We start from the raw sequence: 142,784 nt of genomic DNA, 5'->3' as shown, positions 1-142,784 counted from the left end.
CAGAGAGGAGAAGAGTCCTGTTGTTGATTACTTCATTGGTTCATCCAGAAATCATTCAACAGACACGTACTGGAGCCTACTGTGCGCCAGCAAACTCAGCTTGGAGCTTAGTGCAATCAACTGTAACTCAGGGAAGCCTTGTTCATTACCCAGCTCCTCACGGAGGTTCCAGGGTTGCAGTGCCAAGAGGCAGACGCAGCCTCTGCCCTCGTGGAGCTAACTCAGTGGGGGAGACCCTCAAGTAAAGAGGCAATTTCAAGAGAGAGGGGGAAGGACCCCAGTTAGAGCTACACATGGGAGAAGCCTCTGAAACAAGCAAGGAAGCCTTCATGGAGGAAGTGACGTGTCACTGAGGCTTGAAGAATGATTTAGCATGGTGAAGGGTCGTGGGGAAGGGTGCACCACCCAGATGAAAGAGCGAGGTTTTGCAAAGGAGGCCAGAGAGGGCAACGTATCCAGTTCAGCAAGACTGCAGAGGTCAAGGAGGGGAAGGAAGAAACTGGGGCCATACCATGAAGGCACCGTTGGTTAGAAACCTACCAGGGAAGGACCTCCCGAAGGATCTGGATTCAGATCCGTGTTTCTGAAGGCTGGCCCCCTGCAGTGGCCTTGTGAGGGAGAGAAGGAAGGCAGGAGGACCTGGTGGCAGGAGGCCCCGTCAGGGGCCAGTGCAAGATGGCGGGTGAGCACCACAGAGCCCCAAGGGGCAGGGTTTGATGGCCGTGGGGATAGTGGAAAGTGGGTGACTCTGCGAGATCTGTGCTTGATAGGGATTCTTGGTAGGTCAGAGGGTGAGTACAGGGGACAGAGACTGGACTGGGGAGTCAGATGTATAGAGGTATAGAACCTGCTCTGATCTTAACCTCTGTGGCCCTCGGCAAATCCCTGTACATTTTCTCTCTTCCGTTCACATGTCAGCTTCATTCTCATGGGACCAGGATGTGGGCCCACAAGCCTTAAGTAGGGTTCCAGCTAAAACACAGGCCATCCAGTTAAATCTAATCTGTATATAAACAGAAATAACTTTTTAGTACAAGCATATCCTATTTGGGACACTCTGACACATATTTTAATTTAGGATCAAATAAGAGGGATAAAATCCCTACCTTGGAGGAAATTACTTTTTTAAAGATTGTTTTTATTTTTATTTTTAAGTAATCTCTGCACCCAGTCTCTACATGGGGCTCGAACTTACAACCCTGAGATCAAGAGCCAGGTGTTCTACAGATCGAGCCAGCCAGGTTCCCCAAGGAACTTACTTTCTGACAGGCGAATCAGACAACCAAACAAATCAAGACAAACAAATCAAGAAAATAAGGGAGTGGTAGAGTCGGTGATGATGGTAAGAGGGGTGATGCAGGAGTGAGTGACGGGCTCAGGCTGGGGAGGGTTGGAGGCCACCCAGATGGAGTGTGGGCGGCAAAGGCATCGCTGAGGAGCTGCCCTTCCTGGCAAGAAGCTAGGCCGTGGGCAGATCTGGGGGAAGAGGGGCCAGAGAAGGGAAGGGCCAGTGCAGAGGCCCTGAGTCAGGAGCGAGCTTAGAATAATTGAGGAATAGAAAGAGGGAAGGCGAGTGTGGCCTTGTACAGTAAGTGAAGGGGAGGGAGATCAATGAGGCGCTGGGAAGCAGACAGGGGCCCATCACACCCAGCCTTGTATGTCAGAGTAAGGAGTTGGGACTTTGTTCCATTTTAAGCAGGGGAATATGCCATTCTCTCATTTTCTTTTTTGAAGAATCCCACTGGTCGCTCTGTGGAGAGTGGACTGAGGGCAAAGGACAAGGGTGGGAACGGAGTGGCCACTAGGAGGCTCCTGCAAGGGTCTGGAGGCTGCTGTGTCACCTGGAGTGTGGTAGGGACTGGAAGAGTAGAGACAGCAGGAGGGCTGACTGGCCTCTCGAGACGGGTGGACCCCAGGTGGAACAAGAGGGGCTGAGAGGAAGAGGGGAAGCAGAGGGAACACCAGGGGTTGGGCATGAACAACCCAATGGACGGTGGTGCTGTTTACAGAGAGAAGGCTGTGGGTTTTGGAGTGGTGGCTGCAGGTTAGGTATATGTTGCTTCTGTACCTCATAAGGAGGAAAAGAAGTATGATAGTCTCTGGGCAATGAAGTGATATAATTCAAACTCCATATTCAATTTTATTAAAAATAACATGGTGCCTGCATATAGTGATACATTAACAAAAAGCTCATTATCATGACAATACGACTGCAGAAAGGACATTTGCACCAAGAGTTTTTGGCTGGTGGCTGGGACTCTCCAGGTGGAGGTGGGAATGCATGACTTCCAAAGGGTGTGCCATTGCTTGGAATCTCTGTCCTGGGAGGCGGCCAGGGGTGTGGTGTAAAAGGAGAAGAAGATAGATGTTGAGATTTTTCCCAATTGTATGTTCGTGTGTTGTGTGTGTGTGTGTGTGTGTGTATCATTGTGCTTGTATTTTTATTTTATGCTTGGTGTTCTGTCCCATAGCTTCTTTTTTGGGGGGGGGAGGAGTGTGGAGGTCTGGGGGGAGGAGGTGTGGAAAAGAATTTGAGGTAAAAACATTTAGGAACTTGAAAAAAAAAAAAGTCAGGGGAAGGCACACTCGCCAATGCTGGCTGAATCAGCAAGGCTACAGCTCCCATGGCTGCTGGGAAGCTTCCCCAGAGCACGAAGTAATTCAAGATGGCTGCCTCCAATCACCACAGAGTATCTGAGGACGTGGTCCCGGTTACCTTCCCAGGGGAACAACCTTTGGCCTCTTAAGACATCCACTTGTTTTCAGTTTTGAAAGAGCTCACACAGTGAAGGGGTATTTTTCAGAGTTTGAGGTGGTGAAGGGTCAGGAACACAGACATTAGAGAAGAGGTGAAGGCACAGGGAGTGTGAGCCCAGAGCAAAGAAAACTTGGGTGCCAGGTTACTGCCTGCCAAGTTTGGAAGGGATCCCATGGCGGGGGGCTGGAATGCTCAGGGATCAATCACCCATTAAACACTCAAGACAGCACATACCTCAATGCTTCCATGCCTTTTCCCATGTCGACATCCCAACAACCGTTTGAGGTAGGACTATTTCCTTATTTGCCCACAAAGAGGGAAGTGAGGTTTTGGAGGGATGGAGTAACTTGATCGTGGAGGTCACACAGCAGCTAAGTGTCGAGCCAGGATTTGAACTCAGGCACTTTTGCAACAGGAAGCCTGGGCCCCTGATGGCCACCACCTCCTTTTCCTCAGTCCAGACCACTGTGCTTGCTAGATCCAATTCTGCCTTCAGAGAGGGGGGTTCCAAGCAGCTCTAGGCCAGACCCCAGGGCTCAGCATCCAGTCCTGGGTGCTGCAAGCTTCTGACCTTGAGCCCAGCTCTTAGACCTGTCTCCTGCCAGGATCTCTGTATCTGTATCGGGCCTGACCCCCGAGTCCCCATGGCCTGGGACTTGAACCTCAACCCAAAGCCTGCACCCCTACTGCCCCTGTCTCTGACCTGATCTTGATCTCTTTCCTGCCAGGACGCTTAGGAGATCGCTGTCCTCAAGTGCCCTATGGAGGCTGGGAGCACCTGCGGCCCTCCCCTCCATCCCCTGGGAGTATGCCCCCACCAACCTCACAACTTCTTCAGCTGACTTAACCCTCTTCCTTGCCCTGGCAGCTGGATCTGTGCTCCCAGCCTGGCTCTGTCCCAGGGGAGCAGCTCGGGGCTCAATGCTAACTAGGACACCAGCGTGTCTCGTGAAATGCCTCCAGAATGAGTTCTTCTGTGCTGGCTGCTGGTGAGATTTGTTTGTGTTTGTGTGTTTGTATGTTTTTAGCATGCAACGTGTGAGACCTTGCTATGTGCCAGGCACAGAATTAATCGTGTACAATGGACTCCCTTGTAGAGCCCTCAAGCAGCCATGTGAGTCGTGGATAGAGGCTGCTGGGATTCTCTTCAGGCCCTGGTCTTTCCCCAGGTCAGAGGCTCTGCTGAGACACCTGAAGCCCTGGGACCCCAGAATCAAGATAAGCAGCCTCTTCCCCGATCACGGGCCGCACCTGCACTTCCTTCCTCCCTGACTTGGGGCTCACTGCCCCTCCTGTGGCAGGGCAGGACTCCAGGCACCATGGCTGGAGGGAGGGGACCCTCTCCCTGGCTTTGCTCTCATGCAGCTAGCTGCCTTTGGGTCTCTGTCTACTTCGGGCCCTGCAGGAACAGTCCCAGCTGGCTAGGACTAGGGGCAGCCCAGCAGACCCTCACCAACGCTGACCCTGCTGCCTCAGTCACTCGGCTGCTGGCTGCTGGAGGGCAGTCCCAAGGACTCCAGTTCCAAGGGCTGGACAGCCCCCCAAGGCCTGGCGATGGTCCCCCTCCTCCCTGAGGGGCAGGGGCAGCTGGGAGCCCCATATTTCCACTGCCCAGTGCCTAGCTACTGAGCAACATATCTGTCACTAGCTGGTCAGGGAGTGGATTTTGAATCGAAAAATTTAATATAGGGAGGAGGCTACACCAGTGCCCGAAGACCCAAGAAATAGCCCAGGCAGGAGAGACGCTGGGGAGAGGCCGTGTTTCGAGTGTGCGGGATCGGGAGCTACCTGACAGGAAGTGGCAGCATAGCCAGGCCTGTCCAGGGAGTCAGGGGATCATGAGGGTGGGGCCATCGGTGGGAGTTGGGACCACAGAGGCAGCCACAAGGAGAGAGGCTGCCTGAAGCGGAGAAATACCTTGGGCTCTCCCCTCCCATCTCCCACCAGGACACCAGAGGACGGGGCCTTGGGAAATGTTCTCCCCACAGGACAGAGCAGGGCGGGGCGGGGGATACCTATGAGGGCAGGCAAGTGCATATCCAACCTCTGGAGACGGGAGCTGCCCAGAAGGGACGGCCGCAACCCGCACGCCTGCTCTGACCTAACCCTCCCGGGGCCTGGGGGTGTCCCAAACCTGTGGCCGCTGTATAGAGCTCTCTTTCCACTCAGATCCGAGGATGCCCAGACCCCTGAGGACCGGCAGATGGGCCCAAGATGGGGAACCCAGAACCCCCTGGAGAGGTGCTGGAAAGCCGGGGACTGCCTAGGGCATCCGTAGTAACTGAATAGCAGCAGCCAGGGCTCCTGAGCCCAGCATTAAGTTCAAGCTTAATGAACTTAATTAAGGGGGGGCAGATCTTTGTTCCCTAGTCTGCTTCTGGAGCCTCCGGCAAGCTTTGTCCCTGAGCTGCGGGTCCCCTGGCAACACCCTGAGAAAGTGCTCCTGGGTGCAGACGACCCTGAGCCCAGGACCAGAGTCACTGCTCTGGCAGTAGCAAGGGGCCTGGTTATGGCCTGAGTGACCGTCTAACCTGTTCGGGTGCAGCAGACAGCAGAGAGCCCTGTTGTTGGAAAGGTGGGAGAATCCGGGCCACCCGTGCCGGTGAGCATCGCCCTGGATGGGAAGGCTGTACACCTGGCCCAGGCTGGCAGCACCACGGATGGCGGAGCACGGGCAGTTCCAGAATGCCTCTGGGGTGTGACAGCAGCTTCGGAGGGAAGGGCTGTGCCCAACCGCAGCCAGGCCCTCGGGAGCCAGGGCCGGGGTCTTCCCCTCCGGAGGGGAGTAGGAGGCATTGTCACCTCCCACATACAAGGAGAAAGGCCCTATGAAACTTCCTCTAGATGTCACGCCATCTCTGCTACGGTCCCCATAAGAATGATAACTGTGTTTACTGAGATCTAGTGTGCCTGGTGCTGGGGTAAGTGATTTTCTATCAGTATCTCATTTATCCTTAAAAGCACTCTGTGGGATAGGTACCATGGAGATTCTCATGGGTGGGTCAGAAAATATGGCCCACAGTCCAATAAAAGTTTGAAGACAGCCATGGTAACATTAGCATAAAAGGAAGCAGCACTCCCAGAGACCCAAGGAAGGGGGATTCGTGTCTGAGTAAAGTGGAGAAACATGAAGGCATTTCACAGGAAATAGAAAGATATGAAATGAATTCTTCAGAGGAGATTCTCCACCCACAACAGGCCACCCACACTCAGACATAAGATATAAAGAGGAAGCCTGTTGTGGCCCACACAATCCCCACGTAGATTGCACATCAAAAAATAAAAACAGGGGCACGTGGGTGGCTCAGTCGATTGAATGCCCACATTGGGCTCCCTACTCAGTAGGGAGTCTGCTTCTCCCTCTCCCTGTGCCCCTCCCCTCTCAAGTAAGTAAATATAAACTTTTTAAAAAAGATTTATTTATTTGACAGACAGAAATCACAAGTAGGCAGGAAGGCAGGCAGAGAGAGGGGGCAAGGCAGGCTCCAACGAAGCAGAGAGCCCAATGCGGGGCTTGATCCCAGGACCCTGGGATCATGACCCGAGCTGAAGGCAGGGGCTTTAACCCACTGAGCCACTCAGGCACCTCAAGTAAATACAATCTTATAAACATAAATAAAAACAGACAAAACCCTGGTTGCTGGCTTCTCTTGAAAAATCAGAATGTCTGGGCACCTGGGTGACTCAGTTGGTTAGGCGACTGCCTTCAGCTCAGGTCATGATCCTGAGTCCCACATTGGGGCTCCCTGCTCAGCAGGGAGTCTGCTTCTCCCTCTGGCCTTCCCTCTCATGCTCTCTCTCTCTCTCTCTCATTAAAAAAAAAAACAAAAAAACAAAAAATCAGAATGTTTGGCACCACTGAGCCCTCATTCTGATGGGGAATGTTGATTAGAGCCGGGAAGCTGCTAGCTGCTTTGGACTGTGGGTGAGGGCTCTGGTCCATCGCAGTCCCCGCCACTCCCTAACGTCTTTCACCTGGTCCTTCAGCTCAACTGCGCCCCCTGCCCCGCCCCACCGGCATTTCAGGCGGCCCCTCAGCAGACTGGTAGAGCCCTGCTGCCACCTGGTGGCCACAGCCCACACTTTCCATCATGGCCGAGCAGTGAGGTTCCTGAGGCGTTATCCATGACCCGTTCCCTCGTTCCCTCGGACTGTTCCACTTAATCTTCTCACCCCCGCCCCGTGAGAGTGGGAATCGCACCCATCTTACAGATGAGAAAACAGGAAAGGTAAATATGGAAATTACCGCTAAGAAAACAGATGAGCAAGGTTAAGTGGCTCAGGCTAGTTGAACTGAGCCTGAATTGATGGATGAATGGATGGTTCAGCTAGCTGTTCTTCCTGATATTGCCGGAAGTGGAATCCTGTTCTTTCCATAACCCCAGCCCAGGATACTTTAGGCTCTGTCCTCCGCAATAGGCCCCATGATGACTTCCACGCTGGACGCTAGGTCCCGGTGAGAGAGCCTGTGCCTCCTTAGGATAAGCCAGGATGCTACAATGAGTACTTTAAAAGGACAGGGCAGGCTGGGGACCCTCATCCCACTTATTCACATGCAGAAGCCGTAAGTGCACTGTTACTTGTCTATGGTCAAGCAGGCCTTGAACTCAGGATTTCTAAGGCCAAGAGTGGGGCAATTTTCCACACCACCATGCTGCTTCCCTAGGCCGAGAAGGCCTTTCTCTTTTGCTTTCCCCAATCCCACTTATCCCAAAAGGCCTGGCACCTGCCCTGCCTCCTCCAGGAAGCCTTCCTGATCACTTCAGCCCCCAAAACTCCCTCTCACTTATATGAGCACCTATAAGCCTGGTCCATAGTCCCCTTCTGGGGTTGACAGCATGCTGCCCTGTGGTAGCAAGTAATTGCCTGATGCCTGTATGTCCTGTCTCTCCAGCCGGCGGGAGATTGCTGGGAGGCAGGGCTTCCTGTTCCCTCTGGGATGTTTATGGAAGCAATGTGCGTTGACAATTTATTCCTTGAGCCATATGACAGGACCCTGGGGAAATTCCAGAATGAACTGGACCTTGCATCCTAAAATGCGACCCTGGGCATGTCACTTCTCTACATCAATCCTTTCAGTGGCTTTCTGCCGGTCTCAGAACACAACTCAGCTCCTTCCCATGTGGACATCTCAAAGCCATCTCTCCCTGCACCTAGTACTTCCCCACATACCCTGCGTTCTAGCCCTACAGCATTTTGGTTCCCTGATGAAACATGATTATGCCTACCTCTGGGCCTTTGCATGTGCCCTCTGTCCCACCTTCACCCAACCCAAGTTACCTTTTAAGCCTCAGCTTGGATGTTACTTCTTTAAGGAAGCCTTCCTTAGTGGCCCAGTGTTGGTTAGGGACACTGACCCCTCCACTGGGCTCCAGTGGCACCTGTTACTGCCCTGCGCAGACACTTACACTGCATGTAATGGACCACTGACTTGTCTGTCTCCCTCCCCAGATAGTGGGCTTTGGGAGGATAGGGCCCCCATCTGACTTCTCACTGTATCCCAGTAGCCAAGGCCAACTCCTAGAGGCACTAGAGATGTGTGGTAGACCCTTATCAAATGAACGCATGAGGGGCACTTGGGATCAGTCAGTTAAGTGTCTGCCTTTGACTCGGGTCATGATCTCCAGGTCCTGGGATTGAGGCCCAGGTTGTGCTCCCTGCCTCGTGGGGAGCCTGCTGCTCCCTCTGCCTCTCCTAGCCACTCTTCCACTTCTGTGTGTGCACGTGTGCTCTCAAGTAAATAAAATCTCTAAAAAAAAAAAATAGGAAAATAAACACATGAACGAACGAGGTCCTGTTTTTATGAACACCTATCCCATTGGGGCATCTGACTCTCCAATGATTAGAGTCCCGCAAACTCCAGAGACGTTTTCCTCTTTGAAGTCCTTTATTCTCAACAGTTCCCATCACTACTTCACCAAGCTAGAGCTCCCCGCAGTGAGCGGGACTCCAATCATCTTTCCTCCATATTGTAACCTTGCCCTCACGTTCAGACCTGGGTTTGGGCAGAAAAGGTTAAAGAGGTCGCACTCTGCGGCAGGGAGCAAGGGCCGCCCTCGGCATCAGCCTCGTCTGGTTTCCGGGAAGATACCCTGGCAAGTTCAGGGAGAGGCAGCCCCACAGGGCGATATGTAGGGCGGAGGACGCAGCGCAGGGTTCCAGGATTCCAGGGGGCAGGGGCAAGGCACATTACACAGAGGTCTCTGCAGAAAATCCAGGCCATTCTCTGCCTCTTAACATGCATTTTCTCAGTTGTCACTGACTCTGGATCTCCGTCCCTAGTCTACAAGAAACCACAACCTGTGTGCCCCTGAAGACATTTTCTTTCTCCCCTCACGCGATAGATGTGGTTCCACACGTATTCCATGTATTCCAGGTTTCTGCCTTCTGCCTTCAAGAACATCCAGTTTTGTTCAGGTCCCTCTTAATGGCACTTAATAAATATACATTCTGGGACCTGACAGAACAGGCTGTCCTCTTTCAAAAACATCTCTAAAGCTGCCTGTTCAAAACATCTGAGCAAGGACAGAACTCAGAGGGGGCACATCCCAGCTTACAGCTGGCGGCCGCTTCAGACCGCAGACCCGTCTCGTCCACTACTGCGTGTCTCGGGCCGAAGTCCCCAGTCCCGGGGACACACCGGAAGCACCTGGGGAGCTTTCTGAGTTCCTGAGGGCCTGGCCCCAGCCTAGACCAACTCCATTACAATCTCTGCGGGCGGGGTGGTGGTGGTGGGGATCCTGGCATTAGTCACCAGCCCCGCAGCAAGCAGCCAGGTTGAGAAGCCTGAGCTGGGGTTCTAGCCCACAGGAGAGTCTCAGTAAGCACTGAGGGACCCACACGTGGACTTCCTGTCTTGTAAATGCTCCCCTATGTCTTCTACTTGTATTAGAAATCTTAGTGGGAAAGAGAAAGGAAAATGAGTCAAGAGCATCTTACAGAGTGAATCTGGTGCCAGCACGGGGTCAGTGGGGACTGAGTTTCTCTTGCACAATCCATCTTCCCACTTTCCTGAACTGAGGAGTGAGGTGCAGATCTCACGCGGGCATGTATATATTTCTTAAAAGCCCTCCCAAAGCCAGAGCTAACTGCTTTAGGCGCTACAGTGACAATACCATGGAGAGGTTCTTAGAGGTAAGTCTAAGCTAACACTGGATTTTCCCCCAGCCTCTAGATTGGGTCAGCCCCCAAATGTATAATATGTATTACAGTTCAGGCCAGACCCCCTTTCCCCTCTTCCGTGAATCCCGAGATGTATCTTAGCCAAAGTGACAACCCAGAGAGGGTAATTCAATGGTGGCTGCTCCCAGAATGGCCCCAGTGGGTTGGTTTGCCTTGAACAGGTACTGTTTTTCCCATTTCCAGGTCCTAGAAAGGGATGGCGATGGGTCTGACCTCACCAAGTTCAAGAGACTGGCTACCTAGAAAGTAGTGTGGAGAGGGGCCCTGAGGTAGCTCCTGGGCTGAGGGGAGAGGGCCCCATGCTGAGTCCCAGTGTCTGCCACGGCTGGGCAGGGCCAGCAGAGGCTCGAACTCTGCAGCTGGGCCTGAGGGTGCTGGGGCCATCCTGAGACCATTGCTGGTCTGAGACTATTTCATGCTACCATGAAAATTGACATTTTTATCACACTTAACAATTTACAAGGTGCTTCCCATCCTTAGCCTCAGGCCATTCTCGCCACAACCCTGTGAGTTAGATCTCTGTGGATGAGAAAACTGAGGTTGTGTCCTATGTCTAAGGCCCTTCCGCCAACTGACACCCACATGCACCTGCTACCTCCAGGCCCTGAAACCAGCGGGTGCTCCCCCGGCTCCCGACTTCCAGAAACAGGAAAGCAAGCCATCACCCAAGCTCCCCCACCCACCAGGCTTTCCATCACCTGCTGCACAGAGTTGCCTAAGCAATTTGCATGCCCTTTGTTCCCTAGTGCAGAGAACACAAGCCCAACAGCTACACAGCCTCATGTGCCCGCATCCTCCCTCACTCCTTACCCTCAAAATCTCCAGTTCCCAGGAACAGCCTCTGAATTTGCCTAAACACGTTCCAGAACGGTGACCCAGCCACACCCGCTCTGAGGCTCCACCAAGGAGAACCTTTCCACTGCCCTCACAAGCCCTTGCTCCTCAGCTAGAGAGGGCTGGAAGGGAGGTTCACCGCCCAAGACAACTCAGCTGCCAGCATTTGTTGGCTGCGGTGTCTCCTGATGCAACATGCAGGGAATGAACTGTCAGGCCAGACAGCTCTGGACCTCTCCAGCGCCCTACAACCCCACGCACACAGGTAACATTCACCTGCGTGACCCACTCGGTGGGCATGGCTGGATAGGAGCACAGGTAAGACAGGCCATAAATGACAGCAAGTCCTCATCAACTTGACCTGCCATCCAGGCTGTTGTGACTTCAGACGGAAACCCCGTTTTCTGCAGACCAGATGAGTGCCTCTGGCTGGAGCCCTTCCTGCTCACCCATGCCAGGCATGCCTGCAAGGCCCACCCACCTCTACTGGCAGCCCTTCACCCCACCTAGGCCTGATCTCCCCTCTCACCCCCGCCTTCTCTTGGATTCCTTCCTCCCTTGGCAGCATAGGCACCACAGCAGGCACCCTAGGAGGGCAGACTCCAGCCCCACGGAGCTGGGCTTGGGGCTCTGGCCAGGAAGCTGGAAGGCACATATCCCTTCTGCTCGTTCACTTCCACGAGGCTCCATTCCGGGTTCCCCTTCTTGTCCTGGGCCTCTAGGACAGTCACCAGCTGGCCCGCCTGCAGACTCACTTCATGGCTGCTTCTGGCCACAAAGGGGTACACCGCCACCGCCTGAAACACATGGGGAGTGACACACAAACAGTGTGGCGTGGGGACAGACACACCCAACCCAGAGATGCCATTCTCGTCTTGCTCCCTCCCACCCGACCCAGTGCCCACGGGGCAGTCACCATGTCCCAAGGACATCCTCTCTGCTTCCACCAGCAATACCCACTGTGTGCCAAGCTCTGTTCCAGCATGTTCCCTGGGCTTGACTCTCACAGTTCTATAATTCTATCTGCTCCATTTTTCAGATAAGGAAATGGAGACTCAGGGAAGTCAAAGAGCTCATTCAAAATCACATAGCAACGACGCCAGGCCTGTCAGTATGGGTGCCCTCGGTCCACTGCTGTCACCCCACTGAGCAGAGCACGTGGCAGCCTCTCCCCCAAAACCCTTCCCAGATCTGAGGGTGTCACCTACCCAGGCCCGCTTCCCAACTTGGGAGTAGAGACGGGGAATCAGGGGACTCGGTTAATTTTTAAGGAAAGGCATTGAACTGGGGAGGGGGGGGCCTGGAAGGGCCTGGCCTCACTTTCATCATCTGCGAAATGGAAGTAATAGCATCTCCCACTCCAGGTAATTGTGGGAGTTCAATGAATGATGTGCATCTGTGCCCAGTACACGCTCAGGGCTCAGTACATGTGGGGTACTCTGACTCTGTTTACCATTCCTGCTGTTACTGTGGCCAACCCTCCGGAACAGTCAGAAGCGGGGGAGGACGGGGACCATTCCACAAGTGTGGACCCATGAACAGAGGAAGTGGCTGATGTGTCTGGGAAGATGGACAGCTGGGCTCACCCAGACCTAGAAATGCTGCCCACTCTGGGTGGAGCTGAGGCCCAGCCAGGCCCTCTGGGGAGCTCCTTGTGGGTTCTTGGCTGATGGGTGGGAATGCCCAGCAGGAGTCATTGGCCCTCGGAGCCTTACTGGGGATAAGCCCCACGCTGCATGCCTCACATCATACAGGCTTCTCCACTGCCCCCCAGTAGCCCGCCTGAGGCTCCTCTCAGGCCTGAGGCCTCCCGGACTGTTCACCGCCAGTCTCTGGTTTCCTACCACTGCTCCCTGTCGCTGCTCCTGCCCTTTCTACTGCCCACCTGTCACAGATGAAGCTCTCTTCTACCGGGAAGTGCGGCTGCCGTTTACTGAAGCTCACATATGCCTGGCCTGGCCTTCCTAGCTCCTCCGGCCCTCACAGCGACCCCACAGAGCTTCTCCTCCCTCGACGACTCTGTCCCAGCAAAGCCAAACCCTTTAATTGTTTCCCATCACTTTTTTGGCTTTGAGGTAGAATTCAAATACTGTAGCAGTCATCTTTTTACAGTGTACGATTCAGTAGTTTTTAATAGGTTCAAAGGCGTGCAATCAGCGTTTCTAATTCCAGAACATTTTCATCCCCTCAAAAAGAACCCCCCATTCGAGAGAGCAGTCCCTTCCCAACTCCCCCCACCCCCTGGTCCCTGCCAACCACTGATGTACTTCCCGTCTCCAGCCATTTGCCTGGTTTCGATGTTTCATACAAAGTCATACAGCACGAGGACTGCTGCACAGAGCTGCATGTGACAGCATGTACTGGCCCTTCCTTCTTTTTCACAGCCGAATAATACTCCGTTGTGTGGCTACGCTGCATCTCACTTACCCCCACTCGTCCGCTGATGGACACTTGGCTTGTTTCTACTTCCTGGCAGTTATGACTAATGCCGCTGTGAACATGCGTCTGGGATCCCCACTGTTCTGAAGCCAGAACACCCTCGCCAAGGCCTTAAGGCTCCCCTGGCTTGGCCCTGCCGACCTCTCTAGCAGCACCGCACCCCTACCTTCTCCTCCCCGCCACGTGCCCCTCCTTTGTCCACACACAGACACGCACATGTGCACGTGTACACACACAAACATGCTGGGCCTCTGCCTTCACTATGCACACTTTCTGGGGAGCTCTTCCCATCCACATGCCGGCACACTCCCTTTATCCAGTTAATCCCTGCTCACCCTTCAAATCTGAGAAAAAGCATCATTCTTCTTAGAAAAGCCTTTCCTGCACCTCTCTCACTAGACCTAGGGCTCCAGTACTTATCACGGCTCTAACTTTACAATGATTCCCATGATTATTTTATTAATTGCTGTTTTACCCACCCCCAGGTTATAAATCTGAGGAAAGCAAGGACCAAGATTTACTTTTGCTCATGATTACATCTCTCATCTAGTACAATGCCTGGCAAACAGTGAATGAATGAATGAATGAATGAATTCTACTCATCCCCTTGATAGGGAGCCAGGGGTTGTTTATGGGGCAGGGATGAAATCCTCCTTTTTCCAGGTCCAGTCCTGACCAGGACACCAGTGTGGTCACAGACCAAGGCCCTGGCCTCAAGGGACGGTAGCCTCTTCCAACAGGAGGAAGATCAAAGCCCCACTCCAGGTGGCTATGGGAGGGCAAACCCCACCCCTCTCCCAGACTCACCTGGGTCACCGTTGGGAGAGAGGGGACAGGGGCTGGGATGGGCTCTGGTGCCAGGTGATGGGAGTCCTGGTGAGGCCCCTCCTGCCCTTTGATTTCTTCCTGACCGGAGATGACATGGTACAGCTCCAGTTTCCCAGCTGGTGCATACCCTCGATGTCCTACAGGACACGCACAATGTTATCTGGCTGCAAACCGCCCTTCCCATCCCTTTTAGTGGTAGAGGAAGTCAGCACCATTCGTGGATGTGAATGCCTCCAGCACAACTTCCCAACATGAAAGAGGACCTGAAAAGGTCATCTAGGAACCTCACAAACCCACCCCAAACCCACACTCACACTCACTGTTTCCAGCTTCTACTTGCACATCCCCAGTGACAGGGAGCTCATTCCCTACCAAGGCAACCCACTCTGCTTTGAACAGGGGTAAGACGTTCTCCCTCGGGCTGGTATGAATACTGCTTTCCTGGCACTGGTCCCCTTCCCCTCAAGCGGAGACCTAGAGTGGGGCTGCTTCCTCACTCAGCACAGCCTTTTGCAGAAGGCAGAAACTGCCTTTCTCTTCGCTGAGTGCCCCCAGTCCCCGCTCCAGTGCTGTTCTGCTCCCTATCACCGTGCCCGGCGAGCACCGCCTGAGAGCTTGCTGGGCAGCGGGACTGGCATTTGACTGTCCAGTCTTCATGCCAAGCCTCCAGGTCAGTACTGTTGTCTTCATCTGATGGCTGGCCCAGCGGAGCTCAGAGAGGCTCCGCTAACTTCTCTGAGATCACGCAGTTAGTCAAGTGGCTGACTTGGGATCCAAACTCAGTCCCCTTGACCCTAGTGGCCAGCTTGAATCCAATTCAGCTGTTTGTCAACTTGAGTCATGAGACTGCCCTTTCACAGTTTCTGCTGGATTTGTACCATTTTCTTAAATTTTTTTTTAAAGAAGGCTCAGTGCCCAGTGTGAAGCCTAACATGGGCTTGGACTCACGACCCTGAGATCAAAACCTGAGCTGAGATCAAGAGTCACACACTTAATTTTTTGATAAACTCACTTTTTAAAACTTAGACTTGTTCTACCAATAATATGAATAAAATTACGGGTTTATGAACTGGCTATCGTTTTTCTCATACGCAGAAAAATATTTCAGTGACAATTACGATACACTGCCTGAAGGGGAAAACCTGTCTGTGGATCCCTTCCCAGTGAGCCTGTGTGACCCTCATCATGTGGGTCACAGGCCCCTTTCTGGAAGACACTGCTGGGCCATCTCCTCTTGGTTTCAAGGTGCCACTTGCCTCCTGCCCAGTTACACTGGGGCACCCAGACCTGAGCAGCACATCCAAGGCTGGGACCAGTGCATGGGGCACAGGCAGGACCACACGTCTCTCGTTCTAGATGCCAGACGTCCTCCCTGTAGCTGGGATCCAAGCATGCCTTCTCTGCGTGTCTATGTCTTTGAGGGAGATGCTGGAGCTCTCTCTGCACATCTCTGTCTACCCCAAAAGTCTGTGAGGTCCGCAAGGCACATAACAGGTGCCTGATAACAGATGTAGCAACGCAGACTCACTTCCTCTCTGTGGCATGGCACGGGCCATGCTGAGCTGGCGGAGCCCCAAGCCCTGAGTTTTCACCTGGGTCAATTCCCATCGCAAATCTGCATAGCCAGCCAGACCCCTGCCCACAGCCAGATCTCCCCACTGGTTCCTGTTGGGGAGCTTCCCAGAGGGAGGGGAAGAGCCCCCGAAGCCTCACATACCCCCGGTGTCCACCAGCCAGCGGCTGCTGTTGCCTTTGGTGTCCTTGTTTTGAAGGAGAGCCACAACCTGGCCCCGCAGCAGCGTCAGGTCCATAGTCCCAGCCCCGCTGACGTTGCTTGTCACCTGGTACAGCTTTTCTGGGCCGTACCTGCTCAGGAGAGCCTGCACCTGGCGTTCAGCCCCTGGAAGGAGTGGCTGGGGGTGGGGGAGGGACAAAGAGAGACACAGGTGTCTCAGTCGGTGTGTCAAAGCTGGCTGCCCGTGCTGACAGCCAGGAGCCCTGCGCCAATGCTTCCTCTGCTGCCAATGGGCAGTAGTCGCCTCACTGACAGATTAGAGGAAGGACACACACTCTTAGGCTCCGAAGGGATCTCAAAAAAACCCCTCAATTTACCCTCTAAAAAAAATCCCTCCTAGGTCTAAGCTTCTGGAATTTTCTAAAATTCTATTTCAGCTTCCAGAAGTTCTCAGTTACAGAACTCTAGGATGGGGCCCTAAATTCTGGCCACAGCATCAAGCTGAATAACCCCACAGGAAAAAGCCCAGCACAGGTCTTCCAGCCCGAATGAGTAAGACCGTGACCTTCACACGGGCACCAGGCCTGACTCGTGCGGCTGCTCCGACAGCCGGCACGGGGTGACGCATGCAGACCCTCCCTCACGTGTGACGGAAAGGAGTGCTATCTTCTATTCCACAAGTATTTATCAAGCACCTACTGTTTACAAGGCACAGTAAGCCTTCTGAATGGGGTAACAGAAACGCAGAAGACAGTTCTGCCCTGATGGAAACGGCCAGCTAGCCGGGAAGAATGACTCAGGGGTGCTTTCCATGCATCCAAAAATCTCCTGGCCCTGCCTTTGTTTTCTTGTTCATTTCTTCCAGCAAAAGTATCATCAGGAAAAGACTCAGGGGTGACGATCCCTTTTTTGCAAAACAAAGAAGAAACTAAAAATATTGAATATAGATTTACTACAGATTCTCTGACTATATATGTGTGTGCATATATACAGCGTTCACATTCTATGTTTTAGTTTCTGGGGGAGGAGGTGCTTGGTGTAGGGAAAGCAGACAGAAGTGCCCTTCAGGGACGTCTGGGCAGAGACTCTGCCACTTTGCCATTACCCCTACTCCAGTGGGTTCACTAGTCAGGCTCAAGAACTAGCAGAACTTGATGTTTCTAAACAGGCCCTTAGGTGGATGTGGAGACAGGGGAGCTTTTTTTCCCCAGAATGGAGGTGTTACCCTGAGTGTAAAAGCTAGCCGTGTAGAAACGTTTGCCTTCTTTCTCAAGTCCGAGAGGCCGCGGGCAGAGAAGAGCCGCATTCCCCAGAGGGACCAAGGGGACACGTGGGAGGATATCACGAGGACTGCTTCTGTCCTGGGAGACCACCTCACTTCTGTGGGTTCTGAACCCCGAGCCAAAGAAGTCAGGAATGCGTAGGAGGGGTGTGGGGCGCTGGGTGGGAACGAAGGTGGAAAAGAAGAGGCATCTCCTCTCTTCCTGCCAGTTTGCCACACACCTTGGGTTCATGATGTTTCCATTCCTTTCTCTTGTTTTTCTTTGTTTTCTCTTTTTTTCTACAATCAGCATGAAATGCTTTTACAATAAGAAAAATATTATTATCTCAAGTAGAGAGAGAGAGGAGTTTCCCAGGACTCATCTGAGTGGCTGCTCTGCTCTTTACTTTCTGTACCTGTCCTCCCCCCAACACTGTAGGGCCCACGCCACCCCAACCCCCGTGGGACCTCTGGCTGGGACAGCCTTGGTGTGTGGGGGGGAGGGGGGGCATGGCTGTGGCCTGAGGAAGTGTCCGCTGTCCTCGGAGAGGGCCTGCATCCCTGATGGCCTTTGGCCTTCTCTGCATTCCAGTCAGGTGCACAGGCCACCTCTACGGGCCAGCCCTTGTGGGATGGGCTCCTTTACTTGTCTCTCTGGGTCTCTGGAGCCCCTTCCTCCCTTCTGGGGAATCCTGGCCCTGTTTCCCCACCCTTGACTTTACATTTCACATGGGACTGAACACACAGCTTCAGGAGTCTCTCGTCCAGGTCTGTCCCCTGCGGGGCCCCCTTCTCCCTTCGGCTAATTCAGCTCCACTTCCGACGTATGCTACCTGCGTACATCCTTCAAGTGCACCGGAAACATACCCTTTCCTTCTATTTTAGAGAAAAATACTTTACTCAGAAAAGCATCTGGCCAGCCAAAGTCTGTAAACCATAATGCAGCTGAAATGCTGTGTTTTGCAATTGAAAATGCCATAGCAAAATGAAAATATAAATGATTTATTATTCCCACTTTTTATTCACCCTGAATGCTGGTATCTGAAGCCAGTTCAGTGGGATGGTAAGGAAACAGAGTAAGCTTTTTTAAAAAAATGTGAAATTCCAGGTTTGGGGATGCTGATGTCACTTGTCTGTTATTATGTCTAATTGCACTTAATATTCTACTGTTCTTCTCTGATGTTTATTGGCCACGAGGAGCATGTGTGTAGGTGGTGTGAATCCTATCACCTCCTCTGGCTCACAGACAGAAAGAAGAGGAAAAGGGTACAGGGAAACCTGGGGTAAGAAAAGGAAACGGGACCGGGCCTTCCCCCACTGGCAGGTAAAGGACTGGACAGTCTGCGGGGCAGGAGGGACACTTACTTGTGCGGTGGGAGGTGGCAGCACTTTCTCAAAGTTCTCTTGAAAGGAGCGAAGCTGGTGACCATTTTGGCCCAGGGTGTCCTCCACCAGCTTCCAAAAGGCTGGCTCGGAGAGGTGGTAGTGGGGTAGCTGTGGGACAGACACTGTCATCAGAGCATTCTCTGGGAGGAAGGGGACAGAAAGATTCGGGTAGTCTACATTCCAGCCCCAGGTGTGTGAAGAGGGATTTTAATGTCATCGTCAGCTGTCATGTGTGTTTGCTGACTGCCCTGCTCAGTGTCCTTCAAGAAAGTGTCCTTCTGTGGGAGTCTAGGAATATTGCCCACCGTGGAGCTGTGGCCACAGGGGTGGCAGGCACGGCCTCCCTTCTCCCATCTGCTGTGAGCAGTCCACGGACTAAACAACAAACCCGAGCAAGGCCAGGCAGAATCCTCCCATCACATTTAGAATATGAAGACTGAGAGCAAGAGGAAAACTTCTCTTTTAGATGCTGAGATGTAAAAACTGTCTCTTCCACCATGCAGAAAAAGGTTGTCCTGAGAATGAAGCCAGCCCAGACAGGGAAACAGAGCTAGGAGATGGAGAGAAAATCGGAGCCCTGACACTGTTTGTGCTGAATGCACCTGCCGTGGGTTCGATCGCCTCCTGGGCCTCCCATTTATGCAAATCAGGATGTCCTTCTTTATGCCTCAGCTGGTTTGGAGCCCAAGGAGTTCTGAGTAATGCCGCATCCTGAGACCATGGCCTAGCTAGCCATCTCCTGCATTCTTCCCAACAACCAAGGAACGAGTAAGATTCACAGCTAATGGAGACCAGCCCTCTCTGCTTGTCACCAAGCTTACTGCTCTTGGGTCTGACTTAGAACCTTTCCCCTGCCCCCAGGATGCAGACTGAGGTTCTACTGTGCAGGCCTTTCCCAGGCTCCATGGGACTGGTCCAGGGCAATGGGCCAGAGGACACAGACAAGGAAGCTGGCACCAGTCACTGACAGGTCCAAACAATCGAAAGGACAGGCCCAACCAGGAAAGACCCACTTTCTACTTTTATAAAGTTGATCTTCCCGCTGCTGGCCTCCAGCAACACTCCCCAGGCCCACACATCCCAGTCTAAACACAAGAGACCTGGCAGCCCTACAGACAGAACTGGAGGGTGGAAAGAGAATGACGATTATCTAATCACACCGACCCTCCGACTTTGGGAAAGAAATGCTTCTTTTGTCAGATGGTTCAGGCTTAATTAAATTCAAAAAGCACGTCTAAGACAGAACTCTGTACTAAATGCTTTGAAGGCCCAAAAGAATAAAAGCCTATCGTCTCAGCCCTCCTCAACGAGGAGAAACAGCTTCTTCCAGCGCCCCAGCTGAAGGCAGGCTCTGCGAAGCGCTTAGCACAGCACATCCTAAGGGCTGTTGGAGTATGTGCGATGGGGAGATGGGCTCTCCCAGCTGCAAGAGGGAATGGAAAGGTTCATTCATCCGTCACATATTTGGGGAGTTCCTACCTTGCACCAGGCATTGTGAAAGGCATAGAGGGCCTTGGGCTGGAGGCATTTCAGGCCAAGCAAGGGGTCTGTGCAAAGGGATGCGGTCACACTCAGAATCAGTGTCCAGGAAATGGGACCACAGGGTGGCCTGGGACAAGGAGCCAGGGGTCACGAGCGTTTCAGAGGAAGTTTCATGCAACACAGTGCAAGGGGGCGGCTGAGCCACAGACCAGGAAGCCCAGGAGACACTGTGTGCTCTGAGGAGTGCTGGACCATCCTAGGGGCCAGGCCCACAGTCCCTCAGCTCTGATGCTGACAGAGACAGACTTGAAAGCAGCTTGGTTTTCTTCCCTGGTCCTCAAAGCTCTGAATTCAAAGTTTGTCCTTGGAAGTTTGTCCAAACTTCTTTGCAATCCATATAAATAGATCTTTCAGCGGACAACTTTTCTACTAGGATGCCAAGCAGTGTTCAGAGCCCAGGAGTTGAGCTGCCAGGGTGAACTCCTGCTATCGGCTGTGTGGCCTCGGGCATGCTGTCTAACCCCTCTGTGCCTCAGCTTCCTTTTGGAACGCAGATGATGATGGTACCTACTCTCTACGGCCAGTGTGAGGATGCGCTGGGATAATGCATCGAAGGGACACACCACATGTTCACGAGGATGCAGCTGCTAGAAGTAGACACAGCAGCGGGAACACCAACCAGAGACACTGACTCCCGACTTTGGGGAAGGGCCGGGCCTCTGTCACCGACTTCTAATATATTCCAAGGACGGGCCCCAAGGTCTGCTATTTTCTCAGCAGAGCCTCCACCGCTTCTGAATCCCAGAGCCCAGGAATCGCCCGGAGTCCCAGTTCTATTCTCGTTTACATGATCGGACTCCAGGAATGGGCAAATGACATAAGAGAGGTCCAGGAGGTCCCCATGGCCGCCTGCTAAGCACTGACGGCCTAATCTCCCTCCATGCCAGCCCCCTTGAACTGCTGGCTGCAGGGCTATGAGGCCCTGGCTACTCGGCAGAGGTGCCCCAGTCCCAGAGGCCTTACCTGGGCCAAGCTGCCCTCCGCCCTCTGCAGCACCTGCTGTGCGAGGTCCCTCTGGAGGCCCACGAATGTGCACAGGATCTGGCCCAGCCAGCGCACGGCCAGCCGGTTCAGCTGCGGGAGCTCGGCCACGAGCAGGGAGTTGAGGGCCTGGTACGTGTGCCGGGCCTCCTGCTCCTCGTACGTCACGCTGCCCACCTCCAACAGCTTTTCTTCCACCCTCTCGAAGTCCAAGAGTTTGTCCAGACGCTTCCTGACCAGGTTCTGAGGGCCAGCCAGGGCTTTGACCAGGGTGCACAATGGCTGCCACACCAGGCCTTCTAGCCGCTGCTTCTGTGGGGAGAGGGGAGCTCGGGGCTGGGAAAGGGAGCGGCAGAGGGCAGGCACTGGGGAGAAGGGGTTTTGGAGGGAGGTAGGACCAGGCGGTAGTCCCACCCCCACCAACTCGATGTGACCTCTTGCATGTTATCTAACCTTTCTGGGCCTCAGTGTGCCCACCTGAACAATGGGGACAGAGCATGTATGAGCTTAGCAGAGGGCCTGGCCCTTCCTAACATCTGTGTACAGATCTTAGGAGATTTTGTAGAGAGGGGTGACCACAAACACAGTCTTTGGGACTCAGATTCCATCTTGACACTGACCATGTGAATAAGCTGGGAAGTCGCCCTCCCTGTGCTCCAGCTCTCCCCTGCAGAGTGCTGCTCTTAGCAGCCTCTGCCCCATACGCTGTGTTGTGAGGATTAATGGAGACTATAAAGCGTTGAGCAGCTTATCTGCCTGGTGGATAGTAAGGCATAGCAAACATTAGCTGAGGCTATTTTTATCAGTAAAATGCATTAATAATAATAATGTCTGCCCTGTTTACTGCTCTGGAAGGTTATGGGTGCAACAATCATATAAAGGGCCTGGCTTTAAGTCATCTCTACAGCCATCGTGGGGCTTGAACTCACAACCCTGAGATCAAGAGTTGCGCGCTCTACTGACCGAGCCAGCCAGGAGGCCCCTAAATACTATTCTCACTAGGCTCTACGACCTGCCTCTCAAAGGAAGGGGAAAGGAGAAGCTGGACTCACGAAGCGTGGGAAGGCCTGGAGCTGGAGCTCCCGCATGAGGCTGCAGTACTCCGGCACGGGCCCTCCAGCGATGTCCAGATCGCACTCCTGGGGCCGGAAGCGGAGGAAAGCCTGGACCCGGAGCAGACGAGAAACAGCCAATGAGGACCCACTGTGGCCATCCCACGCCTGCACCCCCTACTCTCACCCTACCTCTGGAGAGGCGGTCCAGCCCTCCACACCCCCCCCCCCCGCGACAGGGAAGCACACAGCGTACTCCATCCTTGCACAGCTCGGGTGATTAGCGAATCTTCCTGCAACAGAACCAGCCCTTTCTCCCTAATCCAGCGCTTCCCCGACCGGGTATGTTTGCACGGAACCTCTGATTTCACTGCCGTGCCCATATTCCACATATTCGATGGATACCTGAAATCAACTAACCATTCCTTTTCATATCAGTGTATTTTTTTTTTTAATCACCTTATGACACTACTACCATAACGGGAAAACCAGCAGTAACTGCCACAAACAGGCATGTAAGAGTAACTGCTGTAAAAGCAAACAACGTCATTAAGTTCTGTCCGGACAGCCCCGCCGGCAGAAGGCTCCTGGCCCGAGACACACTGCGCCAGTGTTAAAAGACACACCAGCCAAAGCAGCTTTTCCTGCACTCAGGGGATTAAAGGAGGGGTCCCATGCTTGCTGGGGGACTCTATGTCATGTAAGCCTGCCTCTGGGGGAACACAGCTTAATGCTTTCAAATATCTGTCCTACCCTGCAAAGCCAGATGGGTCTCGCACGTGAGCCTGCTTCTCCGTCCTTTCTGGGAGCCGTCCCCTCCCGTCTCGCTGCACTATGACGGGCTCCTGCTGCCTTCTGCCCAGGGGGCCCAGGATGGAGTGGGAAAAAGCAGAGGGATCTGCCCCACACAGAGGGGCCTGCAACTATGACCTCCCTTGCTTCCCACACTTCCCGTAAGGACACCCCAAATCCCATTATCCAAAGAGCCCGTTATCCTCTGACCAAGCCGCTTTGTGCGAATGGCCATGACCGAGGACAAAACCACAAAGGGACGGAGTGGATGGAATGAGTCAGCGTCAATGACAACAGTGAAGGAGAGTTTGGGGACAAGGAAAATAATGTGCCTGTTGGCATGCAAACTGGTGTTCCTGTGGGCTGAATTCAGCCTGTAGAAATACATTTTCTTGGGCCTACAGAGTACTTAAGTTTTCATTAAATTTGCTGCTCATGTGGACACATCATGAGATATCATCTGAAAGTTTTTTTCCCCCTAAAACCAGAATTGGCTACCGTCGGGTCCACATTCCCAAACAGCAACGGCTTCTCCAAGTCAAGTAACTGCTGCCCCTTTAGGCTTTGTTCACCTATATGGTCAAATTCTAAGTATTATTATGCATTTAACTCTACTGAAAAGTCTCGTCAACAGCCTATTAGACACTAAGACTCGGACATGTGCACATTTCATGTGACAATATTACCTTCTTCACTTTCATAGGCACCTGTGTCACCTGCTCTAGGTGCCAGACTGGTGGGTTGGGACTCAAACCCCAGTGAATTTTAACCCTGCTCAGTGGGAACCTCACCCCGAGAGCTGTGGGTTGGGGAGCACTCGCCTGTGGCCCTTCCTCTGACCTGCGGCCAGCGACCCGGTGACCTCTTCCATTTGGGTTCCTGCGGCTGGTGCTTTTGCCAGCTTGTCGGATGGACCCCAGGCGTCCTGCCTGGGGGACCCAGCCCAGCGCAGCCCAGTCATCGTTACCGGCAGAATCCTCACCTCCAGATTATCCAGGTAAACAGCCACATTGTTCTTCATCTCGGTCACACACAGTGACACCCATTGGAACCTCTCTTCTAAATCGTCAAATTCCTTGTCTTCCGTCTGAGAGGAGAGTGAGATCTGTGAACGCTGAGAATATCCACGCAGGGAGGAGGCGGGGGAACGCGTGGGCCCATCCATGTCCCAAGCTCTCACTGGGGCCCACCTGTCCGCAGCCCTGCCCACCAGAGCCTCGTCCTTCAGCCCCAAAGCTGAGTGGGATGGTTAGAGGCAGTGAGTGCTGCTTAGTGGTTTGGTACTCAGATCACAGAGTAAGATACGCAAGCGCAGGAGTCCTAGGTCCTTGGCTGTGTGACCTGGGGCAAGTGTTACCCTCCTTGAGCCTGTTTTCTTCAGCTGCAAATGGGGTAATAAAAACACCTACTTCATTGTGCTGATCAAATAATGCCTGGTCTAGAGTAAGTGCCCCCAGCAATCTGAGCTGTTCCTGGGAGCTATTCCAAGCTGGTCCCTTGCCCATGCCCAGAGGTTAGCTTTCCTATCTGCAGAAAGTGATGCTCAGCAAAGGACAGCACAGGGTGCCCTGGAGAGAGCCCCAGCCGGCTCTTCGGAATCATGTGAGGGTGACAGCTCAGCCCCTACTAGCAACGCATGTGGAGAGGTCCCTGCAACCCCCTCAGCCGCCACCTCTGACAGGAGTCTAAGCCACCTGCTCCACCCACAGCACAGTCCTTCCCCTCTGGAAGGGCTGGGATGCCACCCTTCCTCCGCCCAGGCTCACCCTGGGCACGAGCCCGGCCTCCTGCTTCAGCAGCTGGCTCAGCCGAGTGGTCTTCTTGGAGAGGGTGTGCGTGTTGAGGCGGGCCAGCCGCTCCCGGAGGGTCAGCTGCTCCACTCTGGCGTACTTGGAGGCTGCAGAAACAGAGGAGAGGGAAGGCACGGGGACCAGAGCTGACCCAGGAGAGCAGGCATCCCGGACACACCTGGCTAGGCGTCCGCTTGGGCCCTTGTCTCAAGCAGCACACCCGCTCCAACAGCAGCACGCAGAGGGCGAGACCTGGGCTGGCTGCAAGGTATGAGGCTGGCTGAGCAGCCTGACTTGGGCAAGGTGCCCCTTCCTCAGCCTGCTTCCTTATTCGTAAACGAGACCAGCCACCCCCTGTGCTTGCTCGGAGGATCACAGAAGACAGTGGGTTTGAATGGACTTTTTAAAGGAGGACTCAAGGGAGAGATGAGTTGCCGGAGGCCCCAGGGCCCGTGTCAGCCAGGCCAGGCTGGGAACCATGAAGCCCCATTCCCGGTGCAGGGCTTTCCACCCCCGGCCTGAGTCTGAAAGCCGGCTCTGCCTCTCACCAGCTCTGGCATCTGGAGGGAACGATCAGAGATTTCATTTGACCTGACCGTGACATGAGGCTACCGGGGCCAGTCTCCAAGAGCAACAGTAAGGATCAAACCAGATAAGGAATGGAAGACGTGTCACAGGAACTGGATTATCACTATCATACCATCCAGATGGCACAGTGGAGTTTGCTCTCTACCTGGGACACTGCCTCATTTCCCAAACCTTTTTGTTTTAACAACCTAAGAGACAGAGTTTCCCGTGCACTAGCTGGCCTTCCCAAGGTATGTGTACACACACACACACACACACACAGAGCTCTTGGCCTCCTCCATATTAATTTCTCCTCCACAGTATATGCAGTTGGTTAGCATGGGACTGATCTTGCTTTGGTTCAAGGGGTGGGTGCTAGCTGGGCTAAGCCAGTTCATATAATCTCAAACTCCTGATCACAGTGATTGGTTCCAAGAATTATACATAAGCCAGGCCCAAGCCAAACAACTTATGGCATTCCCCTAACAATGGTAACTGGTTCAGGGTGAGCACAGGACCCAAATGGGTCCTATCAGAATGACACTCCAATCTAATTTATGACTAAGGGGTGAAAGATCCCTGCAGGGTGTGTTATCAGATGTGAGTCTTAGAACAGCAATAGCCATTTACTACTATGAGGGAGGCCAGCCTGGACATGAAGTAACACACAGTAAAGATCAGAGATGAGAGAATTTTAGGGAAATGGAGCCAACACCCTGATCAAACCCTACCTAAAGTCCATATTACCTTTGGACTTGTGGTTACATGAGCCACTACATTTCCTTTATTAATGAAGATGGCTTGAAATGAGTGTTTTTGTACCTGGAAGCATTCTCACTGATATAACCCCTAAATCCCCCAAGTCCTTACCCACTTCCTTGCGCCTCTTGTACTCATTGATATTGGTGTTCACGTCCTGGAGGGCAGAGACAGCCCTCTGAAGCACAGGGTAGGCACTGGCATCAGGGACTGTGTTCTCCAGGATTTTCTGCAGCAGCAGTGGGTACTTTGTAATCCTCTGAAGAGGGATCACCAGTAAGAAACTCAGGCCTGAGGGCCCAGCTTGTGGCCTGAGGGAGAAGGCTGGCATTAGGTAGGGGAAACCCACTGTTCCGGGGAACAGGAGCCCTGGGCTCTAGGTCCAGCTCTGCCTTTTAACTCGCTGTGTGATCTCAGGCAAGTCACCCTCCTTACGTGGTTCTCAGTTTCCTCATCTGTAATGCATGAGGTCTAGATGCTAGAGAGGCACTGCTAGTTCTCACTGTTCCGGTTTCTGGGTCCTGGTTTCCCATCTGTACTAAATGCAACGGTCAGTTCTCGGTCCTCCACTTCCCTGGCCTGTCAGCAGCAGACACAGCTGACTTGTCCCTGCTCTTAAAACACTTTCTTCTTTTGGCCCCAGAGATGCCTTTTGCCCGGCTTTCCCTGCTCCGTGGGATACTCTCTTGGCCTCCTCTGCTGGCTTCCCTCCAATGCCAGATTGCCCTTGGGCCTTCCCTCCCCTCCACTCCTTCTCTTACTGACTTCATTTAGTCGGATGGCTTTTAACACAGCCCCAACCCAGACCTCTGTTTTCCCACTTCTGTTCTGAGCTCTGGACTCACACGGTCAGCTGCCTGCGTGACACGTCCACCTGGCTATGTCCTAAGCTCAACTCTGTATGTAGGGCACCCATTTGACATTTCATGCAGTAAAATGGTTTTGTGGCTTTACCAGTTGAAAGTTCGAAAAAAAAAAAAAATCACAGGAACTTTGTGTTTATAGAGATGCATTTAAAGTACTTAAGGGTAGAGCTGCCTGGGTGGCTCAGTGGGTTAAGCCTCTGCCTTTGGCCCAGGTCATGATCTCAGGGTCCTGGGATCGTGCCCCACATCTGGCTCCTTGCTCAGCAGGGAGTCTGCTTCCTCCTCTCTCTCTGCCTGCCTCTCTGCCTACTTGTGATCTCTCTCTCTCTCTCTCTGTGTCAAATAAATAAATAAAGTCTTAAAAAAAAAAAAACTATTTAAGGGTAGGGGGCACCTGGGTGGCTCAGTTGGTTAAGCCTCTGCCTTCAGCTCAGGTCATGATCCCAGGGTCCTGGGTGAGTCCTGGATCAGGCTCCCTGTTCTCCAGAGAGTCTGCTTCTCCTTCTGTCCCTCCTCCCACCTGTTCTTTCAATCGCTCTCTCTCTCTTTCTCAAATAAATAAGTAAAATTTTTAGGGAAAAAAAATTATTTAATAGTAAACAGTCATGATTTCTATTACTTATCTTTAAACAGTTCAGTGTAAAAACAGCAGCAAAATGTTAACACTGGTTAGTTTTAGGTAGTGGTATATGTTTATTACATTCTATTTTTCTACAGGTGCAGAACACAAGAATGAGTAGTGTCAAGATCCCTTCCAGATGCACTATTTGATGAATAGATGACTTTTTCTAGTCCCTTTCTTGCTGATTTCGGGGATTTGCAGGAAAAAATACCTGTCAGTGGTTTCTGGGAAGAGGCTCACACAGTTTTCCTTGATCATAACCAGAAGCCCTCAGACCTGCCTTTCAAGAAGCCTATGAGGGTTTTAAACCTCAATGTCTAGCACGCCTCCTCCAAGAGGACTCACAGATGCTGCTCAAAACCATTCTCCACCCTCTCTCCATGGTACCCTGGCTTCTTACTCTTCCTCCTAAGGAAATATTTCCAGACCAAATGTCCAGGAAGTATCACCCCTGAGGCTAAGGACAGGCAGAACAGGTGGGTGCTCTCTCATTAGCCACGGGGGGTTGTGGGGGAGGCAGGGGTAGGAATACCTGTCAAGACGTGCCTACACTGACCATCTGCTCTCACCATGGGTTTCCTAGCATTTGGCCAACCACAGGCAGGGGAGATGGAAAAGTCACCAGATATTTGCAAAGCTCTGTCCTCTGGGCTTACTTTCCATGGGAAAGGGCCCAACTGCCTCATGAGGACAGCTGTCCACAAATAAGAGTACATGGGATCTTCAAAGAGAGAATTACAGCTCTCCTCCCCAATTAGCAAGGGGTCATGACAGAATCATAGCAGCCTTTTATGATTACAGCTTTTCTAAGGTAATCCGGAGGGGAAAAAAATTTTTTTTTTTAAAGTAGGCCCAACATGGGGATAGAACTCATGACCCTGAGTTCAAGACCTGGCTGAGATCAAGAGTCAGATGCTGGGGCGCCTGGGTGGCTCAGTGGACTAAGCCTCTGCCTTCGGCTGGGGTCATGATCTCAGGGTCCTGGGACTGAGCCCTGCATTGGGCTCTCTGCTCGGCAGGGAGCCTGCTTCCCTCACTCTCTCTGCCTGCCTCTCTGCCTACTTGTGATCTCTGTCTGTCAAATAAATAAATAGATAAAATCTTTAAAAAAAATAATAAATGAACAGAAGAAAGTTTGGATGGAAAAGTTAACCACCAGGTGGAGGGACGGAGAAACGTGAGACCGAAGGACAAAGGACTTTTACTCTTTATTTCCCCGTGTTTTGTTTAAATATTCCTTTTTTTCAGTAAGCATTCATTATTTTTATATTTAAAATGAAAAAAGAGGGGTGCCTGGTGGCACATAAAGTTAAGCGTCTGCCTTCAGCTCGGGTCATGATCTGAGTCCTGGGATCGAACCCTGTGTCAGGCTTCCTGCTTGGTAGGGAGTCTGCTTCTCCCTCTCTCTCTGCCCCTTCCCCCTGCTTTTTTCTCAAATAAGTTTTTAAAAATTTTTAAAAAAATAAAATGAAGGAAGATTGTCAATAAAGGAAAAGAGAGATTATTTGCCTTCCCCAAACACTGCCTCGGCTGTCATTCTGAGAGTGGGTGCTCTGTGCTGGACTGATCAGCCTCTGCAGGGCAGCTTTCCCCCCCCCGCCCCCGCCCCCAGCTGCAGAGCTTCCTGCCCACTGCAAGGGCAAGCTTTGATCCCCTGGCCCTCAGGTGGGAGCTGCATTAAGAGACAGGACAAATTGAAGATCCTGCCAGCTCACCCAGCCAAATAAAAAGGTAGCAAGCAGCATGCATTTTGGAATCACAAAGAATTGGATTAGATGGATGAGGAAGAACCCCTTACTGCTTGGTGTGGTGATTCTAGTTGGCTAAGCTCCAGAAACAGTCCCATGATCATATGCACAAAAAAACCAGGACTACTGTCTCAAGAGAGAGGAGGTGGAAAGCAAGGGCTGGCAGGATGAATGGCCTTCCTGGGGCAACACTGGACCAGGGGCTCTCATCGAGGGCATGGTGGAAACTTGCAGGCACTGGACTGCTCCAGGTACTTAGCAGGAGGGTCCAGGGCAGCAGGCCGTCTGCAAGGACAGCCCTGCACTGTGGAGCAGTGTGCCATGTCTCCTAGGGCCCTCTGAACATGCACAGGCTGAATGAATGCCTCAAAATGTGTTGCAAGTTTGAGATCAGAGGTGTTCTTGTGACTATCTAACTCCATCCAGTAACTGATCACAGCACTGGAAGTCTTTTTTTTTTTTTTTTTTTTTTTTTAAGATTTTACTTATTTATTTGACAGAGAGAGTGAGAGAGCATAAGCACAGGCAGGGAGAACAGCAGAAGAAGAGGGAGAACCAGGCTCCCAGCTCAGCAGGGAGCCTGGTTCTCCCTCTCCTTCTACTGTGACCATTTGACAGAGACAGTGAGAGAGGGAATGCAAGCAGGGGGAGTGGGAGAGGGAGCAGCAGGCTTCCTGCTGAACAGGGAGCCTGATGTGGGGCTCAAACCCAGGATCCTGGGATCAGGACCTGAGCCAAAGGCAGACACCTAACTACAGCCATCCAGGCGCCCCAAGCACTGGAAATTTTTATGATGCTACCTTTCATAAATAAGACCCAGACCATCTGCAAGAACATCATACGTCCTACTTCCTCACTTCCTCTGCCCCCAGAGCATAATGTTATCCCTGTGTCATTTATGTCATTTGCTGCTTCTTATCATACACAGGGAGGTCAAATGTGCTCTCATGGCTACTTGTCATTCTACGGCATGTGCCTTCTCTGCTCTTTCCTTTTTCGATACTTCTTACATGGAATGGCTTCTGACTTTTCTTTCCTTGAATCCAAACTTATTTATTACAAGTAGGTGCCAGCATCTGATTCTTTCATTAGATTTCTAGGATAGCGGTGCCCAGGCAGCTCCACACTGAAATACATATTACTTTATTAGACATTATTTTCCTTTTACTTCTTTTTATTACTTTTAAGCCATTATCTTTTCTTTCCAGTTATGTATACAGGCAGGGTATCTCTCTCTCTCTCTATCTGCCAATCTATTTCAAGAATATATGTCAGGATATTAATTTAAAGTTTTTTACAAAAAAGGAGCATTGAGGGGCATCTGGGTGGCTCAGTTGGTTGAATGTCAGGCCCTTGGTTTTGGCTCAGGTCGTGATCTCTGGGTCGTGAGATTGAGCCCTGCATCGGGATCTGTGATGGGTGTGGAGCCTCCTTAAGATTTTCTCTCTCCCTCTCATTCTGCCTCTCTCCCCTACCCCTCTCTCACTCTCTTAAAAAAAAGTGGGGGACGTCTGGGGGGCACAGGTGGTTAAACGTCTGTCTTTGGCTCAGGTCATGATCCGGGGGTCCTGGAATTGAGCCCAACATTGGGTTCCCTACTCAGCAGGGAGCCTGCTTCTCCCTCTGCTGCTCCCCCTGCTTGTGCTCTCTCCCTCTCCCTCAAATAAATAAATTCCTTAAAAAAAGGAAAAAAAAAAAAAGGAGTATTGAAACCACTAGTGCTGAGAGCCACAGTGTGGTTTCAGAGAACTACAAACCCTGCCCAGTCGGGACAAGGGTAATAGCTAGGGTTTACAGTGTCACTTGGGTACAAGTGAGTCCAACCCCCCAGGAGGCACAGTTATTACTCCCCCTTTCACATGTAAGGAAACCAGGTTCGGAGACATGAAATGGCTCTGCCAAGGTGAGCTGGAGAGGAGCCAGATCCACCACTGGGCAGCGTGGCACCGGAGCCCATGAGAAAAGCCTGGACTGGTCTGGCTGGAAAAGACCGGAGTGTGGAAAGCATGAGAAACTGCAGCCTCTGAGCCAATGAGGGCCCCCCGACGGTGCTTCTAACCTGTCTGAGCTCGATGCCAGTATTTGGCACCTGGGAGATTTCTATCTCAGTTTCTGACTTCTTTTGAGAAGTCGGAGGGTCTGGCCACAGTGGACTCACAGTCCTACATGGCAACTGAGGCGGATGGTTTGTAAAGTAGGGCTATAATTATTCTACTCTCTGCATGCACACCCTTTGTTGTGGCGGCTGCTGTTGTACCCACTTTGAGTACGACCCTGAAACTCCTCCCCTTGAGAAGCAGCGTCAATTTTTCCACCCCTTGGGTCTGTCACAGAACACCAATTCCCAGCCAAGACCTCCCAAGGCCTTACCCTCTCCTGCCCCCCCTTCCCTTTTCCCTCCCTCCCGCTCTCCCCCTGTCTCAACCCTGTGACCACCATGTGAACAAGCCTGGGCCACCTGCCAGGTGACGGAGCCTGTATAGCCAGAGCTGAATCAGCTCGGTGTCTCAGACATACAAGAGAGCCCAGCTGAGATCAGCAATGCTGACCTGCAGGTGATCACGGGCATGTGAAGGTGCTCAGGCGGGGCTAGAAGAATCCTTTATGGAGCCCAGCCATATTGCTAACAAGCAGCAGAATGAACCAAACACGTGTCTGTCTTAAGCCATTCTGTTCTGGGTGCTCTGTTACACAGGGAACGTTAACAGAGCTGCAGCTGCTTTCTACACAGGGTCTGTTGGCTCTGGCTGGCCACAGTCTCCACTGCTCCCTTATGCCCCACATGTGCCACTCTTGTTTTTGTTATCTGCCTCTCTCCTATTGAAATGTTTTTAGTGACTCTCACAAAAACCTAAGTTTCTTTTTTCTTTTTTAAGATTTTATTTATTTATTTATTTATGAGAACTATCACAAGTAGGCAGAGAGGCAGGCAGAGAGAGAGAGAGAGAGAGAGAGAGAAGCAGGCTCTCCCCGAGCAAAGAGCCCAATGTGGGGCTGGATCCCAGGACCCTAAGATCATGACCCGAGTCAAAGGCAGTGGCTTAACCCACTGAGCCACCCAAGTGCCCCAAAACCTAAGTTTCTAAGACCCATGAAAGGATGAATCGAAGGGGGAAGTGAATATAGTTTTGGGGGTTAGCGAGGGGCCAGGGTAATTGAAAAGGAGGCTTCAGGAGGTTGGAGGGATAAAGGGAGAGGAACAGGGGAGGAAGCAGGAGCTTCCATAGGAGATAACATCATCTTCAAAGATCTTACTCTGTATAGTCCTTCTCTTGGGTGTAAAAAGAATGTCTAAGTAAGATAAAATAACAGCCGCCTCTCATCCTCCTGCACTATTCTGATTTCCAGAAAATGACCTTCATCTATCTCCATTTGGGGAGCTTGTCCTGGGGAAGGTAAAGCCTTTTTGAAATAGAAAAGAAGCAAGACAATTCCAGACAAGGAAATATAAATGATCTTAAATATATGAAGAAATGACCAACTTTAATCATGAGATGTAAATGCAAAATGAAACCACACTGAGACACCATTTGTCACCTCTCTCAGTGGCATTACTCTAAAGTTTAATGACACACCCTGGTGAGGCTATGAGGAAACAGACACCCACACCTTGCTCACAGTATAGCCTTTATAGAAGGAAAGTTTGCAATCTTAGCAAAATTATCCATATATGCTTTCTTTGACCTAGAAAGTCCACTTCTGGACAGTCACCTTACAGAAACACCTGCACCTGTGGGAAACCTGGGTGGCTTAGTCAGCTGAGTGTCTGACTCTTTGTTTTGGCTCAGCTCATGATCTCAGGGTCCTGAGATCAAGCCCTGCATTGAGCTCTGCACTCAGCGAAGAGTCTGCGTAAGATCCTCTCTCTCCCTCTTGCACCGCCCATCCCCCACCTATGCACACACACTCTCTCTAAAATAAATAAAATCTTAAAAAAAAAAAGAACTATATGCACCTGAGTAAAATGACATACACTCACGAATAATCACTGAACGCTATCTGTAATAGCGAAAGAAAAGAAGCAAATTAATGTCCATTAATAGAAACCAGTTAAATGAACTGGGGGAACAGCCATGTGGTAGAAGAACACGCTGTTCAAAGGCTCATACATGTATGCAATGGAATAGGAAGGTGTCCACGATACATGGTGAGGGGAAAAAAAAATACCAACTTTTTTAAAAAAGGCAGTGAAATGACAGCATATATTTGATTTGCTTCTATATGCATAAAGGAACTCTACAAAGATCCACAAGCAATTTACAAGTGGTTAGCATGACTTTGGGGCTGGGAGTAGTATTTAGGTAAATGAACGGACAGGACTGGACAGGACAGGATTTTTTGTGTTGCATAAATTTGGATTTTTTAAAGCTTCTGGGGCATCAATTTTAAAAAAAGCTTCTGAACTATGTAACTGTTCTCCACTCAAAATTTTAACTTAAAAAATATCTGTTCTATACATGTTTCTTTTTTTAAATATTCTATTTATTTATTTGTCAGAAAGAGATGAGGAGTGAGAGAGAGCACAGGCAGGGGGAGCAGCAGGCAGAGGGAGGAGCATACTCCCCACCGAGCAGGGACTTGATCCCAGGACCATGGGATCATGACCTGAGCCGAAGGCAGACCCTTAACTGACAGAGCCACCCAGGAATCCCTACTCTCTCCAAATTTCTATCTAGAGCTTCTACCCACTGGTGCCAGCTCTGGGTGGTGAGGCCACCCAGGGCAGTTTGGATCCTATTTCAACTGTGTGTGGAGAGGCCTTCCAGGGTGATCCGAGCCCGCCTCATGCCATGCTGCCTACAGCACATGGTTCCCACCATCTCACTGCCCTTCCCGTGGGAGAAAGGAGTGCTGTTCACCAAATGTTTCTGCTTTTCCACCTCTGGACCCCCAGGCATGGTGGCATACCCTGGCTTCCTGGCAGGTGGACAAAGCCACAGGATTAGGTCTGGGCCATGAATTACAAGAAAGGGATGCATATCATTTCTGGCCTGGAACACTTAATCCCCCCACTGAGCCACTCAGGCACCCCTGGCCTGGAGCACTTATTAGCAGCATCGGGCCCTCCAGAGCTCCCTTGCCCTTTGCCGCAGTTACTGGTAATAACCCAGAGAGTGGCTGCTGTCAGCGTGGGCCCCGAAGCGAGGATGGCCCAGAGAAGAGCCTCAGGTGACCTGCAGTGCAGCATCAGGCGGGCATAAACCTTTGTTACTTGAAGCCACCGAGAGTTGGGGATTGTGTCCCTGCAGGAGCACGGGCAGCACCGAGGAGGGGAGAGACCTGGACAGCTCCCACCCCCAGGGCTGACGGCAGCAGGAGCCCACGCACACTGGTGGTGCTACTCACACCACAGCCTCGATGACGCTCTGGATCTCTCGCTGCAGCTCCGGCTCCTTCCGGTAGGTCTCCACCAGCAGCAAGGCCTGGTCGTAGCTGGCACAGTAGACCCTGTAGACTCGCTCCAGCTCCTCTTGGAATTCCAGGAACAAGTTGCCTGATGGTGAAAAAGCAACAGGGACCCCCAAAGGCATGTCTATCTGTCCCCTCACTTGGGACATGGAGGTGGTGAGTTAGACAGATGAGCCCTTCACTGGGGACTGGGACCGCCAGGCCTGACCTGTTGGGCCACTTTGGGCAAATTACCTCTTCTTCCTGAGTTTCCATCTTGTTTTCAAAAGGCTGCTGGAAGGATTACGTGACGGAACGCTGCTCAGGCTGGTGCCCGGGAAGTCTTACTAAAGCACAGCTATCATTACAGCAGTAATATTATTTGTGAGGTGCTTTACAGATCCCAGAACGTACTCGTGTCACACCTTTATAATCACGTGTGTGCCAAGGACAACTTCAAACCCCCAGGCTACAAAGACATGCTCAAGCAGAGCACAGGTTGTCACCTGCATGGACTCTGCAGTCAGAGAGGACCAGGAACAGCACTCCAGCCAACCCTTCCCCTGGGGCATCACCTAGGGTGAGCCCTTGACCTCCTGGACCTTCCATTTTCTCACCCACAGATTGGAATAAGAGTCTTCACCTCCAAGTGTTTTTTTTTGTTAGAACTAAATCAAACACGGCATGTAAAAACATCTGATGCAAACTTGACTCCCACAATATTTACCAACTGCTTATCTATGAATTAGATGTCATGCCCCCTTCTGCGCCCTGCGAACAAAACAAAGTCTCTGCCTCATGGAGCCTGTGTCCCCGTGGTGAAGACAGGCAGAAAGTAAATAGGTTGCACCTGTCACAATGCGATGATAAGAAGAAGCATAACAAAGCGTTAGAAAGCAGTAGATCTCCATAAGGAAGGCCTCCAGGAGGACGTGCAAGTTTATCAGAGACCAGAAGCACGGGCCCTGGGAACGTGGAGTGGGAGCAGCACTCCAGGCTTTCGGAAAGGAAATGCAAAGGGCTTCAAGCCTTAGGCAAGAGAGCACTGGGCATATGGGCAACAGCAAAAAGGCAAGAATAGCCGAAGCAGAGAAAACAAGAGCACCAAGCAGAGAAAATAATCCAGCAGCTGCAGCCAGATCACACAGGGCCTCAAGTAGGTAGGTAAGATGGAGTAAAGTGTTTGTGTTTTCTTCTAATAGAGGCAGGGGTTTGAGCAGGGATGATCTGCTTTCTGTGTTAAAAAGACCAGTCTAGCGCTCGGCTTCAGCAGCACATACACGGAAGTTGGAACAATATGGAGAAGATGAGCGTGGTCCCTGCACAAGAATAACAGGCAAATCTATAATGCATTCCATATTTTTATTTATTTTTTAAAGATTTTATTTATTTGACAGAGAGAGAGTGCGTGCACACAAGCAGGGGCAGCTGCAGAGAAAGAGAGGAAGCAGACTCCACGCTGAGCAGGGAGTCAGGACGTGGGGTTTGATCCCAGGACCGTGGGATCATGACCTGAGTGGAAGGCAGATGCTTAACGACTGAGTCACCCAGGTGCCCCGCTCTCCATATTTTTAAATCAGAAATTTATGAGATTGGTTACCTGCAGCAGGTGGATGGATTGGGGTGGAAAGAATGAGGGAATGGGATAGGGTAATAGGGATGAGAGGTGAGCATGGATTGGATGGACTGGAATTGTAGGTATCAGTATGAGTTCACGGTTTCAATATATAAATACAGACAGATAGATATAGAACGAAATGTGTATATGCATACATTAGTATATATACATATATATCCCAGCTCTGTGAGTTGACATCCCAGGGGCAATGAGCACACCTACAGCCTAGAGCTTGGTGTCTAAATACTATTCTCCCCAAATAGGAACCAGGGATCCTAGGAGAAATGGTTGATTCCAAAGACAGGGCAGGAAAACACAAGACGAGCCTGGAACACCTTGTGGTGTCAGAAAATAAGGATGTTCTCAAAAATTGTCAGAGGCATACTACAAGGACACGGGAGCCAACTGGAAGGAGCTCTCAATGGCCAACACTGGTACAATCTGAACAAGAAAATAAATAACCATAGTACTGGATTCTGACTCACAGAATAAAGTAAACATTCAAGAGGCCATACTGTCATAAATAAATAACTGAACAAATGAATGCTCATGAAGGGACAGTTCTTGCTTATAGAAAAATTGCCATTAATAAATGTCAAAGGGATAAGTGAAATAGAAATTACCATGAGAACACCAGTAATAGTTCTTGTAGGCAAGAACCACTGATGGATGTTAAAACTAATGGGTGGGGCACCTGGGTGGCTCAGTCGGTTAAGCATCTGCCTACTGCTCAGGTGATGATCCCAGGGTCCTGGGGTCCAGTCCCGCATCGGGCTCCTTGCTCGGTGGGGAGCCTGCAGAATTCTCCCTCTGCCTCAGCTGCTCCCTTTCCCTCTGCTGCTCCCCCTGCTAATGGTCTCTCTGATTCTCTCCCTCTCAAATAAATAAAGAAAATCTTAAAAAATAAAAAAAACAAACTAATGGGTGAAAGTTTGAGATGAAATAGGACATTTGGATACTATCAAAGTTTTTCTCCGTAAGCTATTTATGAATAACAAGGGGGAAATTATATATATATTACTTATAGTAATTATGGTGGAATAATATTTATAGTGGAAAAACACAACAGATATTACCTTCTATCAACCATGTGATCAAAGTTAACATTATTCTAAGTAATAACATATGGGAACAGCAAGTGCCCCTGTTCTGACACACTAAGGAGGACAGGACATTGGCCAGGATATTATTGCCAAAAATGTATAATGTCAATTTAAGAATAAAAATAATTTTAATTTTTTAAAAAGATTTTATTTATTTATTTGTCAGAGAGAGAGAGAGAGAGAGAGCGCACGCACAAGCAGGCAGAGTGGCAGGCAGAGGCAGAGAGAGAAGCAGGTTCTCTGCTGAGCAAGGAGCCTGATGTGGGATTCGATCCCAGGACCCTGGGATCATGGCCTGAACCAAAGGCAGTGGCTTAATCAACTGAGCCACCCAGGAGTGCCAAAAATAATTTTAATTTCATAAATACATAAAATGTTTATAAATAGGTACTTTTATAACTTATAAAATATAGATTATACATACCTAAGCTTTTATAAAATCTATAATATATTTTAATTTTAATAGCTGAAAACTTCAAAGTGACAGATAAACTACAAACCTGGCTCAGACTCTTCAGAAGTGTATGGTCACAAAAGACAGACAGACTAAAGAAGGCCAAGCGAACATGTCAATAAAATGAACTGTGGTAACCCAGATTGGATCCTGGGCCAGAAAAAAGACATCTGTAGGAAAGCAGGCAAAATGTGAATGAGGTCTGTAGAGTTAATAGTGTTAATTAATTAATTAGCATTAATAATGCTAATTTCTGGTATCAAAAATATACTATGGATATCTGAGATGTTAAAATAAGGAAAAGCTAGTTTGAGGGTTGTTTAGGATCTCTGTACTATTTTTGCCACTTTTCTGTAAATCTAAAATTATTTTAAGATTTAGAATGTTTTGGGGCGCCTGGTGGCTCAGTGGGTTAAAGCCTCTGCCTTCAGCTCAGATCGTGATCCCAGGGTGCTGGGATCGAGCCCCGCATTGGGTTCTCTGCTCAGCGGGAAGCCTGTTTCCTCTTCTCTCTCTCTGCCTGCCTCTCTGCTTATTTGTGATCTCTGTTAAATAAATGAATAAAATCTTAAAAAAAAAAGATGTAGAAAGTTTTTTTTTTTTAAGATTTTATTTATTTATTTGACACAGAGAGAGGGAGATCACAAGTAGGCAGAGAGGCAGGCAGAGAGAGGAGGAAGCAGGCTCCCAGCCAAGCAGAGAGCCCAACGTGGGGCTCGATCCCAGGACCCTGACTGAGACCAGGAACAGAGCTGAAGGCAGAGGCTTAACCCACTGAGTCACGAAGATGCCCAAGATTTAGAAAGTTTAAAAAGAACTTTGAAGACATTATACCAAGTGAGAGCCAAACATGAGAGGACAAATACTGTGGTTCCACTTCTATGAGTTACGGAGAATGGGACCATATGAGAGTTCCCTGTATGTTCTACTTATTTTATCTGTAATCCTTAAAGCACTCTAAAAAGTAAAGTCTATTAATTAAAGAAAAAAAAAGATCTATACTATGTTGAGACTAAACTAGGGGTCAAAAGTGGTTACAAGAATGGCAGTTAGAAAACTACCTCACCCATCCACAAGAGCCTATGGTTATCCATCCAGGGGGAAGTGGTGAGGGTGAAGAGGAATGTGTTAGCCAAGAATGGGAGTGGGGGGCTATGGACCACCGGAAGCCCAGCAGACCCTACTGCCTGCTGAAGCTACAGGCTGGGCCTCTGACCTGGACCAGACCCCATCAGACACATTGGGACAGTGCTAGCTCGGCGTGGTCTAGCTTTCAGCTACCCAGACTGCCACACAGGACCAGTCCTCTTCCCCAGTTCTGGCCCAGCCGATCCTCAGAGAGAATGCTTCAGGAGAAGCCCCCAGAAGGAGAGAGCACAGAGCAAAGAGGACACAAAACTGCAGCTAGGGAGAATGTGCATGCCAGGAGGTCAGCCAACAGCAGAGACCATCCCAGCTAAGAGGCAGCCTGGGGGCAGCCCTGAAATGTAGGGCGGTTCCCACATTTTTCTTAACCCGGAAACGAGTCAACAAATGTGACTGAAGGCAAAGAACTGTAGCGTAGCGTGGCTGGCGGTAGAGGACGGCAAACTCCCAGAAGTACGGCTATCCAAAGGGGCAGGAGCACCAGGAATGCACAAAGAAAGACTTAACTTATTTTCGTCTTGCCTTATGGCCACAGACTGTAAACAAGTCACTCCCGTGGAAAAGTTACTCCCAGCATCAAAAGAATACCTATCGGGTGTCTGGGTGGCTCAGTGGGTAAACATCTGCCTTTAGCTCCGGTCTGGATCCCCGCGTCCTGGGATCGAGCCCCCGCATCCAACTCTCTGCTCAGTAGAGAGTCTGCTTCTCCCTCTTCCACTCCCCTGCTTGTGTTCCCTCTCTCACTGTGTCTCTCTCTGTCATAAATAAATAAAATCTTTCTAAAAAAAAAAGTATACCTACAGCTGGGATGAATCAGAAAGACAAGAAAGAGAGTTAAGATGGTCAAGGGTTACGGCTCTTGACTCTGCCTGGCCAAGCTGTATGGCCTTGAGGAAATTACTGAACTTTTCTGAGCTTCAGGTTTTTCTTTAGTAAGATGGTGACAGTAATAATAGTACTCAACTAGTCAGAGTATTGTGAGAATGAAAGAGCTAGTCTGTGTTACTAAGCGTCATGGCTGGCACATTTCAAAGAGGCAGAAACTGAGGCTCAGAGACCCACAGGAACCGGTGGGCAGCAGAGCCTTGCCAGTCAGACTCCAAACCATTAGACCTGCACGGCCCAGAGGCAGAGGTCACTGGCTACATGTGGCCTTTGGGGACTAGAAATATGGAGAATCTTGATTGTGATGTGCTGTCAGTATAAAAGACACTGGATTTCAAAGACAGTACAAAAAAAGAAGTAAAATGTTTCATGAATAACTTTTATATTGATCACATGTTAAAATATGAGTTTGAAGGGGTGCCTGGGTGGCTCAGTGGGTTAAAACTTCTGCCTTCAGCTCAGGTCATGATCTCAGTGTCCTGGGATGGAGCCCTGCCTCAGGGTCTCTGCTCAGTGGGGAGCCTGCTTCCTTCTCTTTCTGCCTGCCTCTCTGCCTACTTGTAATCTCTGTCAAATAAATAAATAAAATCTTTTTTTAAAAATATGAGTTTGGACATATTGGGATAAATCAAATATACTAAAATTTATTTTATCTTCTTTAATTTTCCAAATGGAGCTACTCAAAAATGTTCAGTGACGCGTGTGGCTTGAATTACATTTCTATTGGACTGCACTGAGCTACCAAGGCACCTTCTGGTAAGATAACCCGGGGCAGAGACGCCTGTGAATGTCAGAGTTGTAATGGACTCATTCGAAAAGGACAGGGGACCTAAGTCATCTGGGGGAAAAAAAGCTTGTTAAAGACAGCTATGCCTGAGATCTAAAAATCTTTTAAAATGCTGTGTCTGCAGGATTGGGAGAAGGGCTTTCCTTATGCAGGAAGGCGAGGGGGCTGGCAAGCTCAGGAATAGAGAGCTGGCAGATGCCAGGGCAGTCTTGACCCAGCACATAGGGCACCGAAGAGAAAAGCCATATGGATTCTCTGTGCCTTTTTTCGGCTAACCACAAGGATCAGAGGATGAGGAGGCTATTTTCTGTAGACTCTGTAAAGGAAATAGGAAATAGGACAGGAAATCGAACTGCCATATCAGAGGGGAAAAAAATACAGGACTAAATTTCAGCTAAATAATGAACACATTTTTAGTATAAGTATATTCCAAATGTTGCATGGGACATCCTGATACTAAAAAATTATTCACTGATGGGGCGCCCAGGTGGCTCAGGCAGTTATGTGTCTGACCTTGGCTCAGGGTCCTGGGATGGAGCCCTGCATCAGGCTCCACGCCCAGCAGGGAGTCTGCTTGACATTGCTCATGCACATTCTCTCTCTCTCTCTCTTTCTCAAATAAATAAATACAATCTTTAAAAAAGTATTCATTGTTTATCTGAAGTTTAAATTTAATTGGGACCTGTATTTTTAAAGATTTTATTTATTTATTTGACAGACAGAGATCACAAGTAGGCAGAGAGGTAGGCAGAGAGAGAGGAGGAAGCAGGCTCAGGCTCCATGCTGAGCAGAAAGCCTGATGCGGGGTTCAATCCCAGGACCCTGAGATCATGACCTGAGCCGAAAGCAGAGGCTTTAACCCACTGAGCCACCCAGGCCCCCCTGGGACCTGTATTTTATCTGGCAGTTCTACCAGGAAGGCAGGTAGCAGAGTGATCACCAGGTGTGTTTGGAAAACAAAGTGACATCCTGACTCTTTGCTGCAGGTCAACCAGGAAGGCAGAGACTGGCAAGCAAGGCCCCTCACACAAGGAACCACATCGAACCTCAAACCACAGCAACAGGAGAACCTGACTGAGTCCCTGGACCCCAGCGTGTCCTCAACCTGAGGTTATACTGATTCCTACTCAAATAAATGGTAATTTGTAACAGAAATAAGGATAAAAAGATAAACGTTGAGAATATCTACCCAGCTACTTAAAAAAAATCTTGTTCTTTCATTTTGTGTTCATCTGTCTTTTATAGGAAATGGTAACTCATTTGCATTGCTGTTTCAATAAGGAACTCTATTCTCAAGGGAATAATCAACACATTCACAGGCTTTGCTACCATTCTCCACTACGTGGAAGCTGCTCAGTGCCACAGTTAAGAGAGCACTGGCTCCGGAGACCTACTACCAAGTTCAAATCCTGACTCTGCCACTAGCCGTGTGACCTTGATGGGTTACTTCCCCACTCTGTGCCTCTGTGTCCTCAACTGTAAAATGAGGTAGCAGCGTCTACCTTTCCGGGTTGTTGTGAGAATGAAATGAGTTAATACATGACTCGAGAACAGTGCTAAGCATTTAGTAAACACTCAGAAAATGGGCTTTCTAAAAAAAATGTGTGTACTTGTTATTTTTCATCTCCATCGTCATTCATGTCTCAGAAAGGGTAGACTGGTGATGTAAAGGCCAAGGAACTTGGTGGGCCCTGGGCTGGGTGCCCTCCCTGCCCCCCTTCTCTACCTGGTACCCTTTCACCCTTCCCGCCTGACTCCACTCAAAACCCCTGACCTTGGGGTTCTGTGGTGTGAGCTCAGGGCAACAGATGAGAAGAGAATGTGGGACACAGGTGTGAGGTTTATCCCCACTCATCCCACCTCCTTTACGCTCTAAAGGGTCCTCCTGACCATCCCAGAGTGAAGACACTCCCACCATCTCTCACCTGGGTGACAGTGAGGCCCCCACTGGTCTCATGCGTCCACACTTGCCACTCCCTCATACCCACTGTCCGCAACAGCCAAAGAGGTCATCAAAAAGATAAATAGGACCATATCGCTTTCCTGCTCAAAACCATCTAGTAGTTTCTCATCACATTCAGAATAAAATCCAAACTCCTTACCATGGCCTAGAAGGCCCTATATGATTCAGTTCTTCTCCACCTTTTCTATCTCATCTCCAAACATACTCCCCTCATAAACTTCCCTGGAGTAATACTAGGCTTCTGTCTGTCCTTCAAACGTTCTAGGCTTATCTCTGCCTCAGGGCCTTTGCACAGCCATTCTTTCTGCTCTCCCTCCAGATCCCATAGCCATCTCCTTCCTAATATTCAGATCTCAGTTCAAATGTCCCCTTCCTAAGAGGACTACTATCATATCCAAGGGTTACTGCATTTGTTTCCGTTCTTCAAATTCTAAATTATTTTCTAAAATTCTCTTGTTTATCTGTTTATCTGCTGTTCTCTAACTTGCCAAGCCTTAAGAATGGGAACTTGGACTCACTTGTTGATGCTGTGACCCCAGCACACAGCATAGTAACTGGCAAGTGCTCAGTACAAAACTAAGCTTAGTAAATAACTAACGGCTCAGCCGGGCCACTGACCAAATTTGTCCCTCCTTGTCTCTGGGCCCCAGTCTCGTTTTCTGTAAACGAGATGGGATTCGGCTGGATATTATTTGAGGGTCCTACCACCTCTGTCATGCTGTATTTCAGAGATGCCCAAAAGAAACTCCCATTGAGCTGCATTTCCCTGGAACTAGAAACAGTTCAGCAATACCCACATGCTGAGGACAATTCATGGGAACCTAGGGCTAACAACTGCCTTGTCTTTTGCTTACCAATTAAGTACACTTGTTCCTCTTCCCTGGATGTTGTCTCTTGCAGATCATGAAGAAATCTGCTGTTCACCTCAATGACATCATCGATATTTGAGAACAGGACATCCAGATCTCCCTGGGGCAGCTAGAAGGAACAAAAAACCATAGGAGTCTCTGGGAGTTGAGCAGAGGGACTATTTGCAGACTTTGGACATCAGTCCAGAACATTCATACCTTCAGGGTCCTATTACTCTTGGGGATATTGTCACAGTGGAATGTTCTCAAGGTTTTGAAAAACTTTATAAATTAGGTGTTCTCATCACTCTACAGGAAGTGAGGAAGAGATGGAGGGCTCAGCATGGAATGAAAGCTGAACTGGGGTTTTATCCTAGATCTGCTGGCAGCCATCATGTTTCTTCCCTCAGTTTCCCTATCTGTCAGATTAGGGCAAAAGTTGGATTTCCTTCCAGCTCTGACATACTTAGCACCCACCACCATTACCTTGACATATATTCTGAACTCCAGCTACTATGAGCTGGCAATTCTACTGTAGGACATCTATATATGTGCATGGGTGTATGCAGGAGATTGTGTGTGTGTGTGTGTCCTGGATGCACAATCAAGTAGGAAGAGCTAACTGCAGAAAGATTTCTAGAGTATGCTCTTATTCTTGTTGGAGTAAGTAACAACCTGTAGTTGTTTGCTTAATGCCTACAGAGAAAAATCCTAATTTCTGGAAAGTAAAATATGAGAAAACTTTTACTTTGCACATTTCCCACTTGAGTATTTCATTCATTCAAGTCACACTAATTGGAAGTTTCTGATTTGTGAGTCCAGAACTGGAGGTACATTGCCCTAATGGTGCTTACGCTAAGGGATACTTTATATTTTATAAAGAGAGCCTATATTATTTCTGAAATCAAGAGGAAAAAAAAACATGTAAAAACCCACCATCATGATAACTTCTTCCTGTTGCCATCTCCTAAATGAGACGACTGGAATATAGGGCAGTTTAAGCAATTTGTTCTAAATTTGATAAAGGGTTATTTTATGCATTAGCTCACTTAATTCTCTGGGGTGACTACTCCTCTCTCCATTTAGCAGATGCATACACTGAGGCTCTGATGTGTTAAAGGCCTGGCTGAAGGCTGCACGCCCAGTAAATGGAAGCACCCCAGCTTCCATCCAAATGACTTCCCGACCACCACACCTTCCCCTCCATCAGGCCTGCCCCTGGAAAAGCTGTGGGGTCTCAGAAGCCAGGACCCAGGTCTGCCCCTGTTAAGGGAGGCTATGTGAAGCCCCCGTACCTGCTGCAGGCGGCTCCTGATGTCAGAGGCACAGAGCCGGAGCAGGTGCAGGTAGGAGAGCTCAGTGTCAATGAGCTCCCTGACAGCCAGCCTCTGATGCAGCGACAGTCTGTCCCCAGAGGCCCGGCCTTCTCCGTTAGGACTTCCTGTCCTGGAGGATGGCTCATCAGTCCCATGTTCAGCCATGTCAGCAGGTTCTAGGAAAGGCAAACACATCCCAACTCACTTCCAGGAGCTCTACTGGAACATACTGTGTCTAATCCAAAGACAACTATTCATCAAGTGGCCTAAAAACATCTCTAGCTTGCACATCGCATGATGAACTGTGTATTAGCATTTGTGGGCAGTATCTGAGCAATTTGAAAAGGTAGAACAAGGCTCGTAATTGCTGACATTTTCCAGGATTCAAATAATGTGTTTGCCTAGCTTTTCTTCTATTTTTTTCCCAGCTCTTGACCCAGATTTCTTTATTTGGTTCAGCCCAGTCTCTCCCACCCTCTGTCCCAGGGGTTCCCTCCTCTCTACCCCCACTACCCCACTCGGGCCCCACAGTCCATCCCATGGGCTCTTCCATAGCCTCCAGGGGCACTGTTCCAAGTCTAAAGCCCTCTCCCTCTGGCTGCCGCCCACACCCATGCATCCTGGAGGTGCTTCCAGCTTATACTTCCTGAAACAAAGCTATGATCACGGCATTCTGCACTGTGGGGATTGAACAGCTCCCTGCTGCTCTGTGGTCCGGCTCCAAGCTCATTTTCCCCTTCACAGACCATCCTCCAGCCAAAGAGAGCTACGTGCTTTCCTCCGAGCCTGCACAGTCATTTCCTGCCTCTGTGCTTTTGCACCTGCTGGGCCCCCTCCCATGTCTCTACCCTTGGACATTCATCTTCCCTTCCCTTCCCTGAACCTCCCAGCCAGATGGACCTTCCCTCCCTGACACTCCCACAACCCTTTTATCTCTAGGCTTAAAGGTACAATTGGCAATACTGTGAACAACATGGCCTGAAACCCCTCCCTGCTACAAAACATCCTAGACAGTCTGGATCAGCATAAAACTCCCTCCTCACAGCCCGGCAGGGCTTGTAAGAGAAGAAAGGAAATAGCAGGACCCCCAAACAGAGAGAACTGGAAAGGAGAGCAGGAGCAGCTGAGCAGATGTGGCTGGGGCCCCAAGTAGAAGAGCGGGCAGGGAAAAGGGCATGGCCAAGTTCAGGCAACCAGGGACTTGGGCACAGGTGTTCAGGCAGGAACAAAGATAAATTTGTTTTATCTTTGACAAGCTTCTTCACAGAACTGGGACCCCCAAAGACTCCAGTGAAATGGTGGATTGAAAAAAAAAATGTCTCCCACTCACACAGAAGATGAAGTCCTCTTGGCTTGGGTCCTACATGAGGACAAAAAGTCCCCTCTGGGGGCACCTGGGTGGCTCAGTGGGTTAAGCCTCTGCCTTTGGCTCTGGTCATGATCCCAGGGTCCTGGGATCGAGCCCCGCATCGGGCTCTGTGCTTGGCAGGGAGCCTGCCTCCCTCCACCCCTCTTTCTGCCTGCCTCTCTGCCTACTTGTGTTCTCTCTCTCTCTCTCTCTCTCTGTAAAATAAATGAATAAAACATTTTTAAAAAGTCCCCTCTGAAAATTCATAAAAACAGGCCTGCCCTCACTGGGCTTTAGGTTCAAATTGATACTACACATGTGACCCAAGTAACCCAAAGCTGAGAAACTGACAAAAACAGTTCTGGACTAATGCTATTCTGAGTGCTCATAGAAATAAAATGTCTCCTCCTGTGAACCCTGTCCTGAAGATGAGTCTGCAATCCAGACTCCACAGCAATGAGCAGGAGTAGACCCCAAGAACACCCAGAGAGTCAAACCATTAGGTAAAAACTGTAAAATAAGCAAGGGGAAAAAACTCATAATATAAAAAAAAGACCTGTGCAATTTTGATTTTTTAAAGCACCAAACAGAACTTACAGAAATTAAACATAAAGCCTTCAAAATTAAACACTGAATAGGCAGATTAAATAGACATCTAGAAAAGAGAAATACCAAAAGGGCACAGAGATCTGAAGAAATAAGATTGCTAAAGAGAGAGAAAAGCATGGAAAATATGAAAGAGAGCTTAAGGAATCTGGATATTGAAATAAGAAGGTTCATGCATCAAATCTGAATTCTAGAAGGCAGGAATAAAGAGAGTAAGGAGAGGTAATATTCAAAGAGATAAGAGTAAGAATTGTCCACAATTTATAAAAAAAAAAAAAAAGAATTCTTAGATCCAGGAAGTACAAGTCCCTAACAGGATAAGTATTTTAAAAATCTGTATCTAGAGCCATTGAGGAGAAACTGTAGAACCTTGAAAGCCTAGAGAATTTTCTTTGTTTGTTCCTCTTCTCAGAAAACTATGGGAGAATAAATATCCTCCACCAAAATAAGGAAACAGGAAAGAGGAAGACATAGGTAGAGGACACTGGTGATCAACAGTGAGAAGGGCCAAGGAAAGCCCCAGATGGGGAAGGAACTGACCCCTGGCTACAGGCAGATGGCAAACAGTCTATGGTATTTCAGAAGGAGCTAGAACGTCCTGAGAATAGATTCATTGAATCGATAAAGAATATGGTATATCTTTGGGGATAATCACACAGATCATACATACAAAACTAAGAGATAAACCATCGAACAAACACAAAACAATTGTTAAAAAAGTTGTGCCAGAGCAGTTACCCTTGTGGAAGGGGTAAGAGGACTGATAATAAGAGAAGACATAAGGGGGCTTTCAGGGTGGTGGTCGTTATTTGACCTGGGTGGTGGTTATATGGGGGTTTGTTTTGTGAAAATTCACTCAGCTTCACTTTTCTGTTTGTCATATTTTATAATAAAAAATTAAAAGCAAAAAAAAAAAAAAGTTGTCGGGGCACCTGGGTGGCTCAGTGGGTTAGGCCGCTGCCTTCGGCTCAGGTCATGATCTCAGGGTCCTGGGATCGAGTCCCGCGTCGGGCTCTCTGCTCGGCAGGGAGCCTGCTTCCCTCTCTCTCTCTCTCTGCCTGCCTCTCCATCTACTTGTGATTTCTCTCTGTCAAATAAATAAATAAAATCTTTAAAAAAAAAAAAGTTGTGCTGGGGCACCTGGGTGGCTCAGTTGGTTAAGCGACTGCTTCCAGCTCAAGTCATGATCCTCGAGTCCTGGGATCGAGTCCCACATCGGGCTCCCAGCTCCACAGGGAGTCTTCTTCTCCCTCTGATCTTCTACTCTCCCACACTCTCTCTCTCAAATAAATAAAATCTTTAAAAATAAATAAATAAAATTTTAAAAACTTAAAAAGTTGTGCAGGAAAAATAAAAGTACATTACTGCCTGGTTCAGTTATAAATACAATTTATACACACTATAATGCAAGTGACCTAAACAATATGATGTGTAACTATACTGGGAGTATGTGGTTGTGGAAGGCGTGTGTATGTGAGGTGGAGGGGAGAGTAAAAAAAAAACAACTAAATCTTCCATGGTAGAAAGTCAAAGAACAATACATAAACCAAAAGCTCAATCGACAGTACCTGCATGCTATTTAAAGACATGGAGGGACACCTGCATGGTGCAGTTAGCTGAGCCTCCAACTCTGGTTAAAACAGAATGACCTGTGTTTTCTCCAACTAAACTCTAGCCTATACAGGTATGAACAGGTAACTGACAAAGGAAGAAGTTTAAATGGCTAATACACAAATGAAAAGATGCTCGGTTCACTAGTAACTAGGCAAATGTGATTAAGTAAAACCACAATGGGGGCGCCTGGGTGGTTCAGTGGGGTAAGTGTGGACTCTTGGTTTTGGCTCTGGTCATGACCTTAGGATCATAGGATCAAGCCCTGCGTCAGGCTCCAAGCTCAGCGTGAGGTCTGCTTGAGACTCTCTCCCTCTCTCCCTCTCTCTGCCCCTGTGCTCATGCACTATCTCTCTCCCTCAAATAAATATATCTTTAAAAATAAAAATAGGGGGCACCTGGGTGGCTCAGTGGGTTAAGCCTCTGCCTTCGGCTCAGGTCATGATCTCAGGGTCCTGGAATCGAGCCCCACATTGGGCTCTGCTCATCAGGGAGCCTGCTTCTTCCTCTCTCTCTCTCTCTCTCTCTCTGCCTGCCTCTCTGCCTACTTGTGATCTCTCTCTCTCTGTCAAATAGATAAATAAAATCTTAAAAAAAAAAAATCACAGTGAGATAACATTTCATGACCATCAGACTGGCAAAATATAAAAATGTTGGTGAGACTATAGATGACCGGGAAGTCTCATGTACCGATATGGTAATGTAAATTGTTGAAACCACTCCAAAGAGCAATCTGGCAAGAACTAGAAAAGTTAAAAATGCTTGCACCATCAGGCCAGTTCTACTCTTAGAGATAACCTGTGTTTAAGAAAATTGTCCACTTGGGGGCGCCTGGGCGCCTGAGTCTACTTGGCTCAGTCTGTTGAGCGGAAGGCTCCGCTGGGGTCACGATTCCAGCGTCCTGGGATAAAGTCCCACATCTGGCTCCTTGCTCAGCAGTGAGCCTGCTTCTCTTTTTTCCCTGCCTGCCACTCTGTTTACGTGTGCTCTCTTTCGATCTCTCCGTCAAATAAATAAATAAACTCATAAACAAAAAAAAGAAATTCTCCTCCTATACACAAGGAATGGAGACAAGAATGTTCACTGCAGGGGCGCCTGGGTGGCTCAGTGGGTTGGGCCGCTGCCTTCGGCTCGGGTCATGATCTCAGGGTCCTGGGATCGAGTCCCGCATCGGGCTCTCTGCTCTGCAGGGACCCTGCTTCCTCCTCTCTCTCTCTGCCTGCCTCTCTGCCTACTTGTGATCTGTCAAATAAATAAATAAAATCTTAAAAAAAAAAAAAAAAGAATGTTCACTGCAGCACTGCTGATAATGAAATTAGAAACAACCTAGATGACCATCAACAAAAGAATGGGTTATTAACTGGTAATATATCCATACCATGGAATTCTCAACAACAGTGAAAATGAACAAACTACAAATTCATATATCATAATGGGTAGCCTCATCAACACTGTAAGTAAAAATATATTATTATAATATAAAAATAATATATATAATATATTATATAATATATATATGTATTAAAAATTTTGTGAACATGATCAACAGTAAATTCAGGATGGTAGCAACCTCTGGAAAGGGAAGCAGAGAAATGGAATTGAGGACAGATCAAAAGGGACTTAATGGGATCTGAAGCTGTCTTGTTTTGAGCTACACTTCTAATTTTGAGATAGAGATTCACGTGCAGTTATAATAAATAATAAACTGGTTCCATGTACCCTTTACCCAATTTCCTCAATGGTAACATCTTGCAAAACTCTTAACACAATCTCACAGCCAGGATACTGGCACTGATACAAGCAAGACACAGCTCATTTCTATCACAAGGACCCCTCATGTTCCCTTTTCACTCCCCTCCAGCTCCATCCCATCCTTAACCCCTGGCCATCAGGAATCTGTTCTTCACTTCTGTCATCTGGTCATTTCAAGAATGTATGTGAATGGAATCATTACAGTGTGTCACCTCTGGGCACCGACTTTATTCAATCAGCATAATGTCCTGGAGATTCCTGTAAATTGTTGCATGTATCAGTAGTTCGTTACTTTTTATTGCTGAAGTAAGAGAAGTCCTATTTGCTTAAAAATAATGAAGCACAGAGGACAAAACTGTTAAAATTAAATAAAGCGAGGTGGTAAGAACATGGTATTTGTTTCACTGTTCTTTGTTCTTTTCTGGATGGGTAAAATATTTCCTAATATTTTAAGTGGCACACAGCCCATTCAAACTTGTACTTGGCTATTTAGGGTTATTCAGAACCAGGCCTCAGCCTCCTGCCCAGACCCTACACACTCAGAGACAGAGGAGCACCCATTCGCCTGGTGTCCTTCACTATTCCTCACAATACTGATGATACTTGCATATATAAATGTCCTTTGGGAGGGACTAGTAGCAGCAGAAGTTTCTGTCGTGGGCCATAAGCGCTGACCTGATCAGATGATCTGTAAACTGAATGGGGAGAGCAAAGGGCCTAGAAAGATCCTGGAATGCATCTGTCTGATGCACAGCTCTGTTCCAGCTCTTGAACACTGCCCGTGGCCTGCTGACCTGTCCCTGGCCTGAGTCGCTGACACTCACCCCCCTGTGCACAGTAGGTTCTCTAGAAAGATCCCAACAGGCTTTCAGGAGAGCTACTCAGGTTCCACTACTCAGAACTATTGCTAAACAAACAAAAAGCACATTCTACAGAGAACTGCTAAATATTTAAAATAGCATTAATTTGCACTTAGGTTAACTGCAAGCTAGACCTCCAAGCTGGCCTGGCAAAACCTCCCTGTAAGAGTATTTTGTCATCTCTTAGTTTATGGTCTGTATAATGGAAAGAAACATACTTTTATTTCTTTAAAAATATTATACATTATTTGGTATTGAAAAGGAATGAAGTCCTATGGATATGTGCTTTAACACGGATGAATCTTGAAAACATTATGCTAGGTCAAAGCAGTCAGTCACAAAGGACCACATATTTTATGATTTGACTTATATGAAATATCCAGAATAGGCAAATCTATATAAAAGTAGATCATCGGATTCCTAGGCTAACGGGCTAGGGTATGGAGTGTGGTGGTTACTGGGCACAGGGTTTCTCTTGGGGGTGGCGAAAATGTTCTAAATTTATTGTGGTGATACTTGCACAACTCAGTGAATATACTAAAAACCACTGATTTGTATACTTTCAGTGGGTGAAGTATATGAGATGAGTTATAGCTCAATAAAGCCATTAATCAGAAAAATATTATATAGTATTAACTGCTGGCAGAGGTGTGGGAGAAATTGGATCGCTCAGACATCACTGGTGGGAATGCAAAAATGGTACAGCCATGGCAGAAAACAGCTTGTCAGTTTCTTTTAAAAAGAAACCTACACTTACTAACAATCATAACTTCGGGCATCTATTCCAGAGAAAGAAAACTTATGTCCATACAAAAATGTGTCCACAAATGCTTACAGAAGTTTTATTTGTAATTGCCAGACCGGAAACAATCAAAATGTTGTTTTAATAGGTGTGTTTAACAGGTGAACGCTTTAGGGACACTTGGCTGGTTTAGTCGGTAGAGCATATAGGTACTCTTAATCTCAGTGTCATAAGTCCGAGCCCCATGTTAGGTGTGGAGCATACTTTAAAAATAATTAAGAAGAGGGGGCGCCTGGGTGGCTCAGTGGGTTGAGCCGCTGCCTTCGGCTCGGGTCATGATCTCAGGGTCCTGGGATCGAGTCCCACGTCGGGCTCTCTGCTCAGCAGGGAGCCTACTTCCCTCTCTCTCTCTCTCTGCCTGCCTCTCTGTCTACTTGTGATCTCTCTCTGTCAAATAAATAAATAAAATCTTTAAAAAAAAAAATTAAGAAGAGGTGAATGCTTTAAAAGAAAGAAAGGGGGCGCCTGGGTGGCTCAGTGAGTTAAGCCGCTGCCTTTGGCTCAGGTCATGATCTCAGGGTCCTGGGATCGAGTCCCGCATCGGGCTCTCTGCTCAGCAGGGAGCCTGCTTCTCTCTCTCTCTCTGCCTGTCTCTCTGTCTACTTGTGATTTCTCTCTGTCAAATAAATAAATAAAATCTTTAAAAAAAAATTAAAAAATAAAATAAAAGAAAGAAAGGGTAGATCCATTACAACTGAATACCCAGAAATAACACGGATTGAATTATGCATAAATCGTGATAGCCCGAAGGGGGTTTGAGGGTATTACACGGCCTGAAAAAAAAAAACAATCTTAAAAGGTCATGTATGATTCCATTTATGTCACGTACAACATTATAGAGACAGAGAACAGATTAGTGGTCACGTGGCTAGGGATGAGGGTGAAGGGCAGGTGAGTGTGACCATAAAGAAGCAACACCAGGGAGAGCTTTGTGGTCCTAGAATAGTTTTGTGTCTTTTTTTTTTTTTAAGATTTTATTTATTTATTTGAGAGAGAGAGCAGAGGGCTAAACTGATTTTAGTTCTAAATTGCCTATCAGGGGGACTCCTGGGGGGCTCAGCGGTTAGGTGTCTGCCTTTGGCTCAGGTCATGACCCCAGCGTCTAGGGATCAAGCCCTGCATTGGGCTCCCTGCTCAGCAGGGAGCCTACTTCTGCCTCTGCCTGCTGCTCCCCCTGCTTGTGCTCACTCTCTGACAGATAAATAAATAAAATCTTTAAAAAAAATTGCCTATCATGGGACATGAAAGAGATCCCAGGACTGAGCATGACTGGACTACAAGGAAAGCCATGTTTCCCAAGCTTGTTCTCTGAGATAAGCCTCCTTATCAACCCAGACCAGGAAATAGAACAGGGACACCCAGCCTGCTCTCCCAGGCTTTTGGGCAGTACTTGTCCATACAGAGCTGCAAAGATAGTGGGTAAGTTAAGCTATGTAATCTTTTGTTTTTAACTTTTTATTTTGAAATACTTACAGACAGGTACAAGACTTACAGACTCACTCAACAGGAAGTAGCAAGGATAGTACCAGATTTTCTGTGCACCTTTCACTAGGGTACTCTGATGGTTACCTATTATTTAAATATAGCACAATATCAGAACCAGGAAATTGGCATCAGTCTACTATTCGTGAATGATTGTTTCTATGCCATTTTATCACATGTTAGATTTGTGTAACTACCATCTCAGTTAAGACGTAGGACTACGGGTACCGGATGGCACAGTCCATTAAGTGTCTGGCCCTTGATTTGGGCTCAGGTCATGATCTCAGGGCCGTGGGATCAAACCCCTTGTCAAGCTCCATGCTCAGTAGTTAGTCTGCTTGGGGTTCTCTTCCTTCCCTCTCCCTCTGCCCCCCACCTCATATAAAAGTAAACAAATCTTAAAAAAAAAAAAAAAAAGAAAGAGAAGAAAAACAAAGGGAGGAAATGCCTATAGAAAGAAGAGTGGCCACAGTGGAGTCCTGCCTGACATTCCTGGTTTATATAGACATACTGAATAGTCCAGGAGAGAGGTCCTGTACGAAGAGCTCCCAAAACTCTAACAACCCATAAGGATCAGAGATTGACAAAGTCATGAGAATAACTTCCAAAGTTCTGCCCCTACTATGATTGCCGTGTATATTTTAAGATTGATGTTCAGAAAAAGTAAGATACAGGCACAATATTTGATGGCTTTGCTCTCGTCTTCTTAGTTCTTAAGAGGGACTTTAAGAGGCACTGTAAAGGCTTGGAGTCCACACTCTAGAGCCAGAAAACCCAATCTTAAATTCTGATTCAGCAATCAGTCAGCTGGCTTTCCTGGGATAATTATTAACCTCCTTTACAGGGTGATTATAAAATTTCATAAGATAATCCATGTAGGGGTGCCTGGGTGGCTCAGTGGGTTAAAGCTTCTGCCTTTGACTCACGTCAGGATCCCAGAGTCCTGGGATCAAGCCCTGCATCGGGCTCTCTGCTCAGCAGGGAGCCTGCTTCCTCCTCTCTCTCTGCCTGCTTCTCTGCCTACTTGTGATCTTTGTCTGTCAAATAAATAAATAAATCCTTAAAAAAAAAAAAAAGATAATCCATGTAGAGTATCTAACAGAGTACAAGGTAAGCTCGCAAAAATTTTAACAGTTGCCTCGTCACTATTGTTGTTTCACCGTAAAGGATAGCACTACCATGGATCCAATGGGTCAAGACATTATCTAAGGACACTTCGCTGATCATATTCAAGCCGAAGGTGAGAACAGCTGATCATGATAATAATAATAAGTAATAGGAATGACACACTAGAGCCTGACTCAGAATGCAGCAAACACCAAGAAATGGAGCTAAGGATTGAGGGACCATGAAACTGAGCCCTGATGCCATTACCCAGTCCAGCCATGATGGAGACTGACTGCCTTTAGGTGTTTTGTTTGTTTGTTTTAATTAGATCTGGGGGAGAGGGAGAGACTCTTGAGCTAATTCTAACATGGGGCTCAATCTCACGACCCTGAGACCGTGACCTGAGCCAAAATCAAGAGTTGGATGCTTAACCAACTGAGCCACCCAGGCATCCCTGCCTTTGGATTTTCTTAGGAGCTAATATATTTTCTTCCCCCATCCTCTTTAGCCTTAGCCATTTGAGGATTCTGCCACTTGAGTAAAAGAGATGGTCCCTCAGCCTTTATAAAGGGAAACAGAGATCACTGGGATCCAGGATAGATCAAAACAAAACAGAATAACAGTTAATTGCAGACTATCCTCATTCTCTTACTGAAAGGCAACTAGGCCAGTGGATCAAAGGAATGCTGTATACTAGTGTAACCAGCCCAGCAAGGTGCTGATGTCTTTCTAAGCAGTCTCTCTAAGGAGCAAGATGTGGGTGATAGAGGCTGAGAGCTGGGGGGATGGGGGTGGAGGGGACCATAGTAGAGTAATATGAACTAAAAACTGATAAAACTAGGGACGCGTGGGTGGCTCCATCAGATCAAATTGCCAATGACACGGTAACAAGTGGAGGCTGACTAATATAATCATACACAATTCTTGAGAGCCACCACAATGTTTAAGATCGGGCGTGGGGGAGAGAGAGCAACTCCCCTTGGGTTTTATATAAGGGGAATTGTAGTGTCTGTACTCTTTTTGGTCTGGCTTCTTTTTCTTTTCAGCAAGATTATTTCGAGATCTATCTGTGTGTCAGTAGTTAATTACTTTTTTTTTTTTAAGATTTTATTTATTGATTTGACAGACAGAGATCACAAGTAGGCAGAGAAGCAGGCAGAGAGAGAGAGGAGGAAGCAGGCTTCCCTGCAGGCTCCCCAAGCCTTTGGCTTGGGTCATGATCCCAGTGTCCTGGGATGGAGCCCTGCATTGGGCTCCCTGCTCTGCTGGGAGTCTGCTTCTCCTTCCTCCTGCTCTTGAAACCCCCCTTAAAAAAAAAAAAAAAAAAACTGAAAAAACTACATAATTCAAAGAACACTGGTTAATTTCAACCTCTGTGATCTGCCCAGTTTAAGGATATCCAGCAGTTCCTTTAATGCTTTCCATCTCTAATACCACCTGAGTCTAAATCTCTACCACCTTTCTCCTGGACAAGTATAATGGCATCCTGATTAAATTCATAGCACCAGAGGGGAGTGAGGCACAGGTCATGGTCCCAGCATCCTGGGATCAAGCCATACCTCGGTCTCCCTGCTCAGCGAAGCCTGCTTCTCCCTCTCCTACTCCCCCTGCTTGCGTTCCCTCTCTTGCTAAGTCTCTCCTTGTCAAATAAATAAAAATCTTTAAAAAAAAAAAAAAAAAAACCTGACTGCTTTACTTCTTGCTTGAAACCCACTTCCAAAGAAGCACTCCTTTCCCCCAAGAACTATTTTTCTTATCCTATTTGTTTTACTGGTTCATTCAATAAAGGGTAAACTCCACAAGGAAAGGGATCATGTCTATTTAAAAAAAAAAAAAAAAAAAGATTTTACTTATTTGTCAGAGAGAGAGCACCGCCAAAAGCAGAAGGAGCAGCAGGCAGAGGCAGAGGCAGAAGCAGGCTCCCCACTGAGCAGGGAGCCCAACGTGGGTCTCAATCCCAGGACCCTGGGATCACAACCTGAGCCAAAGAAGGCAGAGGCTTAACCGACGGAGCTGCCCAGGCACCCTAGTCCCTAGGTGACTCTGATGCAAGTAGTCTGTAGATCACTTCTTGGGAAAATTCTGCTTTTAATCTCAATCTACTACAGAAATGTTGAAAGAATGAAGGCAGCAAGTCTGGAGGTAGAAACATGAAAGAGGTCCACAGGCTGCGTTCAAATAAGGAAGAGCCTTGGCCTAAGAGAGTATGTTTGCTCTATGCCATCCTATGAGCACCAAATGTTTAGAATCTAAAGGTCAAATTAGGGAAAACTTTCTAGGAGTACCTGGCTGGCTCAGTTGGTAGAGCACGCAACTCTTAATCTTGGGGTCCTGAGTTCAAGCCCCACGATGGATGTAGAGCTTACTTTAAAAAAACAAAACAGGGACACCTGGGTGGCTCAGTCGGTTAAGTGACTGACTCTTGATCTTAGCTCCGGTCTGATCTCAGGGTCGTGAGTTCAAGCCTGTGTTGGGCTCCCCATAGGTGTGGAGCCTTTAAAAAAACAAACAAAAAACCAACTTTCCAACAGAGCTACTGTAAAACAAAATCAGGCCACAGAGCCAGGAAGGGAAGGAACTTGCCAAAGTCACTGAACTTGCAGAAAAAGGATTTCTCTGGGTTGAGAAATGACTGGCTCAAGGGGAGGCAGACAGGGGGCAAGAGACTTCACACACAATCTCTGTTTCTGAGGAAGAACTCTCCTTTATAAACACCTGGAGAGGCATGTAACCCAGCAGACAGGTAATTTGTGTCTCAGCCCAAATTAAATAGCAGCTATTTGCCCTAAGCCATATTTCCCTGACTCTATTTGCAAGGCCTAAAATAGCAGAGAAAGAAAACAACACAGTATTTTTTTTTTTTTAAGAGCAATTCTTTTTATAGGCAAGCAGGCCTGCCCAGGCCCTGTCCTCACAATTTTGGATCTGCAGATTTTAAAACTCTTAAGCCTGGGGCGCCTGGATGGCTCAATCAATTAAGCATCTGCCTTGGGTTTGGGTGGTGGTCCTAGGGTCCTGGTATCCAGCTGGGTGAGGGATCTGCTTCTCCTTCTCCCTCTGCCCCTCTCCCCTTGTGGGTGCATGCATGCTCTCTCTCTCCATAAATCATATAAATCAATAGTAATAATAATAAAAACTCCTTAGCCTGTCAGTAAACAAGCTATAGGCTTTGGACAATCGAGCTCAACAAACACTATTTTGCTTCAGTTAGAGCACTCAAACACACACCCCCATCGGTTAAATAAAAAGCCATTTATTTGATCTAGAACACAGTCAACCAAGGCTCTGTTTACCACAACAAGCTGCTGATCCAAGAGGGATGAGAGCCAACTGCCAGCAACTCCTGTACCCCGGCCAGAACTCGGCCAAGCCCACATCACCTGGCAAGACTGGGTGTTGCTCAGGTCCCCTCATCACCTTCCTCTCATTTAGAAACAAGCTATGCAGGTGCCAGTTCCATTCAAAAGAGGCAAGCAAGGCCCAGTAAACAGTCCTTGTTAGAATGTCTGGTGGCTTCTCCTCTCAGCCACCTTAGGCCAAATATTGACATGGTGCACTGCTGTACTTTTGTTTAGATGATCATCGCCAAGATTGTGCTGTCGCTTTGAGTCATTATAGGGTTCTCTTTATAGTTTCAGGTTTACAATGTTTTTTTTCTTTTGTTTGTTTGTTTTTAAAGATTTTTTATTTATTTATTTGACAGAGAGAGATCACAAGTAGGCAGAGAGGCAGGCAGAGAGAGGAGAGGAGGAAGCAGGCTCCCTGCTGAACAGAGAGCCCGATGCGGGACTCGATCCCAGGACCCTGAGATCATGACCTGAGCCAAAGGCAGTGGCTTAACCCACTGAGCCACCCAGGCGCCCCTCAGGTTTACAATGTTTTTAATTTTGTGTTTTATTTCAGAGACAGCCCAATGTCTTCCATGTCATCATCTCTCCTAACTGGCACAACTGCGAGCCACTGGGCTTGGTGCACCTGCACGCTCACTGAGCACTCCCTATGTGCCAGACACTGGGATCAGCATTCATTCTTAAGGCGGACAATAACTTGAAGGAGGAGGCAGACAATTTCATCTTTATTTTACAGATGACGCTGGGCTTGGGACTGAAACTAATACTGCACTAGATAAGTGAACTAACTTGAATTTTTAAAAAATCTGTAAAGAAAAAAAAAAAGAACAAGAGAGCAAAACACTAGGCCTTGGAGAGGTTAAACAGTGTGTCCAAGATCACCCAGCTAGCGAGGTCAGAACACTGGATTGACAGCCGGTACTCGCTTTTTCCCTGGCTGCCTCCCTTTAAAAAGAGCAAAAAATTGCTCTTGAGAGCACAGGCTGAGTGCCAGCCTTCCGGTCACTCCTTACAGCAGAATGCTTCGTGTCAAATCTGAAACGGTGTGCAGGGTCATGTGTGAACCCCTCTGTAGGAAGGGATCCAGGTGTCTAAGGGGTCCAGAATCCCAAGAAGGTGAAGCCCGCGGGCAGGCTGCTGTTTCTCCATTCCCCTGCAAGTTCTGCTCACTCACTGTGCCCAGAGCACTGAACCCCCGGGAGAGCCCGACACTCAGGCTTCTGGTCTCAGCTCTGGCACTTTTCTGCGGGTCCTTGGCCAAAGCAGCGCAACATAGGGACTTCGAATTTCCTTTCTCTTCCCCCAACCCCCGCCCGTAGTAATAATTATACTTTCCTTGGCAAGGATCCTTTAACACTGTTTGTATTTTTCTGTTGTTTCAACCTATCGATTCTTATTAAAAGTCACCCCAAATCCTACACTGAAGCGGGCAGAGATAAACAAACCGACGCAAGAAATAATAGTTTTTTTCCAGACCACCTTACCTCTCTAGGCCTTATCTGCCCACCTGTAAAAGGTCACGTGGATCAGGTTGCTTGCATTTCCGTGTGGCCCCAGGACACAAGGCTCCACCGCGCCACCTGGACCCGGGCGTCGCGGCTCTTCCAGCTCGGCAGGCAGCAGCGGCGGCTTTCCCGCGCCGCTCGGCGCCCGGCCCGTCCACCCCGCCCCTCTCCCGGGGCGCACCCCCCGCGCGGAGCTCGGGCGCACCGGAACCGCCGCAGAGGCAGGAGAGACGCCCCTCTCTCCGACACGCGCCCCACCTGGGCCTGGGCGCCGCGGGTCCCACGGAGGGCGCGGCTCTGCCCACGCTGCGTGCGTGCGCGCGGCGGAGGGCCGGCCCGTTCGCGCGCCTTTGTCAATTGTCTGCGGCCAGGTTGTTTTCCACTTGCCGCGCCCGGGTCCCGGCCCGGCCCCGGGTGGCCCTGGCCCGCCGCCAGCGCCGAGAGTTGCCGCGGCTCTGAGCGCTGCGCCGCGGGGGAGGGCGGGTGCCTTCCCGTGCCTTCCCGCTCAGCCGCCTGCTCCCCCGATCTCGGCGCCCCCAAAACACCGGCCAGTGCTTAGGCCACCTGGTGGGAATGTTGACCCCTGGATCACTGACAATCTGTGTATCCGTGGCTCTGCCCAAAGCACTAGATGTTAGGGCTGGACTTCGATTTCATTCCCAGGGTCCGCTGCCCAGGACCTCTGGGTTCTTACCCAGCTCTCCCACGAGCTCAATCTCAGACAAATCTGCCAGTCTCCTTGCACCCCAGTCTCCTTTCCTGTGATAGAAAGCTGTACGTCCACTCTCTCCCTGCTGTGAAATAGGACACTGTTCTAGGCCCTAAGTAGGTCCCCGCCCCCTTGGGGGGCGGGGCGGTGATGGGTGAGGTTGGTCGGACACTTAGAACATTGACATTGAAGAGTGAAAATCGCTATGAAAAAGTGTCGTATCGGGGAAGGCAAACCTTATTTGTGGGATCGGCAATCAACTAGATTAACTTTCCCAAATCTTCTCGGTTCTAATTCTTATTCTCATTATTAGGGCTTATTACTTATTATTATTAGTGGTAGCAATAGTAATTTGGCTTCCTAAATGCCAGGCACTATAGTAAACATTTTACTTGTGTTTCCTCATTTACCTCATTCACAACTTCTCTATAAAACAGGCATGCTTCTTAGCATTACTGTTACTACTATCTTCATTTTAGAGAAACTGAGGCCAGAAAAATGAAAGCAATTTGCCTACTGTTACACAGCTACTAAGGGACAGAACCAGTATTCAAATTCAAACTGTTGGAGGCCTCCTGTTGCTTAACCACTAATCTACACCCACAAAAACCTGAAGACCAGGGGTGCCTGGGTGGTTCAGTGTGTTAAGCCTCTGCCTTTGGGTCAAGTCATGATCCCAGGGTCCTGGGATCAAGCCTCCCCTCCAGCTCCCTGCTCAGAGTGGGGGAGTCTGCTTCTCCCTCTGACTCTCCCTACCACCTGTGATCTCTCATGTGGGTGCTCTTTCTCTCTAATTATTAAGTAAATAAAATATTTTTTTTAAAAAAAACCCCAAAACAAGAAACATGAAGACCAAAATGGGGCTATGCCTTGAATGTGATGGATGAGACTAGAAGGGGAGAGGGGTGGTTTAGTCTGTAGACAGGAAAAGCAAATGAAGTTGAGAGCTTTCTGATCCATGGATCAGACTTCAGGTGTGTGACCTGAGAAGTCACTAGCATGGGGATATCCATAAGCACACATTGGAACATGTAAGGAAGAACTTCTCTAACAGAACATTTCAAAAGTGGCATCAGTAAGTGAGTGAGAGAGTGAGCATCTTATCACTGAAGGTCAACATTCAAAATATAACACTGCAGGATGCCTGGCTGGCTCAGATGGAAGAACATGTGACTCTTGATCCCAGAGTTGTGAGTTTGAGCCCCACTCTGGGTGTTGAGATGACCCCCCCAAAAAAGATAAATAAACTTTAAAACAACAACAACAAAACCCAAAATATAACATTGCATGGCAACTATACATCAATAATAATTAAAAAAAACTTTTAAGTCAGCATTCAAGGGATGCATGCTCAGTCAGTGAAGCAACTGCCTTCAGCTCGGGTCATATCTCAGGGTTCTGGGAGGGAGTCCCGTCAGGCTCCTTGCTCAGTGGGGATCCTTCTTACCCCTGTGCCTGCTGCTCCCACTGCTTGTACTCCCTCTGTCTCCCTCTGACAATAAATAAATGATCTTTAAAAAAAAATTTTTTTTAAAGTCAGCATTCAAGCAGAGAGGCTTATCAGAAATGCTTCAAAGAGGGGCGCCTGGGTAGCTCAGTGGTTTAAGCATCTGCCTTCAGCTCAGATCATTATCTCAGGGTCCCGCATTTGGCTCCCTGCTCAGCGGAGAGTCTGCTTCTCCTCCTGCCAAGCTCTACTCATGCTCACACTCACGCTCTCTCTCTCTATCAAATTTAAAAAAAAAAAATAGGGGCTCCTGGGTGGCTACTCAGTGGGTTAAGCCTCTGCCTTCCGCTCAGGTCATCATCCCAGGGTTCTGAGCTTTCTGCTCAGCAGGGAGCCTGCTTCCTCCTTTCTCTCTGCCTCTCTGCCTACTTGTGATCTGTCTGTCAAATAAATAAATTAAAAAAAAAAATGTTTCAAAGAAAAGTCCCATAAAAGAGTGGTTTAAAGATCTCTAGGTTTCGGAGCTCCTGGGTGGCTCAGTGGGTTAAAGCCTCTGCCTTCTGCCCGGGTCATGATCTCAGGGTCCTGGGATCGAGCCCCATATTGGGCTCTCTCCTTGGCAGGGAGCCTGCTTCCCCCTCTCTCTCTCTCTGCCTGCCTCTCTGCCTACTTGTGATCTCTGTCTGTAAATAAAAAAATAAAATCTTAAAAAAAAAAAAAGATCTCTAGGTTTCTTTCCCATTCTTTAGGAATTCTAAAGAGAAATGGAATCCTAGAGTGGCTAAGTGACCTATCCAAAGCCCCCTAGGGGATGAAGACCCGATCCCAAGGCCAGCCTGACTTCTAAATCGACTTCCTTTTTGTGGGAAGGGTCTTGAGTGCTCAGCGTCAGCGCCTCAGTTCTGCTCCTGTACAGTGTTTGTGGGGGGTGGGGGTGATCAGCATTTTCTCCCGAGTATGGAGTCATCTGCTTTGCTCGTTTCACTTTACATGACTGATGTGTGCCCTTCTTCCTAGCTTGTGTTGAGTATTCTGTAATTTCAGACCCACATGCCAACAACAATCCCTGGGCAATTGTTGTATTACTGGGGTCCCAGAGGTAGCAGGGTTCCATAGTCCCAAGAAGTATTTATTTGTTAATTTAAGGAAAAGGAGACAAGCTGGCTAGTATTTTCATTTGAAACAGATGTTTCTTAGATTCTGTTTGAGGGCTCTGGGTTATCTTGAATTAAATTCCTAAAGTACTCACTCTAGTGCCTCACCTTTTATCCTAGTCATAAATACTTTGTTGGGCAGCAATTTAATGGCCAACTTCAGAAAAGCCATTCTTTTCTCAATGTTCTGGAGAGCTACTTGTTTGTTTTCAACTGGAAACCATTGTGTAACAAAGCAAACCAATTATTGGGGGGGGTTGATTTCTAGAACATGTACAAAGAAATGGACATCCCCTTGCTCCCAGTGACACTAACTCAAAGATAGAGTTCCTCTTCACTTTTACCCTTCACAGAGTGATCAATTTTTAAATATCTTTTTTGAAAAGAAAATACATTTACCTGGTTCGAAATTCTAAAATATAGTATGAGGACTACAGCTTATTGACCTTTGGGTTCCTCTCAGTGTCTGGCATCCTGCCTTGTATACAGTAGGGACTGTATATGTTTTTGTGGACTGGGTAGGTGAGTGAGTGTGAATTGAGAAGTTGTGGGAGACACAGGAAGAAGGGGCTTAGGATGAGGCAGCAGACATTGTGCCTGAGATTTATGGACTTCAGGGGAGCCCAGATGAAACTCCCAGGCCAGTTGCAAATTTGACCACGACTTTATTGATCTGGTCTAAAAGCAGTGATATCAGGGGCACCTGGCTGGCTCTGTTGGAAAAGCTTATAACTCTTGATCTTTGGGGTCATGAGTTTGAGCCCTATGTTGGGTATAGAGATGAGTTAAAGAAATAAAAACTGAAAAAAAAAATTAAAAAAAAAAAAAGTAGCATCAGACTCTTGAGTTAAGCGTTACCTAAAGACTTTGTGCCCTTCACTCCCCCTAAAAAGATTATGCACCAGCCTGAGTCTTGGGGTTGCAAACAATAAAAACTAATTTTGATTGACTGAAACAAAGAAAGGAATTCATTGAAACAGTCTTGACCTCAAAGAATCCATGGACAGCCTAGACAACCAGGCTAGAAATACAGGCAGACATGAAGGGAGGCTGGGGGGCCAGACCTCCCAGACGAAACCACACCACAGGAAAAGTGCTGCTGCTGGACACTGGCAACATGCAGAGGATGGGGGCCGTGGCTGCCCCAGCTGCCCCAGCCACAGCCACATACCGCCTGCCACCGTTCCTGGGGTAATTGTTGCACATTGCCTGCTTCTCTGGGTTCCTGTCTCCTGATCACGATCCAGGTGGGACTGACTGGGTCCCAAGTAGTCAGTAATGAGGGAAAACTGCTACCTGTGCCTTCTGGCTTCCAGAAGTGAAATGCAGGCCCTGCCTCACACAGTGGCCTGTTCTCCAAACTGATAAAGGCCATTTAGAGGCTGAGTAATTGGGAAAAGGATATAAGTCCATTATGCAGTTCTCTACTAACAATTTGTAAGCCCTGAACAGAAAGAATTAAAGAGTAGAATCTGTATAAAGTGCTATATAACACAGCATGGGAGTGGAACTCTCAAACCGGAAGAGGTAGCTTCTTACACTTGTTATCCAGTGTCTGCTGCAGGAGTGGGCAGGTGGGCCATCTACAGGGAAGATGGGGAGCCATCTCACTTTCTTCTGAGTCCTTAAGGAGAGAATTCTTACTGAGCAGATAGGCATGGAAAGCTATGCGAGGTAGAAAGGACTATGTGCGCATCAAGACGCAATTACCTTTCTTTGTTTTCAGAAAACGTGATAACTTCATTGTAGCTGGATTGAATGCTACACGTTGGGCTGTGCTGTGACAGCTGCTGGCTGGCACCACATTGGGGAAGGCATGCATGTTTCACTAAGGAATTTAAACCACTTCAGTAGGCAATGGGGAAGTCATGGAGGAATGGGGATTGTGTGGGATTATTTGAATTTTAAAAACATCATCTAGTAGTAAATGGATCCTAGAACAATATAAGGATGAAGGATAAGAATAAAATGTTGAAGGAATATCTGATGACCTTCAGGCTTTAAGGGGATGGAGGGTCTAGGCCAACTCAGAGATTTTTGTCTTGGGTGACTAGGTGCATGGTGGGATCTTCACTAAAGAAAGGGCCTCCTAGGGGTGCCTGGGTGGCTTAGTGGGTTAAAGCCTCTGCCTTCGGCTCAGGTCGTGATCCCGGGGTCCTGGGATCGAGCCCCACAACGGGCTCTCTGCTCCACAGGGAGCCTGCTTCCTCCTCTCTCTCTGCCTGCCTCTCTGCCTACTTGTGATCTCTGTCAAATAAAAAACAAAAAACAAAAACAAAAACAAACAGATGACACCTAGAGCAGATCTAAATGAAGGTGTCCAGTGGGAAGATGAATATAAGGTTCTAGGAGAGGAAAGTTGGGATGGGTAACCCAGATTTGGAAGTCACTGGCAAACCTGCTGTACATGAAGCTGTAAGAGTGAATGAGGTTGACCTGGGAAAACAGGAAGGACATGAAGAGAAAAAGGCCAAGGGCAAAGACCTGTGAACACAAGCAAGGGGCAGGCGGAGGAAGGGGAGCTGGCCAAAAAGACGGGGCAGGAGCAGGCAGTTAGAGTGGGGAGGTGAGCCAGCCTCTTACTAAACTTCCTTGTGAACAATTTCTTTCGATTCTTGTGCTTCAGTCTGGTCCCACACCACCAAGTCAAACCACAGTTAAAATATTTGGCCAGTACCTTTTCATTCAAGTATTTTTTGAATTATTTTAATATCTGATTTTAATCTATTGTTTTCTAGTTGGAAGTCCCCTGGGTCAGTGCAATGCTTCCCTGGAAACTGCCTGAGGGGGGGGGGAATCCTTTTAAGGATCTGCAATTGTATGCACTAGTGTGTAAATAACTTGTAAGGCTGACTGGAAGTTGATAAAACCTTTGTGAATTTCACTTCCGTTCATTTATCTTACAGAAATCCACACACAAGTGTACAAAAACACATGCATAAAATTGATTATTGTGACTTTTAAAAAAAATCAAAGAGCTAGAAATAGCCCAAATAACTGTCAGCAGGAGACAGTTAACTCAATTCCAGTGTGTTTACACCATGGACTACTATGCAGCCAAGAAAAAGAATAGGGTTTATCTATAGGCACCAATATGTAAAGATGTCCATGTTACGGATATTGTTATAGATGCCTTATATCGACTGGGGGGGGGAACAGGTTTCAGAGCCATGCACTTAACATGTATATAGGTAAATCCATATAATGCATTTATGTAATCCATTAGTCATTCAAGCGATACTGTTGAGTCAGGCACTATGCTGGGAATTCACTAGTGAATAAGACAGAAAACATTCCTGTCTCAGTGAGGGAATTTTCTAGTGAAGGGGGTCAGGTCAAAAGAGTAAAACAATAAATATATAAATTCACACGCTAATTAGTGCTATGAAGAAAATAAAGCAGGGTTAAGACCTGAAAAGTAGCTAGGTATGTTGAGGGGATGTGGGTAAGGAGTTATTTTAAATAATTTAGTCAGGAAGAGAGTGTTTCTCAGGAGAGAACATCTCAGCCGTGATCTGAATGAAGTACGGGAGTGTCCTAGAGTTCCCCAGAGCAACAGAACCAACAGGGATGTGTGTATGTGTGTGGAAACGGGGAGAAAGAGAGAATGAGAGAGAGACATCTATTTTAAGGACTTGACTTATATGATTGTGGAAGCTTAGTAAGTCCAAAATCTGCAGGTTAGGCGGCAGGCTAAAGACCCAGGGAAAAGATTTGCAGTTTGAGACCAAAGGCTGTCTGCTGGCAGAATTCCTTCTTGCTTGGGGGAGATCAGTCTTTTTTCTAGTAAGGCCTTTAGTTGTTGGATGGTAACCAACCACTTTGTGTAGGGCATTCAGCTTTGCTCAGAGTTCACCCATTTAAATGTTAATCTTATCCAAAAATCACCTTCACAGAAGCATTCAGAATAACGTTTGACCCAATCTTTGGTCCAACCACGACCCAGCCAAGTTGGTACCTAAAAGTAACCATCACAAGTCCATTCCTTGTCAACTTGTCACCCACCTGCATCTCCTTAACCCATACTGAGTCTCTGAATAGACAGTAACAAGGTCATTCTTCCATCTAACAGGACACAACTATCCTGTGTATAAAACTAGAAGAGGATACAAAGTTAATAATAATGCAGGGTTTGATCTCGTTCAGAAAGCACCACAGGTTCACGAACTCTTGACACTTGCCTAGTCCCTCAAATGTCATCCTAAGCTACCTGATTCCAGCCCTTTCCTGGGCATTTTACATTTAACTGTTCAGATTCTGCGGGGTAATTCTGGCTATGCGTTATGCTAGGCCAGAAGTTGGCTAAAGTAATAGAAAATGACTCTATCCACAAGGTGGCAGTATTGTATAACCGTTGAAAACCATGACACAGCATGGGCTCTTGACCATCCCCTTCCGTGGCTTATTTGTGATCTATTAAGTGAATGTCTGGTTTTGTATCTTCTCTTAATCTGGAAATAAATAAGCAGTTTCACTCCCAGAGTGTTTTAAAGTTCTGAGATGCATTGACTCGAGATATAAAAAAGCAGGGTTTTCTGGACTCAGGAAAGTCTGAGTTCAAATGCAAGGAGCATCCTGGCTTATTGCACTTGGTCGAGTTAACTGAGAGCTCAGGTTTACAGATATGCCTCAGCTGCCCTATCTAAAAATTTAGAACAGTTGGGGGCAACTGGCTGCCTCAGTAGAACATGCATCTCTTGATCTCAGGGTCCTTAGTTTAAGTCCATGCTGGGTGTAGAGCTTATTTAAAAAAAAAAAAAAGTAAAACAATGAAGGGGTGCCTAGGTAGCACGGTCAGTTAAGCATCTGTCTCTTGAGTTCGGCTCTGGTCCTGATATCAGGGTCGTGATCTCCGGGATCATGAGATTGAGCCCTGCATCAGGCTCCTCTCTCAACAAAGAGTCAGTCTGCTTGAGATTCTCTCTCTCCCTTGCCCTCTACCCCTCCACCCCCTCAAATAAATAAATATTATTTCCCCCATGAAGTCTTTTTTTTATGACATGAAATAATATAGGTAAGAATACTACTATATAAAATGCCATATAAATGTTAAAAGTAATTATTATCTTAGCATTGGAAAATCAATCAGGGTAGATGTCATCTGAAAGCTCGGTATCTTCAAGTTGATTCAAAGCAAGTTTCTGAGGCCTTTAGATTAGCCTAGAATATTTCATTTCTCTTTCCTGTGACACGTCTTAGCCAGTGATGACCTTGTCAAAAGTAATCTTCTATATGAAAAGATCAGTTATGGTACCATAATTATTACACTTCTCTTATTTTTGGCTTTGGACAAGAATTGTGAATTACCTATTTCAGCTGACAGCATATCTCCTTCCATGGGGAAGGTTAACAAAAGTCACCTCTGGTTTGAATTACCTAATATAATAGCAGCAGAGTATATTTGTATGAGGTTAATGGCTTAAACGAAGTGCTTTTACAGATCCTATTTCAACTAGGGCAGAAGCTATGGCAATCAATGATACAGTGGGAGATGAGAAAATATAGGCTTAGAAGGTCAATAGGATTTGAAATTCTAAGCAGCAACAGAAAATATAAAAAATAATTGAGTCTTGGGCACCTTGCTGTAGGTTAGAAGGAGCCAGAAGTTAAGTATAAAGGGTCTTAGGTCTATCATTTGCCTAGCAAAGAGAACACGGAAAAGAAACAGTCATGGGAGCTCAGATTAGGTTCAGGGGACAGTAGGAAGTAAGGAGGGGCTGGAAAGTCTGGTAGATAGCTAAGATTAAGTAAATCAGTTGGCTTGAGAAACTGAAAGGGAAAGAGGCAGACGAAATTAACACAGGAATTAGTTAGAAATAAACTGTGGTTTAAAAAGGATGGCTGGTGGGGATAGGAGGATGGAGGTAAATAGCTGAATTCAGGTATCACCAGGTAGAGAGCCAGGGACTACTGGGCATGGAGGAGATGGGTGTCAGCCTGCAAAAGTGTAGAAGTTGAGGCTCAGCTAAAAGTCAGAAACCCCACTGATAGAGCACCCGAGTTGCAAGTTGCAGAACTTCAACACTGAGAGGCCCACCTGCTGGAGGGGGACAGTGTCAGTCAAATGTGGGTCTACTGAGGTACCTAAGGCTAGTTGCTGCCTATTCAGATGCAGAGCAGACTCTGGGGTTTGGATCCCTCTTGCTAACTGTGAAAGTGAACGGGGCATTCATCCTAGAACAGTGGTTTTGGATTGTGGGCGGTTCTCAAAGGCTGGTGGTGTTGGGTAAAAGACCAGAGCTTCACCTTCCTTACATGATAGATGTAACAATGAATGCTCTGATGCGGATCATGAAAAGCTCAAGTTAGTGCATCACAAAATACTTTATATACTGTAAATGCTATATAAATATAATTTGGCTTGCTCTGCCCTACAATCAAGAGTTCTTTTTTTGTCCAATCAGGCACCTGGCTCTGCTTACTGCAGGAAGCCCTTTTGCAGCAGCCTTGGGCTTGACCAGGATGAAATGTAGCAGCTAAGCCATTTTCTGTGATCGGTATCAGTACTTCCTGGCATTAGCACGGGGAGTTGAGAGTTAACAGGATGTATTTTAGGACCCACTCTCCTCAGGAAAGGCAACTCAAGCATCTTCCAAATTTAGTCTCACAAAGGAGAGTAGATTACTATAGTGAGTAATAATGAGTCACTGGGAGCAGTTTCGTGCCCTTGCCAATGAACAATGCAGAGGAAGAGAGCAGGGGCTGAGAAAGGAAGGGACAAAGAAATGGCAGAAACTCCACAGTACAAAATTCTTCCCAATAAAAATAGCCAACACAAATATCCCCAAAGGTGGTGCATGACAGCCCATTTCCAGGAATGGCTTGTGTGATTAAAAGAGAAATTTTGAAATATAATTTGATTTCCAAAATATTGCCAGGTCAGACCCACTTGACCAGAACGAGATAACTCGGGTGGAATGGGGAACTTGAGGGAAACTCGGGCATTTCATCTTTTCCAAGTCCTGCCCTTGGTATGGTTTCCGACCAGTACATGGAACATCAGTGATTTGAATTTCCTCCCTGTCAGGACGCATCCCTGGCATTTAAATATGTCACTGCAGAACGTTCATTGCAGACAAATGAGTTACAGCCTCAGGCATTATTTCAAAGCAATTAGGGGAGGAAGGGGTGGGACTAGTGGAAACAGTATTTTAAGAAGACAGGAAACAAGCTTTGCTTGATTTTCACTGTTGAATCTTATTCCTTGCCAAGAATAAGACTGTGTTGAAGAGTAAAATCATTTCATGATTTCCTTCTATGAGAATCTAAGTAAGGATATTTTCAGGTCCAAAAAAAAAAAAAAAACCCACCCCCAAACCCCAGCACCTACAGAGGTCACTCACTGAGGCCCTTCCCCCACCACTAGTGAGAGCTACACCTAAAACTAAGATTCAATTTTTGCCTTTCTTAAATGCTTTAAAAAGAAGATTATTTCCCAATGAAACAAGATGGCACCGGGGAGTGAAACAAACCATCTCAGGAAACAAATTTAGGATTGCTAGAAGGAGGGATGCGGAAGCTGGGTGAAGGACATTGGGAGGGTAGATGCTATGGTGAGTGCTGTGAATTGTGTAAGACTGATGTATCACAGACCTGTACCCCTGAAACAAAAAATACATTATGTGTTAATAAAAAAATTAAAAATTGAAAAAAATTAAAATTTTTTTTTATTTAAAAAAAAATTGAAAAAACAAAAAAGATTATTTCCCAGTCTCTGATTTGGGAGCCTCCTCTAATTTCCATCCATGTATCTATAGCTATGTCTCATTGTTAGAGAATCTGATTTTCCTGACATGTGTTAAGGAGCATTGGTAAGGACCTACCCATCCAAATTTTATGTATTATCTGAATTTTAAAAAGCTTTAAAAGAAAAAGAACAAGCAAATTTCCTTCTGCTTTAAAGTATAGGAGTCATTTCAGTAAATAGCACAATACATTTAAAGCTAGGAAGAGCCTTGGAATCTGACTTTTCTTTTAAAAAGATTATAACATTGAATAAATAAATAAAATCTTAAAAAAAAAAAAAAAAGGGACGCCTGGATGGCTCAGTTGGTTAAGCCATTGCCTTCAGCTCAGGTCACGATCCCAGAGTCCTGGGATCCAGTCCTGCCTCTGGCTCCTTGTTCAGCAGGGAGCCTGTTTCTCTCTCAGCCTCTGCCTGCCACCCTGCCTGCTTGTGCTCTTTCTCTCTCTCAATCTGACAAATAAATAAATAAATAAAATCTTAAAAAAAAAAAAAAAGATTATAACATTGAAGCCTAGGAAAATATTTAAGGTAGAGTCACAACTAAAATTAAGATTTCTCTGACTACATACATAGGTCAGGATACTTTACCTCATATCATTTAACCTAGTCCTTAAACACCCGACTCTGTTTTCTCCTCTCCCACCCCAACTACTTTTTGAGAATAAAATTAATTTCCATTACTCTATTATTGTTTCCATGGGCTTTTGCTTAAAGTTAGGGAAACTTCCGGGTTCTCTACTACTCTAAATGTAGATGGCAACGATTTAGCTACATAGATGAAGAAGGACACATTCTCATTTAACCAGTTATACTGAAATGCCTAACTTAAGCATTTAAAAGGTATCTGTAGTAAATTCCAGATTAATCTAAGTTTTAGAACACTGATGAGTTGAATTCTTCCCCATCTCTAAGACCTTGCACACTTATTTTTTGGGAATACTTGAGCTCATGCAAAATATGAGAGATGTGAAAACATATGAGATTATTCTGTTTTTCCTATTTGGTCAACTCCAGTCTTGATTTTGAGAGGCCTTTGACCTCATTCTCTCTTACTGGAAACTAATCTTTCCCTCACTTCAACCAAATCTAAATATATGTAGAATACAATTGCTTCACTAATGGCCAACAAATGTGTCTTGTTAGCTATGTCCATAATAGGACCATTTTCAATTGTATGAGCACATCCTTATAAACCACAGACTTGCAAAATTCTTGACATTTTGTAATGGGTAGGGAAGAGAGCAAGAGCTGCAATGAAAAGATATATTCTAATTAAATTTATTAGGTTTTATGACAACAGGTGGTCAGAAAAGAAAACCTAACAGCCTTTTAAGGACCGATTGAAAAAAATTAAGATTGAAATTTGTAAAGATAAATATAAGAAATCAAAGAATAGCTCATGATTATGAGTTTCATCATCACAAACTGTACCAAGACAGACAATTTTATGATATAAGGGGTCTTAAGACTCCCCATAGCATTTCTAGAAATATATCATAACCAATTAATTTTAGATGTGAGCAAGGATTTAGCTACACAAATATTCATTAAAGCATTATTTATACTAGCAGACGTTGGGAAGTAACCAGAAAACTCAACTGGGATTGGACAAATGTTGGTCCATCAATACAATACGTATTTTTAAGTTTATATTAAAAATTATTCTTTGGGGGAACCTGGGTGGCTCAGTTGGTTAAGTGTCCAGACACTCAGATCTCAGGGTTGTCAGTTTAAACCTCATGTTGGACTCCACCCTGGCTGGGTATGAGCCTACTTAAGAAATAGTGATAGGGGCACCTGGGTGGCTCAGTGGGTTAAGCCACTGCCTTCGGCTCGGGTCATGATCTCAGGGTCCTGGGATCGAGTCCTGCGTCGGGCTCTCTGCTCAGCAGGGAGCCTGCTTCCTCCTCTCTCTCTCTCTGCCTGCGTCTCTGCCTACTTGTGATCTCTCTCTGTCAAATAAATAAATAAAATCTTAAAAAAAAAAAAAAAGAAATAGTGATAAATAAATAAATAAAAATGAGTCTTTGGAATATTATTTATTTATATGTGTTAAAAAACAAAATTCAACCCAGTAAATGAAGATCTAATTGGCTTTATTAAATGACTCATGAATTGGGCGACATCTCATCTCGCAAGCAGAGGGCAGCTCCTGCAGTTGTACAAAATGGAAGGCTTTTATAGGAACAAGGGTGGGGCAAGAAAATTACAAGCAGAAGAAAAGAAAGGATTGTTTCAGAAGGGATCACCTTCCTTGAGTGGGGAGGGCAAGGGGTCTTAGTATACAGATTACCTCATTACCTCACCTTCCTTTGGGAGATAGAGGAGGTCCAAGAGACAGTTTATCTCCTTAGTGGTGATCAGAAAATTCCTGACTGACCGGTTCAGACTTAATTTCTGAGGGAGGTTGAAACTACAATTAGATTAGGTATTAAGCCCTGGTTTACCGACTTGGGGACTTAACTCAAGAGAGGCTATTTTGAGTCTGTGGTTTTCCTTTTAATCTATGGAATTGTGTCCAACAATTTATTAAGTGGGGAAAAAAAAAGAAAACAGGTTGCAAAACTGAATGTGCATTATGACTAGTAAATTTTAAGAAATAAAATTAAATATATGTATATACATATTTGATATATATACATACACCTAACACACACATACAATATGCATAGAAAAGACTGGATATTTATACACAGCAAAATGTTAACATTTGGTGATTATCTCTTAAGAGATTTTTGGATTTTTTTTTTTATGATTTATCTAAACTTTCTAAAGTTTTTCAAATGAATATCTGTCACTTATTAAAGTTTTTTGGGGCGCCTGGGTGGCTCAGTTGGTTGAGTCTGCCTTTGGCTTGGGTCATGATCCCAGGGTCTTGGGATCCATTCCCACATTGGGCTCCTTGCTCAGTGGGGGGCCTGTTTCTCCTGCCTGTCCCTCTCCCCGCTTGTCTGTGTGTGTGCGCGCATGCCCTCTTTCTCTCAAATAAATATATAAAATTCTTATAAAGATTTAAATTTTTAAAGTTTTTTTTTTTTTTAAGATTTTATTTATTTATTTATTTATTTGACAGACAGCGAGACGGAGAGAGCACAAGCAGGGGGAGTAGCAAGGGGAGAGGGAGAAGCAGGCTCTCCACTGAGCAGGGAGCAGATATGGGGTTTGATCCCCAGACCCTGGGATCACGACCTGAGCCGAAGGCAGACTTTTACTGACTGAGGCACCCAAGTGCCCCTATTTATTTATTTAGAGAGCACCTGTAGGGGTAGAGGCAGAGGGAGAATGAGAGAGGGACAGAGACAGAGACAGAGACAGAGAATGAATCCTCACTAGGTTCCAAGCTCAGCACAAAGCCTGATATGGGCCCTATTTCATGAAGCTGAGATCATGACCTGATCTGCAATCAAGAGTCAGACGTTTAACTAAATAAAGGTGCCCCAAATATTTGTCACTTATAAGAAAAAGAACAAAGTCATTGGGTAGCATATGATGGAACTTACAGAATCTTGAAGTCACATGGGTGAAAAGCATAAATAAGTTCAAAGAATGAAATTAATTGAAATAAACCTATGGCTAATGACTCCATTGAAAGTAAGAAATGTTCACAGCCTGCTTCAAATGTGGCTGAAGTAGCTATGGTAGGTAGCTATCATAGACAGCTACTTCATAGGTATCATAGGGGCAGCAACCCCTTTTTATAAAACCTCATGAACAGAGCAGAGGGAGAAAAGAGGAATTGAGACAAGAAAGGGACACAGAAATTGCTGTCACTATCAAAGACTGGAAAAGAGACTAAATGAATTATCACTCTGATCCAACAGGACATTTCTGATGGTCTTGTTTTAAAGTACTCCACTCACTCACTCATCTGATCCTGATTGTGCACAAAGCAATAAAACAATGGAACACCACCTAAGAACCTAAGACAGTATTTGACATCTTCTAAGACATTCCATTTTTTCTATTTATTTGTCCCAAACAACTTTGAGATGGGCAGACCATCCTTGTTTTAATTTTCCTCCTTACAGCCTCTGTCTATAATTGTTGTGCTTGTCTTTATTATCTTACTCAAATTGCACTCTGGTTACCAGTGATCTTTCCTCGGGTAAATACTGTGGCTTTACAAAGATGTTTTCAATTCATCTTGACCTATCTATGAACATGGAAGTAATCACTAAGGCGTGATTACCCCAATCTCCATTCTACTCCTTTTTCTAATTCCTTTGGTTACAGGTTGGGGTTCTAGTTCTTTTTTTGCTATGAAGACCGGTGTGATCTTGGACAAGCCTCTTGTGTCCTAGTGGACACAACTGTTATGTGTGAAGCCACTCTGTACATTGCAAAGCATTTCAAAATATGATCATTGAAGCAGATGATCTCTAAGTTTCCCTCAAGGTCTAAAATTTTTAGTCTATATTTTTGGTTATATTTTTAGTGAATTCATGTGATCCAAGAATTGCATTTTGGCAAATTTTAGAAGACTCCTTCCATTATACCAAAGCTGCTGCTGATTCAATAAGTACAGAATGATTTGTAGCTTTAATAATAACATCAAAAACAGGTACTTCTTCAATTGCTGAAGTTGAAAATTACCAGAAATGATGCATGATTTTAAGGAAAAGGCTGTGTTATAGTCTGTGCCTAAAACCTTTATTTTCTATGTTAACTACCCTTCAACATTTGCCCTTCTAAAATCTGACAAATTTAAATTTTTTTTTTGGACAAATTTTAAATCTTAACATAGAGGCAACCGAAATCAAATTTGAAAAGGGTATGACTACTCATACAGCATTTTGCTGGATATTGTCAGTGTTGGAATAGTGACTACAGCAGGCAGGAAACAAATGAGGAGGCTCACCACATATATACATAGAATCATCATCAAATCTCAGAGGTGGAAGGGCTTCTAAAAGTCATTTAGACTGGTGGGTCCCAGAGGGTTTGATTTCAAAAGCTTATAAAAGTTCAAAACAAACAGCAACAACAAAAAGGAGGGCAAACATAAAAATGTCAGTTTATAATTTGACAAATAAGTATACCAACAAAAGAATAAAATAACCATCTATCATCAGCGCCATTTTATAAAAAAGGTTGCTTTAATGACATGTGTAGGACGATAAACTCTCAGAATAAAGTATGATTTGAAATTAAATAAATGAAGGTGCACCTGCGTAGCTCAGTCCTTAATCATCTGCCTTTTGCTGGTCATGATCCTGGGACTGAGTTCCAGGTCCAGCTCTCTGCTCACTGGGGTGCCTGCTTCTCCTTCTGCCCCCCCCCTCCCCCCGTGCGCTCAATCTCTCTCTCTCTCTTTGTCCCCGTCAAATAAATAAAATCTAAAAAAAAAAAAAAAAAAAAAATTAAATGAAGAAAAAAATGCATTATACGGCTCATAGTTTTCTACTATCTTTATGGAAAACTGTTAGACTTGACCCATCTCTGTACACATACCTTTGGGAATCCCTAATCTAGTGCATTCTATGCACACCTCTACCCCCCACCCCATCCTATCTCCCACAATGGAGCAACTGTATCCTCACTACACCAAAAAATCCCTTTAAATGTGTACTCCACCCACTGTGGGGAACTCCTCAAGCTTTGTAGTCCATTAAATTTTGGAGTCTGGTAGAAAATCAGCATAAGAGCTGCTATCCCTGGGAACTTCAAGATGCTTACACTTAGCTTTTTTTTTTAAAGACCAGACTCTAACAGCAGAGAATTTTAAGTAGGCCAAACGTGCCTAAGAGTCACTAAACAAAAATGTCTAACAGTGTTGATTTGGGAGTCAGGCAGCCTGAGTTTCGGTAGTGCATCAAAACTCCATTCTAAACCTTAGAGGATCTGTTTTCACATTCAACACATTTGGATTAGAGCTTTATGAATTAGAAGTATTTAAATCGGCATTAGAGTAGCAGGGAGGAATTTCAGTTATCTCTCAGGATGAACTCCACTAATGACTCGATCAGCTTTCAAAGTTGCAGTTAAGTCTACATTTTTTTCCACTTCCATTTTAATGAAATTATTTTGAGAGATTCCGTTTTAAATTTTTACAACCGAGGTTTGATTCATTCACCGGGGTTTGATTTATATTACAGACGACAGCATCAACTACAGAGCTTTCTTTTGTTATCATTACTACCAGGCCGTTTCCTCAGGTCAAATTTTGTAAACCCAAATGTGGTCAAGATTTGATTTTTTAATCGTTTTTTAGTAAAAAAAGGAAAAAGGTATAAAGGTTAACAGTAACTTTTAACGTTTACTGCTTCAAACGTTATCAATTTTATTAATAGTTCTTTCCATCCTGTTTTTTGTATCAGTACTGCAGTTTTCAACATGACCAAGATATGATTATTATAGAGGTTTTTTTGGGAGGGGTGGGGTGGGTGGGAATAATTTCTACTATGGCTTTTTCAGGGTTGTAAATTTTATTCTGTTGAGACATCTGCTACTAAAATAATGAATAGGGCATTGGGGGGTTTTCCCCCCTTGGGGACCAAATTTATCAGTGGAGCAACAACACAAAGGCATAGGATAATTCCTGCTTTCCCTCTTTTCGGTAAAACGATTCTCCAACAGTCTGTGAAGCGCAGAATCCTAATGCTTAAGACTTCATCAACTGCTCTCCGCTAAAACCGGGAGCCAAGACTAAACCGAGCCCGGCCAGGGATGCTTTTCTCTTCCTCTCCACCAGAGGCGATAGCCTCTCGCAAAACAAAATTGGACTGGAACAGGCTGGTCTGAGGGAGTGGCCCAGAAAAAGATCAAAGGTTAAAAATCGCCTTAAACAAAGAGCAAAGGTCAAAACTCCCAAGGAAGCCAGAAGTTCCCATCCTCCAGGAAGAATGAAGGTTACTCCTCCCTAACATGCTCTCGGGGCCCGAGGACGCGCGGCCTTTCAGAGACCAGGCGGGTCGGACGTGACTAACAGGTAGCTGGAGCCAAACAGCCAACAACCGGAAGTGGAAGTGAGCCCCGGGCGGGGGAGAGGAGAGGCCACCTCACGCCTGCGCAATCAGCAGGTTTGCAGTACGCATGCGTGATTGGGCGGTGACGGGGTGACGCTCGGAGCGTGGGCCGTGACTCTCACGGATCCGGTTCCGCCCTCCCTCTCGTTGCCGACCCTCCGGGTCTAGCGCCCGAGATCCCTTTCCCAGAGTGCTCTGCGCCGTGAAGAAGCGGCTCCCGGGGACTAGGGGCATTTTGTGTTGGCTGGAGCCGGAGTAACAAGATGGCGGCGTCGGCGGAGTGACAGGGGTCCCTCCGGGCGGGAGCCGGCGGCAGTGGTGGCAGCGGTATCGCCGCCCTAAACCACTGCGCCCCTTTTCCAGCCCGCGACGTCGCCGTGAAAGCGAGCCAGCGGCGGCCGCCCAGAAACAAGTGGCCCAGGCTGGTAACCGCGAGAACCCCCTCAAACAAACTGCGGCCTGGCGAAAAGAAGCCTGAGTGAGCGGCGGTGATCAGGTTCCCCTCGGCCAATTCTGGGCCTTGTAACGCCTTGAAAGAGCCACCGTTTTCCGTTTCCTGCCGCCCTCCTCCGCAGCCTTGTTCCGCGGACGAGCCCCAGAGGCCTCCGTCCCCCCCTCAGAGGTGTCGGGGCTTGGCCCCAGCCTCCATCTTCATCTCTCAGGATGGCGAGCAGCAGCGGCTCCAAGGCCGAATTCATTGTCGGAGGGAAATATAAACTGGTACGGAAGATCGGGTCTGGCTCCTTCGGGGACATTTACCTGGCGATCAACATTACCAACGGCGAGGTAATTACCCGGGGTGGGGTTCACGACCACGCTGCGCCAGTCCTCACCCCCCACCCCAACCCCCGAGTGCTCGGGCTTTTCCCCATCACACGCACGTACTGGGGAGGGGAGTCCAGAGAGAGGGAGCCAGTTTTCTTGGCTTTAGGAGCCTCCCCCGCTCTCTTTCCCTAAAAGGCAAAGAACCCGACAGAAGGGTTGGGAGAACCCATGAAGTTTCCCAGCTTGTTAAAAATGGATCTTAGTCGAACTTTTTAAGGTGTCGTTTAAGGTGAGATCGGCAAAATTGTATTTCTCTAATCCCCATGTTTCCCTACTGTATGGATTTATTTCATTGGGGTTCTTGATTTCGATCGTCATTTTCCTTCAAAATCTCTCATTACGTTTTCTGGATGAATCATTTTTCTGCACCTTGGAGGACGTGCCGATTTCGTCACTACCCCCTGAAGAGGCCTTTGAGGCTAGTTGCCTCGTTTTATAATTACAAAGAGAGCTTTCTCTTCTGAGCCTCTTATTTCTTCTCCTAGTCTCGAGTTTGAGCTTTGCTAATGTCTCCCCTCCTCCCAAGTGACATTGAATCATTGAATCCTTAGGGATGTTGATGCCATCGTCCCCTTTCTTCCCTGCAGGAAGTGGCAGTGAAGCTAGAATCTCAGAAGGCCAGGCATCCCCAGTTGCTGTACGAGAGCAAACTCTATAAGATTCTTCAAGGTGGGGTGGGCATCCCCCACATACGGTAAGAACTCGTGAGCACACAGGCTGTGCACCTAGGGAAGTAGGGCATGGGGGAAATGGGTAGAGGCAAGCAATAGCACCAGCTGAATCCCGGCCTTGTTATCTGAGTTCCCTGGGTTTACTAGCGCTGGTGGTTTCCTGAGAACCGAAAGACACCACAGTCACTGAGTCAATTTTTAGTTTGGCAACTTCGTTTAGAATTTCAGTTGGTTACACTCTGCTCCATGTAGCTTCCGTCATTCTTCTCGAGGCTTTCATTTGTAGTTAAGTATGCGGGTCATCTTTGATCTCTGCGCGGCAGGGTTGTCTGCTGCTTTCTTTATGCCGGCACCTCTGATGTTCTTAGATTTATCCAGTGAAGTGGATTTGAAGGTGCCAAGTGACCGGGTTCGGCCAGTTCGGGTTGCTATTGGAGCTGGCTTGGGAAATGGCTGCTCTTTTGTTGTGTTTTTGTTCCAACATGTCTTCCTCCTCCGCTTAGAAAATGGCGGAACGACGTGACTCAACCGCATATTCCTGCCCTTTTCTAGGCTTGGGTTCACGAGTTACTCTTCCTTGATTGGCCCTTTAGCAGCTCTGAGTGGATTAAACCTTTGAAAAGCCAAGAATAAAGGTGCGGGCGGCGGTGGGGTTCAAGGAAAGAGATGGCATAATGACAGTCTGTTGGTGATCTCTGCAGCAGATGCGACGTGAAATTGTTAAATTATACTATGGAAAATCCCTCAGAGTCCATTTAAAAGTGTTAATTATTCTTTCTTGAAGGGTAATGTTGGCTGCATTTCAGCTTGTGTACTAAATTTCTGTGAGTAATGGAAGAGGCAGTGTGACCACTACTGTGTTGAAATTGACTCAAATCTTATGTATTAAAAAGATTAATCACATAACCACAGTGTGATAAGTAACTTTAACCTGTTGAGTTACTTGTTCAGTAACTCCTCACCTCAGGGAAACTGTGGCCTTTTGGGGGGATGGGATATTGGTGAAGGCAAACAGCAGTAGTAATCAGGATAAAAGATGACCACATAAAAACATTGTGGTTTGTTAAATGGTTAACTTTAAAGATTGGTAGTTTGACTTTGAGATTAGAGATCATCTTCTTTGAATCGGGGCTAAAATGTACTGTAAAGCCAAGCAGTTTTTCAACACACAAAAATAACATTTGTAAAAAAGAACCAGAGACATTTAAGAATTAAGTGGAGCAATAGTTATATCTCTTTATCTGCTTGAGTTTATGTTTCTAAATCTTGAGTTAAGGACTAAATTGCGTATATTAATTCAGATGTGGAAACAACCAGAGTAGAGTGCTGATAGATATTTTTAATGGAGAAGTTGAATGATAAAATATTCTATTGGTTGTAAGTGAAAAATTATTTAGAAGAAACTTCCAGGTTTATTTTGTAAGGTAAATTAATGGGAAATCCAAGATGATGGGAGATTTTAAATGATTACTATCCCTCTATCCCAGCCCCCAAAAAGCTGCTGGGAAGAATGAATGTCATTCTGGGAAAATGAAAAAATTGTCATTCTGGGAGAATGAAAAAAATTTTTAAAGAATGGAAGTCTTACTAAAATGTCTAGCTTTTTATTCCTTCAGAGTAAAATGTCCATTGCATTAGCCAGAAATTAAAATGTCTTGTCTTTTGCCTTTAAACATCTCTCTCCATCCCGGCCCTCATTAATTTGCTTTCCATCACTAGTTTTTCCTAGAATTACACATAAATACAGTATACAGTATGAGGTAATTTGTGTCTGACTTCTCTCACATAATGCTCTTGAAATTCATCCATGTTGGGAAGTTTTAGAAATTTCACAAATCCTGTTGAATTTAATGTATTAGAAATAATTTTCAAAAAGCATTAAAGCATCTGGCATTTTCAGTGCTAAACCTTTTATCTGGTAGCTTTTATTTAAAGGCAGTGCTGATACAGAACATCAAGAGCTGTAGTTAATACACTGAATAAACATGAATAAATGAAAATAACTTCTGAGCAAAATAATAGGCATCTATAATAAGATGTTGAGTGCAGAGAGAGTTGTAGTTACAAACTGTGGGTGGAGCTAAGGAGAGATTAACCTGGCTTTCAGAGTAATGCTTCCTGGGAGAGGAAATGGGTTTTCAGGATCAGGCTCTAAGGAAGAAAGCTTGGTTGAACTGGTTGGGGAGGGCAGCCAAGAATACAGTGTGGCTTCCTGGAGTAGTCTCTAATGCAAAAGGTAATAATTGCATGAGGGTGGGGAAAGAGTAAATTTGCTTTAGGAGTGGTAGAGTATGGTACACAGAAACAGTAGTGGTTCATTGGTTGTAAAGTGTGAGAACTGTTTTTCTCCTGAAGTGAAAGGGTAGGAAGGACTTTACATAAGCATTTTTTTATTTGGGTGGCAACATCATCTTGTCCTCTCAGTTTGTTCTCCACTATTTCCACATCACATCTATATAGCATACAGGTAAATATTTATTTGGTAAATACTGGACTAAGTTGACTTTAGTTTATCGAGATTAAATGAAGCAATCATGTGTTATTCATTGTTTTAGATGGATATAAATATAAAAATTTTAAATTTGAGGTGTCTGGCTGTCTAAGTTGGTAGAGTATATCGCTCTTGATCCTGGGGTCATGAGTTCAAGCCCTGTGTTGGGTGTAGAAATGACTTGTAAAAAACAATTTGGATTTTGCTGCAATTACACTTAACTCCATCTTCTCCCCTGCACCCCGCAGCCCCTTGAATTTACTAAGGTACTTTGGGATATCCTAAAACAAGGGCTGAAGATGATCTGCCGGCGCAGCCTACCTAATGTTTACTTGGCAAGGGATCTGTTGTTATGCAGAAGCATGACACTCAGTGTATAAGGAGCCAAGTAAGGGTGGTGTTCAGACCCCATATTTTTAGGAAACTGAGGACATTGTTTAGTTAAGAAACTGAAATCGTCAATTAACTTCTGGAAGCTCATTAAAAATCTCTGTTTCTGTTACAACCTTCTCTATCTTCGTTGTGCTCAGTTTGAATTGAATTAATGTGATCTCTAAAGAAGCATTTTATGATAGCAAGCTCTAGATCTATCATATGGTATTGACAATGAACTTGGGTCAGTTAGTCCGTCAACAGTTCTTTGGGCCTATCAGTTAGTTTGCTGATGTGTTAAATGCAAAAGGGATTTTACCATGTTACCAATTTTCTAATTCTTATGGAGTAGGAGAGAAGAATACTGGACAGAAAGGTTTAGAGTTTCCTACTCTTCTAGAAAAAGTTTTGCATACTGAGCTTTTGGATAGGGTTTTATTTGAACAGAGTTCACTACTTAAGTCACTGGCCTAGTTGATCTCAGAACTTCTGGCTCTGAAATTTTGAGACTTCTTTTTGGATGATAGTAGCTAGAAAGCATTTCATCACAGTTCAATGTTAAGTCTAGATCTTACTTTTAAATCTTATATTTTAGTACAGAGACCTCTCTCAAGACTCTAAAAAATGCCATCTGCATCAGATAAAGTTACCAGTTACCATTTAGAAGGAAGTAAATTAATGGAGTATATTTTTATAGGGAAATGAATAAAGAAGATGGGAGGGGGAATGGAAGAATTGCTGCCTTCTTTTCAACCACTTTTTGCCTTTTCAGTGTCAAGTATTATAGAAAATATTTATAAAGAACTAGTTAACCCTTTTCAGTGTTAAAAGCAGCTTAAATTTTAATATTAGCTTTTTGGCACTGAGCATATATCTTGCAGATAAGTTATAACGCTTTTATCAGAAAACAAAGATGACATCTGCACTGGATATGTATTTATTACAGATCACTGAGTCCATGAGAAATGTGATTCTTAACTCAGAGTAACTGAATCCCTATAGATATGCTATATGTAGTGTATATATATCTATACACAGTATATTACAGGTGCTTTATATTGGCATGTAATGGATTTCTAGTTACTGAATAACGTAACGATGCTTAAGTAGCATTCATGAGCTAAATAAATCCTGAATAAAGCCTAGTATCTCACAAATTAGAATTCTTTCTCTGAAGGGTTACTAGAGTCTCCTAACTGCTCATTTTCTCAGCCATTTTCTGAGCCATTTTCACCTTTCCGTCAAAGTCAGCATGCCTGCTCATATACCCCACACCTTTTTTATTTGATGCTACAGAGCCATGCTATGCCTCCTTCACTTAAAGGCATTTGGCCTCATTCAGAGAAAATGAAAAACTCTTCTGTAAATGTAAGTAACTTGTTTGTATTAATTGGATGCTTGTAAGTTTTTCAGTAAGTTTGTTTTTTAAAAAGATAAATTTCTTTTAGAGAGAGAGCAACAGGGAGGGGCAGAGGGAGAGAATCCCCATTATACCCCTGTGGAGTGGGAAGCTCAATGTGAGGCTCAGTCTCACAACCTCAAAAGCCATGACCCTAGCTGAAACCAAGAATTGGACACCTAACTGACTGAGCTACCCAGGTGCCTCCCTCTAATAGTTCTCAAAATATAAGTGAATACCTAGTTAAATTGAAGGGTTTTGTTACTGTTTTTGTTTCCAAAGCAATCCAAGGTGGGTCTTGAAATTTAAATGACCAGTAATCACATAACATGGGCTAATGCATGTTTTAATGCTTTTTTTATGAGATGTAATTTATTTATAGTGAAATGCATAGCTTTCATTGTGCCATCAGATAGATGAGTTTTGACAAATGTCAAATATATACACTGGTATAGCTCACACTCCCTACTGAGATAAAGAATGTTTTATTTTTTGAAAATAATCCATTGTAAGCTGGATTTTGTGGCAAGATAGGGTTTTTTTTTTTTTTTAAGTTGGTCTTTTGGATCATATTACATGGTTTTGTTTTTTGTTTTTTTTCTGGATGTGATGTTGATTTGTTCGTATACAAGACTGTAGGTTAATGTTTCTATCTCCATGAAGTACTCTCTACGACTTGTCTAATAAAATAATCAGGTGGGGGTGGTGAACAATGAGTTGCAGTTGAGATCTTTGCCTCATTTTCCCTTGTAGAACAGGGATACTGCCTTTTCCTTTTCTGAAAGTCCTCGGTGGGGTATGTTTTACGGGGACTTTGGAGGTGTTGTACAAAAAAGATTCAGCTGGAGAGTACATTCTGATCCTCAGTATAATAGGAAATGGTAGGAGCATTGTATTAGAGTCGAGTTAAGGATCCGCCTGCCATGTCATCTAGATTTCAACCTAGAATGGAATTTGAAATTTGTAATGTCAGCTTTTGTTTAGAAAATGGATTCTTAAGATCATAAGGTCTTGGGAAATTTTTTTTAAAGCTTTTATCTATTTATTTATTTGACAAAGATAACCCAAGCAGGGGGGAACAGGAGAGGAGAAAGAAGCTAGTACCCCACAGAGCAGGGATCCGAAGGAACCTGACTTGGGACTCCATTCCAGAACCATAACCCGAGCCAAAGGCAGACGCTTCACCAACTGAGCCACTAAGCGCCCCTTAAGTTTTTGTTTTTGTTTTTTATTATTTTTAAAGATTATATTTATTTATTTGACAGACAGAGATCACAAGTAGGCAGAGAGGCAGGCAGAGAGAGAGGAGGAAGCAGGCTCCCTGCTGAGCAGAGAGCCCGATGTGGGACTCGATCCCAGGGCCCTGAGATCATGACCCGAGCCAAAGGCAGCGGCCCAACCCACTGAGCCACCCAGGCGCCCCATGTTTTTGTTTTTTAATGCATTATATAAATTGATGAAATCGGGGTTGCTGGATGGCTCAGTTGGTGAAGCATCTGCCTTTGACTCATGTCATGATCTTGGGGTCCTGGGATCAAGGCCTGCATCAGGCTCTCTACTTGCTCAGCTGAGAATCTGTGAGAATCTGCCTCTCCCTCTCTGCTGTGTGCTCTCCCCTGCTTTCTGTCAAAATTTTTTTTTTTTTAAGATTTTATTTATTTATTTGACAGAGAGAGATCACAAGTAGGCAGAGAGGCAGGCAGAGAGAAGGAGGAAGCAGGCTCCCTGCTGAGCAGAGAGCCCGATGTGGGACTCGATCCCAGGGCCCTGAGATCATGACCCGAGCCGAAGGCAGCGGCCCAACCCACTGAGCCACCCAGGCGCCCCTCTGTCAAATCTTTTTTTAATTCTATTTATCTTTTTTTTTTTTGTCACATTAACATTCTTAGTTTATTAATCCTCTCATGAAAAATCTGCACAATCACCAAAGATAAAGCCACTGCAGCATCTTTACTCCTTCTGTTGTCCAATCTCCAGCTCACTTTTTGCCAGCACCAACATTGGCTTTCGCAGTCCCCTTGACTTTCTTCATTCTGTTCTTGCGTTCTTTTCGCTGTTTTCTTGAGGTCTTTTTCTTCTCATACAGACCATGTCTTGCAAGTCTATGTTTGGGTTCATTTTTCTTTGCATAATCCAAGGAATCATAAATCATGCCAAAGCCAGTTGTCTTGCCACCACCAAAATGGGTTCTGAATCCAAATACAAATATGACATCTGGTGTGGTCTTGTACATTTTGGCTAGTTTTTCCCGAATTTCTGTCTTAGGTACTGTTGCCTTTCCAGGATGAAGGACATCAATAACCATTTGTTTGTGCTGAAGTAGTCGGTTGGTCATGAACTTCCTGGTCCGGATAGTTACTGTGTCGTTCATGATGGCGGCCGAGCTCAATTCTATTTATCTATTAGAGAAAGTGCTTGCACAAGCAGGGGGAGCAGCAGGCAGAGGGAGAGGGAAGAGCAGGCTCCCCTACTCAGCCTGAGCAGGATTCCTAACCCCAGGAGCCTGGGATCATGACCTGAGCTGAAGGCAGACACTTAACTGACTGAGCCACCTGGGCACCCTGGTGTTCCCATTTTTGAACCTCTGTAATATTAATACATTGTATCCCTCTGTGAATAAGGTTAGCTTCTACTCTTCAAACAAAAGCTCAGATGTTCAAAAGTATCTTAGAAACTTTGTACAGTACCTCCTACAGAACTTTCTAAAGGATAAGCAGATATTTCTTTTATTCAGTCAACAAACTTATATGAGTGTGCCTGTTACGTGTCAGGCATAGTTAAGATACTGGTCATATTTCAGTGAACAGAAAAAATTTTGTGAGACTTTTAATTCTTTTGAGCAGATGCCATGCATTTGGCAGGTAGTTGTGAATTGGTCTCTTTTGCTGAAAGTTAGGAGGAAACATGTATAAATCTCAGACAGTGTGAGGACATGTTTCCTTAACATCAGAGGGATGAGTATAAGCCCTAAACAGTATCTTGAACCATCTGGAGAATGCTTTGATTGGTCAGGTTAGTGGGACCCTCATTAGGGTTCTCTGTAATCATACTTAGCATTTCTCAAACATTAACAATGCATAATAATTACCTACAGAGCTGTAGCACTTACTTGCAGTTTCACGCACATAGTAGGTTCAGTAAGTGTTGAATCAGAGATTGGAGAAACAGATTTTGGGAAAAGTGGGGTTTTTTGTTTTGTTTGTTTGTTTGGCTTTTTTTTTTTTTTTTTTTAAGATTCTGTTTTTGGGACACCTGGGTGGCTCAGTCAGTTAAGCAGCTGTTCAGGTGTCAAGTCCCACATGGGGCTCCTTGTTCAGCGGGGAGCCTGCTTCTCCCTCTGCCTGCCACTCCACCCTGCTTGTGCACACACATGTTCTATCTCTCTCTGGCAAATAAATAAAATCTTTTAAAAAAGAGAGAGATTTTGTTTTTAAGTAGTCTTTGTACCCATTGTGGGCCTCATACTCGCAACCTTGGGATCAAGAGTCTCATACTCTGTTCTGACTGAGCTAGCCAGATATCCCTGGAAAAGGATCTTTTTTTTAAACAGCTTTAATGAGATAATTGACATACATAATTTATCACCTATTCAAAATGTACAGTTCATTGGTTTTTAGTGTGTGTTCAGAGTTGTGCAGTCATCACCATAATCTGATTTTACAGTATTTATTAGCTGGTAAACAAGAAAATAAAGTGATCTTGTTTTACTATGTCTCAAACACGCTGGCTTTTTGTAAGTTTGTTGTGAATACCAAACTTCAGGCACACTAACTCCCATCCACCTCTCTACCTGGCCATCTTCCATTTTATACTTTCAAGAATTAACCATGCTTCTTCATCAGAAAAACTTTCCTTAATGACTCTGTCTAAAAGATGGGTTGGGTTGCCATAATTTGGACCTTCTCAGAACCAGTCTCTCCTCCTCACTTCTGTTTTGTTTGTTTTTAAGTAGGCACCATGCCCAGTCTGGAAGCCCAATGTGGGGCTTGAATACAAGACCTGAGATTGAGACCTGAGCTGAGATCGAGTTGGCCGTGGGGCATCTGGGTGGCTCAGTCATTAAGCATCTGCCTTCAGCTCATGATCCCAGGGTCCTGGCTGGGATTGAGGCACCCCCCCCAACACACACACCATTGGGCTCCCTGCCTCTCCCTCTCCCACTCTCCTAGCTTGTGTTCCCTCTCTCACTATATCTCTCTCTGGCAAATAAATCTTTTTCTTTTTTTTTTTTTAAGATTTTATTTATTTATTTGACAGGTCACAAGTAGAGAGGTAGGCGGGGGCGGGGGAGGCCTGGGGAGCAGGCTCCCTGCTGAGCAGAGCCCATTGTGGGGCTCCATCCCAGGACCCTGAGATCATGACCTGAGCCAAAGGCAGAGGCTTAACCCACTGAGCCACCCAGGTGCCCCAAATAAATAAAATCAAAAAAGGAAAAAGAGTTAGCCGCTTAACCAATGAGCCACCTAGGCGCCTGCATCATGTGTTATTTACTTGGATGCAAGTAAGCTTGTAAGCTGTGAGAGCAAAAATTACAAAGTTTTATCTTGTCAGGTACTATAAATACTGAATGGATCAATAATAGTAGCTTTAGTACTGGATAGTGGTATGTCCATATATAAAGCACAGTTTTTGGTTTTGTGTTTTTATAATGTTTGGGGTAAGGAATGGTTACATATCTTTAAAGGCAAAGGGCAAGGCACAAGGAGGCTAAGGAGCTTGAAAATGTTACAGCATTAATTCAAGGCTGTATTGTGATCAGAGGATTAGTAGTAGTGGTTTTGGAGGATTGGGATGAAGAAGGAAAACAAATTACCTTAGTTAATGTTAGTATTGATGAATAAAACACGCATCTGATGCCCAACTTTCAGATCTTACTCTGTGGTCTCTTCACCTTAAAAATTAGTTTTGAGGGGTGCCTGGGTGGCTCAGTGGGTTAAGCCTTTGCCTTCGGCTCAGGTCATGATCTCAGGGTCTGGGATCCAGCCCCACATTGGGCTCTCTGCTCAGCGGGAAGTCTGCTTCCCCCTCTCCCTCTGCCTGCCTCTCTGCCTACTTGTGACTGTCAAGTAAATTAAAAAAAAAAAGAGCAGTGTATAGAATTGGTGAATCATACATTGTACACCTGAACCTAATACAACACAGTATGTTAACTAACTGGAATTGAAATTAAAAACTTAAAAAACAAAAAATGTTTCGCAACAGGGAATTATTTATTTATTTAAGATTTTATTTATTTATTTGACAGAGAACGAGATCGGAAGTAGCAGAGAGGCAGGCAGAGAGAGGGGGACTCAGGCTCCCTGCTGAGCAGAGAGCCCGAAGTAGTGCTCAGATCCCAGGCAGAGGCTTTAACCCACTGAGCCGCCCAGGCACCCCTCAAAACAGGGATTATTAACCTGGTAGGGATATCCCCCATTCTAACCTCACAAGGAGGGATAGGAAGAAAATTACATCTTTTTTTTTTCCTTTTTTTAAGATATTATTTATTTGACAGAGCACAAGCAGTGGGAGTGGTAGGCGCGGAAGAGGGAAAAGCTGAGCAGGGAGCCTGATGCAGGGCCCAATCCTAGGGTCATGGAATCGTGACCTGGGTTGAAGGCAGACTCTTAACTGACTGAAGCCACCCAGGCTCCCCTACACCTTATCTTCATGAACTTCTAACTGAATCTAGTAAGATCGTCCCAGACTAGGATGGTTCGTTGTATGGCTTTTAGACTTTATGGTGCTGTGAAAGTGGTATGTATTCAGTAGAAACAATGCTTTGAGTTCTGATCTTTCCCCAGGCTAGCAGCTTGTGGTATGACACTCGTGATATTGCTGGGCGGCAGTCGGGAGGCAGCTCCTGGTCAGTCAGGTGATCATGAGGGTAAACACCTGGTGTATTTACAACCATTTTACCCCCATAAAACCATTCTGGGTGTTTTGGTTTTTTTTTTCCTTTCAGTACTGTGTTTAATAAATTGCATGAATTACTGAACACTTTATTATAAAATAGGCTTTGTGTTAGAAGATTTTGCCCAACTGTTGTCCAATTTATGTGTTCTTAAGTACATTTAAGGTAGGCTAGGCTAAGTAAAGGCGTTCAGTATATCACGTGTATTAAATACATTTTTGTCTTAGATATTTTCATTTAGGATGGGTTTAACAGAATATAACCCCATTATAAATTGAGGAAAATCTGTATATGTATTATAAATGTTGGGCGCCTGGGTGGCTCAGTTGGTTAGGCAACTGCCTTCAGCTCAGGTCATGATCCTGGAGTCCCCGGATGGAGTCCCCTACCGGGCTCCTGGCTCCATAGGGAGTCTGCTTCTCCCTCTGACCTTTTCCCCTCTCACACTTGATCGCGCGCGCTCTCTCTTAAATAAATAAAATCTTAATAAATAAATAAATGTAGGCAGGAAATCTCCACTAGTTTAGCAGTACCTGTGATTTTGTCACCACTAGAAATCACAGATATTTCCATAGCACATAATTGTTGCAGATATCTCAGAATATTGTTTACACTCATAATTTTCATAATTAATAGTCCTAATTAGATCTGCCCTTATATCTCATTAATAATGAACATGTACTTTACTGTATCAAAATTAAGTAATCTTAGTGTGGCTGAATTTCCCTGTAATTGTTCTCTTTTATAATGCTATGTATTTTTTGCATATAAAATATTCTGAGAAGGAATCTGTAGGTTTTATTGGACTAACAAAGATGTGAGATCTATGGTAATCTTTCTGAAAAGATTCAGAAATACTGGTATAGGAGTACTGTACCTCGACTCCCCAAATTGTTCAGACCAGTTCTTTGTTGTGACTAACTACATTTGATGCAAGTTTGGTCACTCACTTGGTAGATTTCCAATATTTATTTTCTTTTCCCTTCCTAGCCTTGTTTAAGTCTCAGTTACTGATATGCTCACTGATGCTCTCCCCAGGCATGTGAGATTGTAAAGATGGGAAAATCAGCCAGTTAAAAAAGGTCGAACAGTTTGAAGAAATATTTAAAAGTAAATTAAAAGATGGGATAAATACATCTAAAATTCTTGGTATCATATTTAACATCATTATTACTTTGATTGCCATCCCTACAGCTCAAACTGGTCTTTTCTCAGTTGCTTCATCTCTCAAAGAGTTGTCAGTATGGAGAAATCAGTCTGATCTGTGCTTATGTTTATAGTTCTAGGTATTCCACAGTGTCTGTTGATTAAACCTGATCCTCTACTTCCTTAGAATAGCCAGATAGCATTGAAGAATCTCAAACCATTTCAGAGGATTTCTATAAATCCAAAGGATTATGGATAAAAATTTATGTGTTACTGACCTTTGAAAATCTGAAGTGTGTTTTTGGCTTATTTAAAATTTTTTTTTTAATTTATTTGACAGAGAGCGATCACAAGTAGGCAGAAAGGCAGGTGGGGGTGGGGGGGAAATGCAGGCTCCCCACCAAGCAGAGAGCCTGATTCGGGGCTCAATCCCAGGACCCTGGGATCATGACCTGAGCTGAAGGCAGAGGCCCAACCCACTGAGCCACCCAGGCACCCCTTTTAATTTTTTTTTAAATTAGGCTTCATGCTGATTGTGGAGCCCATTGCGGGGCTTGAACTTAACAATGCTGAGATCAAGAGTTGGATGCATAACTGATTGAGCCATTCAGATGCCCCTGAATTGTATTTTATTTTATTTTACTTTTAAAGATTTTATTTATTTATTTGACAGGCAGAGATTACAAGTAGGCTGAGAGGCAGGCAGAGAGAGAGAAGGAGGAAGCAGGCTCCCTGCTGAGCAGAGAGCCCAACGTGGGGCTTGATCCCAGGACCCTGGGATCATGACCTGAGCTGAAGGCAGAGGCTTTAACCCACTGAGCCACCCAGGCATCCCCTGAATTGTATTTTAAATGTGATGTTGCAAGAGAAGGAAATAAATAGATGCTCTTAAATTTTTGATGACAGGCGAAATCAAGTTTTAGTTACTAAATTCTAGGTACCTTGTATTCAGAGTAAAATGGAGACCACAAATCTAAGGAGCAGTTATGGGCAAGGAAAGTTATGGAGAATGAGAGTTAACACAGCAGTCTTGTTTATTTATAATTAATAGAAAACCAAGAGGTACCCCATATTTAGTCCTATGTCTAGTTCTCTTTGAAAAGGGCTGAAGATTTACCATGAATCAGAATGTACTTGAAACTGTCTTGCATTGTTGGTTGTTTTCGTAATGAATGCCATTAATAACATGGAGCTTCATAAGTACTGACAATTTTAGGTTAGAGGTTATAGTGCCAAAGACTCAAGTTCTTAGATTTCTGAGGCTTCCAGAAGTAATCAGATGACTGCAGTACCAGAAGGATGTGAGACTCAAGTATTTAAATTGAGAGTAGAGGGTTTTTTTTGTGGTTGAAAATGGCCTTCTGTTCAAGTCTGGTAATTTAGGGGGTGGGGGCGGGTGGTGGTGGGGATCAGCTAGATTCTACTAGACCAGATCTTATTTTCTACCTCATGAAAAGGAACATAAAGATTGGATGATGATGATGGCTTGGCATGAAAGAAAGTTTGAGAGATGGTGTCTTGAGAATGGAGATGCTGTTAGACCTCTGATTCAGTGTTCCTTCTTTTTAGTTGTTCAGTGAAGACTTTGACATTAATGACCTAAAGATGGGAAGATAAGTGCACAGGTGTGCCTGTTAAGAATATCACTTGTAAACTTCTATAATTACTTGGCCAGTTTAAATCAAAGATGAGTAGGTGCTTCCTGATGATTTTATACTTCAAGTACTGAGTGGTTTTGTTGTCCTTGTTTCGTTTTCCTTGTGTGCTAAATCAATCACTCCCCAGGCTTTTAGAGCCTCTAATTTGGCTTTTTATTCTTTAATTCAGCAAATGTTACTGAGTATTTCTCGCAAGTAAGACATTGTTCTGGATGCTGGGAATATGGAGTTGTGAATGAGACAAATACAATGGCTGCCCATATTGTATTAGTGAGGACTCTCCAGAGAAACAGAACCAATGGGTGATACATAGATAAGCAGAAAGAGATTTATTATGAGGCATTGGCTTACACCTGTGGAGGCAGAAGTCTAGTTTGAGGTGTGCAAGCTGGAGGCCTAGAAAAACCAGTGTTGTAGTTTTGGTCCCAAGCCTAAAGGCCTGAGAACTGTAAACATAGATAACTGAGGGCGGAAGGTGGATGTCTCAGCTCTAGCAGACGAATTTTTCCTTCCTCTGCTTTTTAGTTTTATTTCCTTTTGTTCTGTTCAAGTCCTCCACTTGGGGGTAGGTTATCCTCTTTACTTAGTCTGTCACTCAAGTGCTAATCTTGATTCAAAGACTCAGGAGGATTCAAAGATTCAGATCTCTGGAGACATCTTCACAGACACCCCCCAAAAATGTCCTATCCTATCCCAACATGTCCCCAAAAATGTCCAGCTATCCCATTCCAACATCCCTTACTTAGCCCAGGCAAAAGATTAACTAACCATCACACCTATCAAACTGACTGAGTGGAGGACCTACATTAATTAAACAAGTCTTCTGTTATTATTATCCTAGTCATAGAGATGGAAAACATATTTTAATGCTTTAATCTGAACTGCATACTTATTTATTTGAGAGGGTGAGAAAGCATGAGCACAGGGAGCAGCAGGAGAGGGAGAAGCAAGCTCCTAGCTGAGCTCAATCCCAGTACCCTGAGATCATGACCTGAGCAGAAGGCAGATGCTTAACCGACTAAACTACCCAGGTCACCTGAACTGCATATTTATGATAATTATACTAATTTATGGTTCTTGGAAGCCCTTAGGTCTCATAGTAGTACTTAAAATATTTCATTCATTTTATTTCATTTCTAAGGGTTTTTTTTTTAATTTCCATAAAGAGATATGCAGAGAAAAATCCCTAACATCAGATCTCCAACTATAACACTTTAAAAAAAAAAAAAGATTTATTTATTTACTTGAGAGGGAGTATGTGAGAGGAAGTGGAAGAGGGAGAAGGGGAGAGAATCTCAAGCAGACTCTTCTGAGCATGGAGCTGGAAGCAGGGCTCAGTCTACTATATATAGCTTATTTCACAGGTCACAGCCTGAGCCAGAACCGAGGTTTGGCCACTCAACTGATAGTGCCACCCCGCACCCCTCCAGCCATGGCACTTCTAATTGGTCACTATGTCATTCTCTTCATTCTCCCACTCCCCCATTTCTACAATGCGTATTGATGCCAAAGCTAATCTTAAAATGTTGATTGAATTCTATTATGTCCCCCACCACACTCTACTGATAGTTCACCAGTTATTTAAAGAACTTAAAGCTTTTGAGCTTGGCTTTCAAGAGTCTATAATGAAGCCTTGAATTATAAGTCACCTTGACTTTCCTCTTAATAAGAGCCTGGAGTTTATTCTTGCCCCTGCCTAGCATGCCCCTTGACTACTTCCTTTTCAAAGTATTATCCCTTTGTCAAGATCTGACTGGTGATAGACCATTTTTACAAGGGTTCTTTGGATAAATTTAATTACTGTTGATCTTTTGGTTTTCTGAATTCTCTTAGCACTGTCAGGCCCTCTTATATTCTCCTTTTCATGTGTCTTAATTTTTTAACTAGGTTTAGTTTGGATATGGGTTTAGAGGAAGGGAAATAAGAGCAAACAGGTGGACTTTGCCTTTTTTAGCATCTTCTTTAGAACTTAAGGTAGCTTTCTTAATGCTTTAAGTCATGACAGTTATATAAATTTCAAACTCATTCTTTGGCCTTCGACTTTGATTGGTCAGGCAACTCTAGGTCTGAAAGCGTTCATTTAAAACAAGTAAATGGGGGTGCCTGGGTGGCTTAGTGGGTTAAGCCCCTGCCTTCAGCTTGGATCGTGATCTCACAGTCCTGGGATAGAGAGAATCAGGCTCTCTGCTCAGCAGGGGGCCTGCTTCCCTCTCTCTCTTGCTTGCCTGTCTGCCTGTTTGTGATCACTCCTACCTGCTTGTGATATCTCTGTCAAATAAATAAAATTAAAAAAAAGAAATAAAACAAGTAAATGGAAAATGAGACTCTTGTACTTTTTTTTTTTTAACTTTCGTCCATTAAATTACTTGGTTTTTCTGCTTGTTTTGAAACTTTGTAAGAATAAGGTCCAAATCAAACCAGAGTTCGTTCTTTAATTGCATAGATATTTGAGTACCTACACTGTATATGTACATCACTTTATCATATTCTAGCAACATACACCATACATTAAAAAGGTCTAAAGATAATATCTGAGTTTTTGTATTGGTTAGTTTCAGATTGTCTGCAGACTTAACATACACCATACATTAAAAAGGTCTAAAGATAATATCTGAGTTTTTGTATTGGTTAGTTTCAGATTGTCTGAAGACTTAAATGATCTCAGAGAATCAGGTTAGTGTTTGCTTGCTCATTACCCAGGTTCTTTGAAGACAATTTGAAACCAATAGTAAGGTCTGACCTAGGTATGGAGACAGAAACACCACAAGATGACAGCACCCACATATTGTATTGTCAGGGGGTTTGATTGTGTATACAAGTAGCAGTCAGTGGCTGTGGGAAGTCAGAAATGGAGCAGTGTGGAACAGGTTACTTGAGGATGCTTTTTTTGGTGTCTGGGTGTTAGGACTTTGGGGTTGAAAGTAGAGAGTTAGAAGCTTATTTAGAATAAGAGTAGAAAACACAGAGGTGAGGGTAGAAACTGAGTAAGTAGGATTTGGATGAGTTATAGACTGTTCTTGGCTCCTAATCTGTGTGTAATAATGTCTGGATGAGTTAGAGAGGTGGAAAGCACAGATGGGAGGGTTGTGGGTTAACTTTAGAGAAATAAGCTATATATTCCTTGAGACCAAAAGGAAGTATGAAAGATAGAAACACACCTGTCACTTAGGTTTAAGGAATTTCGGTACCAGTCTCTGTACAACAGGAAGACCTAATTCAGAAATACATGGTTTTTCTGTGGAGAAAATGAGTTTGAACATTCCTATTTTAGCTGCCTTTTATGGACTGCTTATTATTATTATTATTATTATTTTGACGTTGAGAATAGCAGATATGTCTTACACACTTAATGCAAGTAAGGAGGAAAATGCCCAATAACTTTAGCGTTTCTGAAATTCTGAAATTTTAACAGAATATTCTGTTAAAAGCTAATTTTGCAGATGACTTCTCAGAGTTCTTTATGAAGTCCCATGTAATCGCATGAAGAAAGGAAATAGGAATTTTTGCCTTTTACATTTCAGGTTGGTAATTGTGTTAGATGGATGATTGTAAAATTTACTCAACTGTTTTAGTTTTCTTAGTGAGCTATCCAGTGGAAATCTATCATGCAGAGATGAAATGTGGTCTAAGGAGAGTTGGTTTTTGCTTTCCCCTTTTACCTTTATCTTTTTGTACCTTCTCACTGCCTTAGCTCTTTCTGGATTTGGTGGTGATGTTTTGTTTTGTTTTTGATGCAGAAAAATGGTTTATTAAAGCACAGGGACAGGACCCTTGGGCAGAAAGAGCTGCTGCCTGGATTTGGTGTTCTTGTATGGAATATTTCTTTTTCTTTAAAACCTAGATAAATTGGGGACACCTGGGTGGCTCAGCCATTGACCATCAGGGTCCTGGGATCAAGCCCCTAGTGGGGCTCCCTGCTCAGTGGGAAGCCTGCTTCTCCCTCTCCCACGAGTCCTGCTTGTGTTCCCTCTCTCTCAAATAAATCTTTGGAGAAAGAAAAGGATCTTTGCTTTGTAAGATTGGTTGTTTCCTTCATTTCTTTTTAGGAAGTAGTATCAGGTGAGATTAAGGAACTTAACAGAGGTCATAGGAATCAGTGGCAAATGGATATAGAATTCAAATGCTTTGGTAAGAGGAGTGTCAATGTTACCATGCAGGTTCTGTATTCTATCTTTTTTTTTTTTTTTTAAGATTTTATTTATTTATTTGACAGAGAAAGATCACAAGTAGGCAGAGGGGCGGGGGGCAGGCTCCCCGCTGAGCAGAGAGCTGATGCGGGACTTGTTCCCAGGACCCTGAGATCATGACCCGAACTGAAGGCAGCGGCCTAACCCACTGAGCCACCCAGGTGCCCCTCCCTGTATTCTAACTTAATATGGCAGTGGGACCGCTTGACAGAAGAAACTCTTCTTATTCTTATTTTCTGTTGGGCAGTATAGTCAGTCAATGGACTCATCATCTGAATAGAGGAAAACTTAATCTTTTTTTTTTTAAAAGATTTATTTATTTATTTATTTGACAGAGATCACAAGTAGGGAGAGAGGCAGGCAGAGAGAGAGGGAGAAGGCTCCTTGCTGAGCAGAGAGCCTTATGTGGGGCTCCATCCCAGGACCCCAGGACCATCACCTGAGCCGAAGGCAGAGGCTTTAACCCACTGAACCACCCAGGCGCCCCGAGGGAAACTTAATCTTAAATAAAACCAAACTGGGGCACTTGGCTGGCTCAGTCAGTGGAGCATGCCACTCTTGATCTCGGGGTTGTGAGTTCCAGCACCACGTTGGGTGTAGCAGTTAAAATGTAGATTTAAAAAAATACATGGTACCTTTATTTACTTACTTATTTTTAAAGATTTTATAAGTAATCCGTTTACCCATTGTGGGGCTCAAACTCTCATAACCCTAAGATCAAGAGTGGCATGCTCTACTGACCAGTCAGACAAGTGCCCCATAGTAACTTCAATAAAATAAACAGATAAGGAAAACTATTTTATTCCTAGAGCTTTTTAGAAATTTAGTGATAGTAAGTGCTAATCACCTTTTCATAAAGCTTTCCCTTTCTGTCTTTTGTTAGGTGGTATGGTCAGGAAAAAGACTATAATGTGCTAGTCATGGATCTTCTTGGACCCAGCCTCGAAGACCTCTTCAATTTCTGTTCAAGAAGGTTCACGATGAAAACTGTACTTATGTTAGCTGACCAGGTATGTGAAATTTTGATGAAAATAAAAAGTGAGAATACTAATAATTTAACTGTAATATAAATTTTTATAAACCAGAATATGTATAATCCTATGCTATGTAACCTTATGTTTAGCAAAAATAAAAAAGACATAATAGTAGGTATACTCATTCAAGTGTACTACTTTAATTCAGTTTAATAGTTAATTCCTGTGACATAGGACAAAAGGTTATATTGGTTGCTAACCTGTAGAATAGTAGTTTTCACATTGTTTAATCAGATGGAATCTGTATTTTAGTGAAGAATATAGCGGGTTTCTTATAAGATTTTTGAAGAAAAGGCTTGATACTGTAAAACTGCTGTGGAAGAGAATAACATTTTTAAAATTTAGATTGGACATCAAAATAAAATGAGATGATACACTGGCATATGAGGTACAATTTTTAAAAGTATAAATCAGGGGATTAGAAAATAGTGTTCATTCTCTGTAATCAGAGCCTGATATTCCAGTAAGATTAACATAAAAATACTGAGTGACTCAGGGAAATATTAGCAGATTACATTGTTTTAATTGTGGTATGTTAAGAACTCAAACATTGAAGGTTAGGATCCTCCTCATATATTTTAACTAACATGTAAATGAATCCTAATAAAAGTTTATATTCCATAGGTTCTGTAACACATAGGTATTCATAGGTGAGCATTTATTCAGGGCTTTCTGCTTTACTTGGCACCAGAGAGTGCAGAGAAGAGTAAGAACTCAAGTCCCTTTGCCCTAGGAGTGTATGGTTTAGTAGAGAAAAATGGAAAAGGTACAGTGTTCAAGGTTTTGTGATAGAAGTCTATACTGGGTACACTGGTAATAGGAAAAAAATGTATTTCAGGGAAGGGGGTTGCAATAAAGCAGTGTTAGGCTTAAGGAGTTAGCTGCTAAGTCTTGGCTCTGTAGGTGATAGAGAACACTTGAAGGTAAGTAGTTGGTGCCATTTATTATCTTTGGCCAAACCTTTTCCCAGTGAATCAATGATCCTGGTTTAATGATGGGTATCAGTTAGCCTAGGACAACTAAGTACATTAAGTGAGAGAAATTTTCTGTTTTTCTTCCTTTAATAAAGTACAAGTTGCTGCAATAACTAAATGTGCTGTTTGGACATTGTATATACATCTGCTTCCTTGAAATTACAGTTTAAGCTAGAGATTATAGATTTAAGAGACATTTTGTCAAAGTTCAGAATCTGTATGGTATTAAAAGCTCTAGAGAAAGTGGGGGCAAATAAAAAATAGAATCCTGACAGATATACTGAGAAGAGTAAGAACATATGGGTAGAAAGATAAAGTTAATCTTTGGTTATTGAAAACATTTTCAAATACTTTTAAGTGTCTTCCAGAGAAGATAGACATATTTGATAATTTGACATTTTATTCTAGAAGTGATAGGGGAAAAAAGTGATGCTGTAGTAACAAGACAGTTTTTAAAAATTGGAATTTATTTACATAACAAATGAGAGATTAAAAAAGATTGTTATATGCAAAGAATTCTTAAATTTGATCAAGAGAAGAATTTCTCTTAAAGAGAAGAATTGACAGGATACAGATCGGCAGTTCCATAATAATAAATGGCCAGACTTTCAAACTGTTAGTGAAGAAGTGAGGTCAATACCTGTCATTGGCAAAATTTAGAAGGAACTAAAATAAGTTTGCTAATGGGAAAAGGGATACTCTGAAGTATTGCTAGAAAATGAATTATTAGAGCCTATTTTAAAAGACAGTCTGAAATAATTGAATCATTGAAATAATTGAGAAATAATGTGTTGCTTTTCTTGTATCATAATTCAAATTACATAATTAACCCCCTCTTTTTTTTTCCAGATGATCAGTAGAATTGAATATGTGCATACAAAGAATTTTATACACAGAGACATTAAGCCAGATAACTTCCTAATGGGTATTGGGCGTCACTGTAATAAGGTTAGTCAAATGTTCTTTGCATGAAAGAACAAAGAGTTAAAAACTCCCGAGAATTGCTTTGGTAAACCAGTCTTTAAAAAGTCATAGGAAATTATATTTGCTGTTGATGATTGCTTTAAAAGATTGTGCTAGAAAGATAATCAGCTAACTCTATTAACTTAGTAACTTGAAGTAAATTTTCTCCCAACTTACCCAACCGAGGTTAATTATCTGTATGGAAATAAAAAATTCCCAAGGGCTTTATACTGAAATGTAATACCTGTTATTTAATTATTAAACAGTTGTATCTGTTTTTCACTCATTCAAATAGTAAAAAACCCCATATTCTCTTTTTCCTGAATGCTAAAATCAGATTTTAACCTTTGTCTCTGAAGTGTGGGTTTTTGTAATATATGTGCTTGTGCCAGCGTGGGAACCACTGACCCATCTGTCACCATGGAGTTAACATTTGCTGACTGAGCATGATCATAATGAGAATTCTTCAGTCCTTGGATTTGTGTATTCAAAAGGATAACTTTTGGGTCTGCTTCAAAAGTAGTTGACAGTTTCTTACTTGGGTGCCAAGTTGGGTAGATCTCCACCCCACCTTCCCCTTTCAAAGGAAGATACATAGTCAAGTGAAACAAACATACAACAAAATTAGTGTTCATTGGGGTCTCAGAATGGTTAACATACGGGGTGATCGGGTTTTAGCTAGTGACGCATGACTGCAGTTAGAAACTAACTGTGTTGAAATTTTTTCTGCAATGATTAGTTTTATTGAGTGAATTGCTTTTATTTATCGATTCAATGTTGAGCTCGGGCAGACAGGCAGCATTGGCAATGCACTAAGCATGTTATGATCTGATGATCTGATAGAAATTCTCAACTTCAGGACAACTTGGGATTTTTTGGTTTTTGTGGTTTTTTTGTTTTGTTTTATTTTGTTTTTGGAAAGAAGATTCCCATTTGTTTTATTAAGTAACTAGGAAATGTTTGGTGTTTTTAGGTCTGGCTATAAATGTTTACCTTTGTTTGCCTGTATGAATGCCAACTTGTAGCCATTACCATTAGAACTGGTATTATTTGTTAATGTGTGAGACATTAATGTTGATCTGACCAAGTTTCAGGAAATTAAATTTTTTTGTTGAAAGCTAAACTTTAAATAATGAAAGGTGTATATATCTACATATAACTTACCTTGCCATTCCCAGATTGCTGTTGCTGCTTATTTTTTTTAAATACTATGTAGCTTCTGTCTCTGAAGCATCCAGGTTCTTAATTGTTATTATAAAACCTGGTAATTAAATTGAAAAAAAAATTACTAGTCTTAATTTGGGGGCAGTTTTGTTAGTTTGACCCTGATCTTTTGGCCATTTCCCAGCCCTCTTTCCCCATTTTCTTCCTGCTAATGACCCGTTATCCTCTTGTGATCTGTGTTCTGCATGTCGACATTGCAGTACATGGTTTTGTCTTTAAATGACCTAGATAATACCTCTTTGCTTCACCCCCCCCTTTAAAAATAGCTTGTTAATTACATAGTTGTGTTAGGATATCCAATTTGCCCCGTGATGAAAACGTTTTTAGGATCTTATGTCCTCAAGAGAGAGAATTTAAAAAAAAAAACACTTTGGAGCTGCTTGCTGTTAATACAGTTCAGAGAGACCCTAGAGTAGAAGTGTAGTGTTTTCACTTAACTAAGATTCAAATTCTGAATGTTGTTCTTGAACATTTTAGATTAGTGTTTTGTTTATGTAGTTGGTTTTTAGTGTTTCTTTCTGTATCGTAGTTTGAAAAAAATGCCAGTTTTATGAGACTGGATTCTTTGGTTAGCTTGTTGTAGTAGTATTCTATTCATGGGGGAAAAAAGAGTGGGGGGCTTTTGAGGTGTTTTTGTTTTTGTTTTTTAAGTCAAATTTCTTACTCGGAAAATTGTTCTGAATTTGATATTTTAGGAGTGACCACTCCAATCTTAGTGAATTTGTTCATCTCTTCCAGTAATCAGCCCTGCATGCTTATGAAAACCAATTTTGAGGTGACTAAATGCCTTCTACCTCTTCCTTACTGAAGATTTTTTTCCCCTGTACAATCATTTTTGGGGAAGGGCAGATTGTGATACCAAATATTGCAGAGCCAAATTCCCCGTTTTTGATTAAAAAAATTAAAAGAGCCAAATGTCACCATTGCTATCCCTGATTCAGGCAGTGACACAATATAGTGGCATTAAAAACTTGAGTACTTTCCAGAATTCAAATGTTCTTGAGCATGTGATTCTTATTTGGAAAACTGAGAAGCTACAGTGCTTGGTGGAAGAAGGATGGCATTTGGCTACCCTGTTCTTTCTCTAATGCCTCGGTGTTGCCTGTCTGCGCCGGCCATTGTTGCAATGTAAGCAATACTGTTTGATGCACTGCCACCCTCTATTGTCTGTTTAGTGTTTAGAATCTCCAGTGGGGAAGAGGAAAAGAAGCATGACTGTTAGTACTTCTCAGGACCCATCTTTCTCAGGATTAAACCAGGTCTGAAACTGTCTCCTATTCCAACCTCAATCCCAAATTCATGTGCTTTTCTTTCTTATTGTTTTATTTTGATTATTTTTGTTTTGTTTTAATTCTGGAGAATGTAGATCTTGCTCAAGCATCTCTTACGTTGGCATTATTCAGACATACTTGGCAAACATATAACATTACTAAGATTTTTTTTTTGTGGCTTTTGCTTAAAATTTGTAAAGTTTAGAGAAAACCTAAATGAAAATAGGATTATGTTTAGATCTCTAACATCCCACATAAGGAAATGATATGTTGGTCTAGTATTGAAATTCTTTGTCTAATGGTAAACTTGAGATAGACTGTTTAGTTTTTAAAAATGTATTTGGAGTTGAAGAACTTAATGCATGAAATATATCTAAATTCAGTTGCATCAGTGCTGTGTGATGAATATATTCTGCCTCCACTCTCTTCCCCTTCCCTAGGGACCTTCAGGTAAGTGTAGATCAGATTTGAGATCTAGTTTCCTTAATCTGTGAATTCTCCAGTCAAACAAATCGCATGAGATGATGAAAGAGCATTATGTGCCCTGGAACTAGGAGGCATTGCAGTCTGACAGTATAACAGTAACATCATTGGAGCACTTACCAAATAATTACCAATTAATGACACATAAGATAAATTAAAGGAATGCATAACCTGATGATTTAGTGTTTAGCAAGCTAAGTAAACACCCTAGTAATTTTCTTTAAAGTATTTTTTTATGTAGGTAGAACTCTTTAACATTTTCTTTTACTTTCATAGAAGTTAATGAGCTTTGTTAACTTGAGCAAATGAATCTTAATGGTACAATTTAGTGTATACTGAGAAGGAAGTGTATATTGGCATGAGGAATCAAAAGAGAAAAGTTGTACCTGGTTTATGAGCAGACTTTGTAGTTTCAAAGTGTGTTCTATATTTTGTACCACATACATCATGGGTGATGATTTAATCCTCTTCCATACTGCCCAGCATTATTCCAGGTACCATCTTCTGCTGTTAAATAGGTTTCCGAAATTCAAACTGAACTTTCATTCACAAAGAATTAATAATTGTGACTGATTCTCAATTGGAGGTAGGGAGAGGAGTTGCTGGGTAATTAGGCATATTATAAAGCACCTAGTGCCCTATGTTTGCTTATCCATTCATTCACACATTTAATTTATATTTTGTAGTATAATCATTTAATAATTTCCATAAAATGGAATTGTTTATTTTCTCTACATACAGGTTAGCTAGGTTGTGATGAAAAGTTATCTTGTGTGTGAATTTTGGGGGAGGTTAGAGAAATGTGGCCCCCGGTTAAGAGAAAAATTGCTCGATATACTAAAAAATGAGAGATAGTATTTCTGAGAACAGTACACCTCTGCTGGATGGAGTTACCCCAATATGTCCAACATTAGTTCATCCCCACATGCCTTGCATTCTATAAGACAGGCACAGATTTTACTTGGAACACAAATACAAATGCACAGGAAAGCAGCTTGACCTACCAAAGAAATTAGACTTCTTTTGCATATGCAAACCTATGAAAAATACATTATCTTTCTTACAACTTACTGAATATTGACTTTTCCTTGTTTGATTCTTTATATATTTATGGCTGTTTGGTTGTATCTTTGGTTGTACTGGTGGTGTCATGTAAACACTTCCATTATGTTTATATTCATTTTTAAATTCAAAGCAGAGAGGGCTGCTAAAGAAGCTTGATAGTACCAGATGATGAACTACCCAGAGATTTAGATTTTTTTTTATTTTAAATAATCTTCCTCTTCAGTTATTCGCTCTTAAGATAGCTCTGTTTAGCAGTTTAATTCTTTTTTTCTGACTCATTCATTCTCAGTTTTTATAAGAGAAAGTTTAGAGTTGATTTGGTTTGTAGCTTTTGTTTTGTAATAAAGTTGGAGATATTTAAGAGATAGTGTTTGTTTTCTTAATAAATTACATTTCATCCTTTAGAGTTGTGGAAAGAAAGAACTCTAGTAAATGCTGAGTTTTCATAAAATAATCTTTTATAAAGTTCTGAGAAAATGTCTGGTTACTGAGTTGCAAATGGAGCTGCTGAAATGAATACAGACTTAGACAAGGAATGAAACTATTAGGTATAATCACGTGAGAGTTGTTCCTGTCTTCTCCTCTGCTTTGAAGTACTAACAGAAGCAATCCCAGAAAATATCCTTTAGAGGAGGGTCTATGTCCTAATCATCTTTTGTTTAAAACCCACATAATTCTTAGGGGTATTCTTAAAGATACTGTGAAGCTGGATGTCCTTTTGTATTTGTTTTGCCGCCTTTTCTTTTCATTGTGAATCTGGAGAACTTAAGTCATAATTTTTGGTTTGCTTAACAGAAATGTATTTTGCTCATTTTAATATTTGTATGCTGAGCCCACTTGAGTGTGAGCTTTATTTCTCTTTGTTTTGTAAGACTTTCTCATAGACGTATAATAATGCAATTGCTGAGGAAGTGAATTTAATCTTACTAGAGAGCCCTCATCCATTTAAATTTTATTAAAAATTTAGTCTTCATTCTTTTATAGTAGACCAGGTGAAAATAAGCATCTCCTTGTTACACTGGTGACACAAGCACAAACCTCAATGTCTTTCCCATCCCGATGTCCAGTTAAGGCTAGGGTACAATGCCTGCCTGATACAAGTGTTTTTTCCCTCTTCTCTTCTTCTCCCCCCCTTCTCCTTTCCTTCCTTCTTTCCTTCCTTCCTTCCAAGATTTGTTTATATTTAAGTACTCTCTATGCCCAATATAGGGTTTAAACAACCCTGAGATTGAGTGTCATGCTCTTACAACTGAGCCAGCCAGGAACCCCTTGGTCAAAGTGTTTTTCATGCTCCTAAGAGAGGCAAATATTTGATCACATCTTTTCTCTAAATCAGTCACTTTATTTATTCTTACACAGACCCTGGTAGGCTAGGTAACAGGTTTCCTAGGACATCACAGTTTATAAACTAGGCAGAAGTGATCCAAAATTTACTTAATGGAAAGAACTATAAAATGTAGGTATAACTAGGAAGAAAAAAGTCTAAGACTGTATACTGTAAGGCCACATAGACCTGCCTTGTTGGATAATTTTTGTAAACATCACTTTAATAAGTGAATTTATGATCAAGACTAAAAATTGAAGTTTATTTTGCTTTAGAAGGTAGGTAAATATGAATGTATTTTGGATTTTCTTTCTTTTTGATCAAAACCAGGTTTTTTCCCTCCTTTTAAAGTGTTAATCATGAAGAATAAACTCCAGTTACTTTTAAAATTAGCTACATTGTAAATGAGTATCTTATTCCCTGTGTACCATATAAATAAGACAGCACTAAATATTATTCTGTTCTAAAATATTATTCTGGTTTTTAGTTATTAGCTCCTTTAAACTAATTCTAAGTTATCTTGATATAAGCAAATACTAAGTACTTCTTAAAGATTTTTTATCAACTTACTGTATTTCCTAGAAGGTTAACTTGATACATGGATAAATGTCAGTGAGTAGTTGTAGAATGTAATGCATGCTTTTTTTTAAAAAGTCCTTATTTTTTGTTAATAAAAATCTTGGTTTTGTTGTCCGTATCAAACTTAGAGTTGTCTAATTTTAAATAATGAACATTCTGTTGGCATACTGAATGAAGAATGGCCTTTGTAAAATGGAAGAATTCCACATAGTTTATGTTTAGTTTTTGAAACCTCATGCTTGTTTACCGACAGTAACAGGATGACAGATTTCATCATGGTACACAGCACACTTTTCAGCTCTATCAAACATGTATATATTTCTCCAATACTCTTCTAAAGACAGGCTCCTGAGTGTGTAGTAACTGGGCCTGTGAAGTTGGTTCAACTTACAAGGATCAACCACTTAACTGTTTTCTTTTAACTTGTTCTATTGATGAGGACTAGTAGAAGCCTGTTGAAGTGTTAAGTTTATTCATGTTTTCTGCCTGTGATACTTTATTTTGATACAGTTGAACTAGATAGTATAAATGCCATTTAATGACTAAGAAGCAGTTCATTTGAACAAGGTTGGAAGCCTAATACCTCTTTATTTTCTTTTAAAGTTATTCCTTATTGATTTTGGTTTGGCCAAAAAGTACAGAGACAACAGGACAAGGCAACACATACCATACAGAGAAGATAAAAATCTCACTGGCACTGCCCGATACGCTAGCATCAATGCACATCTTGGTATTGAACAGAGGTGAGTTTGAAAAATTAATGTGTAAATCAGCTCCATAGCCGTAGTCACTAAAGGGTTTTGGGAAATAGTTTAACTAGTTTCTTCTGATGCATAAAGATGTTTTTTGACTGAGGATTTGAAGGTTGCTTGTTAATCCTTTTACCTGTTGGCTTTAATCCCTGCTGAGAAGCCAAGTAAATGAGAGACCTTTTGTTTTTGTTAAAGGTTGTCTCTTGGGGAGAAAATACTACCTGATGGAAAGTTAGCATACATGCAGTTTTATCTTGATGTATATTTTTTTCTTGCAGCTGAAGATAGTACTTACTTTCTTAATGCTGATCTTGGACTTTTTTATGTTTTAGTAATACAAGTTAAGTTTTGGAGAAGAATGTATTAGTTTCTTATTTTTACAAAGAAAAGATTATCTGAGTCCTGATGGACCAAGAGGGCCATCCTCTCATGTTTTACCCTCACTCCTATGTAAATTAATAGGATCTGGATTGAGGTAAACATTGTCGTGATCTCTTTGCTTTTTCTGTCTTCTATTTTCTATTCCTGGTTTTTTGTCGTTGTCTTTTCTCAGTCAGTTTTTGCTCCTTAAAACAAGCATAGAAATGATAAACGATAGGCTTCCGGGTTAGGGAACTTGAAGAGAAGAATTTTAAGCTTAGGAAATGTTCAGTGTATGTGGGTGTATATATTCATATAGATGTTTAATTAGTTTTATTTTATTTTTTAAAGATTTTATTTGTCAGAGAGAAAGAGCACAGGCAGGGGGAGCTGCAGGCCAAGGGAGAAGCAGACTCCTCACTGAGCAGGGAGCAGGATGAGAGACTTGATCCCAGGACCCTGGGATCATGACCTGAACCGAAGGCAGACTGAACCACCCAGGGGGAGCCTCTCCCTGTGCCTACCACTCCCCCTGCTTGTGTTGTCTCAGTTCTGTTTTAAATAAATAAACAAAATCTTTTTATAAATAAATAAAATGTTAATTTATTTCAGGATTCCTCAAGTTTATTTTATTTCATTTTTTAAAAGATTTTTATTTATTAGTGAGAGAGAGCATGAGAGGGGAGAAGGTCAGAGGGAGAAGCAGACTCCCTGTGGGGCAGGGAGCCTGATGTGGGACTCGATCTCTGCAGTCATGACCTGAGCCAAAGGCAGTTGCTTAACCAGCCGAGCCACCCAGGCACCCCCTCAAGTTCTTTTTTATAAGCTTCTATAAAACTTAAAAGTGGCCTTCTACTTTGTTCTTCCATCTTCATTAACTTCATTTAGAAAGTTGTTCAGCTAAATCCTTTTTGTTCTTTGGAAATCAAATTGCAGGACTATTGGATTTTATGATTTCGTGTTCTGTGAGAAAATTTTGTTTAAAAGTAACTCTTTATGAACAACTTCTTCTTCTTTTTTCTTTTTTTTTTTTTAAACTTTAAGTGCCTTCTTTCACAAGTCACCAAATTGTTCTTTTTCCTCACTTGGGAAAACTTCTTGGGTACCTGCCTTTCTTTCACATTTCCATAATAATTCTAACTCATAACTTTACATTTTCTTTTCTAGTCGCCGAGATGACATGGAATCATTAGGATATGTTTTGATGTATTTTAATAGAACCAGCCTGCCATGGCAAGGACTAAAGGTAAAATGAGACTCTCGTTACCAGTTTTTTGTTTTAAGAATAAAAATACATATTGGGGATGAACTTTAAGATCCCTTTCAAACATGAGGCTTTTCGAGAGTGAATTATCTTTACTTTTTATCTTTTGGGAAGATAAAATATGATCATTTTAGCAAGAATAAAGTTAATCGAATCCTGTAGTCAGGCCTAAAGAATAATTTCCTTTAGAATAGTAAGCAGGTACCCATTGGTAACCAGTAGTTTTATCTGAATGGAAATTGACATGGGCTAATTAAAGGTGGAGACGGTCTCATTTTGATGTATTTCCAGTATGTTGAAAATACATACTTTTATGTGTAGTAAAACTGGTTCTTCTAGTAATACTAGCTATCTTAATTATCCTAACATTTGTTTCTATTAATTAGGACTTTCATCTTGACTTGTGTCTGTTAATGATAACTTACCGTGTCCTAGAATTTAAAGGCTATTTTGACACTTTATTGGTCCTTTATTTATTTATTTATTTATTTTTAAAGATTGATTTTATTTATCTGAGAGAGACACACATAGTGAGACAGGGAACCCAAGCAGGGGGAATGGGAAAGGGAGAAGCAGGCTTCCTGCAGGGCAAGGAGCCTGACACAGGGCTCGATCCCAGAACCCTGGCATCATTACCTGAGCCAACAGTGGGCACTCAATGACGGAGCCACCCAGGTGCCCCATTTTATTGGTCCTTTAAAGGAAAATGGTCTCTGGGTTTTTGAGCATCTGTGAACCAAACAGTTGCTCCATGCTTGTGTGGGTAGCTCTAACCAATATGAATTATTTTTACATTGGAAAATTATTTTTACTTCACATAATAATATTACTAAATGAAGGGCACTGTTTTTGGTTATTTATCTCCTTCCCTCGTGTTGAATATGGGTCGTGAAAACTCATTTCAGATTTAACTTCACCCATTAAATCATGTTCTTATTAACTCACTCTTTTCTAACAGCTAAAAATGTTTTTAAAGTAGAAACTCACATAAAACTAATAGCTTAGGGTTGGAAGATTTTTGTATATTGTACTTTGATTTTTTTTTTTTTTTTTTTTTTTTATTCTAGGTTATGATTTCTCTTGAGTCTCAAGTTTACATTTATGTCTAGTGGGTTAAACTCCAAAGGTTCTTCTCAGTAGTAGTAAGTATGTCTCTGGTTTGATTCTTTTTTTCCACAGGCTGCAACAAAAAAGCAAAAATACGAAAAGATTAGTGAAAAGAAGATGTCCACTCCTGTTGAAGTTTTATGTAAGGTAAGTGTACATAATGGCTATTTTCTTTTCTTTTCTTTCTTAATATAAATAATCCAAGAGGTCTGGAATTTAAACATCCTACTCGGTACCTGTTTGCCATTTAAAACGTATGTTTTGGTAATTCTAAGTATCTTGGAGTGGCTTGAATATATGGGTCATTTTAAATAAGCCTTTTATGTTTCTCGTTTGTTTGGACCCTATAGTCTGTTAAGATTTAGAGGAAGAAGAGGGCAGGTAAAGTTTTCTAGTGGAACCTCACCAATTTTTGACAAAATTAGGAAATATTCTCCTTAACCCTAAACTGGTGCTAGCAAAGAAGGGATATTGACAATTGTCGGGGACATGAAGGAGTAGAGAAACAAAGGCAGATCACAGCAATCCAAAATAGCCAGTGTCCAACAGTATAGATGACAGTTTGAGTCAGGCTCATTTTCCTGAAATCTCAGACTTCGTTAGAGAAGCCTGTTAGTTGAGAATGGAGAAGGAGCTGTGTCAGGATGAATAACCATGGTATTTTCCATTGGAAGAAAACCACATGGTCCTCTCTGAGACAATTGCATACCTGAAGTTATTAGGAAACAGGATATAATTATATAGTTGGGTGTTAAAAGGGGGAAGTGAACATGATATTGAAACAGTACTTTGTGGAATGGGGAGAGGTGATGTTTTTATGTCTCCCTGTCCACAAATTTGCTTTTCACATCTTTAGATCTATAGTAAAGGAGGAGGGGTTGGGGTGGGTAAGAGGGTGTCATCTTTTCTGAGTCTCTTTGGGATTTGTTTTAAATTATGAGATACATTTTAGGTCAGTGAATAAAATGTTCATGTGTTATAGTACACCCAGTTAACTTTAAAATCTGTATAGTTCAAGAAGCAAAATTTGTTTTCTGTACACTACTATATCTGTGCAACATCATGATTGATTTGGATTACTGGAAAAATCAGACATTTTTACAGGAAAAGAGGGAGGATTAGTACATTGCTTCTGGGTTATGTCTTAATTTTGATCTAGAAATAATGAGCTAGGTCTTTACAGACTGGCCACATAGAATTGATTGAGGGTGCAGTGAACACATAATTTTAGTGTTACTATAAAGTAGTGAGATTATTTTCAGTCTCATAGTCCAGTGGTAACTACATATTTCATATCTGTAATAACTTAGGATATTGGTAGTTTTCTTATGTTAATAAAGTTTTGCCTGTTTTCATAAGGTAGGAATGCATGAAGTAAACTATTTGATTTGTAGTTGTTTAGCTCTATTTGTGATACACATAAAAGCAAATTCATGCTGCTTAACATTAACATAGACCATGAATGTATATTACAAATTTTAAAAGTCATGTTAAGAGTTTAAATAAAATGTACAATGTATTTATCACTTCAGCTGTCCACTCTTGGAGCAGTGAAGTAGCATAAAAATTAAATCTGTTTATGTCAATGCAGTGAGTAAAAGTACTGCAAGTGTGTCCATTTTCTCCCACCTTAACCTCCTGCATGTAAGAAGTTTCTCAGAATTGGAAGGTTGTGGGAAGAGATTTTCTACATTCCTGCTGGCAAAAGCTTTTTGGCGGTTAACATCTGTAGGCTTATAGATGTGCTAAATACATTTTTGAGAATCTTTCCTGGGAAGCTGAGCACATAAAGAGTTTATGCCCACAGCTGTACTTATTAATAATGTTCATAAAAGAAAAACTTTAATCACCTAAATGTATAGTTATAGGAAACAATTATGATGTATTCACTGGTCTAGATATTATGTACCCATTCAGAAGCTTGTGAAGAGTTGGAAATAACACAGAAGTGTAATTGCAATATAATGTTAGTGGGAAAACAGAACATGTTATATATGCATTATGATAATGTTACGGAAAAAAACCAGATCCAAACCCAGTCTGTTCGTGATTGATCTGTATGACAACAGTGGTTGTGCTATATGTTTGTACTCTTGGTGATTTTACTTTTCTGTTTGTATAGGTATATACAGTTACACCAAATAAAGTAATTACACAGTTGGGGAGAAAGTGCCAGTTCATTGACCTGTTGTGGAAAAGAACCTTGGTGGCTTTCATTTGATCATTTCTTCATTGTTGCCATTGAATTATTAGACACTGATAGAATAATAGCAAGTTGGATATCCAGATTATTTAAGAACGTTATACTGTAGGGAAAGGATCCATGTTTCCCCTGCCAGTATTAAAAGATGTAATGATCAGGTGGTCAGGATTTATGAGGATACCAAGTCATATTATAGTTTAGTTCTCAGATCTTGTGGCAAAGTAGTGAAACACTCTCCTCAAAAACACTTTTTACTTGTATTTAATTATTTATTTTCCTGTCTTAAATAAACGTTTTCTTGTTTTTTTTTTTTACTTTGTGTTTTAACTTTTGAACTTGTAGGGGTTTCCTGCAGAATTTGCCATGTACTTAAACTATTGTCGTGGGCTACGCTTTGAGGAAGCCCCGGATTACATGTATCTGAGGCAGCTATTCCGCATTCTTTTCAGGTCAGTTTTTTTGGTTTTGTTTTTTTTTTAAGATTTTATTTATTTATTTGACAGACAGAGATCACGGGTAGGAAGAGAGGCGGGCAGAGAGAGAGGAAGGGAAGCAGGCTTCCCGCTGAGCAGAGAGCCTGATGCGGGGCTTGAACTCAGGACCTTGGGATCATGACCTGAGCCGAAGGCAGAGGCTTTAACCCACTGAGCCACCCAGGTGCCCCTTCAGGTCAGTTTTTAGGGTGTTTTTAAGACTGTAGACTCTAGTGAGAGAAACTAGTTAAATCCACCCAACACATCTGTTCTGACAAGTAGCAAATTAAAAGCAGGCCTAACCCATATCAATAAAATTTTAAGAAACTGAGTTTGGAAAAAACTCTACAAGAGGGGCACCTGGGTGGTTCAGTCAGTTAAGCATCTGCCTTCAGCTCAGGTCATGATCCTGGGGTCCTGGGATTGAGCCCCACATCGGGCTCCTTGCTCCGTGGGGAGCCTCCTCCCTCTGCCGCTCCCCCTGCTTTTGCTCACTCATGTGCTTGCTCTTGCTCGCTGTCTGTTAAATTAATTAATTAATTAAAAAATATTTTTTTAAAAAATCAAGAGACTGAGTTTGGCATGTTCCCATTTGTGGTGCAAATGTGCTTGGAATTTATTTAGTTTAGGATGGAGAAACTGTTGATTCAGACTCCAAGTAGAATCTAACTTTTCCACGATAATTGCCATTCATATTAGAAGTGCTTATTGGTGGTCCTTGGAACTCTACAGCTTTGCTGTAGTTGTTTTGTTAATAACAATACAGCTTGTTTTGTTAATAACAAAATTAACTAATTAAGATAGTTAGGGGGCCTATGATTGTGTGGAGGCAGGCCTCAGACTCTAGGGTTCCCTAGGTGCAACCCAGAAGTGGTCTTGAGCATGGAGGGAATAAAGTACATGTGGTCCGAATTCTTTGTTGGAAGAGGGTAAGAATTGGGGGTAATTTTCTAACCCCAGGAAAGTCATCTTTCCAAGCCACCAGCATACACATCTCCCCCACAAGCTTGTGTTCTTAAACTTATCTGATTAGTTTTTAGGAGGTACCTCCTGGTTGCGTGGTTCCCTAGATAATTGACAGTTTGACTCCATGTTTTCATGGTGCAGTTCATTCTCACTCCCTGCCTCTTTCAAGAAAGTAATAAAGGTGGCTTCTTTTTGAAAAAGATTATTCTTAATGAATACATCAGACTGAAGTGGTGATATCATTCTCCTTCATTTGTGACTTGTAAAAAGTGGAATTAATGAACTGAACAGTTAAAAAGTCATGTATATGGAATGAAATCTTCTAGAAGCTACCATACGTAAGAGAAAATGCTCTGATTTCCTTAGAAAGTGCCCTTACTGTCTTGAAAGCTCAAGAGTATTTAACTAGACTATTATTAAGGATTGACATATATCATTTTATGTTTTCCAGGACCCTGAACCACCAATATGACTACACATTTGATTGGACAATGTTAAAGCAGAAAGCAGCACAGCAGGCAGCCTCTTCAAGTGGGCAGGGTCAGCAGGCCCAAACCCCCACAGGCAAGCAAACTGACAAAACCAAGAGTAACATGAAAGGTTAGTAGCCAAGAACCAAGTGACGTTACAGGGAACAAATTGAATACAAAATTGGGTGATTCATTCATTTCTAACAGTGTTAGATCGAGGAGGTGGTTTTAAAATAAATAAAAATTTGGCTCTGTGTTTCTAAAAAAAGACGTCCTTGGAAAATTTGACTACTAACTTTAAACCCAAATGTCCTTGTTCATATATATATGTATATGTATATACATATATGTGTGTATATATTATATCATTCTCTTGGGATTTTGGGTCATTTTTAACAACTGCATCTTTTTTACTCATTCATTAACCCTTTCCAAAATAAACATTTGGTGTTGGGAATATGGTATAATCAATCAATCCAAAATCCTAGACCTAACACTTGTTGATTTTTAATAATGAATCTGGTTAGTTATGGTATTTGGACTTTATTTCAGACTAACAGTGTTAAGAATATTTTTCTGCATGTTAATGTTTTAGCATTTAAAATGGGAAATTGTGAACATGATCTAATTCCCGGAGGTGAGTCTGGCATTGCCCCCAAAGTGTCTATCTTTTCAGTTTCAGAGCATCTCCTTTGTGCTCTTTAAATGCTCAAATAACTGAAAAGCTGGACGCGTCTTTCCTAAGTTGAAAACCAGATGTCTCTTTTAGAGACTATTCAACTACATTAGGTTCTTAATGTCAAAACAATTGTTTTGTTTTGGACTCTTATTTTATAAGATTTGGAAATATTCAGGGTCTGGGGGCTCATTATGGAATTGAATTCTGCTGTTAGGCTTTGCAAAATGAACAGAAACTTGGGGCAAATGCCACCAAACTACTACTAGTCTGTTTCCAGTTTGTCTCTGGCACTCTCAGTGCTACTAAAGAGTGGAACTGTTAGGGCACGGCTCCATTCTTGTCACTGTTGCCGTACAGTTCGACTCCTCAGTTTCATTGTTTTTGTTTTTCTTTCCGCCCTTTCTGGGGCTTACCTCCTGATACCTGCCTACTTTCTGGAAGTGGTGGGCAGGTAAGGTTTGGTCTTTGGTTTCTAATTATTTAATTTCTGAATGACTGCTTTAGTCTGAACTTAGTCTGTGGGTCTATATTTTTAGTATTGTGTTTTTTTTAAAGTTTTGTAATTTAAAAATAGACACTAACCTGAGGATACTGTTCAAGAAGTATAATTCACTGATGTCATCCTCATCCCAGCAGCTCATCTATTAGGAATGAAGTTGAGATTCTTCTCTTCCATGTTTCTGTATTTGGGAAGGATTCGCAGTTGAAGGCTTAATGTAATGGGGGTTCTTAGATGATGAAATTTCAGCTCAGGATAGCAGACACTAACGCTTGCCTCTGCGTCTCAGTTGGGACTTAATTGTCCCTTTTGAGTGTTTTAATCATTGCATGACTAATCACAGTGCCAACCTCTTAATGAGGTAGGTTGCTAGGTAGTATCTCTCAGAAATGGTCATACCAGTGTAACGTTCTAGATTTAGGACTTGTTACACCTGATATTTATAGGGTATTTGCTTTTTTTCATAAAATGAAACCAATTTTTGCCTAAAGCTAGCTGGGATAATAGGATCATCATGAGTTGCAGTTTCTAGAACTAAAATTAGATTGAAATCTCCTCTGATATACAACATTTCACTTCAGGCATTCAGCAGCTTTCAGAAAGAATTCCCTTATTTTGAGTTGGTTCCACTGTGTGTCTTTCTCAATAAACAAGAAGAATTTTTGTTCTACCTTATCTAGGTCTTAAAGATGAGAAGTTGGATCCACTGAGTTAGTATGTTTCCTTGGAAAGAAATTGTAATTAAACTTAAGTTTAATCCTTAATTTTGTATTGTAACTATTTTTCATAAAAGCAACTTAAAAATCTTATAGGATGTTTGGGGTGCCTAGCTGGCTCAGTCAGAGCATGCAGCTCTTGATTTTGGGGTCATGAGTTTGAGCCCCACATTGGGGGTAGAGTTTAATTTTTTAAAAAAGAAAGAAAAGAAAATCTTGCAAAATTTTCGTAGCAGTTTTAGACCCAGGGTTTATACACATTATTTTTCATAAATACCAACCTGTAAAATTTTGAAGAATTGGACTTTGCAGAAAATGTAACACTTACCATTGACTACTTTCAGAGAAACATTTGAAAGTAGTATATTTTGATTTCAAGTGAAATACTGCTTGCTGCTAAAACGTGCCATGCCACAGAATACAAACAACAGAGTTGTATTTGATCTTTTCCTTCTTGAAAACATTTATTTTGGTTATAGAGCTTAGTGTTCCAAACAACTATCACATGAAACCCCCTAGGTATGAAGCTAGGAAAAAAGTATAGCAGGTTTGAGAGTGGCATGGAATGAGAATGGAGAGCCCATTTCCTTAACTCCAACCCCAAATCTTTTCTGAGGTCTGTAGTTTGAAGACAGTCACTCTAGATTACTTACTCCTGATTTCAGTCTCTAATTAGTAAGAGTGGTTGAAAGCACATTCTGTCAAGGTCCAGTATAGTAGTTTTTTATTTAAGGAAGAGCTCATTCAGCTCAGCTATTTGCTGATTCCAAGAAATCTGCTTGCAGTGATGATGATAACACCATAGTACATTTTCTAATTAAAATTTTTAGAAGATGCTTTTTAAATACATCATACCAGTTTCCGTTCATGGTATTATAGTCTCAGGTTTTCCACAGAGAATTGAGTTTCTTAATGAATCTCCAGTAAGTAGGGCTATATATTGCAGGAATGTGTATTCCTGGAAAAATCCCCCAAATGGTGGTGGTGACTAACATTTATATTACTTCTATTTTTTGATAAATTTATATCAAATGTTTATTCCATGGAAAAGTGTAGATTGTTTCAGCAGTTCACTAAGAATGTCCAAAGACTCTTTAAAGTCTGCCTTAGCTGAGATGGGCTTGTTATATGTAATAGACTTCTTTGCTAATTACTTTTCTAAAGATAAGATCTTTTGAAATACTCCATTCCAAAGCCCATCAAAACTAAGAAACAAGGCATTTCTTGTAAAGCATGCTATGGTCTGTACTAATCTGAAGTGCTCATGTGCTATGAGATTATGATTACTGTTTTCATACATACTAAGGAAAAAAATAAAAGATTCATATCTGAGGCACTTTGAAATTTATTTCACTTTTTTCAACTATATGTGATTATCAGGAGAAGTACTTTTCAAGACATTAAGAAGTACTAAAGGAAAAAGGAAATACTTTTAGGACATTCAGAATCCAGTTAAATCCACCATTTCTTTAGTTGAGGTCAGAGATGGGGAGAATTTCGGAAGGTAGTGAAGCCAAGTTGGTTCCTCACATTTCTTTTCTCATCATCTTAATCCATCAGTTCACTACTGCAACCATTGATATCATGTGTAGTTTTATCATAATATATATGGATGTCAGATTGCTGATAGAAGATAGGAGAATTTTTCCATCACATTTTCCTACCATGTCCGTGGTCTTCCTTGAATTGCCTTCCAGTATTAACTGGGATTCACCTACCATTTATCTCTAGCTTAACTTTTTCTGACTTCACCAATTGCTGCTAGGAACGTGGCTGGTAACTCAGCAACGTAACCTAAATCACAGGGGAAGACCTTGAAATATCTGGAAACTGATCTTCTCTGAATACACTCAGTCTAAAGAAGTGCCAGGGAGCTACATCTGCTTGCTGAAATTTTTGTCAGCCTTTTTTCACTGTGGACAGTACAACTGGAGAGGAAAGAGCCCAGTAACCCAACAGGAAGTGAAGAGAAGTGTCCAAGAATTGATTTGTGGTGATCTGAAGCCCACATCTCCAAGGCTTGCTGGACCTGTCAAAAACTTCAACTTGTCAGATTGTCTGGATGGATACCACAACAGTTGGAAGACCTAGAAGAGTACAGTGTGTTGCTGTGACTCAGTGGTGTAGACCACTACCAGACCATCTACCAGTTGGGGAGGACTCAGTTGTAACAGGTATTTTAAAATTCAACAACCTCAGAATTCTGTAATAGGGAAGACAAAAGAAACCAGATCGTTAGTCTGGGCTTTTTTTTTTTTAATGCATTTTAGCGGTAATGTGTATTTGTATACTATACTTGTTTATTTGTAGTGATAAAAGTAAAATCTATCTCCTTTCCCAACTTTTTTTTTTTTTTTTTTTTAAGATTTTATTTATTTATTTGTCAGAGAGAGAGAGAGCAAGAGCAAGCACAGGCAGAGTGGCAGGCAGAGTCAGAGGGAGAAGCAGGCTCCCTGCGGAGCAAGGAGCCCGATGTGGGACTCGATCCCAGGACGCTGGGATCATGACCTGAGCCGAAGGCAGCTGCTTAACCAACTGAGCCACCCAGGCGTCCCTCTTTCCCAACTTTTAATACATTTTTAGTTTAGTTAGGAAAAGTTACTGTAGTTGTTTGTTTTTCTTTACTTTTATAGTGCCAGTCTGGTTCAGAATTGTCCAAGCCTGATTCTGATTTTTGTACAACAAAAAAACCCACACAGGCATGTTGTAGAAAAGTTGACTGATAAATGACGTTGCATTTTAAGAATGGATCTTGTCTTCAGACTCCTTTTAAAAAATTATGTTTTCAAGAAAAAATGGTTTTCTGCTGTGAAAGGATCCTGAAATTTCAAAGGTCCATCACAGACTTCCAAGCCATACTGTTACATAAATAGCTGTTTGAACTAGTTTGTGGTTCTATTAAAAAAAAAGAGAGAGAATCAGGGACATCTGAAGTGAATTCACAAATAAAAGTCAATGTATACTTTTCATATTTTGGAGTAAGGTATAGAAGGGGAGAATCTCCATAGTGAAATAAATACAAACATTTTTTTCCTTTTGCAGATTTGAAAAGAAACTTAAATGTAGCTATTAACTCAGTGGTCCCAGTGATCATCCAACTCTGTTTTAACTTTGTTTTTTCCTTTTTTTTTTTTTTTTTTTTAAATTTTTATTTTAAAGGAACAAAGGGATCCATTCCTTATTTTAACTGTTGTTGCAGTGAAGATGGGTTTTGAGACTTTTAGAAGCCAGAAGCCAGGAGAGACCACCTAAACCACAAGATAAAAACAAAGGACTCATGAACACTGAGAAAAAGAATACCAGCACTTGAAGATTAAATGTTGGATACCTGCTGAATGCTCCCATTGAGATTTTTCTTAAACTTCAGTAACATCTTAGGACAGTTCACTGGAGAAACATTGATCCCTGGGTGGAGTATCCTACCATTGACCAATCTGAAGAGTTAAATCTGCGTTTGACTGCTCTCTTTTATCGGGAATATTTTTAGGCTAGCCTTTATCTGATCCCCTAAGCAATTGTAATCATTAATTGACCCAGGAATCTCTAAAATATCAGATTAAAAGATGAACAGTACAATTCTTATCTAGATACAATTTTTGTCCCTATTAAAGACGAGAGTTTTCTAATATTTTGACTGACAATATAACTTAAGCCTTCTTTTTAGTGACAGTGGTTTCCATTTTGAAGCTGTTTGGATATTCAACATAGTCATTAAATTGCTCAATATAATGTAATTGCATAGCTATGATAAATCATTTTCGTAGTTGCGTAAACATTTTTCGTTAACCATATTTAAGAATAATTGCGGGACTTAAATGCTCATCTGGGCAAGGGTCATTTCTCTTTAGCTAATTCATAGTTTTAATCTGCTTTATAATACTCTTCTCTTCTAACATTGGCATTAGGTTACAGAATATGGTCTTACTTTAAAATTTAATTCAGGTTTGGTTTGACGGGGTTCTCTTTATGCTTACCATGGTACTTCTGTTGAGTGATAAACACTAAATAGATAATATTCCTTGTGGCAAAGTACGTTTTTAGAAAGTTTCGCTGTTTTTCATTTTTGGCATTTGCTTTATGAATTTAGTACTTGGGCAGGCAACAAAGGTCTGTTTTTTTACCAACTCCCATTAGTTAATGTGGAGAGAGAAAGAAGTGTTTTGATACTTGTTTGTCCTCAGGTCTTTAGCCCAATATGAATGGATGAAGATGACTTTCTGCGCTCAGATGGAAAAACTTTTAAGTTACCAAGTCAGACAGTATTAACCAAGAAATGGTATATAAATGTCTGATGTTATCTTGGAAGAGAGGGACCTACATTCATGCAAAGTAAATTATAGAAGCATAGTATTTTTATTTGTCCCACAAAGCTCATTGGAGATGGTCCAACAAATGCTTGAAAAGCACAAAAAAGGGGGAGGTTCACTGATTAACAAAAACATGGTGTCAGAGCTGAAGAAGTGAGAGATCAAAGTGAGCTACAAGGAGCAGTAATGAGGCAGCTGTAAGAGTTTGCGGGGGGAGGGTGCACCAAGGGGCACAGACACCTAGAAGGATGGCTGTTACAAGAGAGGTGGTACTGATGGGATTTTGCAGTTGGTGAGAAGTGGGCATATTTCCTTTCTGCCTTTAGCCATAGATGGAACTTGTAGGTAATAGAGATCATCATTTCCTCTAGTAGTCTTTAGCCACAGATGGAATATGGAGCTATTACCTGAAGCTGTTTTTCTATTCAAACCTCCCTGGATGTGGAAGTCTCAGAGTCTAATTGTGTGGGAGGAGGGTATTGTTTATAGGGTGGGAAGGCTTTAGTAAATAAAGACAAACACACACATACACACACCGCCCCAAGGCCTTATTTATATTTTCAAACCGGGACAAAACCTCACCTTTGTAATGTGATTGATGGAAGCAAAGAATTTTGAAAGGTACATGGTTTCTGTATAAAAGTCATATACTTACGAGGATTCTGTTCCATGGAATAATTCGGTTATATGTTGAATACATTTGTTATTAAACCTTATTGTTCCTTACTTGCATCAGAAACAATGTGCAGAAAGTTTCCTTCCTGCACTAGTAGATTAAAACATTACATACTTTCTAGTTTTAAGCCAAAGGTATCTATTTTTTATTCATTTGATAGATACTTAAACACATAGGTACAGGAGATAATGGAAGTAAACAAAACAAGCTCATTGAAATCACCAGTAATTCTTTAGCTTGAGAATACATGCTGACTGGGAAGACTGACTCTATACCCCTCCTATCTAAAGGCCTCCAGAACAGAAAAGGGATTTTTGTTATTTTAAAAAATTGAGCTCTAGTCATTTTCAAATAGATAAAAATGTAACATGAGTCACCACTCTAAAATAATTATTAGCTCAGTTTCACCCAATTTCCTAATTTTGGGTGTAGTTTTTTAAAAATATGTATTTTTAACTTGGAATTTTAACATTGTTTTTTGTTTTGATTTTTTTTTTTTTTTTAAACAGGTTTCTAAGCATGAATTGAGGAACAGAAGAAGCAGAGCAGATGATCGGAGCAGCATTTGTTTCTCCCCAAATCTAGGAATTTTAGTTCATATGTACACTAGCCAGTGGTTGTGAACAACCATTTACTTGGTGTAAAGAACTTAATTTCAGTATAAACTGGCTCTGGGCAGCATTGGTGATGCCGTGTCCCGAGTTGTAGCCGCTGTAATTGTGAATATTAACTGAGATAGTGAAACATGGTGTCCAGTTTTCTATTGCATTTTTTCAAGTGGAAAAGTTAACTAAATGGTTGACACACACAAATTGGTGGAGAAATTGTGCATATGCCAATTTTTTTGTTACAATCTTTTGTTTTGAACTATACTGCTTTGAGATCTCATTTCAGAAGAACGGCATGAACAGTCTTCAGCCACAGTTGTGATGGTTGTAAATGCTCACAATTGTGCATTCTTAGGGTTTATCCATCCCTGGGGTTTGCAAGTTGTTCACTTAAAACATTCTTAAAATGGTTGGCTTCTTGTTTGCAAGCCAGCTGATATGGTAGCAACCAAAGATTCCAGTGTTTGAGCATACGAAAGACTCTGCCTGCTTACCTGTGCTAGAAATAACAGCATCTAAAGTGAAGACTTAAGAAAAACTTAGTGACTACTAGATTATCCTTAGGACTCTGCATTAACTCTATAATGTTCTTGGTATTAAAAAAAAAACCATATTTGTCACAAATTTAGTTAACATCTTACAACTGAACATGTATGTATGTTGCTTAGATAAATGTAATCACTGTAAACATCTATATGATCTGGGATTTTGTTTTTATTTTGAAATGGGAGCATTTTTTGTTTACAAGTTCATTAAAAACTAAAAACTGTTTCTGTAAGGAAATGAGATTTTTTTTAACAAAAATGCCTTGCTGACTCACTATGAAATCAAAATCTCCCCAGTTTTTTAATAGACTACTTCAAGCCATTTGTTACATACTATTCCTTTGCAAATCATTTTAGATTTAGTGTTAATAACTTTTCCTCAGATTTTTTTTTGGGGGGGGGGGTCTGAAGGGGAAAGGCATTCTTACATTTTTCTTTTTTTAGTGATTTGCAGGCACAGTACCTAGTGCTGCAGCGGCCAGGGCTTGGTGGTGTTAACTCCTGCAGCCTCAGACTACACAGCTGGACTGATTTTGAGTAAGAATGAAAGCGTTAAAGGGTTTAACTAACATTTTGTAGTTTTTCTTTAAATTCGTGTTAATTGGAGTTGAGCAGATTCTTAACCTTGGAGAGCTTCCCACCAGGTGAGGTTCATGTGATTCCTGACCCTCCCTGAGCTCCTGTTCTTTTCCCTCAGTTATCTGCACTTCCTCTCAATCTTAAATGCACTCTTTTCTTGCCTCTCTCTGACACAAGAGAAAGAAAAACTTATTGACAGCAATTCTTTAAATAGTGTAATTTATTCATTTATAGCATGTCAAGATAAATTAAAAGAACCTTTGTCTGAAAATGCTGCCAGAAGCCTGTTGTGTAAATGTAGGTATTTTGTAAAAATTACCTTGAAACTGTACATTGACACATGTTTGGTCAGATTGTGTCAGGTTTAAGTTTTATTTTTTCTCTTTTAAAACTACTTTAGCAATAATTAATCCCATGATTACCATATTCTGCTATTAAAGGATCTGTTAGCACCATCACACTGCAGAAAACTTAATGAGTGCGAACTTTTGGGGTAGGCAGCTTATTTGTTTCTTTTCTATCCACCTGTGTCAGTTAAGGTATTTGTTTCTTGACTAATAAACCCTTTGATACTTTTAGCCAGAAATCAGTCTCATAAAGCTATTTTTGAGTATAGTTTGTGTAAAATAAAAATGTTTAGCTTTGGTAATAACTTTTCCAAGCTGAACTCCCTCTAGCAAGATATTTTTCAGTGCTTTTATTTACTATGCACTTAGACTATGCACTTTTTCTGAAATATTTTTGTAACACTTAACTTTTTTGTATTTTTGCCATTTGAAAAGGTTGTGGTGTAGTTGGTCTGTAATTAAGTTGCAGATTTAAAACTGCTGTTAGCTTTGTAAATCAAAATATAGGTGTTTTTGTCCTGGTATATCTTCATTCCACCTGCAGCTGGAGCTGGAATCCCATTGATCTTCTAGCTACCATTCATTTTCTTCACAGTTCACAAAAGAAGAATGTGAAATTCAGTGAATGCTGTTACTAATCCTGTCGGGAGATGAATCTCATTTCACCAAAATTAAATTATGTTTTTCCACTAAAATGATACAAGTTGAAGACACATCACTCTGAAATTGGAAGACCTCACCACTTAAGGCTCCGCAGTGGCTTACCCAGCTGAACTCTAGGTTACCACTCTACTTTGTTCACCCATTGGGGGGTGCAGTTTTTTTTTTAATGTTGGGAGATGGCCATTCTAACTACTGTTGAATGTCTCTGTTTTGGGAAGGTATAACAAGAAAATAAAAAAGAATATATATGAAGGGAGAGACTGGTTATCTCCTCCCATACGGTTGTGCTCATGCTCCTATAGCCTACAAATGACATTTTGGAGGTTTGTGTTAACTTTTTCCATCAACAAATAGCAAGAGATTTTCCTATTTCTACTAGTCCTTGCAACACAATTAAAACGTTTCAAGCAGAGAATACTGTAATGATTATAAATGGAATTCTATTGTAATAAGAATAACAAGATTTAGAACCCAAGGCAATAAGCTAGTGTTCCCTAACATTTGCTGAAATAGAGAATGGGTTCTTTCAGCTTGAGTAGAATGAACTGTCGGGCTTCTAAGAAGGGTGCCTTAGACTTCCAGCTCCTGAAAATTCAATAGTCTGCTATAGACTCTACTGAGCAAGTGGGTATGTAGCAACATTTTAGGTTTTCTCTTAGTTTTTAAATGGATAATTTGATCAAAATATGAGTAGGTCTGTATGAGGTATAGCAGAGTGTCCATTTAGCTCTGATATGCTGTCCCCTTTAAAGTGAGACAGAGACTATACCTTGACAGTTGGCTTGTGTATTTATTTTTTCAAAATGGCCAAAGATGGTAATGAGTTGAGAGTAAGGTGATCTAATCAGGCTGTGCATTACCAAACAGTACCCTGTTGAAGTAAAATGACTTGGTTTTCTGAAATGGCTTGTTAGACAAGTTTTGAGGACATAGGCAAAAGTGCTGAAAATGTTGAGCAATAGGAGAGCTCTTAGACTTAGCTGTCTGATGCATGTTTCAAGCTGTGGTTGAATGGCATTGTGTCTTGCTGAGGCTGTGGACCCACAGTAACTAGAATTTGATGATGAGAAGGAAAACTTGCCAAAGCTGTAGAGACCTGGGTATTCATTCATACTTCAGTTGTTTGGTCTCTGCCCTTTATCAGCCTGGCAGGGTGAACTGATTGCTTCTACCTTTTTGCCTTTACCAAACCTGATCCCTCTGAGTTTCTTGAGGAACTGCTACTATTGGCTACTGTGTACACCCATCTGGATCCAAAATTAGGAAGACATGTTTGTAATGGTGATGGTTTTAACTACTAGGAGCAGTTCGTTGGTGTCAGTACCACGGAAGACCTGAGCCAGATCTCCTGGCTCCCTAAGAGACTTCTGAATGGAGAGAAAAGTTAGGTGGAGATGGATGAAGTGTTTAAGTAACCAGTAAATGAGATTTATGTCCTTCATAGTGGGGAGGCCAACCAGAGTATGCAAGAGTTGTAGTTGAAAGTAGAAGTGTAGACACATGTGGGAGCTGATAGATGAGTGGGGAGGAGCTAACGAAAAATCTGAAAGATGGGACTATGGAAGGTCGAGAAGAGCTGCAGGACTGGAAGGGGATGGGTGCAATTCAAGTGCTCTTTGGAAGGATCACAGAGGCCTCTGAGGAGTCAAGTGGAGGTTGCGATTAAGCTCTAGCCTAGAGACCAGGGCTGTTCGTGAAAGCAAAAGAGCATGGAAAACCTGCAAGTAGGAAACCAACCTATTGAGAGTCCACATAAAGAGCCCTTTATAGTTCATTTTAGTATAGACAAGAACGGCAGGGGAGGGTTGGTAGTGAAAAAGTATAGTTGGAATCTGCAGGTTATACCATATTCTGTCAAAATGATGAAAAATACTGAAGGAGACTTTTTAGAGGAATTTATGGTTCAGGTCCAAATCCCAAGTTCTCCCAATATAGTATCTTATTTGGAGGAAGTGGGGAGAGATTCCATATTAGGATGAAATTTAGCAGCTGTATGAAACTACTGTCAGTTCCTGGTTCCCCAAAGACACTTTGTAACAAAATATAGATGTTTTATATATACATTTCTTTGCCATTAAAGATTGATTTATTTTAGACTGGGGGTGGGGAGAGTATTAAGCAGACTGGTTGAGCGTGGAGTGAAATGCTACAGTTCTCATGATCCTGAGATCAGGATCTGAGCTGAAACCAAGAGTAGGATGTTTAATCAACTGTGCCACCTTTGATGCCAATAAAAATGATAATACTGGGGCACCTGGGTGGCTGAGCAGGTAGAGCATGTGGCTCTTGATCTCCAGATGGTGAGTTTAAGTCCATGTTGGGTGTAAAGCTTTACAAAATGTACAAAATGTAGCTTTATTCTTGAATTAAGAAAATTTTTGTTCCTTTTCATTGATAAAAGCATGACTTGCACAGCTACCCATGAAATACCATGGTTCAAACATTAACAAGGCCAGAGCTGGGTCACCTTCGTGAACTGAGTCAGTACCTGCAGAAATAGTATGTGTTTTATGTAGACCTTTAGTCTGCAAGGTGTTCTTAAACTTTTTAATTTTGTTACTTTGGTATCATTTAAAGGGCACCTGGCTGGCTTGGTCCTTAGAACATGCAGTGGCATGACATCAAGAGGGATCTCAATGGTGTGAGTTCAAGACCCACGTTGGGCATAGAGTTGACAAATTATAATAGTACAGTGGTTTCTCCTTTGTGCTCAACATTGTTTATGTTTACATTGTGCCCCTTTATTTGTGCGTCTTCTCTCCAAATATGCGCTTTAACACTTCATTTCTTAAAACCGGGTTGGGGGGGCTTCTGGGAGGGAGCGTGAGGCTGTGCCGCAGAGGGGGAGGGAGGGAGAGGGCGTTCTAAGCATGCATGATGCCTGGCGTGGAGCAGGATGCTGCGGGGCTCCATCTCAAACCTGAGATCACAACCTGACCTGGAATCAAGTCAGATGCTTAACTGATTGAGCCACCAAGATGCCCCTGTACCTAATATTTTAATGTAGGTTTTTGTAAGACATGCGTGGGGCGCCTAGGTGGCCCAGTGAGTTGAGCCGCTCTGCCTTCAGCTCAGGTCCCTGGAATCCAGTTCCTTGTCAGGCTCTCTGCTCAGCAGGGAGCCTGCTTCCACCTCTCTCTGCCTGCCTTTCTGCCTACTTGTGGTATCTCTCTCTCTCTCTCTCTCTCTCTGTCAAATAAATTAAAATCTTAGAAAAAAAAATAGAAATGCTTATACTAACCATGGTACAATTATCAAAATCAGAACATTTAAAGATTGACCCAGTTTTCTAGTCCAGCCTGTTCCATCAGTTATCCCAAGTGCCATTGATTGTACTTAGTTGTGTCTGTAGTGTTTTTTAATTTGGAGCAGGCCCTCACCCTTTTGTCTTTCACGAATTTCTGTGTGTGTGTGTGTGTGTGTGTGTGTGTGTGTGTTTTCCAGCTGTGTTCACTGAGGGCCTGGAACCTGTGCTAGGACAGTAGCAGTGAGCATACCTGAGCACCAGTTCTTCATTTCTAAATACTGAAAGGAACCATGGCTCCTTGGAGAAATGTTTAGCTTTAGGGCTGGGGTGCAGAAAATAAAAGATGAACCTAGAACATTCTGTTGTGCTAGAAAGAGAATTCTCAAAAAACGATGAGTGCATGTCAGACCACTGGAGCCTCTCAAAAAACTCATACTGGCCAACTGTGTATCAAGTAGATTATGAAAGTTTTGATTACAATATAACATTAATATCCATGATTTCTGTATTCATATAAAAATGGGGAGAAGGGAAAACATTTTTAAAGTATCAGCTAAGAAAAGTAATGCATTTGAAAAGTCCTTTTACTAAAGGGAGAAAGCATAAGTTTGATGAGCAAGACATTTACAGTGTCCTAAAAATATTACTTGCCATGCAGTAATACACATTACTTGCCGGGGGACATTATAAAACAATACCTAATCTGGACACTCCATTGGAAAGGTGGTGTGATCATCCCATTTTAAAGATTGAAATACTAAGTTTCATAGAATGTTTTGCAGATTAAGGAATTTGAATCCATATAGAACTTCACAGCTGTCAATTCTGTGCATCATCCGACTTCATCCTTCTGACATCATGGAACAGTTACTATTCCTCCCATTAGAAAAGAATAGAGAAGGGATGCTTGGGTGGCTCAGTTAGGTGACTGCCTTCGGCTGGGGTTGTGATCTGAGTCCTGGGATCGAGTGCCCCATCAGCAGGAAGCCTGCTTCTCCCTCTGCCTGCTGCACCCTTTGCTTGTATCCTCTCTCTGGCAAATAAAATTTTTTTAAAAATTGAGAAAAGGATTAGTCAGGATGTGGCATCTGTGAAGTTTTACAGAGCCAGAACCGAAACCTGATTTCCTTTAGTTTTTATATGGTTAGACCCGGTGTCCTGTTTTTGTTTTGTTTGTTTTGTTTTAAATTTTATCACCATTTGAGAACCAGAGTTTGCAAATATTAACCATTTATTGAATGCTTTATGCCAGGCATGTCACATGTATTAATTTGCCTAATTGTCACAACTTCCCAACAAGGTGAGTCCTGTCGTCTTTTACTTTTGTGGATCCTGAAGCCCAGGGCTGCAGGGGAGTACTTTCATTCTCTTGGATTTTCAAACAAGAATTTCCCCCTTTAGAATAATTTATGTTGCCTATGTATCTTTAAAGTAACATCAAATAGGATGGCAGCTTAGGAGTTTAAAAAGTCCAAGACACTGTCATCAAAGGTTTTCATTAAGTCATCGGTCCACTTGGGATGTTAGTAGAGTTTGTGTTTAGGACCAAATACTAGATCTTGTTTTCTTCAGTCTCTTGAAGATGATAGAAGTGAAGCCCCAAAAGATGTACAGATGCGCTGAAATTGCCAAAACCAAGACTAGAATCCAGGCCAAAAAGGATTTGTTTCCCTTGGTGGCACTGGCCATCAGCATTTATCAACCAGCTTTTACCTAGTTACCACCAAGTACCTCATCTGCATGCTAATGATAGCAAGAAGGTATCAGTCAATTGTGCTACTCTCCAGTCTTAACTAAAAATTGAAATTGGTTTTTTGAAATCACCTTAAAATGATTAAAATTTAAAATTAGGTATCAGTGTTGGATAGTGTAGGATAGGCTCTCCATGTCTAGTCGAGAGTGGAATGCATTAATAAAATTGCATTCTGCTAGAGAAACAGGAAATTATATTTCCTTGGGGTTGTGAATATTACCTGCACATTTTTGGAGCATTTTCACATAACCCGGTTTGTGCAGGTTATCCTAGTACATTAGGGGCACCTGGGTGGCTCAGTGGGTTAAGCCTTTTCCTTGGATCAGGTCATGATCTCAGGTCCTGGGTTCGAGCCCCGCATCGGGCTCTCTACTCAGCATGGAGCCTGCTTCCCCTTCTGTCTGTCTGTGTCTCTGCCTACTTGTGATCTCTCTGTCAAAAAAATCTTTAAAAAAGTAATACTAGTACATTGTCGCTGAGAAGGGTCTAACCCACCCACCCCCAGTTCTGTAGTACTTTTATAGCCCTGATGATGACGTAGAGGATAGTATCTTAAGTAGAAAAAATGTAGCCCTCTCTCAACATTACCATATTAAGTCTGAAGTGTTACTGACCCAGAGGAGTAAATAGTTTGAATAACCATTGGAAACAATTTCTGTGGGATGTCAGGCAGCCATACATTGGTTCTCTGCCAGTGGACAGTGGCACAAATCTTAGTGGTGATAAAGTGCCGCATTAGATATTTAGGATTGGAAGAAAGGGGGGAGAGGCTATTTTTAGAAACTGCTCTCAACAGTTGCTAAGTAAATATTTTCTATTAATTGCAAAACTGGTTTGCACTGTGGTAACATGCAACTCCATACGGAGTGTAATGTTTTAGTCCAGGTTTAGAAGCACAGGAAAACCAGTAAGTTAGCCTCTAGATGGGAGGTGTGTGTGTGTGTGTGTGTGCGCGCGCGCGCACGTACACAAGTGCTCATGTGCAAGTGTGAGTATAAACCAAAAAACATGGAAACATTTTTTTTAAAGATTTTGTTTTTTCATGAGAGGCAGGGGTTGAAGCAGGCTCCCTGCTCAGCAGGGAGCCCAATAGAGGACTTGATCCTAGGACCCTGAAATCATGACCTGAGCTGAAGGCAGATGCTTAACCATCTGAGCCACCCAGGTACCCACATGAAAATACTCTTAAAATAAAATAAAAATAAAAATATGACTATTTTTAACATTTTGACCAGCCTGCCCCTTGCAAAATGGTGAAGAAAGTGTAAACTGCTGCTGCTTTATCTTAATTTTCTATGACAACCATGTATGGGTTTTTTTTTTTAAGCCCGTGTACAAAAGTGCAAGTTGTGCACAAATAGCAATAGGGATTCAATTTATTCACAAATAGATCAGCAGTTAAAGAGCATTTACTGAGTCCTTAGGTGCCAGGTGCTGGCTACTCTCTGCGAATTCAGAAGCGACAGCTCGTAGGAGACAGTTCACATGAGATTCTGTTGCCAGAATGAGTGCACACCAGTGAAGCAGATGCAAGTCAGAGATAATCTCTGAATTGCATTCTGAAGGATGAGTAAGATTTCATCAAGCACAGGAGACTCCTCACTTTGAGAATAAACGTGGAGGTATGGCAGCAAAACACCCCCACATGAATAATTTAGTCTGGCTAAATACCCAGCCCTTTAGCACAGAACCCACCGAGTGGTTCAGGCCATGTGCCTTCTAGAGGTTTGCATCTCTTACAATGAGGTTACCTGAGTAATACGTAAATTGTACGGAGGTTTTTACAAAAAGTTGAGATAATTCAGAAGTAAAGGCAGTCTCACTGGAGTACAAGTCCTTGCACTGCAGTCAAGGAGGACATCTGAGCACAGGAATAATGAGAGAATGACCTCGTGTGGTAGGGGCAGAGGAGGATAACAAGGTGCTGGGAAATCAAGCAGCAAGTGGAACCTGAGGTTTCAGAAACGTGTTGGGCGGGGGTAGTTGGGGGTGGAGTTAAGGTAGTTCTCGGAGCAGACAGCAGAATATCCTGATCCCCTTGCATCCGGTCCCATGCCTGTCTACAAGGTCATGCTCAGGGTGCTAAGAGTTGCTTCAGTTACCTCCTAAATTGGTGGTGGTGGTTAGAAGTCCTTGGGTCCTGTTACATACTGAAGCAAGTCTTTTGTTGGGTTTTAAGGTTGGTAATCTGCCCTAGTGGGATAAATGTATTCTGTGTCATTTTAAGTGCCATTTGTCGATCTTCAACTTCTGTCTTTAGAGGAAAACATGCTGTGCTATAACATCAAGAAGGACAATATCATACATTAATTTTACTCTGAATGTGTCTTGTCACCAGGAGAATATTAAGCCGAATGGGGGATTTTTGCTGCTTGCAAAATCTGGAGATACCCAATGTTCTTGGTTTTTTGTCTCCAAACACTATATATGGAATGGTAACAGAATAACAGTAAATGGAAAGTAAGCAAGATCATTGAAGCCTGAAGCTGTGATCTTCCTTTGGAATAGAGCCCTGTTCAAGGTCACAGAGCTGATTAGCGGCTGGTCTAGGAAAGAATCCAGCTGGAAACTTTTTGCCACTAAGTTGCTGCTCCAGGCACAGGACAGTGATTGTCGTTAAGTATAGTTCCAGGGACCAATAGCAGTATGTGGGAACTTATTAGAAATACAAATTCTCGGGCGCCTGGCTGGCTCAGTTGGTTAAACGACTGTCTTCAGGTCATGATCCTGGAGTCCCGGGATCGAGTCCTGCATCGGGAATGAGGAATACAAATTCTCAGGCCCTGCTCTAGACCTACTGAATCAAACTCAGGATGGAGCCCAGCAGTCTGTGTGTTAAGAAGACCCCTCAAGTGAGTCTCATGCTCACTAAAGTTTGAGCAGCACTGGCAAAGGAGAATGAGACCAAATGGGAAGTAGAGGGAACCTTGAAAGGCATCTGGGTTTAAGATACATGATTTGTTTCCTTACCTATAAAAAGGGAGTAACTCCTAGAATGTCAACCCTGCTGGTGGCTGTGAGCATGGAGTGAAGTCAGAAACACCGTGTAGGTATAAGGATTTGCCCCAGACAAGGGAAAGCTGAAGTTGTGTGCATCTTTTCCCAACTCCACATTCGGTGGCATGTTGGTAGCTAGGAATGAACTGTGATGGGAAACTGGAAAACCTTGCTCAGGACTTTCCTGTTCATCCACAACAGGTTCCAGATTACAAAGCTCATCATGTTTCTTTGTCCTAGTTTGTAGCCCTCAGAACTTTAAAATTACATCTTGAATGATTGACATAAAATCCGTTTACGTTGCAAACTTTTAGAGGAGAAACCTGAGTTCTACATCTTAACAGGACTTCATTTTCTATCAAAACCCGTTATCCATGAAGCCCCACATTTTGCATAACTTTAAGGCATAGGGTCAGAAATACCCCAAGCCAGAGATGTAGATTCGGAAGTTGTCGACATAGAGACTGTAGTGATAGTGGAAATCCCAGGACTAGGTGAGTTTTTCCAGACCCCATTTTGATCTGTATGTGAAGAGTGTTGAACACACAGCCCCAGGGGCATACAAAGATAACGGGTAATGAACTACTAAGGAAGAACTGGAGTCGTCACAAGGGCATCCTGAAAGACAGCAGTGCCAAATGGAGAGCTCAAGAAGGAAGCTGCCTGGTTTATATTCGTCAAGAGACCTCATGCTAATTGTTGCAATGGCCAACCTTGAGAATATTTATGCAAGATGCAACCTTGAGAATAACAGATTTATGCAAGATGTATCTCTCACATTAAGGAGAAATACATCTCTGCCTTCCAGGCTGATGCAGCAGGGAAAGATGCTAGAGATGCGTCAACAGTGAACAGGGTCAAAGGGAGTGACGTGTATCTTTTTTTTTTTTTTTCCATCAGCCATTGGCCAGAACTCGGCAGGCCCACTCTATCTCCAAAGGAGACTTACAAATGTAGGGGAGAAGATAGGTGTTTAGGTAGCTCTAATTTTTTTGGTCCCATTGTTTCCAAGTACTGTTGGGAGGAAGTTGGATGTGTCAGAAACGGCCTCTGGCTGTTCCTACTTTCAGGTATCCAGGCTAGGTTTTCCAGGAAGGCAGAGCCCGGAGCCAGTAAACTCCCACGGCTCTCTGGCACAGACTCCTTGCCTCTTTCAGGGCTTGTCACATAGGAAAACAAGCATGCAGTCCCTGTTGCTAGGAAATCTATAAATACAGCAAGAAATAATCTGCTGTCTGCTGAGGGTTTAGCGTTGCAACTCTCCCATAAATGACCAACAGTTGTCTGACCTTTGGTGGGGGGGCGGGGTGGAGATAAGTTGGCATAGAAATATGAAAGGAGCGTGTCTATCTGTCCTGCCGGAAGAGGAGTTTCTTTTAGGATAGAAGCCATAATTATTTTTTTCCCTTTGTGTTCAGAGAGTCTAGCACAAGAAGATGACCAGGAAAACTGCTGTAGAATATTAATGTAGCTTTCTCTCAGCAGTGGTATGCTGTTGGTTCATTGGATTTGGGGTCACTCAATTAAAATCCTGAATTATCTCTTTTTAAAGATCTGTTGCCGGACCACATCTATCTTGAACCTATGCAAATAATAATAGCCATTAAAAAATAACTTGTTTGGGGGCGCCTGGGTGGCTCAGTGGTTAAGCCTCTGTCTTCAGCTCAGGTAATGATCTCAGGGTCCTGGGATCGAGCCCCGCATCAGGCTCTCTGCTCAGCAGGAAGCCTGCTTCCTCCTCTCTCTCTGCCTGTCTCTCTGCCTGCATGTGGTCTCTGTCTCCATCAAATAAATAAATAAAATCGTAAAAAAAAAACCCAAAAAACTTGTCTATATGCTGATTTTATGTGTTTTTTCCTAAGTGAGCTCTATGCCCAACATGGGACTTGAACCCACAACCCCAGGATAAAGAGTCCGATGCTCTACCAACTAAGCCAGCCAGGTGCCCTGTCTACATGTTGAAAAATCAAAGCTTTAAATGTCTCTCCCATCAATCAGTACTACCCCCAAAGGAGATCAGCAAAAGCTCCCCAATTTCAGCCTCTTAGAAAACAGAATTATAATTCTATCCCTAACTATAAAAGGGATTTTTATCAATACTTGCTGGAGGTTGTGTGTGTGTGTGTGTGTGTGTGTGTGTGTGTGTGTGTGTTGCATTGTGTTTAAACATGCTCTCTGGGGCACGTGGGTGGCTCAGTGGGTTAAAGCCTCCACCTTCGGCTCGGGCTCCAGTCGTGGTCTTGGGGTCCTGGGATCAAGCCCTACATCAGGCTCTCTGCTCGGCGGGGAGCCTGCTTCCTCCTCTCTCTCTGCCTATCTCGTCTGCCTACTTGTGATCTCTGTCTGTCAAATAAATAAATAAAAATCTTTTAAAAAATATTATTTTAAAAAAAGTGCTTTCAAAAGGCCAGTGTTGCAGGCCTACCTAAATCTGAAAACTTAAATGCTTTTTTTTCCTCCAAACTGTGCTGATCCTTCAAGAAGACTCTGAAGCTGAAGTAGTTTCTTACGCTTGCCTCTTGCTTCAGAACCTGCCATCTCTTCTGCTTCCCCCAAATTCATGGAGGTTGACTTTAACACTTGTTTGAATTAGGTTAAAAACTGACTTTGGAGCCCACACTGGAGGTGGCTTGTTGCTTTGGTTACTCGGAGTGCCCTGTGATTAGCCATGCACAGCGTGTGAGAAATTCTCAGCTCCGGCTGCTGTGCCGCTGGAGCTCCAAGGCCCTCACAATGGCTAGCTGAGCATCATGACTCACTTTGTCTCCACCTGAGTCTACTCTCTTGCTTCCCTAAACCTGCTCTTCTTCCTATAATTAATTCTCTCTTGAAGAATGGAAACTTCCACGCTGATCACCTGAGAGCGATCCTTGACTCTTTATCAAAGTCCAACTCCTTACTGTGCTTACTGGTTCTGCCATCGTTGGGCCTTTATCATCTCTTATCTGAACCACACCAGTAGCCTCTGATCAAGCCTCCTCGCCTTGGGTCTAACCTCTCCAATCCTTTCTCGACTTCATTCTTCCCGGATGTGTTCCTTTCCCCTCCTCTCAGGATAATGACCAGACTCCATGATCCGTCTCCTGCTTCACCAACCTATCCCAGCTCATCCCTTGACTTCTGTTCTCAGCCCCAATCTCCATCCCGACTCTCTGCCCTCCAGATACACTCGCAGTCCCCAGGACTCACTGTGTCATCATGCCCTTGTATACTTTTCTGTGCTAGAAATACCTTCCACTTTCTCCTCCAGTCTGCCCACAAGTTCAGTTAAAGTGTTTCTAGAGTTTCACCAGTCCCACCAGAAGAGTCAACCACTCCCTCCCTCTGGGCCCTCACTGCAGCACCTTCCTGTGTTTGCATTTGTATTTCTGTGATTACTCAGCCACACATTGCTCCCTCACCGGACGGAGAGCTGGGACTCTCACCACTGTCTGTAGTCTTCATGCTTGAGGAATGGCGCGTGAGTAGTAGATGCTTAGTGAATAGTTCTTTACTGATGGGCGCATGGACATCACCAGCTCAGTTAGAACTAAGACAAGACTGTCTGGGACAAGGGACTTTGACCCAGACAGAAACAGATCTATAGGACACAAGGTCTCAAAACTGGCATATGTTTCACCCAGAGATGTGTTCATTCCTCAGAAGCCTAGTGGGGAGAGCAGGAGAAAACACGAGATTTAAATATTAAATAATAGCTAAGAGTCTAAAAATCTTACTATATTTTTTTTTTAATGAAGGAACATTCATGATCATAAACCTTTAGTGTAAGATCGTGCTTTTTAAGTGTACATTTAAAAATATGATCCAGGGGGGCCTGGGTGGCTCTGGTGATGAAATGTCTGACTCTTTGGTTTCAGCTCAGGTCATGATTTCAGGGTCCCAAGATCGAGCCCCGCATCAGGCTCTGTGCTCGGCTGGGAGTCTGCTTCTCCCTCTGCTCCTCCACGCCCTCTGTCTCTCAAATAAATAAAAATTTAAAAATATATGACCCGGTACTCTTTGCAGAGAGGAAACTGAGGACCAGAAAGGAGGAACTGGGGCACCTGGATGGCTCAGTCAGTGGATCATGTAACTCAGGGTCATGAGTTCAAGCCCCATGTTGGGTTTAGAGTCACTCACAAAAAAAAAAAAAAAAAAAAAAGAAAGAAAAAAGAAGAAGAAAATGACCACACTGTGAGGCTACAAAGCAAGTTAGAGGCACAGTGGTTTCTTCCCTCTTAATCCTGCTTTCTGGTCACACTATACCAGAGTTCTTTTTTTTTTTCTTTCTTTCTTCCCTTTTTTTTCTCTATACCACAGTTCTTGGTGCATTGGCTATAGGTCAGAAAAGGGGGAGAGCAAATGGTTCTTCTCGCTTCTCCCAAGATAAGGAGCTGGAAGTTAGGTAAGAGTTTCTTTCTCCTTTCTTTTTTTTCTCTTCTCTTTTCATTTTCCTTTTCCTCTTCTCTTCTCTTTTTTTCTTTTCTTTCCTTTTCTTTGTAATCTCTACACCTAACATGGGGCTTGAACTCACAACCCTGAGATGAAACGTTGCATGCTCCACTGCCTAAGCCAGCCAGATGCCCGACAGATAAGCTTCTCGAGCAGAGTGGAGTGTGGATCAATCATCTTGATTGCTGCTGCTGACTTTGTCTCTATATTCTTTTGCTCACATGTCGCCTAAAAGACATTTGAAAAGTGGTGTATCCCTTTGTATGCTTTTAAGCTGACATCAATTTTTTTTTTTTTTTTTAGTATAACCTTAAATAGCTGCAAAGGATGTACCTGGAGGGTTTTTGCAAGATGCTGCACGTCGGCTCCTCTTTTGAAGGCAATTTTGAAATTTTTATCTTCAATTCTATCCCCAAAAGTTGCCAATAAAAGGCATCTACAATGTGGGCTCCTTTCAAGTACAGCTTTGTTGGGCCGGGACATTTGTCGAGAAACTGACAGTAAACCTTTCAGGGGTAGCCCTGCTCGCCATCATCCTTTGAAAAAAGTATACGGACAAATTCTGGTCAGAAATTTTACATTATTCCTCTCTCTCTTTCCAACTCCTATCTCCAGCCCATTGGCATCACAGGGTTTTATCCCACATCCTATTCATTTTCATGCCCTACTGTCTTTCAATGATTGCCATATTATACTTTTTTGAAATAAAAATATGCACTTAAATTCGAATGTTAATTTTTTAAAAGTAAGCTCTGCGCCCAACGTGGGGCTCAAACTCACAACCCTGAGACCAACAGCCGCATGCTCCACTGACTGAGCCAGCCAGGCACCCACCCCACTAACCTTAATTTTCTTGTGACTGTAAACCTTGGAGTGTTGTTTCTTCCGGCCAGAGATGCCATTGCAGTCATTATACCTAATTGATCAAAGTCACATGAGTGCTTTACAGATATTGATAGCAATTTGAATATGGGGAGTTAAATTTTATTTAGATGGATTTTTAAAAAATTTTTATTCATTTATTTGACAGAGAGAGAGAGAGACATCACAAGTAGGCAGAAAGGCAGGCAGAGAGGGGGAAACAGGCTCCCTGCTGAGCAGTGTGCTCGATGCGGGGCTCAATTCCAGGACTCTGAGATCAGGACCTGAGCTGAAGGCAGAGGCTTAACCCACTGAGCCACCCAGGCGCCCCAGATGGATTTTTTTTAAATGCACATTCACATATACATGCATCTGTGTTCTTTATTCCGAGACAGAGCTAGGAATCACCATCAGTACTATCCTGAGTACATTTTAATCTATGTCTGAGTTTTGAAGCCTGGCTCACATAATCAGAGCTGGAAGAGGTTTGGTTATTGCAATGTCACTCAATTCTTTGATTCTGTTCAAGATATATGCTATAAATTAGAGATCTTTTATAAAGAATTAGTGAACAATTCCATTAGATCTTCCTTCAGAGCTGTGCCATGGTGACCTCTTTGCTCTAAGGCTGTTTCCCCAAAGGAGCTTTCAGAACAAGGTAGAGCAGTTGACAACAGGCCCCTAAGAGCAGAAGCTCCTTGGGTGGAATTGCCCGCAGGCCTCACAGCAGGAAGCCTCCAAGAAGCCTCTGATAGTCCCCTTCCAGGTCTGACTCTCTGGATCTGGTTCCTGAAACTCCCTGGAGCTAAAAACCAGGGCTGTTTTGGCCTCCCACTCTAACAAGTCCTCTCCCTGAGGCAAAGACTCTCCCCAGGCAAAGACTCACCCTGGGTAATTAGCCCGTTAATCCAGGGGTCTAGAACAATGGTGCTGCTCTTAAAAACAGCATCAGCTGAGAAATGGCCTCTGCAAGCTGGCCTGCCACATTCACCTCCTGGGTTCGAAATGACTATCTCCCCAGGCAAAGACTCACCCTGGGTAATTAGCCATCCAGGGGTCTAGAACAATGGTGCTGCTCTTAAAAGGCCCATTTGCAGAAAGCTTTCGGTGTCAGCTTTTTCAACCATTTACAATCAGCTCCCCTACCAGAGGGCTCTACTCCCAGCTCGCCTGCACTAGCATTTCTAGTTCAGGGCATTCACTTCCGTAGCTGGGCCTGGCTTGGATTCCTGCCTCTTTCTGACCGCATTCATTGTCTCAGGTTTCACCAGGACCCTCTGCCTGTCTTGCTCCCATGTCTAATAAAGATGAAGTCACAACATCAGAGCTGTGCACATATCCGTAACTTCTTGCATTATTAACCTTTGCTCTGAAACAGAAACGGAATCTTCTTTGCTCCTGGAAGGCAGCTTGATGCCTTGGAAAGAGAGCGCGGGAGCTGGTGGAGGCCAGTGCCAGGGTGACCTGACTTTACTCTGTCACTGCCGGCAAGTCAACTTCGCTCCCTTCTCCACCAGTGACACTCTGTCCTGCCATGTATACAGTTGGACGCAAATGTTTGCTCCATCTTCTCCCCCTACCCAGGATCAAGGGAAATTCAAAAGCTTTCTTCTGTTTAGATAGTGCCAAGCATACAGTTGGCTGTTGACGAATGTTAGCGGCCATTGTTAATATCCAAGAGGACAATATTCCCCAGAATCGGAGGCCTGTTACAGGAGGAAATCTTTCTCATGATTACAGAGAACATGGAGGATCAGGTATATATATATATTTTTTTTAAGATTTTATTTATTTATTTGAGAGAGAGTGAGAGCTAGAGACGAGTGTGAGCACACACAGAGGGAGAGGGAGACGTAGACTCCCCCGCCCCCCCTGCCTATGAGCAGGGACCCCGATAGGGGGTCAGATCATGACCTGAGCCGAAGGTGGTTGCTTAACCGACTGGGCCCCCCAGGCACCTCTGGATCAGGCAGATTTTGATGGAGGAAAGCTCTAACTGGTAAGCGGACCTGGAGGTTGGAAGCCTTAGCTCCTTAAGCCCATCGACCCAGTGGGAAAACTGAGGGCCACACTGCAGGGACCCAAGCTGGCAGGGAAAGTGGGTGGAAGGGCTGCTTTGCCAGCTTGGCCTGACCCAGCTGGTTTCCACAGGTCTTCTCCAGGCGAGTGGGGCGGTGCCCAGGCTCTGGGTGAGTCATGGGAGCCACAAGTCTGGGCAGCAGTGAGCCCTACCCGCCCAGTGGAGGGAGCGCTGGGGCACCTGGGTGAGCAAGACCTGCCCTGCAGTGGCTGCTGGGAAGAGCCAGCTCTCCCAGCCCTGAGCGGGACAACAGGAAATGCTCCCTATTTCCTATGGGGACCTGGACAACCGCGGCCCATGTTGGGGAGCCGGAGGCGGCCCAGGCCCTGCTGTGGTCCACCCCAAGCAGAGAGACCCGCATGGAGACGGGGTGAAGGGAGAGAAGCCCTGCGAGCGATCCAGGTCTCAGCCCTGGAGCTTCTGGAGATCTGGGTGTGGTTTCCGGCCGCCTCACCGGCTGTGGGACTCCAGGCAAATCCCTCAACTCGGCTCCATGGGGTTTTTTATAAACATTCAGTGTTTCATAAACCACAGGTCAATAGAAAGGACTCTGCAAATGGCTAGTTGACAGACCGAGGGTATGCCAGGCAGAGCCCGCTCAGGGCCTGGGCTGGACAGTGATGTCCCTCTGAGGTCTGACGAGGCTGCGGAGTGGTCCCAACGGCTGAGTGCCTCCACCACGAGGGTCACGGAGACCAGACGGTAGAGGCAGGTGGTTGCTCCTTAAGTCCCGGGGAGCCTGTGACTGTGTCTGAAGCAGGAGGGTGACTTCAGGTGTCTGGAAGGCAGAGCTATACTGTGTCTTTAAACCTAAGTCTTGGCAGGACTCAGTTGGTTAAAAAAGGAAAGAAAGAAAGAAAAAGAAAAGAAAAGAAAAAAGTATAAGGCTTGTCATGTTTCCTTGGTGAGGCGACATGGGCAATGAGGACAAGGCAAAACGTCAGCCCGCCTGGGACACACTCGCACTTCACCCCTGGGGAGTTAAGACGACCCTGGCCTGAGCTCCTGGAGGTCGAGGCCCTTGTGCTAGACCAGGTGTGCTGACAAGGGCTACCATTGTCGAATGAACAAAAAATCAGGAGGGACACCTGGCTGGCTCAGTCGGTAGAGCATGGGACTCTTGATCTCGGGGTCGTGTGTTTGGGTGCACCACCTTGGGTGCAGAGATGACTTAAAAAGGAAATCTTAAAAGATGTGTGGGTGGCATAGTCGGTTAAGTGTCCAACTCTTGATCTCAGCTCCGGTCTCTGATCTCAGGGTGCTGAGTTCGGGCATTGCGTTAGGCTCCACACTGGGCTTGGAGCCTACTTAAGAAGAAAAAAAAAATCTTAAAAAAAAAAAAAAAAAAAGAGGAGACTCTGTCCCAGCCCCTTATTTTATAGGAAGGAGAACAGCCTAGAGTGGGAGATTGATGTTCTGGCAAGTCACACAGCTGGGAGTGAGAGAGCCATGTCACAAATGTTGTCCCTCCCCTTTTCAAAAAGGGCCTTGTGGCAGGGAGGGAGACCTCTGTCTGGCCCCACCAGAGCCCTCTGCCCCTTCCCCAGGTCCAAGCGATGACCTCCCTGCTCAGGGAGAGGAGGTGAGGTCACCAGTTCTCGGGGAAGGGGAGAGGCCGTGCCTGCCTGCCTGGGATGGTCCGGTCTCCACCTCACCTCACCCTCTTTGGCCCCAGGCAGGAGCTTCGAAGGAATCTGGCTGGGCAGCCTTCGCCTCCTTGGAAAACCTCCAGAGGAATTACAAGGCAACAGTCCTTGTCTGCAGTCTTCAAAGGCCCTGGCACTCCCTGTCCAGAAGGGCTTGGGCTGCCCCTCTCCCTCTCCTGGGACACCAGGGCCCTTCCCCTTCTCTCCATGGCAGAGGTGCGCCTGTGGGAGAACAGAGGCACAGCGCCCTTGAGTGACTTTGCAGAAACAGTTTCTGCCAAGTCATCCTTCACAAATATACTACCACGTTATGACAGCCCTATGTCTAAAACCCCTCCCGGGTTCAGTAAAGCCCAAGTCTGAACAAGCCCTGACTTTAGAGCCCTCGTCACCTCCCAGACTGCAGCTCTGTGGCTCTCCCTCCATCACCCCTCCAGCCAGCCTGGCCCCTCCCTGCTTCCCTCTCCCCAGAAATGGCAGCCCAGTGGCCTCAGGACATTTGCACCCCCACCAGTCCTCCTGATCTTTGCTGAAACGCCACCTAAGGGAGGCCTTCCTGGATCACCCTGTTTGAAAATGCCATCTGCCCTTCACTCCTCACTTCTTTCCTGGTTTTACTTTTCTCCAACTAACATACTGTGCACTTTACCATTACTTTCAAGTCATAGTCCTCCCTTATGCCAGGATGACCGCCACATGACAGCAGATGTTTTTGTCACTCTGTTCACGCATGGCTGGATCCTTGGGATGTCACATAGTGCCAGGCACACAGCAGACCCCCCACAAACCCTGGGGAACACTGACAGGATGATGAGAGAATCACTAAACAGGTGAAGAGAGCAGCAGAAGCTAGCTCGCCCCCTGGGCAGGAGACGTGCCCGCTCCCCACTCTGGAACTCCTGAACAGTACCCGACTCTCCAGATTTTGTAAAGAGGGAATGGACCAAACTGGGGTCCAGATCTTGGCTGTTAACACCCCCTAGGGCAATCACCACCTCTACCCCACTCCTCCAAGCCCATCTTTTATTTTTTAGGTGCCTTTGTCTGCCCTTTTTACCCCAATCAGAACTCTCTGGTTTCTTTGCATCTGTTTTGTTCTCTGGAGGTACAAATCAGATATAATAAAAGGCACACAGGAAGTCTGCAGGTTGAAGACTTTTTATATGTATGGCCACTGTGGGCCACCTCCCCCCATTCTGCCCCCACCCACCCCCTGCAATCCAAGATGAGAGCCATTTCTACCTGCCGGGGAGGCTTCCCAGAGATAGCTCTCCTCCTCACTTGACCCCCGCAGGACTGGCTGCGTCTGTCTCAGACCATCACCGAAGTGAGGAGCATAGGCGGTATGCTGTCGTGTCTGACTTTTCCTGCTCAGCCCTGTGTCCACCAAGCTTCCCCCATGTGGCCCCAGATCTCCAGATTTTGTTCTTTTTCACTGCTCTATAGATTCCTTTTCACATCTTCTTGAGTCGTGATTAGGTGATGGGAGACAGTTCCTTCATCAGGCCTAACAAGGAACACAGGGAGCCCCCGTACTTGCTCAGCCCTCTGGTCTCTGGCTTCTTGTAGACACACAGACTGGAGAGGGACTCCATCGCTCTGCTGCAGACTTGGGGAGGTGGACCAGCCCTTGGAAGGTGGACCAGTGTCCTGGGAAAGGACAAGAATCAGGCATTTGCCACTCCTTGGCGAGGTGACCCTGGGCAAGTCAGTAAGCCTTCTTTCCTTTGACTATAAAATGCAGAGACCATGATACTACTCCCTCTGCATGTGGCTGGGAAGAGGAAAGACAATGGCACACGAGTCTGGTACTTGGGGCAGGGGAGAGGTTGGGTACATGCTTGCTCCTAACATGGGTACATGTTAGGGCTAAGACTGCCATACACTCATCCATCATTGTCTTTACCGGGATCTTTGCCCAAGGGGCCAACCCATAGCTCTGTCCTGGCCATCTCCCCTCACCCCCACGGTGCTGCCTGCGGGCCTTGATGTCCTTGGCTTGCGTAACATTTTGTAAGGAGCCCAGAAGAAATACAAGGAAGCACACCTCGGTAGGGACTATTTACAAGCACCATAATGAGAGCTTTGTATCCTCATTAGATAGGATTCATGAATAGACCTTCGTTCCCGACTTTGAACTTGAGATTCGTAAAGTGCTGAGTGAAGACGTAGTTCTAAGTGCGGAACGCAGGCACCAATTTGAGATTCAATCTGCTCGCCCAGATGGAGGACGCTGAGCCGCTCACGCCCACTCATCATGGTCTGTGCCTCCCAGCTCGAAAGCTGCTATCCCCACAATGAGGCCACATGTGAGACATGGCCCCACTGAGGGGGCCTGGGCACATTCTGGGAACACCAACGTCACTCTGTGACTCAGCCCCTCAGGACTATCAGCCGCAGTGACGCAGTGACTGTATCAAGGGGCGCCTTGGGAGACTCAGAGAGCCCTGGCGATGACCATCCCCTCCCCTTCAAAATGTCCGAAAACACTGACAACAGCGGTCATAGTATTTGATAGGGTCACACATTAAATGTGTCGGTCACACATTAAATCAGACTCTGAGGGGCACCTGGGTGGCTCAGTGGGTTAAGCCTCTGCCTTTGGCTCAGGTCCTGGGATCAAGCCCCGCATCGGGCTCTCTGCTCAGCAAGGAGACTGCTTCCCCCTTCTCTCTCTGTCTGCCTCTCTGCATACTTGTGATCTCTCTCTCTGTCAAATAAATGAATAAAATCTTTATAAAGGAAAAATTTTTAAAAAAATCAGACTCTGAGCATCTGGGGAACCATAGCTGCCCTTGCTGACGGGTGAGGTGAGGTCTTGGGACTTGAGGGAAGTGCCCGCTTCCACTGCGGTCTCTCCTGATGCTGGCCACGCTCCGGGGGTGCACAGTTCCCGCTGCAGTTCCCCGCTCCCACCGCCCAACCCCTGGCAGGCTGCCACACTCCCGCAGGGAGACAGCTGTATGCACACAGGGACGTTTGTTGCGTGATGACTGTGCAGGCCCTCGTCCACTGGCTCATTGAATCCATTCAGCAAGTCTACGGGGGCAGGTTATGGGTTGAATTGTGCGCCTCCCCCAAAGCAGTTGAAGTCCTCACCCCGAGACCTATGAAGGGGAGCTTCCTTGAAAGTGGAGTGTCTGCGAAGGATCAAGGTCAGATGAGGTTATTTGGGTGGGCCCCGATCCAGCAGGACTGGGGGCCTGACACAAAGGGGAAATCTGGATGCGGAGTCAGGCACGTGGGAAACTGGGATGATGGGGTAGCTGTGGTGGGTCTAGAAGGGTCCCCCAGAGGACCTTGCCTCCCTGACAGGTGGGCAGGAGCCCTCCCAGGCTGCAGGTGTCCACACCCACTCACACTCACAGCAGCCTGGCGGCTTCCCCCAGAGAAGGAAGTGCTGAGTCAGTGGCTGGGGGAGGGAGATGCCAACCCAGGCCCCAGGCTGCAGGAGGGAGGGTGGGGGCTTGCATGGATGGAGTCTGGGGGTGCTATGTTGGAGACGATGGGGGGGGGGAGTCACCGGAACAGCCTGTGCCCAGAAGTGGTTCCCACCTTCCCTCGTGGGCCCTTTCTTCCTTGAGGTCCTGCAGTACCCCGGGCCAAGTTGGGGACCCCACCAAGGCCACAGAGTGGAGCAGCCCAGGGCCAGCCCAGAAGGGAAAGTGTGGCCATGGGCAGAGTATGCAGACGGGGTCAGGAGAGGGTAAGGGCCTCCCACTCTGTTTTTTTCACTCCCTGGCTAGGTGCATTTGGTGCATTTGGTGCATTTGGTCTGATCTCCCTTAGCCTCAGTCTCCCCATGTGTAAATCGGAAATAATAATAATATGGCCTTCCCTTATAAAGGAGAGGCAATTAAAAAAATCCCTCCCTTGGCACAGTGCCTGATTGTAGTAAGGA

General features: G+C 44.2%; 3 protein-coding genes, 1 long non-coding RNA gene and 1 other non-coding gene across 16 annotated transcripts; 3 read left to right on the top strand and 2 right to left on the bottom strand.

The window, feature by feature from the left end:
* Positions 1 to 8,626: 8,626 nt before the first annotated feature.
* Positions 8,627 to 59,870, bottom strand: ARHGEF37 (Rho guanine nucleotide exchange factor 37). 5 transcript variants are annotated; one of them, XM_013051116.2, is made up of 13 exons: positions 59,768 to 59,870; positions 44,630 to 44,826; positions 43,341 to 43,464; positions 34,489 to 34,636; positions 26,018 to 26,217; positions 24,557 to 24,687; positions 23,773 to 23,877; positions 21,999 to 22,109; positions 20,929 to 21,258; positions 18,403 to 18,531; positions 15,759 to 15,954; positions 14,021 to 14,178; positions 8,627 to 11,571 (listed from the first exon to the last, which is right to left on the bottom strand). In XM_013051116.2, exons 2-13 carry the CDS (start codon positions 44,813 to 44,815, stop codon positions 11,362 to 11,364), a joined length of 2,028 nt encoding a protein of 675 aa, XP_012906570.1. In that variant the 5' UTR covers positions 44,816 to 44,826; positions 59,768 to 59,870; the 3' UTR covers positions 8,627 to 11,361. The 5 variants fall into 5 exon arrangements, with proteins under 5 accessions (XP_012906570.1, XP_012906561.1, XP_004737913.2 ...); XM_013051107.2 differs by lacking the exon at positions 59,768 to 59,870 and adding an exon at positions 59,053 to 59,752; XM_004737856.3 differs by lacking the exon at positions 59,768 to 59,870 and adding an exon at positions 59,076 to 59,752.
* On the top strand, positions 35,787 to 35,894 carry LOC123391970. The gene has a single exon (XR_006606645.1). It is a non-coding gene; the product is annotated as a U6 spliceosomal RNA (small nuclear RNA).
* Positions 59,871 to 77,214: 17,344 nt separating the features above from the next.
* CSNK1A1 (casein kinase 1 alpha 1) lies at positions 77,215 to 122,120 on the top strand. 8 transcript variants are annotated; one of them, XR_006606614.1, is made up of 12 exons: positions 77,215 to 77,881; positions 78,508 to 78,614; positions 96,621 to 96,747; positions 98,595 to 98,693; positions 101,108 to 101,191; positions 105,258 to 105,397; positions 106,934 to 107,012; positions 108,210 to 108,284; positions 110,683 to 110,789; positions 112,231 to 112,343; positions 114,108 to 116,317; positions 117,303 to 117,877. XR_006606614.1 is itself a non-coding variant. In XM_045079559.1 (11 exons), exons 1-11 carry the CDS (start codon positions 77,759 to 77,761, stop codon positions 114,140 to 114,142), a joined length of 1,125 nt encoding a protein of 374 aa, XP_044935494.1. In that variant the 5' UTR covers positions 77,215 to 77,758; the 3' UTR covers positions 114,143 to 116,318. The 8 variants fall into 8 exon arrangements, 4 of the variants coding, with proteins under 4 accessions (XP_044935494.1, XP_004737918.1, XP_004737916.1 ...); XR_006606613.1 differs by having other exon boundaries at positions 112,231 to 112,379; XM_045079559.1 differs by lacking the exon at positions 117,303 to 117,877 and having other exon boundaries at positions 112,231 to 112,379; positions 114,108 to 116,318.
* Positions 84,730 to 85,244, bottom strand: LOC123391929 (40S ribosomal protein S24-like). The gene has a single exon (XM_045079560.1). It carries the CDS (start codon positions 85,222 to 85,224, stop codon positions 84,832 to 84,834), a length of 393 nt encoding a protein of 130 aa, XP_044935495.1. The 5' UTR covers positions 85,225 to 85,244; the 3' UTR covers positions 84,730 to 84,831.
* A 2,027-nt stretch (positions 122,121 to 124,147) lies between the features above and the next one.
* Positions 124,148 to 135,019, top strand: LOC123391930. The gene is made up of 2 exons (XR_006606617.1): positions 124,148 to 124,509; positions 134,600 to 135,019. It is a non-coding gene; the product is annotated as an uncharacterized LOC123391930 (long non-coding RNA).
* Positions 135,020 to 142,784: the final 7,765 nt, after the last annotated feature.

This window comes from Mustela putorius, unplaced genomic scaffold (genome assembly GCF_011764305.1).
Source record: "Mustela putorius furo isolate JIRA1106 unplaced genomic scaffold, ASM1176430v1.1 tig00000407_pilon_pilon_pilon, whole genome shotgun sequence".
In the NCBI taxonomy this organism is placed as follows: domain Eukaryota; kingdom Metazoa; phylum Chordata; class Mammalia; order Carnivora; family Mustelidae; genus Mustela; species Mustela putorius.
The sequence above is the reverse complement of the archived record's forward strand: the minus strand, read 5'-3'. Positions and strand labels throughout refer to the sequence as shown.

What these genes read in the sequence shown, in the direction of transcription:
- CSNK1A1 (XM_045079559.1), top strand. Translation starts at nt 77,759, where the DNA reads ATGGCGAGCAGCAGCGGCTCCAAGGCCGAATTCATTGTCGGAGGGAAA. An exon ending in GTGGGCATCCCCCACATACG is followed by an intron (nt 78,615 to 96,620) that starts GTAAGAACTCGT and finishes GTCTTTTGTTAG; the next exon opens with GTGGTATGGTCAGGAAAAAG. An exon ending in TGCCATGGCAAGGACTAAAG is followed by an intron (nt 107,013 to 108,209) that starts GTAAAATGAGAC and finishes TTTTTTCCACAG; the next exon opens with GCTGCAACAAAAAAGCAAAA.
- LOC123391929 (XM_045079560.1), bottom strand. Translation starts at nt 85,224, where the DNA reads ATGAACGACACAGTAACTATCCGGACCAGGAAGTTCATGACCAACCGA.
- ARHGEF37 (XM_013051116.2), bottom strand. Translation starts at nt 44,815, where the DNA reads ATGGCTGAACATGGGACTGATGAGCCATCCTCCAGGACAGGAAGTCCT. An exon ending in TTTACCTGGATAATCTGGAG is followed by an intron (nt 22,110 to 23,772) that starts GTGAGGATTCTG and finishes CTCCGGGTCCAG; the next exon opens with GCTTTCCTCCGCTTCCGGCC. An exon ending in CGGAGGGCAGCTTGGCCCAG is followed by an intron (nt 18,532 to 20,928) that starts GTAAGGCCTCTG and finishes TCTGTCCCACAG; the next exon opens with CTACCCCACTACCACCTCTC.